Genomic DNA, 131,115 nt, shown 5'->3' on the forward strand with positions numbered 1-131,115 from the left:
CATGTCCAGGAAAATGCCAGCATCCCTGCCCCAGTCCCCTGCTTACCTGAGCGGCTCCGGCAGGCTGCGAGCTGCAGGCGGATTCCCCGCGGCGGCGGCGGCGGCTGCTGCTGCTGCTCCCCCCAGACACCTCTGTGCGGCTGAAGAGCGGAGTTGCCCGTGCGCTACCGGCTTCACGGTTTGCCGGGCAGCCCCCAGACCTCCAGACCTTGCACCCCCGGCCGGGCCCTTCCCCTCCCGGGCTCCGGCTGCGCTGGGGAAGCGCCCGGCCGGGGGCGCAGGGTCTGGAGGTCTGGGGGCTGCCCGGCAAACCATGAAGCCGGTAGCGCTCGGGCAGCTGTTTCGTGTGGCTGGGAGGGAGGAGGGGGAATGCGGGGCACTCAGGGGAGGGGGCAGAGTTGGGACGGGGACTTTGGGGGAAGGGGCAGAGTTGGGGCGGGGCCAGGGCGGGGAAGGGGCGGGGCCAGGGCCCTGTGGAGTGTCCTCTTTTTTAAAACCTTAAATATGGTAACCCTAAGTATGGATGTGTAGAAGCAGATGGGGTGGGCTGAAAAGGCAGGGGAGAGATCCTCTAGAGAGGAAGGAGGGTTTGAGCAGAATGGCATGGATGGGCTTACTGGGACAGATCCTCAGTTGGTGTAAATCAGTGTAGCTCTGTTGAAGTTACAGGAGCTACCGCAATTAGATTTAGCTATTGCTGAAGAACTGGTCCACTAAGGACAGTTTATTGATGTGGCAAGTGTGTCTCAGTCCATGAGGTATGTCATATCTTTAATACACAGGCACATTGCCTGCATTGTTCAACCTGCTTCTTATGCACCCACTGGGGGAACTTCTACTCTGGCATTCACACCTTGGCAACCCAGCTGACTTCAATGGGTTGGACAGGTACAGATCACTGAGAGCAGAAGATGGGGTATATGTGAGAGGCAGTGTTATCAGCTGGTTGGAGCAGGAAACTGGGGTTCAGGCAGGGGTGAAAGTAACTTAAAGGACTTGCCGGTACTCTGGAGTCCTGAGGACGGGCGTGGCCTCCACCAGAAGAGGCGGGGCCTTTAAATCCCCAGGCCCTTTAAATCAGTATTTAAAGGGCCCGGGGCTAGGGCTGTGGTAGCAGCAGCTGGGAGCCCCAAGCCCTTTAAATCACCCCCTGAGCTCCCAGCTGCAGAGGTGGCTGTGAGCCCTGGGGTTTGGGGGCGATTTAAAGGGGGTGATTTAAAGGGCCCGGGGCTCTAGCTGCTGCTACCGCAGCGGAGCCCTGGGCCCTTTAAATTGCCGACAGAGCCCCGGGGCTCCAGCAGCAGGACCCGGGGCTTCGACTGCCGCTACCCTCCAGGGCCCTTTAAATCATCTCCGGAGCCCTGCTGCTGGAGCCCTGGGGTAGCGGCGGCAGGGCTCCGGTGGCTATTTAAAGGGCCCGGGGTAGTAGAGGCAGCGGGAGCCCCGAACCCTTTCAATAGCCACCAGAGCCCTGCCGCCACTACCCCAGGGCTCCGGCAGGCTCCGGGGGCTATTTAAAGGGCCCGGGGCTCCCACTGCCTCTACCGTCCCAGGCCCTTTAAATTGTCCGCGGAGCCCTGGGGGGCTCCAGCGGTGATTTAAAGGGCACGGGGCGGTAGCAGCGGCAGGAGCCCTGGGCCCTTTAAATCGCCACCCGAGCCCTGCCGCTGCTACCCCAGGGCTCTGGCAGCGGGGCTCTGGTGGCAATTTAAAGGGCCCTGGGCTCCAGCCCTTTAAATTGCTGCCTCAGGAAGCTGGTCCAACCTGGTATGGCGCAAAAGCTCTTGCCGGCAGGGGTGGCAGGTTTGTAGAAATGTTGGTGGTGCCCAGAACCTGCCCCTGCCCAAACTTTGCCCCCCCCAAACTCCACCCCCCACTTGCCCAAGGCTCTGGGAGGGAGTTTGGGTGGGGGAGGAGGTCTGGGGTGCAGGCCCTGGGCTGGGGCAGGGGACTGGGGTGCAGGAGGGGTGCAGGGTGCAGGTTCTGGGAGGGAGTTTGGGGATAAGAGGGGGTGCGGAGGGAGGGAGTGTAGAGGTGAGGGCTGTGGGGTGAGGCTGGGGGTGGATTTGGGGTGTGGCTGGGGATGAGGGGTTTGGAGTGTGGGAGGGGACTCAGGGCTGAGGCAGAGGTTTAGGGTGCATGGAGATGAGGGCTCTGGCTGGGGCTGGAGATGAGGGGTTTGGGGTGTTGGAGAGGCTCAGGGCTAGGACAGAGGGTTGAGGTGTGGGGGGATGAGGGCTCTGGCTGGGGGTATGGGCTCTGAGGTGGGGCAGGGCTGGGGATGAGTTTGGGGTGCAGGCAGGCTGCCCTGGGACTGGAGCCAGAGAGGAGGACTCTCCCCAGCCCTCTCCCTGCCGGCAGCAGCGAGCTCTTCTGGGGTAGGGACCCCCCCCCCACTGTCACTGCACATGCTCCTAAGGCCCCTCTCAGGTCCAGGAATCCCCCTCGCTTCCCCTGTAGTGGGTGCCATGCCGGGGGGGGGGCTGCCATCACATGTGCACCTCCTCCCCTGTTGCTGCCCCTCACTGTAGCCTCACTGGGGGTGGGGGATGGGGCTGCCCCTTGCCCAGCATGGGGCAAGAGCAGTGACTGCAGGCAGGGGGGGCGGCTGTACTGGTGGAGGGTCCCACCGGAAAATGAAAGGGTCTGAGGGGGAAGGGCAGCCTGCCCTGGCAGTAGTGGAGGTGGGCACTAGGACCTTGCGGCGGCAGTTAATGCAGGCAGGCAGCATGGAGCTTCAGGGGAGAGACACGGAAGCTCTGCTCAGGCCAGACCCAGGGATGTTCACGGGGGCAGCAAAGGGGGGCCGGGGCACACTCAGGGGAGGTGCGGGGGGGGGGAGCAGGTGGGGCCAGGGGGGAGACGCGGCCCTGAACATTCGTGGAGCCGGGCTCCCGGACCCTCAATATTGCTGGAGCCAGGAGGAGGAGTCAGAGAGGGAGAGAATGCTCCATTTTCTTGCCTGTACTCTACTGCACCTTTTCTTACCGGTCCTCCGTACCGGCTTACTTTCACCTCTGGATTCAGGACATAGACCCCCCCCCCCACTTCAGTAAAACACTTAAGTACATGTTTAAATCCCATAATCAATGGGACCTAACCATGTGCTTAAAGTTAAGCACATGTGTAGGTGCTTTGCTGAACAGGATTGACAGTTGAATCAGGGCTTCAATTAATAGTTATGCACCACTTTCAGATCCTTGCATAGATGGTACTATATAAATGCAAGGTATAATTCTATGCTCTGAAGCCAACTAACCAGGTCAAGTCTGTAATCACTTGGTGCCCCAGTTTCCCCACTTGTGAAACAGGGGTAATAATACCTACCACACATAGGCTTGTTCTGGAGTTGAATCAATGAATGATGTTAAAGCTTCTATACTAAAAAACACTATTCAAGACCGAAAAAGCATTGATTGTGTAGGTTTTGTTCCCTCTGTGTATTCAGGCTTTGACGGTAAAGATTCCAGGACTCTGAGTGAGAACTATTTCTGAGAGCTCTTTGACCAAGTGTCCAGGGGTAGCACTGAGCATGCTCTTCATTAATATACAAACCGCAAGGTTATTTTTATGAAAAGACAGGGAAAGAATTAGAGCTGGTTGGTCCCTCTGATGTGTGGGATAGTCTATGCTCCAGGGTGCTTAGAAGCCCCGTGCCTCCCAATCTCATGGGAATATAATATATGCCCTTCCTCATTGGTACAAGATTCTGGAGAAGTTGCATGCTCTGAATAAAAGTTCATCTACTATGCTACAGGGCTAAAAAGTACATTACAATTGATAGGATTACCCCGGGGTGAATTTCACCCTTTCTTATTGTCATAGAAATTTCTGTCCGTTCCAGCTGAGGAATAAGGAGAGATGGACACAGCTAATCAAGCAAGGAGCCCCGGGAGGGGCGATCCGTTTATTTCAATTGCATTTGGGTTCGAGCTCATAAGTCAGCAAGAACAAAGAAAACACTTACACCAAAGCATTATATGCAGTTGCTTATGATAATCTATCGCTCTATGATTGGCCAAAATTTGCCATCATTACCATACATAATTAGCAAGCTACATGTATCTGCCCCTCTTGTGACCCCTTATTGTTCATCTATTTGCCCCCTCCTTGCTTATTTTGCAAACTAAGTGGTTAGCTATCTACAGGATGCAGGCACAGAAAGGTCCATTGTCTCCAGGTTTGGAGTTTGGCTACATTTCCTCTTGAAGGAACTTCCTGACTACCTATAGCTGACCCTGCATTTTGTCCTTCTTCTTTCTCCCATGTGTACGTGCCAAATTTGCCCCCTGGCAGTTAAGTAGAATAATTTTATATCATTATTATTAGCTGTAGTTCTGTGATAGGATGTCAGGCTAAAGCACTAGGACTGGTAGGGATGGGGGCAGGGGATGGCAAACATTTTCACAATATTGAATTTGTTTGGCATTGCAATGTTCTGGTCATTTCCATGTAAGACTTTGCAGGGAAATGCAAGGATATTTTACTGCTTCAGGGGGCCTTGTGCTGGAAGCCAGACCAGGTGGGGCTCATTACTTGTAATAACTGACAGAAAAGAGTTTGTTTCTCCCTCTGGGAACTAGGGCTAGGGTGAGCAGGGTAGGAAACTTTGGGAACAAGCCAAGCTCATCAGAAAGCTTGGGTTAAGGTTTATGAAGGCAAACCTTAGGAAGGGGTTACGTCTTGGTTACTAATCCAGTGTGCATGCGTTCAGCCTCAAGGCCACTTGAATTTGCAGTGACTCAAACAACAAGACATGGAGGTCTCTCTTCCAGCAGGCTCCCTACCCGGGGGAGGAGAGGGGCAGGAGTGACTGCTCTAGAGCTGGATATACCAGCTTAATGCCATGTGCAAGGGATTTCTCAGCTGCTTTTGTAAGTCACAGGGAGGGCATGGGGACCAGATCTGCCCACTTTGCACATGGGGAAATGCCCACAAAAGACTCAAGGCAGTGGAGGATCAGGCCTGGCAAGTTACATTCCTTCAATTGCATGAGAGACCCATAAATCTCTCTCTTAGTGCATCTTGGCTGGAAAAGCATGTTTATAATTCTCTTGGTCAACACCAGGGGGGACCTGGGAGAAGGATTCCCTGCCCTCTTACAAACTCTACCTGCAGGGCCGGCTCCAGGCACCAGCTTGCCAAGCAGGTGCTTGGGGCGGCCACTCCGGAGAGGGGCGGCAAGTCCAGCTATTTGACGGCTATTCGGCGGACGGTCCCTCACTCCCGCTCGGAGCGAAGGACCTCCCGCCGAATTGGCGCCGCAGATCGCGATCACGGCTTTTTTTTTTTTTTTTTTTTTTTTTTGCGCCGCTTGGGGCGGCAAAATCCCTGGAGCCGGCCCTGTCTACCTGTCTGCCCTTGGTATTGTGAGGGGAAGATAAACTACCGGGCAAAAATGCAGTGGACTATTGCTTCCTCTCATCAATGAAACTCAACAAGCCATTTTATGGCTACTAATGCTGATATTGATCACATTAGCGCAGCTCAGGACAAACAATTGCAATGCAGCAGACTAAACATACCACAGCATGTGGGTGCATCCAAATGATTATACTTTCCCAATGACTTGGCTCCATTGCTGAATGCTTGCGGGACTGATCTTTCTTCTACACTGGTGTAAATCAGGACTGAGTCCATGGAGTCAGTGTAGTTACACCAGTGTAAATCCAAGCAGAAATAGGCCCTGGAAGGCTCAAAATAACACTGGAATTTCTTGTTGGTATCCTTTAGCCAGTAGGACGATGTGAGCTCATCTCTCTATGGGACTGTCTCAGAGACAGACCCTCAGTTGCTGTAAATTGGCTGTGCTCCATTGAAGTCAATAGAGCTATGCTGATTTACATATGCTGGGGATCTAGCCCTGAAAGGTTAGGGGCCTGATCCAAAGCCCACTGGAGCCAATGGAAAGATGCCCATTGATTTCAATGGGTTTTGGATCAGACCCTCCAGTTGTAAGCTGCCCATGCTCATGAAGGAATTAAGGAATTGGATGGTGCAGCTGAAATATTAGTCTAATAAATGGATGTCATCAGCCCAAATTAGGATGTAATTTAGAGTCTGATTCTGCTGTCACTTACACCTGGTACAATTTGGGAATAACTCCACTGAACTCAGTGGGGAACCAAGAGGAGAGTTACACCCCCAATGCAGCAGATGGCTCCAAGTAGCCACCTCAGTTCACATGTTATCCAGCATGGAAACAATCTCTTCCAATTGTTCTGCAGTGGGGAAGATCCTCCCCTGATGTAGCTCAGCTGTGAAGTCAGTGGAGCTACTGTGATTTGTTCCAGCTGAGGATCTGGCCCCCAACCTGTAACTATATCTTCTAGCATTCTTCCCTCACAGCAGATTCCTTGCTAAGTTCCTTTCAGGAGATTTCCTTCCTCTTTTTCTTGCCTTCTCCTCTCCACTGCATGTCAGATTCCAGACCACATTTGGAAAACAGCCCCCTGTTGTCCTTGGCATTAATTTTTGGCATCCTTCAGCAGCAGGTGAATTACCTTTTTGCAAATAGGACAGCTAAGTGCCTGTTTCCTGCATCCATTCAGCTTCTATCCAAGGCCTCGGGGTTAGCAAAATGCTTTAGCCTGTGTTTAAATCTAAGCACGGGAAGGGCCCCCTGACTTGTGTGGAGCCATTCATGAGCTCAGAGTTAAACCTTTCCTTTGTGGAGCCAGGGGTCATGTCATCATTGCAGAGGCTGCATCATGATTTTTTTTAAAATCCTCAATCACACTTTATATTAAATTTCCATTGATGAGTTTATCACTGATTCAGAGATGTCATACGCATGTCACAGACAGGAGTATATATGTTGCAGAAGGTTATGAGCACATCAGTCAAAGGTGCTATAGGTGGGTATAAGCAGCGTGCAGGCCTTTATAACAATTTATAACCATTGACTATTTATTAAAACATCTATTAATAATTTATTAACACTTTATAAACTATTTATAAACAGAGACAATATAAAGTGTGGCTAAATTACCTATGCAATTTGATTATTGCAATAATGATTTTGTATGATCTAAAACTCCATCTTCTGTCATAGCCTTTCTGACCTCTCCCTATTTTTTGCCTCTCCAAATGCTAATTAATACCCTCCAAAAGGGAAAAGTCCCAGCGTAATCCAGCACCAATGTTTTTCTCATCATAACTAGATTCCCTGTAGAAACGTTAGGGGACAAATCTATTACTCCATAATTAATTGGATGCAGAAATGATTGTACTTCCTTATTCTTTGTATGTTTTAAGGCATAAAACTCAATTAAAATGTATTCACAAAAGGGGATTGATCTATACTGGGAATTCTGAATCCCTAATATCTCTTGAAGTGGCAACATCCTAATAGCTGAAAGTAGAGAAAACATTTGGGGCGAATTTCTGCTCTGTTACACTGGTGTAAATCAGGATTAACTCCAGTGATTTTAATGAATTTACAGTAGAGTCATTCTGAAGATCAGAGTCTGGACCATATTATTCTCCATTTTAAAGAGATTTAATCCATCCATTCTTTTGTCTTGACTATGTCTTTTATTTTTATAGTCCAGGTTTGCTTTCTTTCAATATAGCAGTCTAGAAAAACTCAATGTTGACAAAGGCTGAAATTTAAAAAAAAAATTGTACCTGTGCCTGAAGGGTGGCAAATACAAGTTCCTGAAAATGGTTTGTTAACATGCTTTATTCACGGATTTTGGACTTGCTTAGTTATACGAAATATGGACATTATTCTAACATATGAATATAGAATAGTCTCTCTGTCCTCTGTGTTTGTGTACACAAATATATATACACATAAACACACATGCATTCCTAGATTCACAGATTGTGTGTGTGAGTGTGTGTGATATTTCTCTCTCCCCCTCTGCTTTTTTGAAATTCTGGGGTCTGTGGTATACAGGAGGTCAGACTACATGACCACAATGATCCTATCAGTCTATGAATGCAAGTATGTTTATGGGTAGGTATCTCTCTCTCTCTCTCTCTCTCTCTCTCTCTCTGTGTGTGTGTGTGTGTGTGTGTGTGTGTGTACATGCCTACCCATTAACACACACACAGGCGTTAATATATATGTAAGTACACAATCTTTGATATATATACCTATGTGCAAAAGCATACGCTGGCTAGCTCTAGATGATCAAGGCAATTAACCCCCCCCCACACACACACACACACTGATCTTAGTGTAATTGTTGGATAAAACCATTCGAGTGGGGAAGGTGATTGCAAACACCTCGGTGGAGATGTTAGGCGTTGCTAGCTCTGAAATCGCATCGTTTTACATGGAAACTAATTGCTGTCCTTCGTTCTTACTGGTTGTGCTGCTTTCCTATCCGCCTGCTGGTGCAATCGACATGGGCAGAGGGCTCCTTTTGATCGCCCCTGGGGTCGGTAGCGCTTCTAAACGGTGGGATTCCGGGATGTCCAACAGAACCAAGGGGTTAGTGACTCGTGGCTTGGGACAGAGCCTGGCGTTCAGGAATACACCCTGCGGGGGGCACGCACTGGGAGGGTGTGTCTGCCTCAGCGGAAACACCACGGGAAAGCTCCAGTCCTCTCCCAGGAAGGGCGGGGAGGGTCTAGCTCTGTGTGGGGGCGCGGGTGACTGTTTTAGGAATCAGGGAGTAAGCCCGCTACTTTCTGAAGCTCAGCGAGCCAGGGGCACAGGAAGCTGAAATCTTTACATCGGTGCTCAAATAAAACAGATGGACCAACTCTCCCCACCCCCACCCCACACCGCACACATGATTGCACTGTTCCTTGGGCTTACATAGAATCTTACGTACAGAGGCTGTGCATGTGTATATAGACACAACCAGTATATGCATGTCTGCAAAGTATGTTACAGCGGACCTATGCGTCTATATACTATATATTGCTAATGTGCGTGTCTACATAATCATAGCTGCACTCAAAGTATGTACGTTGGCCTACATACACAAAATGTGAGTACACATAATGTGGGTGTGTGGGTCTACAAACCCATGCAAATATAAACATTTATCTTTATTTACAAAGTAATTGTGTGCATATCTGCGCACGCCCACCCAGAGTACATACTTTTATTTACACACACAGATTATTTATACACACATTTTGCGTATGTGTTCACGCACACAAAGTACATTTATCTTTATTCACTAAGTGCGTGTGTGTCTATATCTGCACACACAGAGTACATACATGTATCTACACGAACAAAACACGTATATAAATAATCTGTGTACATATCCACACACAACGTACACACATTTACCTTTATTCACAAAGCTGGTGTGTAAGGGTGTAGATAAATGTGTGTCTATATCTGCACACACACGGAGTATATATATTATCTACACGAGCAAAACATATATATAAATAATCTGCCTGTGTATATATCCACACCGCGAAAGTACGGGCATTCACCTTATTTCATAAAGTAGATGCATGTTTATAAATAATTGGGGTGTATATTTATCTGCGCGCACACCACACAGTATACACATATACCTACATAAACAACGTGTATGTGTGTATTTGCGCACACATCTTCAGACACACACGAAGCATGTAGACACACAGTACATAGAATGTTCATACGGATAGTTTGGGGGCTGTACATCATCAGTAAAGGGGCCATAGTTAAATATTACCCTAGCCTGTGTGTTGGAGTCAGTCAGTCTCTCTCCTCCCGCAGGCACCTACCTTATTTGAACATACGCGAAGCTGGTGGTGGCCAGTCTAGTTTTATTCTTGCTCCATCCATGTAACAACTTTCTCAATGCTTTCCCTGCATCGTAGACGAATTTATTGTTGGGATCGGGGTTAGGGTTATTTCCTTCCCAGTTTTTTGTGTCTCGGGTTTTTTTTTTAAAATTACTTCGTGAAACAAAGCAAAACATGTTATTGGCGATCAAATCAACTCTTCAAATGTCCCTGTGCTTGTAAAGGTAAACACAGACAAAAGGTACCTATGAAACAAAGCAGGCTGTCGCTTTGTAATTCAGAAACCTGAGTAACTAATTCAAGAATCCCCTGAAACTGCCACCTATAACGACGACCCCAAATTCTTTAACGAGAAAGAAAATGGTACAAAAACAAACAAAACCACGAGGGAAAAAAAATCCCTCCGGAGAAATTAGAATGATCACAACCACAATTTAAAAAATAACTGCATCTGAAAAATAAAATTCCAGTTTAAGACAAAGCAGAATAGTGTAGGGGAAATAATTATACTACAGCTTTTTAATTTAAGCTGAAATATGGATTTGATTTTCCATTAATTTACCCATATCCCCCCATAAATAATGGGCAAATAGTCCATTTTAAATCTGTTTTATTGACTCTGCACATACAGAAGCGCTTAGAAAAGGTTATGGTTCCGTTTCTTTTTAAGGTTGCTTTTGAAAGTATTTAACAATCAATTAACAAACAATCTTTCTCCGCCTTGGGGACAGTTGTGCTGATTTCATTTTGATTTTTGGTGCTTTTTTAATACAGAGTCAAAAAATAAAAAACTCACAGATGCACCTGCTGCATATACATTTCAGATTTTTCTCAATTCCACGACAAAAGTTACCTATCATTTCCCGTTCCCCTTTAAACATCACAGACTCACATCAAGGGTACATACATTTCTCTATAAGCACGCTACTCTACTCAATAAACATCTAGGAAATCTCAGTGAGTCACATGCCTCCCAGAAGGTCTGGGGAAAAGGGACAACAAAGATCAGAGGTGGTGTTATTTCCACACTCCCTCCCCTACCTCTAAAGAAATGAGAAGCACCCACAAGTTAAGAGAGGACCAAGTCACACACACATCTCAAATTCTACACCACGGCTCCATTAATACTGTCTAGGTACAGATGACCCGCTAGATCACCTTGTGTATCTTTGATCGGATGGTCAGGACCGGTGTGGGTTTCAGTTACCCACTCACCCATCCTCCCCATACACGGATTTATACATCCCAGCGTGGGAAGGGCACAGCTGTTTGCATTGGCTTGGGACGGGGATGGGAGCTGTCCAGCACAGAAACTTGCTGAAATTGACAACACTCACGCTTGAAATTGACAACTGGCCTTGATGAAATTAACTCAGGATATTTTCGGATTTTCTTATGTGAAAGAGGGGGAAATAGTCAATCCATTGTATTTTAATTGTAACAAACCAACATAGTTTTTAAAAAAGACCACAGCCTCCGTTTAGGATTAATATGTTGGGAGCAGATGGTTTTGTTTTGTTTTAAAACTTTATATTTCAAATAGTATGTTAAAAACTTTTTTTAAAGGCCAATTCATTCCACCTATTTTGTTTAAAAAATCGACCCCACCCTGAAGTACTTAGTGAGGCCAGAAAAACGGGTTGGGATCTGAATTCTGTTGGGTTTCCCCCACGCTGGGCTGTTGGCAGAAGTGTCTTTGGAAGGATGTAGCTGATCAACCAGTGAATGACTCAGGTCCCACCTCGAGTTTGTATCTTACTGTATTATACGATATACAGGTTGGGGCGGTGGCTGGGGGGTGGCCAGGGGTCGGATCAGCGAGCTGGCTGCCTGTAGTTCCCATTGATCTCTTGGGAGATGTTCACAGCCTCGGCCCCCAGGGGCAGCCTGTCGCTGTATTCGGACCCCACCTCAAACTCCTCCGGGTTGGCTTTGGATTGGGACTCGGCGATGGACTCGGCCACCAGGCTCTCGTCTCGCTCCAGCTCCCTCTCCCCCTCCGCCTCCCGCTCCTCCTCACCATCCCCCGCCTCACTTGGGTTGTAGTTCTTTTCCGACTCTAGGTAAGAGGCCCGCTGGTCGAAGTCGGCCGCTATGTGCTTCTCCATCTGGTCCGGGTTCTGGGCCTTCATGATGAGTTTGTAGGTTTTGCCCTGATACTTGGAGAGCAGGTGGCAGCAGGTGGCCCCCAGCAGGGGGACGGTGGCCAGGGCCAGCAGGAAGATGCTGACCACCACGATGATGATGAGGGAGGGGATCTCCTTCTTGGTGGTGAAGACCACTTGTACCTGGCAGTCCTCCCCCAGGTAGGTCAGGCAGACCGAGTAGTTGGTGCCGGGGGTCAAGCCCTGGAACCAGTAGGAGTTCACTCCTTCCTCGATCCTGGACCACTGGACCATGGAGTGGCCCTGGCCGCTCTCCGCGCACAGGTAGAGCGCCCGCAGGTGGGCTTTTTCCGGCTGGCCGTAGAAGGGGGTGAGCTGCACCTTGGCCTCCTTCTCCGACACGTCCAGCGCGATGACGCCCAGGTCGAAGGTGTGCTGCTTCAGCTGGCCGCTCTGGTTGAAGGCATGGTTGGAGACGTACTGGGTGTCCGCGCTGGAACCGCAATTCTTCTCGAAGGGGGGCCGCTTGGCGGGGACCTGCTCCAGGCCCGGAGAGTGGGAGCTGTGCCGGGTGGGGCTGAGGGGTTTGGGCCTCTCCTCGGGGCTGAGGACGCTGTTCTTGGAGCCCTTAGGGCCCGGCTTCCTCTCGCCCGGCTGCGCTTTGCCGGCCAGGGGATCCTCCATGGGGCGGGCGGGGTATTTCTGGGCCCCGGCCACAGCCACGTTGACCGAGGTCTGGTTGCTACCCAGCTCGTTGGTGGCCAGGCAGGTGTAGGTCCCTTCCTCGTGCTTGCTCAGGTGGGGGATGACCAGGGTGCCGTTCCCGTAGACCAGGAAGCGCTCCTCGCCCTGCTTGGAGCTGCCAGCGGGTAGCTCGTTCCCAACCCTCTCCACGCCGGGCCCCTTTATCTCCAGGTCTTGGCTGGCGGTCTGCACCTTCCAGCTGATCTCCGGCTGGGGGCTGCCCCTGACGCTGCAGTGCAGCAGGAGCGTGAAGCCGTCATAGAGCTCGGTGTTGTCCAGGTTGGGGTGGTAGGTCAGCTGCACGGAGGGAGGCGCGCACTGCAGGTCTGGGATCCTCCCCAGGGGGACGCCTCGGAGGCTGTCCGGGGCTACACAGCTGATGGAGTCCCTCTCGGGGATGGATATCAGGGTGTTCTCAGTCCAGCTCTTCAGCCACAGAAGCCTGCAGGTGCAGTTGAAGGGGTTGTTGTAGATCTGCAGGTGAGACAGGGAAGTCAGAGAATCGAAAGTGCCCTCGGCGATGGTGGTGAACTTGTTGTTGTTGATGCGCAGGGACCTCAGGTCTTTCAGGGTGTGGAAGGCCTCCCAGGGCAGCTTCACCATGTGGTTGTTGTTCATCTTGAGTAGCTGCAGGGCGCTGAGGTTGTACAGATCCCCCCAGGGGAAGTCTATGATCTGGTTGTAGCTGATGTCCAGGTTCTTCAGCTGCACCAGGATGGCGAAGGTGCCCTGCTCGATGGCGCTGATCTCGTTGTGCGCCAGCCACAGCGAGGTGACCTGGGTGACCTCCACGAAGGAGCTCTTCTGCAGGGAGGTGATCTTGTTGGCGGACAGGCTGAGGGTGGTCACGTTGGAGGGCAGCCCCACGGGGACCGCCTGCAGATCTTTGTAAGCGCAGTCTGCGAACTGATGGGCGTATTTGTCCACACAGGAGCAGGGCTCCGGGCAGCCCTGGCTTACCCCCAGGAAAGCTGCGATCCACAGCCAGAGCAACGGGTCCATCTTCCTCCTGCAGCCAGAGACAGAAACAGGCACGATTACCCCACCCGCTCCTAGCCTCGGAGACACCGCTGCGCTCTCTGACTTGGGAGCAGCCTGATCCCTCCGCTTTCCCCTTAGCCCAGGGAGAACAGGAAGCAGCGCTCTGCTCCCGACGGAAAACCCAAGGTAGCAAGAGCTCCCTGCTCAGGGGACAGTGCGCTGCACACGCGGACCCCCGGACATGTGTGATACGCAAAATAACATCAGCCTAAGCAGTAACACACCCAAACCAGAGCTAAGAGCCAACAAATCATTGTTTCAATTCGTTTTCTTTCTGCCTGTCTTTTTCTCTGTCTGTCTGCCTTTCTTTCATCGGATCGCATGCCGTTTGGAAGTTGCAAGGACTCTATATAATACATCATCGAACCACGTTTCCGGCACACCCGAAACAGCACCGTGCAGTTTTTAAATTGCGTTAAAATATACACGGTCTAGCCTTTCCTTTTAAAAGCCCCGGCATTCCTTTCTTAGACTTTCCTGTTGAATTGGTCCTGAAGCTGCGTGGCACTGAACACCATGAGAAAGCTCCAGGAGAAGAAATACATTCTCCAAAAAGCGCTGTCTTAGACTGATAACAGAACAATTGATAAAGCAATGATTATAAACTTTGACAATAAAAAGCATGCAGCTAGATCTGTCGTTTGCTGCCCACAGAGACATGAATAAGGAAAGATCCTTATCTATAAATGTGTAAAACCACGCTCAGATTTACCCTAATTACCTGTAGTTTCCCTGGTATTAATTTGAAGACAAACCGTGCCATTTGGGAGAGGCTGCGGATCAGAAAGCTAGGGAAACATTAGCATTTCTGCCATGTACCCCTGCTGCTTCCCTGCCTCAGATGCGAAGACAAACACCCCAGCTAGAAACAGATCTAACATTTGGGGCCCTACTGGAGCCAATGGCACAACTCCCATTGATTGCAAGGGAACAAGGATCCTATCTACCATAGCATCAGAAGAGATCATTTTCTTTTTCCGCCAGCAAAGCTGTTTGTACCTGCGGTCCCTTCTTTGAAATACACGCTTCTAGTCCATCCTGCCCTGCCTTTACAACCATGCCGCGCGTGGCACACAAAAGCTACCACAATTTGCATAACTGCAGGCAGCTCCCAAAACCAAAAAGGAAAGGGATCTCCTCCAGCTAACGTCCTACGCGCAGGTGAAGTTTGCCCAGCCTTACCTGCTCAGCTTGGGATCTGGAGTGCAGATCTATGGGGGCAGCTTCCAGGAAAGCACCCAGCTGCAGAAGCCAGACTGAATTCCAGGCATTTAGTTGGGAAGTACAGGGAGCCCCAGAGATGGGTGGGCAGCTGTGGATCTGTTGCTCCTGGTGGTGGCTGGCTTTAATTTTGCAATCGCAGAGGCAACACACATTTTTGGAGCTTTGAGCTGCCCAGGCTGCGAGTCCCACTATCCTGATGACTGATCCCCCTTTGGCCCCCTCCCTTTTTTAAATTGCTGCTGGGTTGGAGAGTCAGTGCGCGCTCCCGATGCGCCAGGGAGCGCGCCTAGCCTCTCCCACCTCCTGCATATTCTGAGTGTGTTAAAGCTGCAGGGACTCCCACCAAACCCAATGCAATATTTATCATGTCAATATGTTTCCCAGTCCATGTGCCAGCTTTCAACTCTCCGCCCTCTCCCCCACATTCCATGTTTAGTGAATCTATTTGTTGTGCACTAATTGAATGCAAATAGCTTCTAAGCACTTCAGTGTGGGGAGAAACAAAGGAGGGGGCTGGACTAGATTATCTGGGACGAGTTTGCTGTTTTGAACGGCTTAAACTCTTTTAAAAGAAAAATAAGCATGCAGTTGATTTGATGCAGCCTCAGTGAGAACCGATCGTGATCAACCTCACCTCCACGCATGGGTTTGCATAAAGTCTTTTAGCTCCATCTCTCTCGACCTGCTTCTGCTAGTCCTTTCCGCCCAGAGCTCGTTAGGTTTTGAACTATATTAAACAAAATAAATAATTGATTTTATTTGCAGAATTGATCCCCCTCCTCCAAGTAATTCTGGAGGCATCTGCAGCATCTGAAAGCAAGAAGGAAATGATGCTACCGCTGCTGAGCATGTTTTTTTTTTAATTCAATGAGGCAAGAGGGGAAACAATAAAACTATTGTTAAGTTTTAACCATTCAACATGTACACAAATGGATATTTGAAAAATTAACCCAAAAATCATTTAAAATGAGTTGAATCGCCATTGTATATATGTAATCAGAGAGTTATAAACTCTCAGATCTATTGTGTTAAGGGAGAAATGACCTGATGAAGGAAAACCCACATGCAGGAAGAAATATACATTTTGGTGTACAGTACTTCCATATAATGTTACTATATAGTAATAGGTGTAGATTCCTTTCACGCGTGGGTATAAATCGTAACTAGATGTGTGTACAAATACATCCATCCATCAAACATGGATGTGCACACGTAAACCCACTATAATATTTTATACGTTCACTTATGAACATATACAGGTACATTCATTACGTTTGTACATCTATATACATAAACATTACACACACACACACACACATATATATACTGCTACATTTTGCACACACACACACTTACTCACGTGCAGGGAATATACACACATTGTATACAGAATATGTGCGACATGTGTCTACATATTCAACCCCACACACGTTTGGGTGTGGCGGGACCCTCTGTGAATGAATAAGGGTTTATCCAGTTTTGCCGGGTGTCTCTAATAAAATCAATACCCTCTGTCATGCTCATACATATTTTAATGGCCAGCATTTAAATGAATGCCAAAAAGGGGGGGGGGTCTGAAAAGAACCTCTGAAAAGGGTCCTCTGCTTTGGAAGAAGCTTTTAAAATTAAATACTAACACCCACAGAGCACAGTGCTTTGTTAAACAAACAGCGTACCCTGAAATTGTTCTAAAACTCATCTTTCTTTCTTTGCCTCATCTACACAGACATTTGCACTACTTCAGTGAAGCGGATTTACTTAAACCAGTTTAATTCATCTGGCACAAATGCCTGTGTAGACCCTCTTAAATTGGTTATCTTGGTTTAGTTTAAACCTGTTTCTAATTGCAGTAAACTAAACCGAAATGAGCCTAGTTTAAACTGAAATAAGACCCACCATTCCACCTGGTCTGTTGCACTGGTTTAATAAAATCGATTAAAATTAGACCCGTTAAACTGGTGTCACCCTGTGTAGGCAAATCCAAATTTGCCTACCTGCTCTGATCCCACTCGGAGGGTCTGCTGTGCTCAAATGCTCAGCACAGTGTCCCAACTCCTCAGGTTTATTTGCATGCAGCTCCTGGAGAAACAAATCAGCCTGTACAAAGGTGAACGGTATCTGGCGTGATCATGCAAATTAAACCGTATAAAGCCACTGCCGGGGACATCTGTCATTGGCTGGAGTTTGGGGAGAGCAGAGCAGAGCGAGCGAGCTGCAGTGGCCAGGGTGGGACTGGTGTCAGCTCGACAACAGTAAAATCATCTTTGGCAACATAAAGCAAGAATTGGTGCTAGCGCGCTGCTGCCTTTCCGTGCAGATCTTAAAAGTCTGGTGAATCAAAATCCGTTATTGTCTCCTGAGCAAGCCTGTAACTTTTGGAAAGAAGGTGAGCTCTTGCCCTGAGGGTTGTGCATGGTCCTGTGGTTAAGTGAAGGTGCTGCATTAAGACTCAGAAGAGCTGGGCTCAATTCTTGGCTCTGCCACTGATTCCCTGTGTGATCTTGGGCAAATCATTTAATTTCTGTCGGCCTCAGTTTTCTCATCTGTACAATGAAGGTAATAATTCTGTCTTGCCTATTTAGACTATTTAGTCCACTCTGGAGGACTTTAGGGCGAGATGGAGACGATGGATTCAACAGTTTGCCCTGCCTATAATTGGATCTGCCTTTTGGGATCTCATCTGTGGTGAGGCGGTAGAGAAGATGGAATAGACTGGAAAAGCAGGTGAAGAAAGTTACTTTGCAGCTAAAAGACGAGTCTAATTATTTAATTGCCTCTGGGCTCTAAAGTCCCATCCTCCCCTAATAACTCAGGGAAATCTACACCTGCTTATGATGGAGTCTAGAGCTAACGTGGCTCCAGCCCGGACATTGCTTCCTTAACAGTGCAGTATTTTCTTGTAGGAGAATTGCAGGTCGATTGGGATTAGAAAGGCAAAACTAGGGCTGATTTGCAGCTAGTTAGACAAGGATTGTTTTCAATTCCTCTGATGCTGAGGACATCACTTTTTCTTTAACACTAAACAGCGAAATGCCTCCGTCTCTCAGCTGTTCCGCGGTGCCAGACAGACAGTTCCTAGCCCCCCGAGCTCTGTCAGCATTAAGGGACCTGCTATTTATTTTTGAAAACAGCTTAATAAAGGAAGCTCTCCGGGCTGTGTTACAAGCTTTTACAAACTGTCTCTCCTATTGATGCTGCTTAAAGCAGGCTGCACCGAAGGAACCAGCAGACAGCTCCCGCCCGCCACAACACAAGCAATTGAGGGGTGAACTCAGGGCTTCTTTCTCACCCTGACGGGCTGGTGGTTGAGCTGTCTCTCCGAGAGAGACTCCTCATTATCCCCAGCAGCTTGAAGACCTGATTGCCTTTGTTTTGACTGGTAACCAAGTGAGACGGAGGGGATGAAATATTCCGCGTTACGATGCCTGGTTCTCTGCGATCACAGCCTTGTAACTGTTGTTACTCGTAACGGAGGCTGGGGGCGGTTTTCGGCTAACGAGTGACCTGCTTGAGAAGTAGTGCAACCCATCAATGGTTTCTGCCCAGTCGGCAGGGCCCCATTTCACACGGGAAAGCAGTGGCCTTCATTATGCTAGGGACAGGACATTAAGTGAAGCATAGCCCATGGCTCTAACCCATTCCGGCAATTCCACAAGTGTCTGCAGTAAAACACCGCTGCACCTCCTGGAACAGACATGGCCCTGTCCTTCCAACTGCTGGCCTCGGGGCCGGGAGGGGCAAAGGGCCGGATCAAAAGCCCACTGGTAGGTTTTTCACTCACATCAGAAGCTTGGGCTCAGTCCACCGTAGGTTGGGGGAGGAGGACAAAAGGCGGTGGGGAGGAAGAATGGCCTAGCGGATAAGGCTCTGTCCTGTCACTGAGGAGACCTAGCTTCCATTCCTGGCAGGGGTGGCTCCAGGCACCAGTGCATCAAGCGCGTGCCTGGGGCGGCAAGCCGCGGGGGGCGGCCTGCCGGTCGCCATGAGGGCAGCATGCCTGCAGGAGGACTGCCGGGCCCGCGGTTTCGGCGGCAATTTGGCGGCGGGTACGCCGAAGGCGCGGGACCGGCGACCTCCTGCAGGCATGCCGCCGAAGGCTGCCTGACTGCCATGCTTGGGGCGGCAAAATACATAGAGCCGCCCCTGATTCCTGGCCCCCTCTCTCCTTCTTGTATCTCCCCCCAGATGTCCCCTACGTGTGGAGTGCAAGTTATCTATTTTGACTGCAAGCTCTTTGGGGGCAGGGAACATCTATTACTGGGTGTTTGTACAGCACCAAGCACAATGGGTTCCCACTCTTGGCTGGCCCTTAGGTACCACCAGAATACCCATATTATATACAAATAGGTATCTAGATGGATGAGGCGTGGGGGGAGGTGGGATCGAAGATGACCAACACACGGATGTGTGGGCCAGTGGGGCAGTTGGGATTTAATATAGCCCCACTGTTAGACTCTCAATAGAGGCCTCCCTATGGGATGGGGAGTAAGCAGATACCAGACAGTGTTGGTATATAATACTCTAAATTATCTTTATTGATTACAAAACAAACCTTACTCACTCCACATTCACACCCCAAACATACTATACTAGAGCCCAAAGTCTGCTAGAGAAGGAGATTATTGCATTTGGAACATGCCCTTGGATGGGAGGTGCGAGGGAACTGGATGTAACACTTGATACCTTAGAAAACATGTCTGAGAAATATGTACAGCTGTACAAGCCTAATGCCAGTAAAAAGCAAATGGCAGTAGTATGGCTGTTGTGGCAAGCTGTAAAAAAGGAAATTGCATGTAAGGGGGAAGTCTGTGCAGAATTAAGTCTGTGCAGAGTTATAAACATTACAAGATAATTTTAAAACTTGCCAGGAAAATTTGTAAAGGGAATTGAGGCAGGCACAGATAATGCAAACTCAGAACAAATGGGGAAACAAAATAGGGAACTGGATTAAAGAATGATGGATTGGGAAAAGATTAAAGCAAACAAAGATAAATTAGACCATCAAGTGATAGGAATGAAACAGTTATTTCGAGATTTGACTAAGGAAGAGGAGATCACAAGTGTTTCTCACAGCTGGTGCCAGAAAACTATAGCAGCATTGAAAAAGCAAGTGAAAATACAGTATCTGCAAGTTGCGGCTGAGTGTCAAAAAGAGAGAGATTTGGATTTGGATTCTAATGATATTTGGTATGGAGAGGACCTGTGAGGGAGTCAAGAGAAAGGGGTAGAAATATGGTTGTTGGCTTTTATGTTTTTTGAATATTTGGAGAATATATTTTCGTGGATATGGTTGGGTTTTTATTGCTTATTAATCAGATACCAGTAAACAAGATTGCACAAAGAATCATGGCAGACGAGCCCCCCTATAGGAGGGAAGAAGTAATCGAAGCTCCAACTATTGTGGATCTAACAATCTGGTTGGAAGGAGTGCAAGTAAACATAAATGCGCAACATCCAGAGTGTATGCCATATGCTTTGCCTCTGTTACAAGCGTGGCAACAACAATGGGGAGACAGGACTATACAACAGAGAGGTATAGGTGAATATATTGTAGGTAGTATTGGAGCTGGAGTTTTAAACTCCTTTGATATTGAGACGTTACAAGGGAAAATATCAGCTTTGGGTAAGATTTTGGGGGCTATACAGACATGTGACACAAAATTTTGGTGCATTATCGGAACAAGGAATAAGAAGTATGGAACTCCAGTTGAAACAAGCCCAAGCCTTGAAAACGTCTCTAAATGTAAATCTGTTTGGTGTGTCTGAAGTTGACAATAAAACTTTATTAGCAATACGATGTGTACAGATACAAACCTATGAGATACAATACATACAGTGAATGGTTAATCTGTTACATAATGGACAATGGCCTTTTTAATGGTTCAAAGATCCTCATATATGGAATCAATGAATTACAAAATGGAAGAAATATATGGAATTTAATTGGGATCAAGCCACTCTGAGGGGAGAATGGAAAGGCAGAATGCTGTTGTACAACACAGGGAAGCAAAGAAAAGCAGCAATGGCCTGGGTGTTGCCAAAAATTATGAATGGAGAGTTATGGCAAATAGAAATAAGTAAGACACACTTGATTCAAGAAGAAGGGGATTATAAATTAGTAGAATTAACAAAACATTGTGACGAGGGGGGAAGAAGCAAATAGGTGTGCCTACAACTAACTTGGTCCCTAGAGGGATGTCAATTGAACCATTCAAGCGGACAATGTACCAGGCAATATTTAGCCTCTAATGGCACAAGAGTCTTTGATTTAGGCAATGGGTGTATTTGTGTGGTAACCACTGAAAAACATGTATTTTGGGGAAGTATGACAGAAAAAGGCCCAACTGAGTCATGTAAATGAAATGTAACAGAGGTCATTATTAATGGAATTATTTATCGAGGTCCTCTATTTTTAAAAAAGGAAATTGTTTGGGAACCAAAAGATGTGGACTGGACCTTTGATTTGGGGATACATTGGGAAAAACTGATTGATGAAAGTGAAAAAATCAGACAATATGCAAAAGATGTATCTAAGTCTGCTCAGCTGGGAAAAATAAACATTTTGATCCACAATGGTCAAATATTAAAATTGGGGAAAGAAGAAGAATTGGTAATTTCTCATTGTTATGATGTTTTAAAGGATGGTTTCCCAGTGTCACAGCTCTTCTAAATTTAATGCTACATCCTATTGTGATATTATTTGCATTAATGATTTTATTAACCTTTATTATGCTATATTTATACTGCTGAATAAGAAAGCGACAAGAAGTTTTGGAGCAAGTGATATATAAAATTGAATTGCTTGCAAAATTATAAACTGATACATGATTATGCCATTAATTATTGTATCAAGAGGGGGTAATGTTGGAATATATATATATCCCAACACAACCCCATAGCACACAAATGAAGAACTGAATTCCACTCTGATTATCGATGCCTTCTCCTTTTGTGGCCCAATCCTGCAGTCCTTGCTCAGGCAAAACCCAGCCTAGGAGTCCAAGGCAGTTTTGTCTATGTAAACAGTGCAAGAGTTGCCCAGGCATATGAGGTTACCAGATCCCCTCTATGGAACTCCTGACCAAGACCTCACCTGTATTGCTTTGGGATGAAATTCACCCCTGTGTGGAAAGCCAGCACTAGATCCAGGCATCTATTGCTAGCAGTACATATATTACTATGTGTATCTTTTTATCAAGTACATTGGGCCGGGACTTGGAAAAGTGACACCATGCCCTGCTGATTGGATCCTCAGCAATTTTGCAAGGGTCTTTCTAGAGGATGAGCTCTGACCCAGATGAAAGTTACCGTAATTCATTGACCCCTTTTCTACCTCCTACTAAGACTTCTTGTCCATCTTGTGACCGGAGACAAGGTGCTGAAATACTGCATCAGTGTTTTTCAAGACATGTTCCGGTGACTGTGTGCATGGGGAGTGGTATCCTGATGCTAGAAACAGGTCATGGAAAAGACCTCTTGGACTATCCAAGTGCAGACATCAGGGTGATTTTTCCTGTTTCTCTAACCCTGATACTCTTTACTTCAGTTCTATACTGACCTATGGCAAAAGCTCCTCCTGGTGGATGGACTGTGCAATTGCTTCCATATTTTCCTAGCTACATCTTCAGCTGAGTCTGGTATTTTATGGGAGGGGAAAGAAAATCCTGGATGCAATGAAACTATAAGTATGAAAATGTGTTTGTACAAGCTGTCGACCCATACAGAAGGTCAAAGAGTGAATGTTTGCTGGCAGTACGGTGTGGTGAACAGAACATTAGCCTGGGAGTCAGGAGACCTAGCTGCTATTCATGATTCTGCCATGGGCTCACCTTGGGAATCCACATTGTGACCCTGTGCCTCAGTTTCCCCATTTGTAAAATGAGGATCACGAGGCCCTGCTTTGGGCCATTTTATGAGCTCCTGGGATGGAAAGCTCTGGAGAGGTGCCACATGTGATAATTAAAGAGGCTGCACTGACGGCTCGTGGACCCTCCTGCTGGAAACATGCCCTGCTTCTGGCAGTCACCTGCTGCCCCATCTCGGGGAGTACCCTAGAGTTCTCATCACGTGAAAGCTTTAGAAATGCAGTTAGACCAGTGGTTCTCAACGTGGGGCCCGCGGGCTGCTTGTGGCCCAACCAGCACACAGCTGCAGCCCATATGACATCCTGAGGGCTATATAGGTAGTACATATATTGTGTGGATGTGGCCCACAATGGTAAATAGGTTGAGAAACACTGATTTTGATGCAAACCAAGGGGAAGATGGACTGTGGGGCAGATATCCAGCTGGTGTGAATGGTGCAGCTCTAATGAAATAAGCAGGCTAGATCCCCAGCTGGTGTAAATCACTGTGTCCCTACTAGAGTCAATGAGCCAGAGCTGTAGTGGGTATAAATCAGCATAACTGTGAGGAGTGGCAGGACTACAACCTGGGTCTGCTGAGTCTCCAGCTGGGGCCTTTAGGAGTAGAAACACTTGACAGATCATGAGCCACAGGCTGTGCCACCCACTTGGAGGAGAGGAAGGTGATCAGGAACAGTCAACATGGCTTCACCAAGGGCAAGTCATGCCTGACCAACCTGATGGCCTTCTATGATGAGATAACTGACTGTGGGTATGGGGAAAGCGGTGGACATGACATACCTTGACTTTAGCAAAGCTTTTGATATGGTCTCCTAAAGTACTCTTGCCAGCAAGTTAAAGAAATATGGATTGTATGAATGGATTATAAGGTGGATAGAAAGCTGGCTAGATCATTGGGTTCAATGGGTAGTGATCAATGGCTTGATGTCTAGTTGGCAGCCAGTATCAAGCGGAGTGCCCCAGGGGTCGGTCCTGGGGCCAGTTTTGTTCAACATCTTCATTCATGATCTGGATGATGGGATGGATTGCACCCTCAGCAAGTTTGTGGATGACACTAAGCTGGGGGGAGAGGTAGATAGGGTCCAGAGTGACCTAGACAAATTGGAGGATTGGGCCAAAATAAATCTGGTGAGGTTCAACAAGGGTAAGTTCAGAGTCCTCCACTTAGGACGGAAGAATCCTATGCACTGCTACAGGCTGAGGACCGACTGGCTAAGCGGCAGTTCTGCAGAAAAGGACCTGGGGATTACAGTGGACGAGAAGCTAGATATGAGTCAACAGTGTGCCCTTGTTGCCAAGAAGGCTAACAGCATATTGGGCTGCATTAGTAGAAGCGTTGCCAGCAGATTGAGGGAAGTGATTATTCCCCTCTATTCTGCACTGGTGAGGCCACATCTGGCGTATTGCATTCAGTTTTGGGCCCCCCACTACAGAAAGGATGTGGACAAATTGGAGAGAGTCCAGCAGAGGGCAACGAAAATGATTAGGGGGCTGGGACACATGACTTATGAGGAGAGGCTGAGGGAACTGGGCTTATTTAGTCTGCAGAAGAGGAGAGTGAGGGGGGATTTGATAGCAACCTTCAACTACCTAAAGGGGGGGTTCCAAAGAGGATGGAGCTAGGTTGTTTTCAGTGGTGGTAGATGACAGAACAAGGAGCAATGGTCTCAAGTTGCAGTGGGGGAGGTCTAGGTTGGATATTAGGAAACACTATTTCTCTAGGAGGGTGGTGAAGCACTGGAATGGGTTACCTAGGGAGGTGGTGGAATCTCCATCCTTAGAGGTTTTTAAGGCCCGGTTTGACCAAGCTCTGGCTGGGATTAGTTGGGGTTGGTCCTGCTTTGAGCAGGGGGTTGGACTAGATGACTTCCTAAGGTCTCTTCCAACCCTAATCTTCTATGATTCTATGAAGTTGGAAACACCTACAACTAGCCTTTCAGGTACAACAATGAAGAAGCTAGATAGTGCTAATGGCCCATCAACAAAGACAATGGACCACGGAAGAGCTTATGGATGCTTCAGTCAGCCTATGGGCAATGGCTGCCATGACTCATGGAGAGAATGCAAGGGCTTGTGACCAGATCACATGACACTGAACGCCATTTTGGTACCTGTACTTTTCCACAAACTGGGCTGGGAACAAAGGGGTTCCTACCTTATGGAAAAACTATATAAGGGGGGAGTGACATCATGACTAGGACTCACTCCCCTCCAAGACAACACCTGGAAACATCGGAGGAACAAAGACTGAATTGGGGAAGAGGGTCCCAGGTGGGTTTGATCGCTAACAAGTGGATCGGGAGTTTAGTGTTCCAAGGGGAATTCCAGTCAACAGCATTGCAGAGATTCCAGTTGTGCTACTTACAGACAAGAGCAAATCACTAACCACACCAGAGTTAGCATGTGAAGAAGTCACTGTCCTGTGGTCTTAGTATCAAGGTAATCACAACTTGGCCAACTTGCTCATTGCACAAGTCTTGCTGGAGTCCAGCCCTGCCCCCTTCCCCTCCCTAATGCCAATGGGGGCAGCCTATCCCGGATGGAGCGATGGGGCCCAACCCTGCCCCTACTGATGCCAATGAGCCCAGTCCTACTCCAGAACCAGCAGAATCTTTGCTATTCATTAATAGTCACTGAAGAGTCTAAACAAAAACATTTCAGATCATGGATCGTTCACCAACGTTTCATGTTGACTGGTCACTGTTGATGATTCCTGCTGTATGATTTGTCACCTAAGCCACATGCTCTCATTTGCACTCTCTGAGTAGATAATTGAAACTAGTAAAATACCAAGTAAGGAACTGCCCTCTTTCCAGCACTGTTTTTCAAACAACAATTCATTAGAGTGGAAGTTCAGGGCCATCAGGATTCACAACCATTTTCATAGACACCCAGCTGTTTTTCACATGCTCACAGTCAGCGAACCCAGCTTGGCTGTCAGGAGGGAAGGGGGAGCAGGAGTAGAGTGAGTTCCCTGGAGGGGAGGCAGTGGGAACCTGCTGGGGAACGGGAGCCTCTGGGGTGAGAACACTGGGAGGTGGTGCTCACCTAAGAGCGGACAGAAGAATCCTGCAGCAGGCCCTGAAGCAGGAAGGACTGAACGGGGCTGGGAGCTGGAGCCCAGGCTGGGCTGAGGAACTGTTTTGATGTTTTGCCTACATATGAAAAAGAAAGCTGGGCCTGGAAAGAGACTCTGGGTGTAACTGCACAGAAAACAGATCAGGTTGTGAACATTACCTCAGCATCTGGTTCGTGTGGGTTGGATTGGCACAGGACAAGTTACTGAGCTTCCTGGAACCACCAAGAAACTCCCTGGCAGATCCCACCTTGAGCTCCCTCACCACCTTGGCCTCATGGCTCTCTCGCTTTAGATACCTTTGGTGGGTCTCAAACCTCTTGATGCAAAGGCACTCATCGCAGTCAGAGCACCAGAACGCTGCCCCTTGCCCACAGTTGTCACAGACCAGGTCATTGCCTTTGACGATCTTCTGGTAGGTGCACAGCTGGGCGAAGAGCAGGTTGTGCTGGTCTGGGATCCCGCTGGCTTGTGGGATGGGAGCGCGGCAGATGGGGCACTGGACAATGGACTTGTTCACTTCTAGACAGTTGGCGCACAAGGTGTGAAGGCTGGACAGGAGCTTGGGATTTCTGGGTTCTTTCTGGCATCCCTGGCAGAGCAGGAAATGGAATTATTCCTCCATTGCCTTTGGGAAGGAGAGAGAGAGAGAGAGAGCATGGAACTCCCCCTCACCTGCATTTTCCAGCTCTATGTGTAGGTCAGCGACGCCTGGGAGGGGCAAGAAGGGTCACATGCCCCTCCCCAGATGCCGGGGGGAGAGGGGCACATTCAGCAGGGAACAGCAGCGGTGAAAGGAGCAGAACATGGGGCTGCCAGCAGTTCCTCCGGCATGGCTGTACCGCCCCAGCCCTGCCCCCAGCCCTTCCACGCAGCTGCGTTTCCTGGCTGGGGTCTGTACAGCCCTACTGGAGGACAGGGCTGGGGGTTGGGCTGCGGGCGGTACTGGTATAGCTGCACAAGAGGAGCTGCTGGTGTGGGGAGCCAGGCAGCTGCTCCGGCGTGGCTGTACCAGTACAGCCCCCAGCCCCATCCTCCGGCGGGGTGTACAGACCCCAGCCAGGTGACACAAATCGGTATCCTGAAATCACTATGCGGCACAACGGGAGAACAGACCCCTCTCTCCCAGGTAACATGGGATGGGGAGGGCATAGGGAAAGTGCGGGGGCCCCGGGCAGGGGGCAGTCACGAGGGACGGTCATGTGGGGAGGTCACGTGCCCCCCTTTAGCTGGTGCCCTCCTTTTAGTCCCTCCCATGAGTCACCTATCCCACCAAACTGCCCCCCAAAACAGGGAGAATAAATGGCAGTGACTTGCAGTGAGATCTATGAAGTAGGTGCTCCGGGCACCACTCAGAAGTATGATGTTGAACTGGTAGGAAAGTCCGTCTTGGCTGACCAAGGACTCAGACAGGAACAGCTCCACAGCTGACAGTAGCTTCTCAGGGCTAGGTTTCCTCCTGCTGCTGCTACTGGTGATGGTAGGAGCTGGTGGTTCTGCCTCATTCACTGTCACCACGCTGTCTGCTGGGGACAAAGGTGTAAAGATGGGTTCGGGGGCACCAGGCTGATTGGGATGAAGTTAGCTGTCAGCCCAGGAGTGGCAGGGATCCACAAGCCACTGTCCAGTAAAGCTCTGATGAGCAGTCAGAAAGGAGTCCCCTAGTCCTTCCATCCATCCTCTATCGGCCACATGTATAGCACGCAAACCCCCATCATATCGGGGTATTATATTAACCTGCTACAACATAAAAACAGAGAAGAGTGGTATTGTGAGTCCTGTTCTAAGAGTTGGATGATCCAGTGGTTAGGGTACTAGTCTGGGACTTAGGAGACCCAGCTTCAATCCCCTGCTCTGCCACAAGTTTTCTGTCTGAGCTTGGGCAAGTCTCTTAACCTGTCTGTGCCTCTGTATACTGGGGATAATAGCACTGCCCAACCTCTGATGGGGGCTGTGTGGCTAAATACAATAGATTGTGAGGTGCCCATATACTAGGGGGAGGGTCAGAGAAGTACCTACAATAGAAGTCCTCATTTAATCTCTTCTTCCTGTCCTAGTGACCATTAAAGAGACATTTGGCAACACTCACTGCACAGCAGCATCAGAGATAACAGTTATCTCCCTCTGCTCACAATGGGAGGGGTCCATGCTCCTCAGCTGCTGCTCTAAGTTCACTGCTGGCAACAGACGGGCTGCTGCTGGGAAAGGGTAGTCACTCCCTAGGAAGAGGGAGGAGTGTTTGGAGGCTGCAGAGATGCGCAGACTGCAGTCGCTCCCAGGGAGGAGGGCTTGGAGCTGGTACACCCAGGGCAAGGAGGGGAACCAGGGTGGTAGGTAGCAGTACAAGGAAAGAGCAGTGAGGGCTGGGAGAGGACAGCCCAGAACTGCTGAGTGTAGAGTCTCTGCACTGGAACCCAGAGCAGAGGGCGGGCTGGGTACCCCTACCTGCCACTGAGGGAGTGGCCCCTGAGGCAGTGAATGGGAAGACTGCCTGGGGCTGCTGAAGGACAGACTTTGATATACCCCAGAAGTGGGGAACGCTGAGTGACACGGCTGGAGGGCTGACTCACGAGAAGGACGCTGTAGTTCCTGGGACGGAAAGGAGCTACAGACTGAGAGAGAGATGGTGTGATGGCATGCGCCCACAGGAAGGGACGTTGGTCTCGAGCGCTAATCCCCAGAGTGGCCAGGAAGAGGCACCAGACAAGCAGAGAATGGTGTGCCCCGTGACACCCTCCCATGGCATGGGGCCAGGGATCCAGCGTGGGGATGGAGCTATGGGGCCCCATGTGGGGTTTGCCTTAGTACGGGCAGTGCCCAGCACATGGGGTGGAGGTTCCAGTGATTGAGAGCAGCAGGACACTGGGCAAACGCAGACTCCTGGCATCCCCAGGGCGGATGGAGGGATTGTCTCAGCTGCTGCGTGAGCTCTCCTTGTGGAGGCGAGGCCACTGGGCCTGGTGCCCTGGGGCAGGTCTCCCTGTGGGGCTGCCAACCATCTCATGTGATGCCCCTGCCATGCCTGCTCTCAGCCACGTCTCGCTGCCAGCCGAGCTGCAGGGATCGCCCCACTGTGTCTCTTGCCCATGGTCAGTCGGTAGGGCAGCACTGGGGCAGAGGGGCCCGTGACCTCCACTCCTGCTGCTCCCCATGCTGGATTGGCCCAATGGGGAACAGCTATGGGGAGGGGGGTGGCAGCTGTAGCCAGCTGCTTCAATGCCCCCTTATGCTGGCTTTTCAGGGAGAGGGCCTGAGGTGCAGGGGAAGAGGGGGGTGCAGAGACTGAGGTGGGGCAGAATGGGGGTCAGGGGTTGGAATGGACAGGGACAGGAGGGGGAGAATAATGGGAAGCAGGGGCTGCTCCAGGATTTCCTCCCCTCTCCCCCCCAGCTGATTTCTCCTCCCCTCTCCCCAGCAAGCCTCCCACCCCCTCGGACTACCCCACGCTCTTCCCAGCCCCCTCCTCGCCCCCCTGCAGTTGCTTCAGTTTCTCAATCCCTGACCCGTGCTCCCCCTACTTGGGGACAGGGGGAGTAGACCCTGATAGGGCACAGCGATCCGTTCTCATTGCCATACATGGGGCTGCCTGGCAAGGTGTGGAGAGGATAGGTAGGGGGCACGTCGGTCTTGTAGACCTCACTGCACCCAGTGGCCGGTACAATCCTGGCTCCATTAGGGACGAGCCTGCTGCACATTGAACGCGTTGGCATCCCAGGCACCAGCCTGGCCTCCTACATGCTGCAGGCTGAGACAGGCAGCCTGCAAATGGGAAACTTGTCCTGTTGAGGCCCTGCAGCCAGCTGCTCCCTTCCCTCAACCCTGACTCAGCCTTCCTTGGCAGCAGTGGAAACTTCCAGCAGCTCTTCCTCCCTGCAGGTCACACAGAAAAAATGAAAGAAGCTGTGGCGCTTCTGCTTCTCCTTACTCTCTATTGGCCACAGCAGTAACTAAACAAGGTGGTCTCTCAACACATTTTTGGTGGCCTCAGAGTGCATCCGCCAACTCATGATGGTGGCTGCTCTGACAATCTTTCTAAGCTCAAGCCCAGCTGGCCTGGGAACGTGGGTTGGGAACTCACCAGTGGCCTGCAGAATGCCAGGTTCCTCCAGCTCTGCACACTCCGGCCCCATGTGTCTCCAAAGGCGCTGCCCAGAGGCTGCGCAGTGCAGGATGCCAATCCCTGCTGGCAGTGCCAGCAAACACCAAGGTGCTGCTTCCTCATCCCCCCCTCCCCCCACCACACACACACCATCTCTGCCCAGGACGCTATAATGGCCGCAAAAAAATCTGCTGGTGGCTGCATGCGGCCATGATGGCCACATTTGAGAAACGCTGAGCTAGACTGTCCTCAGAGCTGTGGCAGGAGCTGGCCGTGCATCCGTGCTCAACACAGGTATTTTATCTTTCGCTCGTCTTTGGGTTATATCGTGCCGTTTTGTTTCCCAGGAATTCAACCTGCCAGCTACACAGAAGGGGTGGGGGGATTTCTTCATGAGACAACTCCACCTCCCCCCTTTTTGGAGAGCATTTCTGGGGGAGACCTGCTTTGGGGACCACACACTGCTCCAGACAGGATGGCACAACAGCCATCAGCATTGTGGCGCAGCCTCTGCATGTCACTGCACTGTGACACTGTCATGCCATGATGCAAGAGGGCAAAATGTTGTGGTTTTGCATACCCCCCCTGCATTTCTAGAGGGTCCCATTAACTTGCTGCAGATGAGGCAGGCAGGCCGTGAATTTGGGGCGATCCCAGAAACATTGATCTAGTGCCCAGCATAGGACCATGGAGCTAGCTCTCAGACCTGAGATCCCAAAGGTCCAACCTGACAAAGTTGCATTGCAACTGATTTCATCAGGAACTGACTGCCAGATTTTTCAAAAACCACAAGCTGAAATGGGTCTCAAAAGCAGCCCAAACCTCTGAAAACAAGCCTACACAACACCCCTAAGGACGTACTCCAGCCACCCATCCCACTAGGGCTAATAGTCCCAGCAGTTTGCTTAATGTAGCAACATCATAGACTTCCAAAGCACCTGACCAAATCCAACAAAAACAAAAATGTTGCTGCTTAAATAGCTAGGCCAAATCAATCAGTGAAATTCACGTTTTTTTTTTTAAAGTGAATGGGATGACCAATCATGTGCCTCTGCTCACTTTTTAAAACAAGCATTGCAGTCCATTGGCTGGCAGGCAGAAGCGAGGGAGAGGTTAGAGAACGGAGGGGCATGTGTGCACAGGCACCAATGTTCCTTGGCGCCGGTGAGTGCTCGCGCCCCCCCTCCCTGCCCATATTGGACCCCTCCCCAAATCCATGCCCCGGCCCCGCCTCTTCCCTGAGTGCACTGCATTCCTCCTCCTCCCCCTCCCTCCCAGCGCTTGCTGCGTGAAACAGCTGTTTCGTGGTGCAAGCACTGGGAAGGAGCGGGGCGAAGCAGAACTCGGTAGTGCGCTCAGGGGAGGAGGTGGAGGTGAGCTGGGGCGGGTGGGGAGCTGCCGGTGGGTGCAGAGCACCCACCAATTTTTCCCTGTGGGTGCTCCAACCCAGGAGCACCCACGGAGTCGGCACCTATGGGTGTGTATGACGCTCTGTACCTTGGGGGAACACTGAGCACGCCCATGTTTATCCTTGTAAAATGATTATGTAGTATCTAATGCAAAGTTTGTCATGTTGGGTGTCTTCGGAAGGCTCATGATGCACTGAGCATTGTTGTTATAGTACTGTTATAGTAATTGTTGTTACAGTAATGTTATAGGTTATAATTTCATGTATATAGTTATGAGGCTGAAACTGTGTCTTCATGGCTTAAAATAAGCCCAGGCAAAAACTCTCCAAGAGCAGAGAGGCAGTTCACACCTCATCAGGGCATGTATGGGACAAACCAAGCCCAGCCTCACAGGAACAAAGGACGCTGGCTTAGACAGCAACAAAAGGATCTGTTGGACTCTCCAGTGAGTTATCCCCCTTCCTTTGGTCAGTTTGGGACTGCGATGAGGTAATGCTCACCTGACTCTGAAGGGGGGGCGGGAGGCAAAGCCAAGAGGAAAGAAAGAACATGATCCTATTGGGATCCAGGAAGTGGGCAGGTGAGGGTGAGGATCCACTGGGCCTGGAAACCAAATGATTCTGGGGGACAACTAATGAAATAACAGGAACAGGAGTGCGGGCAAAGGATCAAACGGAGGGAACCTGACTGGGACACCGAGCAGAGAACCCCGGACAGCGCCCACTGCTCCTTGAAGGCATCAAGGGAGCCAGTGGGTGCCGCCCAGAGGAACTCTGCCCGGATGCGTGAATGGACAGTGGATCGGAAATAGGCCCCACAGTCAAATCAGCCAACCTCCTCTCCCTGGTTTTATAGATGGCCATTTTAACCAGGGCAAGGAGGAGAACTAGGAGGTCCCGTGACTTCGTGGGGCCACGGATAGGGAGTGCATAAATAAGAAGGTGAGGGAAAAAGTGCAACCAAAAACGTAACAAAATATTTGTGAGGAGCCAGAATAGGGGCTGCAACCTGGCGCACTCCAGGTAAATGTGCGCCAAGGTCTCCCTCACCCTGCAGAAGGGGCAGGTGTCTGGGATGGGGGTAAACCACGCCAAGTACACGCCCGTGCTCACGGCCTCGTGAAGGAGCCGCCAACTGATATCCCCGGTGGGCCTCGGGACCAGGGTAGAGTATAGGCTGGCCCACTGGGGCTTCTCACCCTCTAGAGGTGGCAAGAGGTCCTGCCACTTTGTGTCGGGGCAGGACGCGAGGGTGAGGAAGTGAAGGGTGTGGAGCACGAGTACGTATAGATGTTTCCTTGGTGCGATCTGGAAACGAACTGGCTGCAAGTCGTGCAGCTGGCTCACGGTGAAGGGGCGGGGGGGCATGACCTTGTCCTGTTATAATAGTGAGCTAAGTGCAAGTGAATTAGGCTGAAACAAATGTATCCTGCAGTGTTACCCATGTGGGTCTGTTACAGGCAGCTGTCCTGTAAGGGGCGTCGGGCTCAGCCTTGCCTGTGACCCAGTGGCCATCCCCCAGCTGAGCCTAGACTGGACTCATTTGCTGTTAGTGACCCCAGCTGCTACAGGGAGAACTCCAGAGTGCAGAGCTCAGTCGGGGAGGAGACCTGGGACAGAGGAGCTGGGGAGCACTGCTCTCTGTGAAGGGCCAGGGGCAGGCAGGCTGAAGAGGGCCATAGGGCTGGAGTTAGTCCCCCTGGTGTCCAGGAAAAGGGGCAGGCCGGAGAGGCACCCTATGGGCTGGTGTTGTAGGGAAGGAAGGAGCTGGGAAGGCCTGGACTCAGAAGCAAGGCTGTGTCCCCCACTGGCTGACAAGAGGCTGAGAAGTCGGAAGTGGCTCAGGGAAGCAGCAGCAGCGTATCTGAAGGAGCAGGCTTAGCTGCTGAGCATTGGATCCCTGGGCCGAACCCCAGAGCAGAGGGTGCGTCTGGGTTTCCTTCCCAGTCCAGAGGCAGGGACGTAAAAGCCCCAGCACAAGGACTCTTGAGCCCAGGTTGAGGCTGAGGACTGGGCCCGGAGGGCAGGTTGAGGAGCAGCCCCAGATGGGTGGCAGGACCTCTTGGGATGTTTGGACATTTAATTGTTCTTTGTTACCCCAGAAGGGGCCTGGACTAGAAATCGCTGAGCCAGAGGGATGGGTTGTGCACAGGAACAAGCCCTCGCAGGTCCAATGAGGAGACCAACAGGGGGTGCTAGAGGTAAAGATCCTGGGAGGCACATGGTGGTGAGTGGTACTGCTGACAGTATCTAAGATTGGAGTTGAGAAGGAGGATGGCCTTATAGTTAGGGCAGTAGCCTGGAACTTGAGACTGAGGTTCAATACCTCATTCCCTTGCAGACTTGCAGTGTGACCTTGGGCAAGTCACATAGCCTCTCTGTGCCTCAGTTCCCTTCCTGCCCAATGGGGATGACAGCCCTGCCCCACAGGGGTGTGCGATGATAAATACAGTAAAGATTGTGAGTTGTTCAGATACTGTAGCTAGGGTACTTCTAAGAGCCCCATTACTAGATACAGTCAAAGTGTTATACTAGCTGAGAAATTAACATGTGATCATGTCATTAAGTCTGGTAATGCACCAGGGGGCATTTGCATGTTTGCTCTTTACTCTGAATGATATTTGCCAGCGTTCCCATAGCTTTTGCATGGGATGTATCTGTTGCACGGGACAGAGTGGTGCAACAGGTTGGGTTAATGGGCACTTGCTTGGGCGGACTTGCCTCGCTCATGTTCAAGTCGACCAAACCTTTTACCTTAAAGCAAGACTCAGAATGCTTCAGGCTTCCTGCGTCCCTCTGATTTCTAACAGCAACACTGATTCCTCAGCCCGGGGCCCAAATCCTGCTTGTCTTCCTCATGGGCATAGTGCCATCATCTCCAGTGGCCTCACAGAGGGGTAAGCTGGGCCAAACAATATCACGTGCAGCAGGCTGGAGCTTGGTAATGTTAGGGGGGCAGTGCTAGAAGAGTAGCCCCATTGGGGGACAGGGATCCAGTTGGCATCATCAGGGGCAGGGTTGGGCCCCGTAGCTCCATCCGGGGTAGGCTGTCCCTGTTGGCATTCGGGAGGGGAAGGGGACAGGGCTGGACTCCAGCAAGACTTATGCAATGAGCCAGTTGGCCAGGTTGTGATCTCCTTGATACTAAGGCCACAGGACAGTGACTTCTTCTTCACATGCTAATTCTGTTCTTAAAAAAAGTAAATTTTATTAAAAGAAAAAGAAAGAAAATACATCTGGAACTTAGGCATTTGCTAGATTTTAAAAGAGCAATTCCAAAAATTAAGCACCCAAACTAGCTTTCTTGGGGGTTCATTTTAAAGGTTACAAGCAAACAAAAGCATCAGGGGTTAGCACAGAGGAGATCCACAACCCAAAATAAGAAATAAACCAGATAGCTTCTAACTAAACATTCCCTATCCAAATTATTCCTTCTAGGTATGGAAAATACTTTTTCATACCTGATTCAAACCTTACACAGCATTTCTGCTTATAGCATTGCTGCTCCGTCCCTGCAGCCCAGAGAACAACTGACAAAGGGAAAGTTTCTTTCCCCATTTAAAAAAGTTCTAGCCTTCCCATTGGCTCTTTTGGTCAGGTGCCCACTTTTTTTTCTTTACCTGGGGGCCTTTTTAACCCTTTATAAGTAAAGCAAGTAAAGAACAGCTACCAAGAGGGATTTTACAGCTAACTGGCTGGCTGAGTATCCATCAAAGGGAGCTATGCCCCCTTTATTTATCACAGGCAGCCATGAATGCAGGGGTATTTATTTGTCTCTCGCAGTGACATGGTTCTGGATGATTCCTTCCTGCAAGTCAACGACCTTGACATTAACTTGTCGGGGTTATTAAATGGCTATGATATGTGGTGTTAACTCTGTCTTTGTCTGTGCTGAGATTTCAACACCTACAAAAGATGAGGGTAATAGAAGAGTGAAATTGATAGGGGGAGAAATAATTAATCTCCTACCGGCCTATCTGCGCCTCTTGACAGCTTTGATTTTGGTTTGATATTCATTTTAATCAGCCCCAGGAAGGCTGGGCTGGGCCTGCTAATGATTTATCTTGGGCTTTAATGCACTGCAAATGCGGCCTGCCATCTTCTCCCTTCCACGCCTTTTCCCATCAGTGCTGACCTGAAGGCCCACCTGCTATCCTAGTCCTGGACTCCACCCTGCCCCCAGCTTGGCCAGTGCACCTCATTCTGGAGCTGGGTGGGAAATTGTTCTCTCCCACCCTGTGAGCTCTTTGAGATTTAAAAAACAAACGTTCCCATCCCAAATCGGGATAAAAGCTGAAACCTCAGATTTTTCCATGACCTGATATTCTGACAATGGTTTCAGGGCAGGTCAATCAAAACGTTTCATTTTGACCATTTTTTGAAATGTTTTGGTTTGATTTCAATCTTTTACATTTTGAACCTTTTAAAAGAACATCAGAATGGCCATACTAGGTCAACCCAAAGGACCCTCTAGCCCAGTATCCTGTCTTCTGACAGTGGTCAAGGACAGGTGTTTCAGAGGGAATGAACAGAACCAGTAATGATCAAGTGATCCAACCCCTGTCGCCCATTCCCAGTGTGACATTGCACTCCATATGCTTTATGGAAATATGCTTATGAATATGACATAACTGGAATATGCTTTACGCTAAATACCCCTTGTATGGTATCATTAGAAAGCTTGTAATCTGAGTGTGTCATCCTATTTGTTTGCATTATTTCTATGTCTGGCATTAGGAGAATAAGATATAAACTTGTATTACTGATGTAAACATGTTAAGTGGAAGCCATTAAGGGTGCTTCAGAATCAATGAACTGTAAATGGCTCTGTTTACTTGCAAACCTTATTGTGTACGTGTGGGCCAGCCCAGGAAGAATGGAGGCTGGGGTCTCACAGGACATGTGACTATGTCACATGATACTGAAATCCATCTTAAATCTGATACTTTTCCATTTAGAAGGAGGGGTGGGGTCCCAGAGAGATAAAAGATTCCCACCTTGTGCCAAAGCTATAAAGGGGGGTGGGAACAGGACAAAGGGGGCTACCAATCATGAGAAAGCCCCTGCTTACCACCTGAGATGTCTGCTGGAACTAACAAGGACGGTACCAGGGGAAAGGATTGGACCCAAACTAGGAAGGAGTCTAGCCTATGAAAGAAGCTTATTGGAATATCTCTGAGGTTGAAATATTACCTGTAATCAGCTGCTTAATGTATTAGGCTTAGATTTGCGTGTTTTTGCTTTATTTTGCTTGGTTACTTACTTTGTTCTGTCTGTTATTATGTGAAACCACTTAAATCCTACTTTTTATACTTAATAAAATCACTTTTGTTTATTAATGAACCCAGAGTAAGTGATTAATACCTGGGGAGCTAACAGCTGTGCATATCTCTCCATCAGCATTATAGAGGGCAGACAATTTATAAGTTTACCCTTGTGACACAATGGTCAATATAGTATGGTGGGTCCTGCGCTTTTCTTGGTGGGGGGGGGGGGCTAAAATATCACCTCTTACCCCTGCTCTTGGGGCACCAAGGGCCCCACTAGTGGCCCAGGAAGGTGGTAAAGGAGAGAAGCAGGGGAGGGGTCTGGGTTTGCTCCTCACTCTGAGTCCCAGCCCCTCTCAACCCCTGCAGGTTCTTACCCTCTTCTCCCTTGGGTGGGATACCTTTAGTCCTTAAACACTGGGGGAAGGAATGTCCCTCCCTTGCTGGGACAGGATCTCCCTTACTCCAGTTTTCTGTTCCTCCAAGTCTCACAGCACACCTTCAAGCTTCAATCCTCTCTCCTTCCCTCCCCCCTGCCTGAAGCAGGGGGTTTTATTAGGTTTCTAACAGGGCCTTAATTGATTACAGGTGCTCCAATTAACCTGTAGCAACCCTCCCTAGTCTACAGGGAACCACGCCTTAATTAACCTAGGGTTTATATACTTCCCTTCTACCACTTCCCACTGCTCCTCCTGTATCACACCCTGTATAAGCTTTGTATAGAGTAAAATGGATTTATTTGGGGTTTGGATCCCATTGGGAACTGGGTGTCTGAGTGCTGGAGAGGTAACCTGCTGAGCTGTTTTTGGTTAAAGTCTGCAGCTTTGGGGGTGTGGCTCAGACCCTGAGTCTGTGTTGCAGCAGGCTGATGTGTTTGGCTCAACAAGAAAGGGTTCTGGAAGCCCCAAGCTGGCAGGGAAAATGGGCTCAGAGGTAATTTCAGCACATCAGGTGAGAGTTCCAAGGGGGTCTCTGTGACCGAACCCATCACACTCAGCTTCTGGCAACAATGACCTTCATGTTAACTCATTGGGGTTATCTGTGCCTCTCAACAACTTTAATTTTGGTTCAATATTCATTTTAATCAGCCCCAGGAAGGCTAGGCTGGGCCTGCTAATGATTTATCTTGGTTGTTAATGCATTGCAAATGAGGCCTGCCTCTTCCCATCCCTGATCTTGGGCCCGATCCTTGAACTCCTGAGAACCTTCAACTGCTACTGATTCCAGCATGGCATGGGGGCTGCTGGATGCACTTGGGACGTCCCAGCTGTGTTCTGTATTCCACTTGGGGGTACTTCTCTAAAATATCCATGATGGTTCAGATGGGGCTACCCCATCTCCTTCCCTGTTCCCCAGCTGCTGGCTCTCTCGTGACCTCTGTTGCAGCCAACAACCAAGTGTGCCTGTCTCTGTGCAATGGAAGGAAGTGTGGCAGGGTCATTGGCTGTGGTTTGAAGCCAGGAAGGACATCTCACTGCAGCTGGGCAGTGGCTTGCTTGGTTTGCTTTAGTGTTTTATTTCTCTACACATGAGTCTGTTTTCAGTTCTTGTTAATACTCCTATTCCCCCCCCAGTGCTGATGTACTGCACCCTTCCCTCTTGCTACCGCCCCTGCTCTGCTTGTACATGCCAGTTCTAACCTTCAACACTGCTATTCTAGCCCACTCCACCCTCCCCACACACAGCTCTGCTGCTGCCCCTCAATCTTGACCCGCATCTCCCTGCCATTCCAGCCCCAGGTGCTCTCGCTGCTGTGCCATTCCCCCTCAGTGCTGACCTGAAGGCCTGCCTGCTATCCCAGTCCTGGACTCCACCCTGCCCCCAGCTCGGCCAGTGCATCTCATTCTAGAGCTGGGTGGGAAATTGCTCTCTCCTGTCTTCCAATCGTGGCCAATTGCCTGCATGCCCCAGAGGGAATGAACAAAATAGGTAATGATCAAGTGATCAATCCCCTGTCGCTCATTCCCAGCTTCTGGCAAACAGAGGCTAGGGACACCATCCCTGCCCATCCTGGCTAATAGCCATTGATGGACCTATCCTTTTAGTGTAAATCAACTAACATTTGGAAAAATCGTTTCAGACTGAAACTACACTTTTTATTCTGAAACTTTTGTTGAAACCATCCCTTTTCCTGCCCACAATTTTGTCCCCAAAGTAGTGGCGGAGCCCCCCTGCAATTCCTACCCTACATTTTCCCATCCCCACCCCCCGCTCTACCAATGCACCTCCAACCTAGCCTGCAGCCCCCCTGCTATTCCTGCCCTATATTGACTGGATGTGATCTCCTTACAGTGCAATATTCTCCCAGGGAGGGGATCCTTGACTGCAATCCTGCAGACCATCCTACCTAGCTTCCTCTCCTTCAGTTAGAGAGCAGTATGACTTGCATTAAGGTGGTGCCTAGAGGCTCTAACTGAGATGCGGGCCCCATTATACTGGGTGCTGTACATACACACTGAGACAGTCTCTGCCCCAGAGAGTTTTAAATCTAAATAGCTATGACAGAGAGAGGACGGCTCATTATTTCCCCATTTCACAGCTGGGGATTTGAGAGATCAAATGACTTTACCAAGGTCATACAGACAGTCTGTGGCTGAATCAGGAATTGAAGCACAGTCTCCTGAGTCCCCATGCAATGTCTGCACCACACACCATCTTTCCTCTCTAAGCAAGTGAGTGTGGCCCACATTCTGCTCTTGATTGTATCAGAGGAATTCAGTAACTGCATAGATCTTTAGTGGAATTGCTCAGGAATTATACCTCTGTAACTGAACAGAGTCTGATTGGGGAGCAGGATAGACACTAGAAAAAACCTAATATGGGATAGTAAATCAGATGCTTGTTAATTTCAGAGAGTCATGTTTAGGGCAAGAAGCAGGTTTTTAAATGAATCAGTGCAAATAAAAATAGAAAACAGAGGGCTGTCTGGTTTACATGGCCCTTTACCACCCGTACTGTCCACTGTGGATCTGGCCTGGAATTTCCTCTAGGAGCTACTGTGCTCTGTGCCTCACTAGGATATGGACCAAGACAGCTGGGACCTAATCTGGGTCAGATCCTTGTTGGCTGGTGGATTGGCTCACTGTACTATGCAGTTCCTTCCACAGACTATCGCTTCTCCAGGAGATGGCCTGCCCTTTGCAAAGGCTTGGTGATGAGTGCCTCAGTAGTTTCACAACATCTAATATATGACTCATCTAGGGTTGCCAACTTTCTACTTGCACAAAACCAAACCCCCTTGCCCCGCCCCCTGCTCCGCCCCTTCTCTGAGGTCCCACCCATGTCCCACCCTTCTCCGAGGCCGAGGCCCCGTCCCCACTCACTCCATCCACCTCTTCCTCTGTCTCTCGCTCTCCCCATGCTCACTCACTCGCTCATTTTCATCGGTCTGGGGAGTGGAGCTGAGGGGTTCAGAGTATGGGAGGGGGCTCCGGGCTAAGGCGGGGGTTGGGGTATGGGAGGAGGTACAGGCTCTGGGCTGGGGGTGTGGGTTCTGGGGTGGGGCCAGAAATGAGGGCTTCAGGGTGCAGGAGGAGGCTCTGGGCTGGGGCAGAAGGTTAAGGGTGCGGGGGGGGGGATGAGGGCTCCAGCTTGAGGTGCAGACTCTGGGGTGGGGCTGGGGGGTTTGGAGGGTGGGATGGGGATCAGGGCAGGGGGTTGGGGTGCAGGAGGGAGTCAGGGGTGCAGGCTCTGGGCAGCGCTTACCTCAAGCAGCTCCTGGAAGCAGTGGCATATCCCCCCTCTGGCTCCCAAGCGGAGACGCGGCCAGGTGGCTCTGCGCGCTGCCCCGTCCACAGGCACCACCCCCGCAGCTCCCATTGGCCGCATTTCTGGTGCTGACTGGAGCCATCAGGATCCCTTTTCAACTGGGTGTTCCCATCAAAAATTGGACACCTGGTCACCCTAGATTCATCCAGGCATCAGCAATAAATGAGTGAGCCTCTCTGCTCTTCCTTAGCTGAACAGGAGAAGAGAGGTGATGATATCCCTGTGGGATGGAAGGAATAGGGCCATGGGGTGGCATCCACTTCCCCCAGGTTTGAATTTGAAGCAAGAGCAGATGGGATCAAATGTTCATCCTGAAGAAACCAGCTCAGTGCTGGTGCAGTGCCATGGGAGAGACTCTGTGTAGAGATATGGCCAATGCCAGCTATGACCTACCCATGCCTGTGGCACTGAAGATAGAATGCAGCAGGTTTAGCCCTCAGAGCATTTGATCGGGCCTACTGTTTGAGCTGGCAGAGGCATGTTTCAGCCAGTGCTTTGCGACACTCCCCTTCAGCTAGGTCACGCTCCTCCTCAATCGTCTGGAGTTCACATCTAGAGCTGGACATCAGTCTGCAGTGACTTCTCGACTCCTGACCTGGTGAAATGCACAGGGGGATTGTGGGCATAAAATCCCAGCTCTCTAGGGCTGCCACTGGAGCTCAAGGAGTGTCTCCATGTGTATGAAAGCTAGGAGCCTCCCACTACCAGACGGCAATGTGATAGGCACCCAGACACCATGCTGATGGGCATTATAAGATGGATGGAGAAAAAGGTTTGAACCCATGTTCATTTACCATTCCATCCAACAGGGGGTCGCAGCGGCAAATGCTCACTAGCCAGGACATTGCAGGACCTACTGGAAGGTCCCCCTCAGAAGGTTGGTGACCACCGTGAGGCCTTTAGGCAGGGAAAGAGAGACTGAGGACCTACAAGGCCACGTCACCCATGTGGAGTAAATGTTCCCCAAGGTTCCCAGAAGAATTATCACATCCTGTGGCGGGTGAGGCAGGCTCTGCAGGCTCACATCTTTGCAATCAGCTGCTTCCTCATTCCAGGTGCAGCAGATGATGCAAAACACAGGTCCTGAGAATCCTGTATGTAGGGAGGTAGGATAATGGCTGGGACTAATTGTACAAGAGAGACACCAATATGCCAAATTTGGGAACAGGCCTGAGAGCTTGATAAAGGTAATCACAGCTCTCTCTGGCTCATACTGTCCTCCCAGGTAATGCCTCCTCTGTCTCTTTGGATGACAAAGGAAGATGCTATCATCCCCTCATCTAAAGAGAAGAAAGGGGGAGTGGGGTGACATGAATATTTCAATTGAGTGGCAGTCTGTCTAGGGGGAAAATGGCTTTTGCTGATCCTGCCAGATTTCCAAAGGTGTGTGTAGCAAATAGGCCCCTCTACAGTTGTGACATGGGTTAGATTACAACCAGGAACATCTTAAAGACTCTCTTAGTTTTAAAAGTAGTTTAATCATACATGACAGATAGAGCACTAGGACAGTCTGGTGACTGACATGCTAAAAGCACCTAAGGATAGGGAGCTCAGTAATGGCCTCAAGCTGCAGCTTGTTGCACTCTTGCTAGGAAAAGGGAGAGCTGTTTTTAGCTGTTTAGCAGCTTCCTCCCAGGTGCCCATCGGGAATACAGAGCTCGATCCATAGCACAGATACACTGACAGTTGACGGCACCAGTAGAAGCAGGTCGACCGTCAGCAGCAGCACTGAATAGTAATATAACTTATCACTCAGAGCTTCAGGCTGATCACGGAGAGACCTGAAGTCACTGGCAGCCCTCTCTCCTGCTATGACTCCTGCAGTTCACAGAGGACCATACTGCGCATTGCCAGAGTCTTTGCGGCAGACCTGGTGAGCAATTTCTCCTGCAGCAAAGGCTGGAGGGAAGTGTAAGATTCGAGGTTGCAATGAGAGAGTACAGGCCTCGGATCTGGATCTGTGTGGATCTCCAGAAGTTTACACAGATCCCTTAGGGCCTTCGCCGATGCCAGAGCGCTGCTGTCGTTCAGTGGCTTCTGCAGGTACATTCTCACCAGGTTCTTCATTTTATAAAGACCAAATGTGGGAATCTTTTCCTTAATTAAGGGCAGGGTGTCCAGGTAACCACAGACAGTTGTGCAGAAGTCCCATTTCTTGGCAAAAGAATCCAAGGCTTTAAAGAGAACAGTGAGCTCCGATGTCCAGAAGTTATATACAACTAAGATGGGCTTGGGAACAGAGCGGAGATAGCAGAGAAAGTGCTCTAGCCCTGTCTCAAGGGAGACGCCTTGTGAAATCAAACTGAGCACAGACTCTGGGGTTTGTATCACAGCCTTAAAGCTGTTTTCTCCATTTGCTGCAGCCAGCTGAGTGATCATCTGTGCTGGAGTAGGAAAATGGCAGAATCAGGAACTTTAGAGACATCATATAGCATCAGTAATGCAGAGAGAACTGGGATATGAGGAGCTGAGAGAAAGGGGTTAGAGGGCCCAGTGATCTCTTAGTTCTTGTCAAACTCTGGTATTGTAGGGACCCCCTGCCTACTAGCTGGAGATCTTTGCCTTCTGTAAGTGATGCCTGGGTGTAAAGGCAGCATTGGGGGAGGAGGTTCCCAGCTAGTCCATCCTGCTGTCTCCTTTCCAAGCAGATGAGAATGCTTGTTCATAGAGCTAAGCGAGGTCCTGATCAGAGAAGGCTTAGATTCCAATTATTTATTCACCTGATGTAACACACTAGCAAAGTGTGCTTCTTTGTTCCTCTAGTGGCAGGCAAATATAAGAGGATATCAGCCCTGCTGCTGCCTCCTGCTAATGGAGTTAGTCCTTTAGTGCAAGTGGCAGGGGCCTGTGCTTTGGAGCTAGATGGCTCAGGTTCAGTGAAGACTCAGCTATGGTCATTACAATAGTCACTGGGTTGCTCTGTAAAGCACTTTGTCCCCATAGTGATTGGCACTATAGAAATATCACGGGTAGAAGGATAAACAAGGGGGAGTGGATCTGGGCCTAGCCAGAGAGTGAAAGGCTCAGGATTTTCTTGATGCTGGGGGCTGATTTGTTTGAAGCCCTGTATGACTGCACGTGTGTAACCTGAACTGGATTTGGAGTTTGTAGGAACTCCAGAAGGAAGATCTGCTCTGGATTGGTTAATAGCAGAGCAGGAGCAGGAGCTGCTATAGAAGCTCCTATCCCCTGCCCATACCACGCAGGTTATCTGCTAATAGAGATTCTCAATGAGCAAAGCAGACTCACTGTCTTTGTTGACCTTCATGTCGAAGAACACCAGCGTGCTTCCCCCAAAGCCAGCGCTGGCCACGACCCCAGAGCCTGGCGCACTGCTTTCCCATTCGAACTGCAGGTATGAGGAGGAGTCCTTGCTGCCCTCTAGCACGCTGGAGAGCTGCAACAGAAAACCAGAGAGAATGCACCATGCTCCCAGTAGTGCCAAGAATCAGCCGGGTTCACCTGCACTAGGAGGAAGCCCTGTGCATATGCTGAGAGGTGGAAAAGGAGGCTAGGCAAAGGTGGCTGAGCCGGTGGGTAGAGGAGTGGCCGAGTTTAAAGTCTGTGCTCTAATGCCTGTCTAGGTAACCACCTTGACACTGGTGTGAGCTTGGGACCGCCCACCCCCAAAGGGAAAGGAGAAGGAGGAGGCAGAAAAGTCTTGTTCCATGGTCTTGTCTGATTTCTCGATACTCATCTCTAATGCTGTGGGAGCCAGATGAAAAACAAAAAAGTGGATGGGAATGGATGATGCTTCCTTTTCATATTCTTTTTCTCCAGGTTTTCACTGGCACCTCACAATTTTGAAATCTCACCTGACGTGAAATATGTTGACCTACTTTGCAGTTGGTTGAAAAATGGGGGCACATATTTTGAAATGAAAAAATTCTCCAAGCTTTATTGTTTTTTCTTGGTTTTCAGCAAAATTTGAAATGTTTTGGGCAGAATTTTGAGACATTTCTGATAATTTCTCCTCTCTCTTTGTCTCTCTCACCCCCTTGGTATTTATGAAGCACTCAGACTAAGCACTGTAAGGCTCTGTACTCCTTGGACAAATGCAGGGTTGCTTCCTATGTGGCATTCTCCAATCCTCTTTCCATTACAGATGTGCCTGCACTTCTGCCATTCTGCTTGGGAGACTAGTCTGGAGTTTAATAGATCTGCAGCTTAGGAAATTGTTGTGTCTTGTAAACACAATCTGCAAAAACCACCCTGTCGAGTCAGGTCCCAAATAATTGTGGTTACTAAATAGATCTTAACAGGCAGGGCTACACTCCACACAGCTGGCTGGTTGGGCTCTGGTGGCTTCTAGAACATGGTGAACGCCACTGGAGGGCTCACCAGTTATTTAAAGGGACACTACCCTTTTCCAATAGACTACAGAAATATTGCCTGCTGTCCAGCTTACATAATCTTCTTCTGCTCAGTTTCATTTAATTCATGCGAGTTTATACCCCTTGAAACAATTCTTCTCTCTCCTTTGCATACTAGGAACACATTGTATGTCAGGGCTTGATTCTGCTCTCATTTACACTGGTATAAATCAGAAGGAAGTCCATAATCAATGGAGTTACCCAAGGTCAAAAGCACTGTGCTGACTTTTCCTTTCTATTCACAGCAGTTGAGAGGCTAGGTCTTGCTGCCACTCCCCTGGAATGAGAAATCAGTTGTTCTGCTTCCACTTTTCCACAGAAGGTATCCTGCGTATGAAAGATCCCAGAGTTTGTGCCATCAACGGCCCACAGCAAACTAGCCCTTGCTGCATCATATCTAGACCGAGGTGTGGGCCAGGGGTCAGACCCAGAGCTCTCGAGTTCCTATCTAGGGTCTGACACTGGCACCTTGTGTGTGCTGGGATACAACTGCTGTCCCTTGCTGTGTCTCAGTTTTCCCACCTGCAAACGGAGAGCGATGGCTTTAAGCACTCTACTGGGCTGCAGGAAATGTGGGTTCAATTTCTGGTTCTGCCATGGGACTGCAAGGTGACATTGGGCAAGCCACTTCCCTCCCATCTGGACAATGGAGACACTGATACTGACCGTTGAGATCTTCTGCTCTCTATATAGTCATCGGCACCACCCTTCTACAGAAGGGGAACTGAGGCACAGAGAGATGTGATGTGCCCAAGGTCATGCAGCTGGCCAATGGCAGAGCCACAAACAGAACCCAGCTCTCACAAGGGGAGAAGGGATAAATACCAGGGAAGGAAAGGCGTTATTTAAGTTTAGGGCCAATGTTGGCATAAAAACGAATGAATGTGAAATGGCCATCAGCAATTTAAGGCTCGAAATTAGATCAAGATTTCTAACAATCAGAGGAATGACAATCTGGAGCAGCCTCCCAAGGGGAGCAGTGGGGGCAAAAAATCTAACTGGTTTCAAGACTGAGCTTGATAAGTTTATGGAGGGATGGAATAATGAGACTGCCTATAATGGCATGTGGCCCATCAGTGACTGCTAAGTAGTAAATATCCCCAATGGCTGCTGATGGGACAGTAGATGGGGAGAGCTCTGAGTTACTACAGCAAATTCGTTCCTAGGTGTCTGGCTGGTGCATCTCGCGCACATGCTTAGGGTCCAACAGTCTGCCATATTTGGGGTTAGGAAGGACTCCCCCCCTCCCCCACCCAGCTCACATTGGCTGAAGCCATGGAGTTTTTGGCCTTCCTCTGCAGCATGCAGTCACTTGCAAGTTTAAACTAGTGCAAATGGCAGATTCTCTGTAACTTGAAGTCTTTAAATCATGATTTGAGGACTTCAGTAGCTCAGCCAGAGGTTCAGGGTCTATTACAGGAGTGGGTGGGTGAGGTTCTGTGGCCTACAGTGTGCAGGAAGTCAGACTAAATGATCACAACGGTCGGTTCTGGCCTTCAAGTCTATGAGTCTAAGTCCCAGTCCAATGCTCTAGCCAGAGCCGTAACCAAGGCAGGGCGAATGGGAAGGCACCCAGGCCACAAAGCTGCGGAGGCAGAAAAATGGGGCAGAAACAGAGGTGACATGTAAAGCCCCAGGTGGCAAGGCTTGGGCGGACCAGCCTCACGCACCAGGGTTAGGGAGAGAGTGCCATCTCCAGCCCCTGACTCTCCTCAGTGGGCCACCCAGCCTGTCTGTGTTAAGGTTGGGGGGGGGGGGGGGAGGGAGTAGCAAAAATCTCAGGGGCATGTGACTGATAGCAGAGAAATTCCATTTGGGGTTGAGGTTGCCAATTTTCTAATCCCACAAATCTGAACACCCTAGCCACGCCCCTGCCCTGCCCCTTCCCTGAGGCCCCGCCCCGCTCACTACATTCCCCCTCCCTTGGTGGCTCACTCTCCCTCACCCTCACTCACTTTCACTGGGCTGGGGCAAGGGGTTGGGGTGTGTGTGTTGGGGGGGGTGAGGGCTCTGGGTGGGGGTGCGGCTTTGGGGTGGGGCTGGGGCAGAGGGGTTCAGGGTGTGGGAGGGAGTTCTGGGCTGGTGCAGAGGAGGTAAGGGCTCTGGGGTGGCGCTGCAGATGAGGGGTTTGGGATGCAGGAGGGGGCTCCAAGCTGGGGAGTGGGGTGGAGGGGTTCAGGATGTGGGGGGGGGGGGCTCTGGGCTTGGGCAGGGAGTTGGGGTGCAGGTGGATGAAGGCTCCGTCTGGGGGTGCAGGCCCTGGGGTAGGGTGGGGGAGGAGGGCTTTGGGGTACAGGAGGGGGCTCTGGGTTTGGGGGGGGGCTCAAGGCTGGGGCGCCGGGGGGGCTAAGGCAGGCTTCCTCCCTGTCCTGGCACCGCGGACCGTGCTGTACCCCAGAAGCAGCCAGTAGCAGGTCCAGCTCCTAGGCGGAGGCGCGGCAGGCGGCTCTGCGCGCTGCTCTCGCTCACAGGCACTACCCCCGCAGCTTCCTTTGGCCGCGGTTACCAGCCAATGGGAGTGCGGAGCTGGTGCTCGGGGTGGGGGTAGGGAGTGCGGAGCCAGGACAGGTAGGGACTAGCCTGCCTTAGCCCTGTAGCACCGCCAACCAGACTTTTAACTGCCCGGTGGGCAGTGCTGACCAGAGGTGTTCCGCTCAAAAACCGGACACCTGGTCACCTTATTTGGGGGGGTTGCCAGATTCCATTTTATATTCCTGGCTTCCATTTTGAATAAGCAAGAGTCACTCCACCATTAGAAGCTGTAGGTCACAGAACATGAAAAACAGAATTGGTGGGAAAAACAAATTGGCGGGAAAAAGGTGGTGAACAACAATGCTAAAAATAGAAGAAGATCATACCACTGTCAGGTAAATAATGATCCCAGGCTAAAAATAGAATTAACAGTTTAGAATGTTGACAGCTGGCATGTGTCCAAGGAGGATCTGACAGGAAGGTATTGACAGAAGTGTATAGAAAGGATCTGACAGAACGGTATAAAGGTCAGTGTGTCAGTTGAGTTGGATTGAGAGCTGGTGGGAGTCGAGAGCTGACGGTTGAGAGAGCTGGCAGAGAAAGAAGGAGAGCAGCAGAGGGAGCCCTGCCCTGCCACTGGAGTGCACAGAGAGAGAGAGAGAGATAAGAAGCAGAGACCTGAGGAGAAGAGGCAGAGAGAGAGCGTGCAGGACAATGCAGCAGAGTAAGTTTGTCAGACAAAGTTCTAGTTCTGGTATAGTATAGTGTTAGTGTATATGTGTGTGGATGGGTTTATAAAGATCTATTTGCGTGTGGTAATTGTAAAAGGAATTTATACATGTAGGACCTAAAAATGTATTTAAAAACTGGTGTCAGTGACCTGTGAACAACTGATCACCAAAATCAGGGTGCATCACTTAGCATCACTTTGCACTGTAAAGCAATATGGTTTGGGGTGCTCTTTAACTTGTGGAAGGGATTTGTGTCCTATAAGATCAATAAGGGATTTGTGACAGGGACTGGGTTTATAACATCTATAAGAGGTGTTAATATTAAGAAAGGGTGATCTTTAGCTTGTTGTGAGGAATAACATCAATAAAGGGTGCCTTGTTTAAAACACGGCTTATGTCACTCATTTATCGGAGGGCTGTATCCATGCCCTCTAAGATTTTTCCTTAACCACCCTGGAGACCCATATCTAATGAGAACAGATTAGTCATCTCAGGGTACCCAAATTCTGTTTTTGGGGTATCAATCCCGTGTGCCCCCCACCCCAAACCCTGTAACTTGTGAGTGGAAAAAAGATGAACAAAATTGGTAGGGGCACAAATATGCTTGCTCGCCTCAGGCGCTAAAATGCCCAGTTATGTCTCTGGTTCTAGTCCCTAGGCCATAATTGTGCCTATGTCTCGGGCTGCTGGAAGGATTACTTAGGTACTATATGTGCCATGCTGTGAAGTTGAAATGTGCTCTGCATTACTGCCATGGTGGCTGCTGCTGACTGAAATTGAATTGGAATCTGGGGGGCTTCTGTGAGATTAGAATTCTCCTGCCAAATCTGAGGGCTCACAGGAAATTGTGGCTTCTGCTGTGCCATTTTTCAACTAGTGGAACAGATTGTTTGCTCAGTCAGGGAGCATGAACTCAGCTCCCTGCCAGACAGGAAATGGAGGAGGCCTTGCATAAAAACCCAGCAGCTGGCCCCTCTCCCCACCAGTCACATTTCCTGTCAGTGCCGGAGTATCCCCAGTGTCCTCAGGAACGAAAAACCACTCAGCGAAACTCTCTTACTGTTAAATGTTGCTACATCCCAGCCAAGCACATCTGCACATTGTTACTGTGTAGTAACACACGGAGATAGCCCCAAGCTGTGAAATTTTGGGGGAAAATTTCCTAACGAGCCTATGTGACTCAGGAGCATAAATTCCATCTACAAAAGTGACTTAAGAACCTAAACCCCACTGATTGTTAGTGGGATATAGGCTCCTAAATCCAGGTCCCCCACGATATTTAGGTGCCTGCCATTGAAATCAATGAGAGTTAGGTGCCAAAATACCTTTGAGGATCTGGGCCTGAGTGACAAAAAGTCACTTCTGAAAATGGGATTTAGGCAACTTTTGAAAATTCAACTCCTGATTGGGATTAAGATCTGAATCTGAACTTTCCTAAAGTTTGGGGGTCGGGTTTCAGAGATTCCATGGCCAGAAGGGACCATTGTAATCATCTAGTCTGACCTGTATAGCACAGGCCAAAGAACCCCCCCAAAATAATTCCTAGCACAGATCTTTTAGAAAAACATCCAATCTTGATTTTAAAATGATCAGTGATGGAGAATCCACCACGACCCTTGGTAAACTATTCCAATGGTTAATTCCTCTCATTATTAAAAGTGTATGCCTTATTTCCAGTCTGAATTTGTTTAGCTTCAACTTCCAGCCATTGGATCGTGTTCTAGTTGGGCATTGACTTGGGGGTCCAGTTCCCCTGTTTCCAAACCAACCCACTGTTGATAATTTTGGGCAGGGGAGTTAAGAGGGAGAGAATCACCAAATGACCAAGACAGAGATTGAGACCAAGTAATCTGTGAACTACACAATCTGTATGTGAGGTCAGTTGTCTCTAGTTAGAGAATTCACAGCACACCTGGACTCTGTTGCTAGCCCATACACTAAAGGCAACAATTCTAGGTCTTAGCTTCTCCTCTTACACTACTGTTACACTGATGTAACCCCGCTGATAATGGTGGAGTTACTCCTGATTTACACTGATGTAAATGGGGAGATTCAGGACACAGTCATAAGAGGAAGTTACTTACCTGTAACTGGAGGTTCCTTGAGATGTGTGGTCCCTATTTGTATTCCAAACGTGGGTGTGCATGCCCGCCACACGCCGGAAGGTTTTCCTAGCAGTGTCCGTTGACATGCACGTGCATCGTGCGTCGTCTTGTACTCCCAGCTGAGGCTATATTAGGCCATGTGGATTGACGCCACTCCAGTGACACTCTTAACACTGAGTAGTGCAGTCCACAACTGAGGGGATGGATGGCACACCTCTTCAAGACCCTCCAGTTACAGGTAAGTAGCCTCCTCTTCTTCTTTGAGTGATGGTCCCTATATTTATTCCAAACATGAGTAAGTACCGAGCAGTGATCAGTGTGGAGAGGGGTGTGAGGATGCGAGAAGCAGTGCAGTGTGTAGTACGGTGCATCCCACTGACGCATTGTCAGCCCCCCCTTGGGCAATGGCGTAATGGGATGTGAATATGTGCATGGAGCACCATGTCGCTGCTCAACATGTGACTTGCCAGAAGACATCCATCAGGCAGGCGGATGTGGTTGCTTGCGCTTGTGTAGAGTGCACCATAATTCTGTCAGGCGGTGGCATGTTGGTTTGGGACGGAAGACAAGGAGGTGAACAGACTGATTGAGGTGGAACTGCAAAACCAACTATGGGAGGAACTTAGCATGCAGCTGTCAATAAATCTTATCCTTGTGAAATACTGTGTGTGTGGGGGGTGGGGGTCAGCGATCATGGCTGCTAGTTCGCTGACCCATCTAGCCGACGTTATAGCCACTAGGAATATTGCTTTCATGGAGAGATGGGAGAGGGAGCATGTCGCCATTGGCTCGAAGAACGGCTTCGTGAGGGCAGATAGAAGAAGGGTAAGGTCCCATGGGGGCGTGGGCTTAAGTACTGTGAGGAAACTGTTGAGGAGACCTTTTATGAAATGAATGGTGGTAGGGTGCGTGAACACCGAGCTGCCATCGACAGCGGGGAAAGGCACTAAGTGTGGCCAGGTGGACCCATACAGAGCTGAGAGCAAGGCCCAACATTTAGAGTTTGAGGAGATAATTGAGGATGATAGGTATGGGTATTGGTCTCAGGTGATGGTGATGGTCATGAGGACATGAGGTGAAGCATTTACATTTAGCTCAGTAGTAGGTCCTGGGGCATGGTGCTGGATGAAGGGGGTGAAGGGGGTACAGACCAGGACCTTGGAAGGGTCAGTCCACCAGGTGAGGGAAGGCCAGAACCATCTTTGGGACAATGATTTTGGCATCCAACTGGTCCCTTGTAGGGTCTGTAAATGGAAAGGAGCCACATTTGGAGGCAACGCATGTGCAGACATGCATGTGATATCACATAGGTGCAGGCTGCCATGTGCCAGCGGAGGGAGAGGAAATGGCGGACCGTTATGCGAGGGTTGCAGCGTAAGTCCACAACTATGGCTGTCAACATCCCAAAGCGGTCTGCTGGAAGGAAGGCCCATGTCACAATGGGTTTGAGCCGTGCCCCATTGAAACTGATTGTCTGAGTAGGTACAAGCACGGATTTCTCCTCCCAGGTAGGGTACATTAAGTGGCCAATGCAGAACATCGGTGCTGCCACTGCCATCACAATGCCGAATGGGAGCACTCCAAACTGTTATTGGTGTTGTCTCACCCGGAAACGGAGAAATTTTAAAGTGGATGGGTGACTGTCAATGTGGAAAGAGGCATTCTTCATGTCAAGAGCTGCGAACCAGGCCCTGTGGGAAAGGGAGGAGATGATAGATGCCAGTGTCATCAGGAGCCGAAAATTAGGTATGGGGAGGTGCCCTCCGCCCTTCTATGAAAGGAGGAAGTACAGGCAGTAAAACCGCCTGCCTGCGAAGGGAGGTCTCATGGGCACTACTGTGCCCTTTGAAATAAAAGCATCTGCTTCTTGCTGTAGTAGACATTGCTGGGAAGGATCCCCGGGAAGTGGGGGCAGTGGGGAGGAAAAGAAAGAAATTCTATGGAGTATCCTTGGTGGATGATCTCCAATACCCAACGGTCCATCATGATCTTGCCCCAATAGTGGGCGAACAGGGCAAGCTGGCCCCCAGAGATGACCTGGGGGGCCGCAGGTGGCAACGGGGACGGTTCGCAGTTCTCAACCGTGATGTCAAAACTGTGTCTTGGTTTGTTGGTGGGCCAGGGTGGAGGAGGTGGCCATGACAGACACTGTGGGTGGCTGTCACTGGGGTCGGTGGTGCCTACGGGTGTGTGTGTGTGTGTGTGTGCCGCTGATACTAGGCCAGGTAGGGTGCATATGGCTGGGGATGGAATGATTGGTGCTGCTGTTTGCGTTGGAGAGCTAGGGTATAGATCCCCATGGAGCGCAAAGTTGCTCTAGAGTCTTTAAGCGAGTGAAGGGACTAGTCTGTTTTGGCAGAGAACAACTTGTCCTCGTCAAAGGAGAGGTTTGGACCTCCCGAGGAAAGCCGGAGGACTGCACTCAGGAATCTTGTCACATGATGACACCCATGGCAAGGGAGCGCAAAGACCCGCCCGTGGCATCGACTGCCAGTTGGAGGCCCACTTTGGCCACCAGGCACCTCTCTTCCACCAGGGCATTAAACTGTTGGTTCTTGCTAGAGCAGCATTGTTGTTGAAATCATACTTATCCAGCAGAACCTGGTAATTTGCAATTTGGCATTGCAGTGCTGCCAAGTAGCCCTTTCCCCCCAAAAGGTCTAGACGCTTGGCTGCCCGGTCTGGTGGACTGGACTTGTGTGTGCTGGTGCACCCGTTCCATCGCTGCATGCATAACCAGAGAGCTGGGGGATGGGTGGGAGAAGAGAAAGTATGTCGCCTTAGTACTGGCCTGTCACACATTTTGGTGTGGATGTAAAGGAAGCAGGAGTGTGCCACACTGTCCGTGTGGGCTGAAGGATAGCATCATTAATGGGCAGTGCCAGCCATTACGGTCCCTGTGGTTGGAGGATGTCCTGCAGTTGATGGTGCTGGTCCTGGACCTCCTCTAACGGTATGCCCAGATCCTCAGCTACCTGCTATAACTGGACGAGATATTGCCTTTGGTCATCAGGGGCCATAGAAAGGGAGGAATGAGGGTTTCGTCAGGCAGGCCGCGGTGAGTCAGTAGGACCCCGTTCATTCACTGGCATGGGTAGCTCACAGGCAAGCAATGGAGAAGGCAGGTAGGGCAGCTGCAGTTGCTCCATCAGGAGAAGAGGCTCCAAACATCTAGGAATCTGAGGGATGTTTCTGGAAGCATTGGAGAACCGAGGTGGTGTTCGTGGGGATGTTTGGACCGGTAGGTGCGAAGGCAGTGGGTGGATGGGCGGTGCGCGAGCTGGAGACCGGTCAGGGCAGGCAGATGCTGGGACAACCGGCAATATCACCAGATCCTTCTTGTGCTTCAATTCATTCTTGGTATGGGGAAGCTTAGCACTGGTGCAGCAGTTTTGGCACATGACTCCTCACCTAACCTGGTCTGGCTCGGGAAGGGAACACTGTGCTTGGAGGCGGCCCTCAATGGGGACTTGCTCAGATGCCCATGAGAATGCTTTGTACCCTCATGTCTCAGCTCATCCTTGACCGTCGGTACTGTCAGATGGGAGGCGTGGGAAGTGCTGGGAGGAGCACTCACCACTGGTGATGGGCGCTGCAGTGACGGTTCCGAATCTGAGTGTGCCTGCGGTCTCATGGCCTCCTCCATAAGCAACTTTCTGAGGCGAAGTTCCCACGCTTCCCAAGTCCGTGGCAGGAAGGACTTAGAGATCTTGCAATGAGTCGCGATATGAGCCTCCCCACGGCAGCAAAGGTAATGCTGGTGCTCGTCGTTCACCGAGAACAAGTGAGGGCACAAAGCACAGTTTTTAAACCCTGGAATGTGGGACATAGTACCTGGGGAAGGGAAAACATACCGCGAGCGGGGTAAACAATCTCTAATTAACGACACTAATTACTATGTGTACTTACCATGCTATACAAGCAAACAACAAACAAGAACTCTATACAACAGTCGAAAGTGCTCTCTTAGTCAAAACCTGAGATCCCGGAGGAGCAGGGGTTTCGACTCCAGTAAAAGGCAGTAAAAGGGAACTGGCGCTGCGTTGACTCATCCAGCATAATATAGTCTCAGCTGGGAGCACAAGACGACATGTGGGTCAATGGACACTGCTAGGAAAACCTTCCAGCTCCGGTGCATGGCGTGCATGTACACCCACATTTGGAATACATATAGGGACCACCACTCGAAGAAGACTCTAAACTCGTAAGTACTTTGGCAATGGTCTCTTGACCTAAGTCTCTGCCCATCAGTTACTATTCATGGGAGGCAGAACTATTCCTAGTCCTTAGGTTCAGTCTGGATGGGGTTGGGGACAGGACTTTCCCTGTGGAGGGTCCTTGGTGATAGAACTCACCTAGAGGGCATCTGTTGGAGTCCTTCACCAGCTGCTTACAGGGTGAGATGAGTGCCATTTATTTGAGCAGGCTTATCCTTACCCATGGCTTGGGTTCGCTCTGCTATTCTCTTATATCTGCTACCCCTTTCACTGCTGTTGATGGCATCAACTGACTCAGGGTAGTGGCCACCTGAGTCTTTGCCCATGTGCCTGGTCCTTTGGGCTGCTTGCTTCTTCCTTTCCATTGGCATCCCATGGAGATACCCACTGGGGGCCCCCCATCAATACAGCCAGACAGCAGCTCTTTACAAGGCAAAAGGGGCAGCTAGATTAATAATTGTCCCAATTCACTCTACACCTGGTAGATGGGATTTCCAAAGGAGTCTGAGGGAGTCAGGTGTCTGAATCCTTTGAAAAGCATAACGTGCTCCTGGATGTTCTTAGCCAGGAGTGCGGTGAGAGCGGGCTCTGAGCAACGGTTCTCAATGGCTTCCACGGCGAGTCAAAGCTCCTGACCTACTGAAGCTATGATGAAGGATAGATAAAAGGAGAATTCACGGATGCAGACACCGGCCTGGGAACTGCGTGCAAAGCATTGAACAGACACTACCCTAATTAATCCTCCCAGCACCCCTGTGAGGCAGGAAGGGTGAGTATCATCATCCCCATTTGACAGGTGGGGAAACACGAATGAAAGGTGAAGTGAGTTACTCAAGGCTCCACAGTGAATCAGTGGCAGAGCCAGGATTGGAAGCCAGTCCCCTGTGACTCCAAACTCCATGCTTGTTCCTCCAGACCATGCTGCCTGTGGGAGAAAATGCCAGAAGGCGTTAGGGTTTACCAAAGGGACAGGGGTGCAGGAGGCAGCATTGGAAGAAGGAATGGCATGAGCATAAGTCCCTTGGTTGGATTGGATCCAGTTCCCATTTAGGCTCAGTTCACCACTGGAAGAAGGAAAGAGAAATTGCAAAGAAAACAGGTAAGGAAGATGGCAGTGGGTTGCTTTTAATTTTGAATTAGTTTTATTGAGTGTAACAAGAGTGACTTACATTCCTGCATTATTATCCCATACAAAAGCACCTCCATGTTACATTCCCCAAAACCATGGTACCCATCCCAATCTTATATCCAACCCCTTCCACTGAAAACAGGTCCCTCCCCACCCCATCAATTCAACTGCTTCTTTATTTCTAAGGACATCGGCCACTGGGATTTGCCGTGTGGTTAAATATATCATGAATCCTGTGGATTTTTAATATTGTTTTCAAAGCAGGGGGCGGGCGGTACCTTTTCAAAGTGTTACATGAAATTTTATCTACACAACTACTGTTAAAGTTTCTACATACTGAATAGCTTATCCCTGTCCCATGCATCAAAGATGGTCCCCATTTTTGTAGCCCTAGATAATTGCTAATGCTGATCCAACAGTAACAAACAAACTACAGAAAACCTCATTCGCTAATGTTTCCATGTATCAAAGCTCCAAGGGCTGATCCAAAGCCCAAGGAAGGCAATGCAAAGACTCCCACTGATGTCACTTGCTTTGCAGCACACCCTAACTTTGCCCTTGATCTGGGCCAATTCAGTTTGGAACAGACAATCTCTGCCATATTGCTTTATCTTTGGCCTATGCTAAAAATTCTCTTCCCTGTGAGGTTTATAAATTCCACAAGCGTCAGCCCCTAGAGTCTTTAATTAAAATATCGTTAAATATAACTTCCTTAATTCAGTCATCCTTAACTGATCTTGTAAGTTTCTTTATATGAAGCTATTTTGTCTGAAGATCTTAAAAGCTCTGCCTATTTCTTGAGCAGAATGGGTAAGTTCCTTCAATCAGAGATACTCATCTTTTGACTCTGACAGTGCGGTGTGTCATGGACAATGGTGGCATCGTTGACAAAGTCATCCTTAAAACGAGTAAAAAAACAGGAAAGTTCTAATGTGCGACACACAAAACTGCTGACTTCCAACATTCCAAACTTCAAACCATCTGAACCGACAGCCTGCAAACATAGCCTGTGGTTTTAAATCTTAGTGAGATCTAAAAACAAGACAAGTTTGAAGTTCCTGGGCCCAATTCTCCTCTCACCTACTCTGGTGTAACTCAAGAGTGAGTGCACTGAAACCAATGTAAAAGTGACAGAAGTGAGAGAAGAATTAGACCCTCTACATTTTAGTCATATTGAGTCATCTGAGAGCACTTTCTGATGGAGACTAACAGGAATTATTGTTTGCCCACTCCCCCACTCTCCAATAACTCACAAACAGCTCAAATGAAGTGGCTCAAACAATTCCCCTTTGGGCTGAGACAAAAACATAAAATTGAAGCCTGCATTTGTCTGTGTAAATTATGAGCCTGTGAAAGAGCAAGCTGGAAATCAGTCTTAACTAGATCACGTGCTACCAGCACCAATTATAAAAAATGATTTTCATGCATTTCATTCTGTAGTGTACCATAGCGCCACTATCCAAGTTAAGCTTGAAGAAACTAGTTCGGGATCATACTGCCAAATTCTATAAAGGATACTTCCTCCTATTTAATTTTTATACTAGTGTCATCAATCAATAAAGAATAATACCAGAACATCTCAATGAGAATGATGTAGGAAGGTGCTTGAGTTCCAGAAAAAATACCAATTGGGCAGAATTTGTGGGCGCTGGAGACAACTGGAAACATTAAGTATAGAAATGTGCAAAAGGATTTTTATTAGGAGATTTAGCAGTTCCCTTAGACTCCTTTGGAAATCCCAGGAAAGATGCAAAGTTTGGACCTGAATCCAGATCTTTACTTTTTTGGGGCCATCTCTAATTAAGCGCTGATCACTTATGTTTCTTACAAGCCAGGAAAAGAAAACACTCACAAAGGAGGAAATGATCTCCCTGAGAGAGGGGGACATTCGCACAGATTGACTTGAGAGGGTCATTTCAGCAGCGCCATCTGCAAAGCTGTATTTGCATGTGATGTGAGACCATTTCAAAGTACTTGCTGGCACATCCCCTGCAAGAGAAAATGCCTGAGACAGTTACAGCGGCATTCATGAAATATGTGGGTCCAGGTTCCCCACTGCCCTGCACCCTGGATAGTCAATTACACCTAGGCAGCGTGAGCGGAGCAGATTCGAATGCTATTGGTTCACGCCCACTTTGCACAGGTGTGAGTGACATCACAAGACATGGTAGCAAATCCGGCCCCTGGTGGAGCCACTTAGCTCACCACGTTGGAGTTGCAGCAATTGGGCTAAGGGATATGAGTCCAGAGGGGGTTTGCCAACAGCTGGAGATCACCAAAGCACGGGTGAGGGCTGCCTGTGCTGGTTGTACTGGGAAGGGAGAGGGGACTTGCATTGCTTGTTCCATGCTCAGAGCCGTAGTCAATGAACAGGGCATGTTTGAGATGGGATGACACCTTGAACCAAATATTACTTGTGTGGCTCTCTGGGCTTCATGGGGGTTACAGCAGGGATGAATTTGTCTCCTTTTGTTTTCTTTCGGTAGCATTAAGCGATGCATTTCTCCCTCAGCCTACGGCATTGTGCTTGGGTAAGTCGCACCCGTGCTTGCCTGTGACTTGATGTACAGTCAGCAGCCACCTACTTTTACTCAGGTCAGTCTCTGATACCAGTCTCCTGAGAGAGGCACTGAAGAATAACCATACCCAGTTCTCAGCTAGCACGGTCATCTGTAGAGTGCTTTACAAAGAAGGGCAGTAGTGTTATTCCTGTTTTACGGATGGGGAAACTGAGGCACAGAGAGCTGAAGTGACTTGCCCAAGAACACACAACAGACCAGTGGCAGAACCGGGAATAGAATCTAGGTCTCCTGAGTCTTAGTCCTGTGCCCTATCCGCTAGGAAACACTGTCTAGGAGCAGTAAGTGGATATGTCAAACACATAATGCCACTGGTGAAGGGGAGGCATGTGCTTATCTGGGAAAGAGAGAAGGGGTGTCTAGACCACAGGGAACATCAGCTGGGGGGAAATCCACAATTGGCTTCATTTTGGAAGGGATGTTAAGCAATCAGAAAGCAGCTAAGGACCTATCCTTGCTATTACAGAAGCAAGAGCTCAACCCATTGTGGTGCATTGAGAAATGGCATAGAGTCACTGAAGGAGAAGAGAGCGAGACAGCAGATGATGAGAACTCTTGCTGAACAAACATCAGGGTGGTGGAAGAATGTTCTGAAACATCCCAGCAGATTCCTTCTGCTGGAATCTGACCGAGTTATGGGGAGAGGAGCCAACAGATAAGGTGGTTACTCATTCAGAAAGAGTCCCGGAGGAGAAGGTTAAACTTATACCTGCCTGATGACTCTCATCCAACTAAGGAGAGGTTTTCTTGCCGACACCTAGGAATCTTGAAAGGTATGTGACTGGCAGATTAATGTGGATCCTTAGGACATGCCAAACCTTTAGTGCATGGTCTCAGAATCCTCACTGAACCAAGTGGGGAGAATTGTAATGCTAAGGCAGGTGGCTGAACGTCCCAACCATAGCGTGCTTGTGTTTCCATTCACTGCCGTTGATCTTACAAGAGGCAGCGTGAGCGGCAGCGACTCACAGCATTTTGGCACAATTGATATTGCATCCCAGTTACTGTGGATCCTGGGCTCTTATTGCACTTACCACCGTGTCTTCGTCGGTATCTTCGGAACTGCTTATCACGATGCTGGAGTCTTCTGCAAACAGAAGACAGGGAGTCAAGTGCCAGTTTGAACAGGTGCAGCGTGAAAGCCACCGAGGGCTTGTGCAGAAAGGGGCACAGGACAAAGGAAAAATTGGCAAAGCAACGTGGGTCCCTCTCCAGACACACAGTGCTTGCCAAAGCCATATAAGGGCCACATAGTGGGCTGGTTGATGAGTGTTGCATTAGAGTCCTCTCCACTGGCTGGGGTATAGCAGCAAGAGCTTTTCCAGAGAGGCAGTTTCCTCTGTTGCTGCATGTGCCGATTTTCCTTTTCACCCCAGCTGAGATACATTTCACCTCTGTGCTGCCCTCCTGCCCTGATCTGCTACAAGAAGTCCAGTGCTTCAGGGAATTATTTCCAGCATCACAGCCTCCAATCTGCCTGGCATTTCTATTCCTTGCTTTCTTATTTTCCTCCCTTACTCCCAGTTCCACTCCTGAGACTTTCTGCTGCCGTTCCTTTCTTCCTTCCCTGGGTGTTGAGGCTGTGTAGTTGTGTCTCTCTGCATCACTGTCTAGCCACACTGAACTTAGCCTTTCCCATCTCCTCCTCAGTCAACCTTTTCAACTCCCTCATTATTTTCAGTCACTCATTTCAGAACAGTTCCCTGTTTGTCTGTACGTGGAACCAGGAAAGCCCAGATTACTAGATGTTGCTATAGATCATGGATTCTCTACCTGTGGTCCAGATCCCTGGCAAGGGGCTCATTAACAATTTGGGGATGTGGTGGGTGGGACTTCTCTTTATGGCTATACGGGAGAGGTCCCAAAATTATTGGAAGTGGGGGTGGTCTCTGAACTTTTGTGCTGTAACATGGGATCATGTCATGAAAGAGGTTGAGAAGCCAGCTGCTCCGCAATGACTGTAAAGGCTCCATCAATGGCCATTTGGTTTTACACGTTGAAGCTCCAACTCATTTGATTTTCATTGGGCTGCAGTGACAATTAGGGAACCCAACCCTTTACCCTGGGATAAGGAGTCTTGGCTAAGCACATGTCACTACAGCCCATTCAGACGCCTGCAGGCCAGCCAGGTGATGTTACCTGATGGCTGGGTACATGTGGAGGTACTAAAGTGTGATGGGGTGTGCAAGTCTCAGCCAATGCCAACACTGAAACCTCCTCTTGCTGCTAGCCTGTGTTTCCCCATCTGGCTCCACGGATGCCACTCCTCTCCCAGGGCCTGTTACCTGCCTGCTCACCCCTACCCTGGAAGTGTGGCCCCATCACTGCCTTCTCCAGCCCTCCGCCAGCTCCCCCACATTCCAGGATCCAGTGGGAAGTTGCCTCCCTCCATGGATATGGTCCATCCTCTCTGATGGACGTTGCGTTTTTTCTCCTCCCCTCACCATTCCCTCTGCTTGTGGGCCATTGATTGGCTCTCTGCCCATGGCTGGTGCAAGAGCATTCTCCTCCGCAGCTCCTTCTAGCTGGAAAAAGCCTTTTTGTATCTTTCTGCCTTGCCAGCCTGTTCACCCAGAGGGGGTTGGTTCACCTCTCAAAAGAGGTCTCTATGGCCTATGGCCCTGATCTAGCAAAGATCTTAAATTTAAACACCAGGACTCAAATGAAGAGCTTTCTTGGATCAGGAGCTGTATCTCTCCGCTCTTCTTCTCAGGACTTTACTATGGAAAACAACATGGGAGGCTGCATTTTTAAAAGTATCCACCAGATGTCCCCCCTGCAGTCCCTGTCTGTCTGCCGGCTAGGAAACAGATCTGGCTTGGAGGGCTGGGGAAGGGCCCAGTACTATCTGGGCAAGGCCTGTGGCTGCATTTTAGACTGGTAGAGCTTGATCCCTGGCTGGACTGTGCCTGCGCCTGCCTTGCCGAGCACTGTGGCCACACAAGTCTGCTAAGTGGCCCCGAGAAGGTTCCCCCCCACCCCTGTGTGATACTTGTTGATATGGACCTCTCTCTCATACCCCCTCCATGCTGCCTGCCATAGTGGTGTGGGTGGAGAGGCGGGGCACCCAAAGAAGTATGGTCAAAATACCCTGGCTTCACTAACCCTGGCCTAGCAGTTGAGGCCCAGATCTTCAGGGGGCCTAACTCCCATTGATTTCAATGGAAGTTAGGTGCCTAAGTCACTTTGGGGATCTGGGTCCTGGTGCCTTGTGGCTGTTACAGGCAGGCGTAGCTCAGGGTGCTCTAACACACAGGGCTGGATGGGAGACATGGCTGCAGGAGCACCAGGGGTAGGACATGGGAAGTGGGAGATGTATTTCAACTTTGCTCACCATCCTGAGGTGAACTCTGGGCAATTGGGACTCGACCCTGCAAGGTCCTGGAGGTGCTCAGTTACACAGCGCTTTTCCCCTTTCTCTCTCAAAGTGCCTTACAAAGGAGGCCAGTATCCATATCCCAATTTTACAGCTGGGGAAACCGAGGCACCGAGAGGGGTGACGACTTGGCCAAGGTCACCCAGAGCTCAGGGACAGAGCTGGAAACTGATCCCAGATCTCCTGGGTTTAGGGTGACCAATAGTCCCTTATTACTAGGAACGTGTTTTTTCATCTCTGTACAACAAGGTCAGGAGTTGCTGAGTGCTGCAAAAAGCAGCAAGAAATACCACTGGAGAATGGAGGTGAGTGCTGCTTAGTATCAGAGATTCTAGTTTTCCGTGATAAAAACCTCCCACAAAATTCTCTGATAAAAAACCATAAAAATCTGTGTTTTCCCGCAATTAAAACGAAACACTGAACTGTAGTTTCCCTAGCCACAGTATAGACAGGTATCCATTGAACACGTTTGATTGATCTATTTACAATTTTTAAGCTAGCAGTCTGAGCCCTGCTGCCCAGGGCTGACAGCCGGAGCTCTGCCCGTTCTCCTGATTATGCGAATTTTTGATTATCCCATCTGTCCCCGGTCCCAATTAGATCAGAGAATCGGGGTTCCACTGCACATGTTCTTATTTTTTCACAAAATGTAAAACTAGAGATTCTCTGTAAAAACACAAATTTCATATTTTTCCCTGGCAAACAGATTTCTAGGATCCCTGCTTCTTCTTCTTATTCTTAATTGATAATAATAAATAATAGCAGTAGGAGAGGTGAGATGGGAGTGCTAAGAAAACAGTTCCAGATATTTGTTTTGAACTACAATGTTGGCAACCCTAGCTGGGTCCCAGTCCTGTGCTCTATCCACTAGGCTGTACTGCCTTTGCCCTGCTCCTTACATGAGCACGGAAGGTGCAGATTACAAAGCCAGAAATCTGGAGGGTGAGGCTGTGACCTCTGCTTCATAATCATTACGTTCCTTTCAGGACCTTTCTCGTGGCTACGTCTAGCTGCTTTGGCCCAAGCTCCCCTTTCCAGATGCCCCGTTGTGATCTCCCCACAAGGCTCCCACTTCGCCCTTCCTACCTTGATCTCTGGGCTCAGAGTGGGCGTTTCCCAGCTCCTGTGAGAGCACAGCGCCCCTCGCTGCAGGAGCCCCTCCGCAGTTTCTGCTGGGTGTTGAGGTGCTGGGCCCAGGCTGCAGGTCCCAGTCTAGCAAGCCCTGGTCGCACTTGCTGGGGGTTCTCTCCAGCATCTTGGGCTGAGATTCAAGCTTCAGCACCTTGGGAGGTGTCTGGATGGCCTTTTCAGCTTGGCCTGGTTTCCTCTTCCCCGGGGGAGCCTGGGGAGGGAGAAGAGCCCCTAAGCAGCGTGGGGATGGGTACCCGCTCAGGGAGCGTTGTGGAGCAGGCTGACAATGTGCTGGGCCAGAGGTTTGCTCGGTCTTCTGAACACCCAGCCCGGCTGTGGGGGACTCTTTAAAATCCAATTACTGCTCAAAAGGTCCAGGGTAAAATATAAAGGGCTGGACTGTTATTGGGAAGTGAGGTCTCTGCTCTGTCACCTGGCTCCCTGGGTTTGGGCTCCGGATGTCACATGCTGCCTGCAGGGGGTGGGCGGAGTGGGCAGGGAGTGGGCGGAGTTATGACCCTCCTTCCCCCCACTCCACATGCTCCAGTCGGCACTGGCTGGGTGCCCAGGGCAGTGGGGGAGGAAAACTGCACCTTTCTCACGGCTGTGGTAAAAGAGAGGGGGCTATGGGAAGGACCGTGACGCCCTGGGGGTACTGCTCGGACAGTAACCTGCACCCGCGACCACTAGCTCAGGGTGAGTGCAAAGGGCAGTCTAGCCCTACATGGTCAGAGTACTGAGTGTGAGCTCTTTGGGGCAGTGGCCATGTCTCTGTGCTGTGTTTGTACAGTGCCTGTGTAGTACAATGGGCTCCTGGACTGTGCCTGGGACCTAGAAGCTGCCGCGCTACAACCAGTGACACTCCCTTCTCTTCCCTGTGCACTTTACGGAGCGCTGTAGTGAATCTGGGGCCCAAGTGCCAGCCTCGCTGAACCCACAGGACAGACTCTGAGCAGGAGGCAGTTGCGCGAGCTTCCTCCACCCCACTTGCACCCCACCCTGCCCTGCAGAGACCACCAGAAGTGCTGGGTTTGTCCAATTTTTGGAGGGGCCCTGGGGGATGCCTCCAGCAGGTGGCGTAAGGGGCAGAGACCCCGATACTCCCCAGGGAGGAGAAAAATACCTCCATCATACCAGGGACAGGCTCCCTTATGCTTAGCTCTGCACATAGACTTAGGGAGACACAATCCCTGCCCTGAAGAGATTACAGGCCAAGAAGGCAGAGACTTACAGGGAGGCAATCAAATAGATACAACGTGCTGGTGTGAATCAGCATAGCTCTGACAACTTCTCACTACAGCCCAACCATCTGCCGTACCTTTTGGGCCAATTGTTCTGCCGGCCGCTGGGCTCCTCCCCCCTGAGCTCAGGTCCCAATCGGAGAGGGAGGGTCATCGGCAAGCCAGAGCTCAATTTTCCATAATCAGCAGGAAACTTACTATGCCCAGGTGTGTCTCCTGGATGTTGCTGGTAAGCATGGGAACCGGGTGCTGCTCTCGAGTCCTGAGCTGAGTGAACTCCCCTGGCTGGAGAAAGCACAAAGGAGCAATTAAAAGGAGCCCTTGGCATTCGGGCTGATAAGGGCCAGTGCATATCTGAGGTCAGCTTCTCGGAGTTCTAATCTGGACATTACAGGGGCCAGATCCAAAGACCCTGAGGAGCTGCTTCCTCAGCTTGGGCTGATTAGTGGCCTGCTACAGCTGGGGAGAGAGAAAGGGAGAAGGTGCTGCGAGAGAGGCTGAGGAACCACTGAGTGCAGGTGGGATGCAGCCCAGGTAGTTGGACCTCCAGAGGAAGAGGATCATGGGACATGAGTCTGGGAAACAGCTGACTTGAGTGGCAAGGTAGGGAGTGGTCCAGGGAAGCAGTTAGGGAATAAGAACATAAGTATGTCCAGACAGGGTGAGACCAATGGTCCATCTCACCTAGTAGCCTATCTTCTGACAGTGCCTGGTGCTAGATGCTTTAGAGGGAATGAACAGAACAGGACAATTATCAAGCGATCCACCCGTCATTCACTCCCAGCGTCTGGAAGTCAGAGGCCAGGGATATCCTGAGCATGGGATTGCATCCCTACTCATCTTGGCTAACAGCCATTGATGAACCTATCCCCCAAGAACTCATCTAATTCTTTTTTGAATCCTATTATACTTGTGGCCTTCACAACATCCCCTGGAAACATGTTGTACAGGTTGATTGAGCATTGTGTGAAGAAGTACTTCCTTATGTTTGTTTTAAACCTGCTGCCTGTTAATCTCATTGGGTGACCCCAGGTTCTTGTGTTATGTGAAAGAGTAAATAACATTTCCTTATTCACTTTCTCCACACCATTCATGATTTTATAGCCCTCGATCATATCCCTCCTTAGTCGTCTCTTTTCTAAGGCGACCACTCCCAGTCTTTTTAATCTCTCCTCATACAGAAGCTGTTCCATAGCTCTTAATCTCCTTTTGAGATGGGTGACCAAGTAAGATGGATTTATGTAGTTGCATTATGATATTTTCTGTCTTATCATCTATCCCTTTCCTAATGGTTCCTAACATTCTGTTAGCTTTTTTGACTGCTGCTGCACGTTGAGCAAATGTTTTCAGAAAACTATCCACAATGACCCCAAGATCTCTTTCTTGAGTGGTAACTGCTAATGTAGTTCCCCTCATTTTGTACGTACAGTTGGGACAATGTTTTCCAATGTGCAGTACTTTGCATTTATCAACATTGAATTTCATCTGCCATTTTGTTGTCCAGTCACCCAGCTTTGTGAGATCCCTTTGTAACTCTTCACAGTCAGCTTTGGATTTAACTGTCTTGAGTAATTTTGTATTGTGTGCAAACTTTGCCACTTCACTGCTTACCCCTTTTTCCAGATCATTTATAAATATGTTGAACAGCATTAGTCCTAGTACAGATCCTCGGGGGACCCCCACTATGTAACTCTCTCCTGAAACTGACCACTTAGTCCTACCCTTTGTTGTCTGTCATTTAACCAGTTGCTGATCCATGAGAGGACTTTCCCTCTTATCCCATGACTGTTTACTTTGCTTAAGAGCTTTAGGTTTGGGACTTTGGCCAAGGCTTTCTGAAATTCCAAGTACACTATATCAGCTAGATTACCTTTGTCCATATGCTTGTTGATACACTCAAGGAATTCTAATGATTTCCCTTTACAAAAGCCAGGTTGACTGTTCCCAACATATTGTGTTCATGTATAATTCTCTTCTTTACTATAATTTCAGCCAGTTTGCTTGGTACTGAAGTTAGGCTTACAAGCCTGTGGGTATGTCTACACTGGCAAGTTTCTGCACAACAAGGTATACCACTTTTATTAAAGTATTGGAATTAAACTGCTGTCCACACTGTGCTCCTTGTGACAGTGGAGCACATCCACATTAGCAGCTCTTGCAACGGCAAAGAGAGCAGTGCACTGTGGTAGCTATCCCACTGTGTAACTAGCTGCAGGGTGCTTTGGGAAGGGTTCGCAATGCTTCATGGGGCAGGCACAGCATCACGTGATGCAGGTTTCCCAATCCCAATGTTCCATGGGCATCCTACTACATTGCCAGCTGCTTTTCTACAGAAGTGGGGGGTGGAGTGGGAGAGTGTGTGACAGGGATTGTGTGTGTGTATGGAGGGGGGGAGAGACAGTGTGTTTTGGGGGACAGAGAGTGTGTCAGCTTGCTGTCTTGTAAGTTCAGACAGCGGCAGGAAGGAACAAGTTCTGAGGCAGAGGGAGGGGGAACCCCCGCCATCAGCCCCTGCCTTCCTCCCCAGCTCTCCGCACAGCAATCTGTCTCTGTCTCTCGCTCTCTCTCTCACACACAGACACATACACCTGCCTCTGTGTTCAACAGCACGAGCGTTCCACATCAATGGTTTGCTTTGTGTCCCAGAGCAGATCAGCACAGCATGCAATGGCTGTCAGAAACAGAGCTTTGAAAGGGGAGGGGTACATGTCTCCAGGGCAGCCAAGTTCAAAACAATGAGCAGAGCGGTCATTTGAGGGATTATGGGACACTTCCAGAGGCCAATTGATTGCTTTCTGCACTGTAATGTGTTTACACTGCCAATACAGCGCTGGAGCCTCTGTGCTTTAAGGCTTAGGACTCTCAGGATATGTCTACACTACCCACATTGCCGTGGCAGCACTGTGACATGGGCTGTGTAGACATGCTTTATTGCCGGGGGGAGAGCTCTCCTGGCGATAAAAAAATCCCCACCCCGAACGTGGCTCCCGGCGATAAAGCACTGTCTATACTGGCGCTTTTCAGCACTAAAACTTTTGTTGCTCAGGGTTTTTTTTTTCCACACCCCTGAACGACTAAAGTTTTAGCACTGAAAGTGGCAGTGTAGACACAGCCTCATCGAGGTGGGTTTTTTGCAACACTGCAACTGAGGAGTTTCTGTGCACTAAGTGGCTTGACAGTGTATACACCTCAGGAGTTACACCGCAGAAAGCTGCTTTACTGTGCAGTAACTTGCCAGTGTAGACAGGGCCTGTAATTGCTAGGATCACCTCTGGCGCCTTTAAAAAAAAATCTGTGTTACATTAGCAATCCTCCTGTGATCTGGTACAGAGGCTGATTTAAGCATTAGGTTACATACCAGAGTTAGAAATTCTACAATTTCATATCTGAGTTTCTTCAGAACTCTTGAGTGAATACCATCTGATCCTGGTGACTTATTACTGTTAAATTTAAAAATTTGTTCCAAAGCCTCCTCTACTGATACCGAAATCTGGGACAGTTCCTCAGATTGGTAATCTAAAAAGAATGGCTCAGGTGTGGGAGGCCACATCCTTTGCAGTGAAGTCCGGTGCAAAGAATTCATTTAGCTTCTCCACACGGCGCTTGACTTCCTGGAGTGCTCCTGTAGCACCTTGATCATCCAGTGGCCCACTGATTGTCTGGCAGCCTTCCTGCTTCTGATGTACTTAAGATTGTTTTTTGCTATTAGTTTTTGTGTCTTTTGCTAGTTACTCTTCAATTTTTTTTTTGGCCTGTCCAATTAAACTTTTACCACATTTTTTACTGTGTTGTTTAGCCGTGGTGGCACTTTTTTGGTCCTCTTACTGTTTTGTTGTTGTTGTTGATTTGGGGTCTACATTTAGTTTGAACCTCTCTTATGGTGTTTTTAAATAGTATCCATGCAGCTTGCAGGCATTTCACTTTTGTGACTGTTCCTTTTAATTTCTGGAAGCCAGCTGGGAGAAACCAGTTCTAAATGCTTCAAATAGGGTCCATGGACTGGAAACAAGAGGAGTGGGTGGGTCTGGGTTCCCCTACACACCCCAGCAGAGGGGTTAAATGCTGTGGTTTAAAGGGGTCTGAACCCCAAGGGGCTGGAGACAGCTGACCCTTTTCTATAGTTACCAGTGTCCTGCGTCACTAGACGTTTCACCACCCCTAGAGGGGAGCGACCACTAAAGATTTGGCTAGAGTCATAGTGAAAAACTACCAGGCACAGGGCTAAATGGTGATTGGCTGAACAAAGGGGGCATATGTGCCATAGTACCTGTTCAACTGTGGGGAGCGCATGCTGCTGCAAGCAGCCCTGGAGAGGTCGGGAATAACAGGCTGGCACAGGCCTCAACTTGCCCCTGCCTCAATTACAAGAAGAGGAGCACAAGTCAGCATCATGAAGTGTAATGCTCTGGCCTGGGCTGTGCAGGAGGTCAGATGAGATGATCTAATGGTCTCTGCAGGCCTTAATCCTATGGGTGACATTCTGGCCCCACTAAAGTCAATGGCATTAGAATACCTAGCTGCTATGTGGTGCTTTTCATCAACAGATCTCAAAGCTCTTTACAGAGGAGCATTATCCCCATTTTACAGATGGAGAAACTGAGGCACAGAAAGGGGAAAGTGACATATCCAAGGTCATCCAGCCGCAGAACCAAGAATAGAACCCTAATCTCCTGAATCCCCATCCAGTGCTTTATCCACTAGGCTACAGTACCTCTCCTTGACATCATGAAGGCACGATGTCACCTCATGGACCACCCATCCAAATGTGCTTCTCTGTCTCCTTAGTTGTTTATATAGGGCCACCACTGGGCTACAACGCTTTGCGAAGCACAAAGCCAGGCCAGGCTCTGGTCCAAAGGAAGTTACAGCCTCCATGGGATGTCACCACCTCTTTGTGTGGCCTTTCTAGGGGTCCCAGCTTCTCCTAACTGACCCTCTTCAGTTTGTTTTCAATCAGATCAGTCCATGAACTCCCTCCTTAAACTGACTCTATCAGCCCTTCAACTCCAGGGCATGCACTCTTTCTGTCTCCTGGATGCTTTCTCAGAGGCTGCCTGGTGTGGGTCTGTAGCCCCTTGACTATCTTAGGCCTTTCTGCCTCTTTCTCCCTCTCTGTTCTCTCCTCGTTATACCGGGTCATTTTCTCTCTTGGTCACAGGTGTGGCTGCCTGTCTCCAGGGTTGGCAGTTCTGGCAGCTATGCAGGTGTGTGATCAAGCTTATTGCCTGTAAGCAGGAAAGACTCTCCACTCCCTTCTGCCTAGGCTCAGTATGGGGTGTGTGACCCCGTTACAGAGACCAACCAGTGAGAGGTGGAGCAGGCAGAGCAGCGGCTGGCCAGCGAATGGGGGGTGGTGACAGAACGGGGTGGGAAGAAAGGATGTGGAAGAAAAGAGGGAGAGGTCTCTGAATGTGGGCAGAAGGGGGGGGGGCTCTTCCAGATGAAGGGAGAAGCATGAAACAGACCTGTCCCCAAGGGTGGGAGACGGGGACAAAGACAGAATGTCATGGAGTAGAACTGCACGGTAGTGAAGCTCCCCGGGGGATCTCTGTTATTAGGTGTCTGGACAGAATCTCACCCACGGGCTTCAGCACAATGAGGTGCCATGCTCCCCTCCTTCGGCCTTTCCCCTGCTAGCACTTGGTGGGAGGGACACGGCAGCCACGCTCCCATCAGTGCAGAATCGCGTCCCCCCCGCACTCCTAGTCCTGCTCAGCACTCCTTACCCCCCATCATGCATGTAAACTAAGCCAGTGCGGCAGGTGGGAGAAACTACAGAATCAGCACCCCCCCAGCCCTTGGCATGGCAGGAGCCCTCCCCTACCCCTTTGATAAGGGCAAACGCAAATAGCTCCTCTCACCCAGTCCTTAGCTGAAGACACTTCAGTCACTGGAGCTGCTGGGGCAGCGCAGAAGGCAGCATCTACGAAGGAGAAAGATTGAGCTGGGCGGGGCTGTTCTCAGAGGCAGTGAAAATACTCCCAGATTCCTGGTTACAGTGTCAGCAGAGTGTCCCCATGCCCTGCAAGCAGCTGAGCTGGAAGTGGCCTTTGCGAAAGGCTTGTAACTCTAAGATCTGGCTTGCTTCTCATTCTGATTCCCTATCCCTCATCAGAAGCCCAACTGCTAGCTTCTGGATGAGCAAGGGACGTAGGTGCCTGCTATCTTAGCCGTGAGTCCGGCAAGCAGAACCACAGCAGTAAAACCAGCACGTCATAAAATCCTGGCTAACAATCTTCATATCTGCATGGGGAGATGGGGCAGAAACCACTGAGTGATGCTACCAATAGCCCAACCTCATTGCTGGTGGAACTGACTGCAGTGGAGTTACACCAGGGGTGAATCTGGCTGCCTGCTTTCAGATAGAGCATAGAGTTGCCACCTGGCTTGCAGTGATGTGGGAATGGCCTCAACTGGAGGAGGTGGTCCTGAGTCCTTCAAGACACTGAGGCCCTGCTTTTGGGAAACAGCTTCCTATTCTGAAGGGGCAACTCCTAGCTCTTAAGTCATCCAGCTAGCTGACGGGCGGGCCCAGTCGTGTCGGAGTGCTATGGATTGCAATCCCAAAACTGGAGCGCACAGGCTGGATTCTCCATTGTCCTGCACCTCAGGCCATCCTTTACATCAGTAGGTGCAAAAGGCTAGGGAATCAGAAAGGGAGCTATTGCCACCCACTTTGCACTGGTGGGAATGATGGACCCATGGCATGGGGCGATGGGGAATCAGGGGAATGGGACCGAGGCTGAACCCTGAAAGTTAGAGCACCATTAGCTGAATGAGGGTCAATTATGCAAAGAGGGAAAGAATTCCTGGACTCTTGAGAGACACTGATATTTTGTGGGTTTTAATGTAGCTGCCCCAAAATGTAACATCTTCCTCCGATTTCACAGGGAGCATTTTGCAAGAGGGAAAATAGTTTGCGCCATTTTCGAGGTATAATAATTAGTAGTTAGCAAGGCAGGGCAGGGCAGGTGGTACAATGAGGACCATCTAGCATGTCAATCAGACATGGCATCATGCAGCCATTCCTCCAGCCCACCTAGCACCACCTTATCTCACTCCAGCAGGAGCCACATAGGTCAGGTCTGTGAAAGCGTCTTACCTCTCTCCCCAGTCACTCTTTCAAACAGAGCCTGGAGTTTGGATTTACACTCGGCGAAGTCTCCAGCCTGGACACTAGCTCCCACTGCCAGAGGCTGCAGCTTCATGAGCTCCTCTAAGGACTCCTTGATGAAGGGGTGCATGTCCATCACTTCCTGGTCCGATGCATAGAGATGCATCTTCTCCACTAGCTGCTCACCAGCCCCCAGCCTTTTGAGCACGGCTTCCATCTGCTTCAGCTTCCCCTCCAGGTCCTCGTTCCGCAGGCGGTGCTGCCTGTCCACCATCTCCAGCAGCTCCTGCTCCTTCTCTCGGATCAGCTTCACCATGTGTTCAACTCTCTTTCGGATCAGCTCCTGGTTTTCAGTCCTCACCTGGTCTATGTGGTCAGCTTTGCCCTTCAGGCTTTTATAGACATCTTCAAAGTGGGCCTTCTTCCTCTTCAGCTCTTCGCTCAGGCTCCCCAGCTCCTCCTGCCGCCGCTCGATTTCCGTCTGGATGTTGCAGTAGAGTTTTGAGTGCTCACTATCCAGGAGCGCGCAGGAACAGCAAAGAGGCTTTAAACATCCTCTGCAGTAGATACTACTGATGCAAACACAATACAGTTTAATTTGAATGCATCCTAAGAAGTCCATCTTCTCCACAACCCACTGCTTGGGCTACAGTTGGGGCTGGGGCAAGGCCTTTGGTTGTAGCCACATTCTGAGCCTCGTGATTAGAGCTGGTTGGGATTTTTTCAAATAAATTTTTTTTAGTCAAAAAATGCCAATTAGTCCCAAGTGAAACCGTTCGCAAACAGGATCGGTGTAAACGAATTTCATGACTCAACAAAATGTCAAGCAATGTTTCAAAAGGGTTAGTTTCAACATTTTCAAAATGAAAAATTCTGGTTTTCTGGTCCAAAACAATCTTTAAAAAAAAAATCAAGCTAATTGCAGTCAAAAAAGAGAGAGCTTTATAAAACGAAAAAAAGATCAAAAATTAAACAAAATGTTTTGATTTACGCAAACAGAAACCTTTTCTGGTTTGGAAAAATCATTGAGATTTTGACTTTTTGTCCCGATTCAGGATGTGGAAAAAGTTTTGAACTCTCGAAGATTTTAGTGGGATGGGAAACCATTTCCCACCCAATACTATTGTGATGTGAGGTGCAGGGGAAAAGGTGAAAAGTGGAGGAGAGGAGAAGGAGAAATAAGATCTCCAAAGTTTCCCACTGGCAGCCAGATTTATGAGGGTTGATTCAAATATTTGGCCATTGGCATATCCCTAACAAAAGCATTCCCTACTGGCACATAGAGAAAAAGGGCAGAGACATAATGGGATAATAGCTGCATCCTGTGGAAATTCCCTTCCCATTCTGGGGAATTCCTTAGAGATTCTCTGCGATAGATCCTCCTCAGCTGGTGTTAATGGGAATAGTTGTGCTGAAATCAATGGAGCCATGATGATTTACACCAGCTGAGGATGATGCCTTCTGTTTTTCAGGGAGTCCAGAAGAGGGACAGTCTCCAAAGAGAAGATGAATGGAGAAAATCTGCAGCCCAGCATAGCCACCCAGGGGCTGGAATCTACAAGGTGATTCATTAGGAGCTGTTTGTAGAAGTTGGCAATTCGCTCTTGATGAGAAATGGTATGTCCCTGCCTCTCTGATTCCATTTCTCCTCCCACTCAACTGCTTGTAGGTACCAACTAAATTAACAGCCGAGGCACAGAAAGGCTAAGAGACTTCTCCAAGGTCACACACAGTCTGTGGTAAAACAGGGATTTGACACCCACCCCCAATCTCCCAGGCCCTAGCCTAGTCCCCTAAGCACTGGACATACTGCAAGTCCTCCTTGCAAGGACATACTGGTGCAGCTGCAGGAATGGTACTAATGGTGTCAGCTGCAGCATACCCAGGGCTCAGTCACTACTTTCACCATGCAGGTTATGCTGAGCAGATTTCCATGACTTGGTGGTGAAAATGCCTTAGTCCCATCTACCCTAATATCTTAGCACTGATTTCAGCTGCACTGTTGCTGGCAGTCATTGGCCCAGCTGCACCCAGTGAGTAAGGGAGACAGAATATCCAGGATGTCTATGCAACACATGCTTCTCATTTGCAGTAATCTCACCGGGCCAGATTCTGATCTCCGTTACAGTGGTATAAAGCCAAGCCTAACCCATCAGTGACAATGAAGTCATTCTGCATTTATAATGGTGTAAATTGGATCCGAATCTGGCCCATTCTGAGGTTAAAACTGTGGGGTCTGGGATACAGACACCTAGAGCCTGAGGAAATCTGAGACATGCAGAGAAATGTGACATGAGATTCTCTCTCCTCTTGCCCAGTCTTGTTTCTTTTCATGCCCGTCACTTTTCAGTTTGACGACATCCCAATTAATCCCACCCCGAAGTGTGATTTAAAATGCTACAGGCAACCAAAGAAATAGGGCTGGGTAGATGGGAGGAATAATCAAACCATTGTCCTCTAAGAGAACCAGGGATTTAATTAGTGATTGGTACAGGCAGCAATAGATTACTATACATGTGTGTTATAGGCATGATTGGCTGGTGAAGCTTCCCCTCGGTGAGGCTAGCTCCCTGTCCCGCCTCTTCTGCCTGTGGCCTCACCCACACTGCACCCCAACTCTGCCCCAGCCCACCTCCTCCTCCCCTGCGGCAGGTGTCCCTCCTCTCCATCCCCCCCTCCTCCTTGCTACTTGGGCCCCTGCCACTGCTCACCGGTCCCTCCTTCCCCCACTTCCCGCTCAGTCCCCTTGCCGCTGCTCGCCAGTCCGTCTTCCCACCTCTCGGCCCCCCTGCTCGCCCTATGCAACCCTCTTCTCTTTCCCCCCTCCTCCCCGCTCGGCCCCACAGCCACTACTCACTGATCCTGTCCCCTGTCCCCACTAGGCCCCCCCCACCTCTGCTCGCTAGTCCCTCCTCCCTCCCCCTTCCCTTGTCATCCCCCTCCCTGTGTGCATCCCTCCTCTCCTCCCCCCTCCCCACTCGCCCCCTCACCCCTCTCCACGTCCTCCCCCTTCTTCCCACACAACCCCCGCCCCTGCCACCCGCCGCATCCCTCTTCCTATTGGAGATCGAGTTGGGGAGGAGGAGGGACTGGTAAGCGGCGGCAGGGGGGCCCAGCAGAGCAGAGAGGAGGAACCGATGAGTGGCGGCAGGGATCACCAGAGAGGGGGGCGGAGAGTGCTGGAGAGGAGCAGCTAGGTGGAGAATGCTGAGCTTTTATATGAGCCATGCAAGTTCCGGGACAGCTGAGGAGGCGGTATCTGCTACTCAGCTTCCTGGGTTCATCAGTATTCTCCCTGGGGAGTCCCAGGGACCTGGGAAGCTGAGTAGCAGATACCAGCTCCTCAGCTGCCCGGGAACTTGCATGGCGCATAATAAATAAGCAAACTCTTCCTGCGGAAGCCCACTCCCAGCAGGGAGGGGAAGAAGTGGAGCCACCACAGCCCAGGCTTCCGGTGGCAGGATCAGCAGCAGCTGCGCCAGGGAGGTTTTTGCCCCAGAGCCCTAAATGGCCCCCTCAAGGATTGAACTCATAACCCTAGGTTTAGCAAGCCAATGCTCAAACCACTGAGCTATCCCTCCCCTTCAAGGTCCCTGCAGAAGAGCAGCCCTGAGGCACTGTTAGAGGTGCAGGGGGGATGTGAATTCCAGCCTGACCCCTGTCGCGATCTGCTGACACCCTGAAGCAACAGTGGGAATGTGCAGAGGCCACTTGAAAAAGAGCTGGCCTCATTTTACAGATGGGGAAACTGAGGCACAGGAAGAGGCTGTTGTGACATTACACCCCATATTCTGCATAGAAAGATGGTTATGATATGAATACGGCATAACTAAGATATACTTTATGCAAGATGGCTCATGTAAGATACCATTAGAAAGGTTATGATTTACTGAATGTGATTATCCAGTTTGTATGCATGTATCATTTCTCTATCTAAAGTTAGGAATATTGACTATGTAACAATTACATCTGTGTGTGTACATGGGAGGAACACCCACCAGACAGTAGGCAATCCTCCTGAATGACCCATTTGAGGAGGACAATAGAACTCTGAAGATACTAATCTCCCACCTTCCTGAGGTGCTTCCTGGGATGCTGCATTGACACTACAAGGTCAGGTGATAACGTCACCTGATGAAAAATACCCCCTTGGACACTGCTGGTACTTTTCCACTGTAGGTGGATGGGGATCAAACAAAGGATTCCTGCCTTAGGTAAATCCTTTTTAAGGGCTGGGGAGGGGGTTGATCTTGACTCTCCTCCATTGCCTACCCAAGAAGAAGGACTGCTGAAAGTACCTGAAGGGACAAAGGAACTAACCTGAGGGGAAAGGGAGGGGTGAGTCCAGACTGAGACAAGGGTCCAGTCTGTAAGAAGAAATAACTGGAACTCTAAGCTACAAAAACTCTGCAACTTACCTAAAATAACATTTAGAGTGAGAAATTACTTCTTGAAACTACTCTCTTTAAGATCTTACGCTTAGTATGTGTATTTTGTTTTATTTGCTCAGTAATATGCTTTGCTGTGTTTGCTATCCCTTATAATCACTTTTATAGTTAATAAATTTGTTTTGTCTATTATTAAACCCAGTTTGTGCAATTTCTACCTGGGGGAGGGGCAAGAAGTTGTGCATATTTCTCTTCACATTGAGGGAGAGGGCGAATTTTTATGAGCTTACGCTTTGCAGATCTTTCTATACAGCGCAAGACAATATTATTTTGGGTTTATTCCCCAAAGGGGGTGTGCACGTGAGTGCTGGGTGAGCTCACACAGAGCTGGCTTCAGTCTGTGTCTGCAGCTGGGTGTGGCCCTACCTCTGTGTGTGTGTGTGCTGCAAGAGGCTGGAGAGCCTAATTCAACAAAACAGGGAGAGGGAATCCAGGCTGGTGGAGCAGGAGGGGCTCAGTGAAACCCCAGTACCTCAGGTGGCATCCCAGAAGAGGGGTCCAACACATCACAGCTGTGACTTGCCCAAGGTCGCATAGTGGGTCAGTGGAAGAGCTGAGAATAGAACCCAAGGGCCATATTCTTGCTACATGACTCAAGTAGCTCCTGCGGAAGTCAATGGGCATTGCCTTCATATCTTGGTGCAAGAAGAAAGGGTCCTAAGTTCCCTAGACTCCCAGGCCTGGCCTTCACCACAGACCCTCCCTCCCAATACCCTTTTCCAATGTGCTCACAACTTTATGGGAATAAATCATAGCAGGTTGATGTTCTTACCTTGTAATGTAGTTCTGGTCATTGTGGGTGGGATTGGAACAGAAGAGGATTCTGGACTTCCTTGCTCCCTCCAGAAACTGTTTGGCAGATTCTGCCTTCAGCTCCCTCACCTTCCTGGTTTCATGGCTTTTTTTCTTCGAGAACCACTGGTGGGCCTCAAAGCATCTGATGCAAAAGAATTCCTCACACTCAGAGCACCAGAACTCGGCCTGATCGTTGCAGAGGTCACAGACCAAGTCGCTGCTGCTGACAATCTTCTGGTAGGTGCTCAGCTTGGCCTGCAGATTGGCGAAGAGCAGGTTGTCCTGGTCTGGGATCCCACTGACTTGTGGGATGGGAGCCTGGCAGATGGGGCACTGGCCAACGGGCTTGTTCTCTTCCAGGCAGTCGGTGCACAAAGTGTGAAGGCAGGACAGGAGCTTGGGATTCCTGGGTTCTTTCCGGCACCCCTGGCAAAGCAGGAACTGAAATTCTTCCTCCATCACCTTTGGGAGAGAGAGAGACCCTGGGGGGTCACCAATGCTGTGCTGCTCTGCTGAGAGACCCAGTGAGTGATGGGGGAGGGGAGCAGGGGGGTGGGGGGAGGAAAGATGTCTCTATGTAACAGTAATAATATTCCAAGCTAACCATGTAGTGTATTTTTTTTTAATCCCTTCTATCCATTTTAAATTTGCCACCTTTCAATTTCCCCAGGCATCCCCTTGTTTCTGTGTTTTGAGGAAGGGTGAAGGGGAACAAAGGGAACTATGAAGTGTTGTGCTGTGTGGTATATGGCCTGTATGATGGGATGGACCAGGACTAGAGGCACCCTACTGGAGGCTGCAGGATCCTGCCCCTGAATATTGCACTGTAGCGAGGCGGTGGGATACCCCACAGCCCCGCTGAGGGCCGAACCTCCCCTAATACCCTGCTTGAGGGCCGGAGCCCCAGACTGTGTGATTACTGCCCCGCCCTGATTGAGGGCTCGGGGCTCTTTTCGGACCTATTGGCTCAGCCCCTGCTTACGGGCCTGAGCCCCCTAACCATGTGTCCGTTATCCCAGACTGCCGCCGGGCCAGGACTGCCGGCGGACCAGAGCGAGGCGATGGGATACCCCACAGCCCCGCTGAGGGCCGAACCTCGGCCGAGACTACTACATGCACTCATATGTTTGTGCGTACATATTGCAAATTCATGGCCCTCAAATCATGCAAACTGGCTTATTACAGAACACAGTTCACAGTGACATTGCATGCAGCAGAGCTGCACGCCTATCTCTCCTGGGTGTCTACGTTGTCCCCACTGCTCAAGTATAAAACCTCACCACGGGAGATTATTTTATCCAGTCCTGGGAGGCAGGGAAATATTATTATCCCCATTTTGCAAATGGGGAACTGAAACACAGCGCGGTTGAGTGACTCGCCCAAGCCACCCAGGGGTTAATATGCAGAGATCTCACAACTCCCCAACTCCCACAAAACCATCTCACCCCTCTTCCCCACTGTGTCTGCCAACTAGTCACCAGCTATTAAAGCAGAGGCTGGACTCTGTGTGCCCTGGATAAAGTTTGGAGGAGGACTCCAATTATCCCTTAGTGGTAAGAGATGGAGGACAGCCATCTCTCCCAGCAGAAAGGAATCTCAGTCCAGGTAGGGCTGTGATGCTACCTCTCAGCGCGAGCATACTGTCATGCCACGTGTGAGTCTGTCCACCTCTGTACTAAGATCTGTTGGAGGGGCGGTGTTAGCGTCAAACACCACATGACATATGTTAGTCACTTAATGCACTGCTGAAAGGCGCTCAGATACTATGGCAATGAGCACAGCATAAGAATTAATATAGAATAGACACAGCAACAAGTGCAACAACAAGGATTTTACACTGGAGTGCGGATGGGTGGGAGATGGGGTGAAGCTCCAGCCTTGGCAAAGCTGTAGTTACAAAAAATTAGTCTCTGCTCCTTGTCAGCAAGTTTGCAGAGCAAACTGCAGCCCCTCCCCTGCTGGGAATATTAGCCCTAGGGATGTGGGTCGCCAGGTGGGTGGAGCGTGGCCTTGGGGGTGTTGTGTGGGCTTGTTTTCAGAGGTGTGGGCTGCTTTTGAGACCCATTTCAGCTTGTGGTTGTTGAAAAATCTAGCAGCCAGTTCCTGTTGAAGTCAGTTGCAATGCAACTTTGTCAGGTCTTTGGGATATCAGCTGGGGAGGGAAGCAGACAAGTAATAGAGGAACATGCACAAGTAGGATGCCAGCTCTGAGAGCTAACTCCATGGTCCTATCCTGGGCACTAGATCCAGCCTCCTCAATATTTCTGGGATAGCCCTAAATTCACGGCCTGCCTGCCTCATATGCAGGAAGTTAAGGGGACCCTCCAGAAATACAAGGGTGCATGAAACCACAGCATTTTGCCCTCTCGCATCATGGCACAACGGTGTCACAGGACAGTGATGTGCTGAGGCTGTGCCACAATGCTGATGTGTGCCCCCCAAAGTGGGTCTCTCCCAGAAATGGTCTCCAAAAAGTGGGGAGCTGGGGTTGTCTCATGCAGGAATTCCCCCACCCCCTCTGTGTAGCTGGGAAACAAATGGCACACTATCACCCAAAGATGAGTGAAAGATAAAATACCTGCATTGAGAGCGGATGCACAGCCAGCTCCTGCCACAGCTCTGGGGACAGTCTATCTGCTGCTGTGGCCAAGGGAGAGTAACAAGGAACTTCCTGCGAAGCAGAAGCGTCACAGCTAGTTTCATTTTCTCTGTGTGACCTGCAGGGAGGAGGAGCTGCAGGAAGTTTCCACTGCTGCCAAGGAAGGCGGTACAGCCTAGTGTTGGGGGAAGGGAGCAGCTGGCTGCAGGGCCTGAACAGGCCGAGTTCCCTGTTTGTAGGCTGCCTGTGCTTGTGCCTGGGCCCTGCCTGGGATGCCAACATGTCAGTGCGCAGCAGGCTCGTCCCTAATGAAGCCAGTATGGTACCGGCCGCTGGGTGCAGTGAGGTCTGCAAGGCCCTGACTTGCCTATGCCTACGGTTACCATAAGTCTGGGTTTTCCTGTTCATGACCTCTTTTTTTTTGATCTGCCCATCTGTGTCCGGGAGGATTTTTCAAATAAGAGGCAATGTCTGGGATTTTTCCTTGCAGAGCAGACCTTGCAACTCAGAAAGAGCTATCTCCATGCCCCGATTGTTCCCTCCCATACATCCGCAGCTGCCAGCAATATAAATTGCTCCCTGTCCGAATTTGCTGCCTATGTGGTACTGAGCATATAACCTGCCCCAGCCTGACCTGCCAGGTAAGCAGAGCTGCCATTGCCTTTCAGCTGTCCTGCCTGTCCTGCCGTGGGGCCTCAGAGCCTGGCCAAGAGGGGTGACAGGGCCAGGTCCTGGCTCCGCACCCGGATGAGAGGCCTGCAGGGAGGCACTGATGGGCTGGCGCTGTGTCCTGGGCATGCCCTCCACCTTGAGAATGAGACTGCAGGTACCCCCTCAGTACCCCCTCCCACTACACATGCACCCCCAAATACCTCCCTCCAAGTACACACCCACCCCTCCAGTTCCCCCTCCCTCTTCCCCCTGGTAGTGTCCTCTATTTTGGAACTTGAAATATGTAACTCTACCTGTGCCCATGCTTGCTGGTCAGCCCCATGTGTGGCAATGAGAACAGATCGCTGTGCCCCATCAGGGTCCCTCCATCCACCGGGGGGATGCCAGGAGTCTGTGTTTGTCAAGTGTCCTGCTGCGCTCAATCACTTGAATCTCCATCCCATGTGCTGGGGAAGCTGGGCACAGACATGCCAAGTCTCACTCATTGGGTATAAGCCTCACTCATCAGCATGCTATCTCTTTCTCCACCCACATTCCTAAGCTTATCTTACTCATTTTGAGTAAATAGATAATATTTTTACTCAGGCGCTGCAATAAACAACAATACATCCGGGCCCTCAGGCACTGGGCCTAGTGCTTGTAAAACTGCTTTCCAAGCTTGCCTACTGTGGTAACTATGGAGACTACAGGCCCGCCTTGAGAGGAGGCTATGCAGGAGGGGGTGTGTGTGTGTGTGAATATTTGACAGTCAAGAAAATGAGTTTGCCCAAAAAACAAGCAGGACTTTTGAAAGTTTGCGGATTCTGCAAAATACAGTTCAAAATTTAAGCCACACTGGACAAATTCATGTCCTCTGGGATCTCCAACCATCCAGGTTTTTATTCCAACCAGCAAATAATTGTTAAAATCCACTGGTTTGCATTGGCTCTTAAGCAAAATAAGCAGTCATGGGATAAGAGGGAATGTTCTCTCATGGATTGGTAACTGGTTAAAAGATAGGAAACAAAGGGTAGGACTAAATGGTCAGTTTTCAGAATGGAGAGAGGTAAATAGAGGTGTCCCCCAGGGATCTGTACTGGGCCCAGTCCTATTTGACATATTCATAAACAATCTGGAAAAAGGGGTAAACAGTGAGGTGGCAAAATTTGCAGATGATACAAAACTAGTCAAGATAGTTAAGTCCCAGGCAGACTGTGAAGAGCTACAAAAGGATCTCACAAAACTGGGTGACTGGGCAACAAAATGGCAGATGAAATTTAATGTTTATAAATGCAAAGTAATGCACATTAGAAAACATAATCCTAACTATACATATACAATGATGGGGTCTAAATTAGCTGTTACCACTCAAGAAAGAGATCCTTGGGTCATTGTGGATAGTTCTCTGAAATCATCTACTCAATGTGCAGCGGCAGTCAAAAAAGCAAACAGAATGTTGGGAATCGTCAAGAAAGGGATAGATAATAAGACAGAAAATATCACATTGCCTCTGTATAAATCCATGGTACGCCCACACCTTGAATACTGCATGCAGATGTGGTCGCCCCATCTCAAAAAAGATATATTGGAATTGGAAAAGGTTCAAAAAGGGCAACAAAAATGATTAGGGGTATAGAACGGCTTCTGTATGAGGAGGGATTAATAAAACTGGGACTTTTCAGCTAGGAAAAGAGGCGACTAAGGGGGGATATGATAGAGGTCTATAAAATCATGAGGGGTATAGAGAAAGTAAATAAGGAAGTGTTATTTACTCCTTCTCATAATACAAGAACAAGGGTCCACCAAATGAAATTAATAGGTAGCAGGTTTAAAACAAACACAAGAAAGTATTTTTTCACACAACGCACTGTCAACCTCTGGAACTCCTTGCCAGAGGGTGTTGTGAAGGCCAGTACTATAACGGGGTTCAAAAGGGAGCTAGATAGATTCATGGAAGATAGGTCCATCAATGGCTATTAGCCAGGATGGGCAGAAATGGTGTCCCTAGCCTCTGTTTGCCAGAAGCTGGGATTGGGTGACAGGGCATGGATCACTTGATGATAACCTGTCATTGGCCACGGTCAGAGGACAGGATAGTGGGCTTGATGGACCTTTGGTCTGACCCAGTATGGACATTCTTATGTTCTTATTGCATGGAGAATTCTCACCTGCCCTAGACTTTAGTATGAGCTAGGACATTGAAGTGTTTCAGATGCAAAATTAAGCAGTGTACATTTAAAAAAGTTATTAAGTGCTGGTTGGATTAAAAGCCTGGACTATTGGATGTCACCAAGGAGCAAAAAAGAGAGTCCCTGTAATAAGCAATGACCTGACACACTCCTGGAAATTCTTACTCTTTGAGGCTGTAAATCTCACTATTAAGGACAGCCAACCCTTGGTATCTCTGTGGGCACCACTACCTAGATTAAGGCAAACCCCAGATAGGGTTGCCAAATTTCTAATTCCAGAAAACCGAGCAGCCTTGCCCCGCCCACTGCCCCGCCTCTTCCTGAGGCTCCACCCCACCCCTTCCCAAGGCCCTGCCCCCATTCACTCCATCCCCCCTCCCTCCGTTACTTGCTCTCCCCCACCCTCTCTCATGTGCTCATTTTCACTGCAAGGCCCAAACAGGCATATTTATTGTTTTGACAAATGTGTTATGCTATGTTCAGGTTTTATTTGTTACAGGACGCTAAAGCTGGCAGCAAAATAGTCAAAAAAGGTAATTTTTAAAAAAATGAAATTTCACAAAGGTTTTCATGATTCTTTCCCTCCCCTCTTCCCATTTTTCGTAACCAGCTCCATGTTTTTTGTTCACTAAAGTTATTGTAATTTTATCTGTGGAATTAGGACCACACATTATCACAGCTGCAATGGGTCCATTAAAGGCCCACTCCTGAAGCCCAAATACAAATCCATAGAGCACAACCACAGAAATGCACATCTGTCCAGACACCTAGATAAATAAATCTGTAGAAACTGACGTCCACACCTACCTGCAGATACACACGTGTATTCATGTGTACACATCTAGTATGCACTAACACATATGCTTCCACATTATTTAATGTTACAATTGTTGTTTAGTGCCTAGAGACCCCAACTAAGATCAGGGTTCCGGGGTGGTAGGTGCTGGACATACACATAAAAAGAGAGAATCTGCAACAAAGAGTTTATAATGTAGCTAGACAAAGGTGGGGAGAAATGTGTGATACATTGGCCCTTCTGCAATTCCTAGTCAATAACATTCACTTTTTAAGAAATAATACATTTCTTCTAGAGTTCCTGTCTCTTTTAAAAACTTATGAAATGAATACACACATATTTTATGTCATCAATTTTTTTGTGGCAAGCCAGCAAAAGGAATAAAAATCAAAGAGTTAGGCTGCAAATTTTATTCACACAGATATACACACATGTGGCAATACACACACCTCCCTACACAAAGACACACAGTCTCTTACACACATATAATGCATGCATGCACACACTTGCCTACACAGACACACTTTTTCGTACACTTTTCCAGGGGTTGCCTAAATCACCCAGCTGGGAAGGGAGGAGGGTGGGCTGGAGGGGAAAAGATGGGGGTGGGGGTAGAGGAGAGAGGATGGGGAGGGAAAGAGGCCAAGGATGAAAGCAGGATGGGAGTGAGAGGGGGCAGTGAAGGAGAGAGGACGGGGTGTGGGGGGGTATGTGCGGTGGATGGGGATGCAGGGGGAGGCAGAAGGCTACAGGTGTATGAGGATGTGGGGGGACACAGAGGTGTATAGGGACATAATAGGAGTGCAGCAGTCTATGGAGGTGAATGGGGTGCAGGGCTATGGGGGGTGAGGAACATGGGGGTGGCAGCTCTGGGAGGTGGAGAGGATGGGTGGGAGAGCACTGAAAGGGGTACAGGCCTGGGATAGGTAGGTTTGGGGGACAGGATGGGACGGGGGAGGGATGCAGTGAGGGGGGCGGGGAGGGGATAGGGAAGGATGCAGTGAGGGGGATGGGGGTGCAAGGGGGTTGGGACAGGGAGGGATGCAGTGACGGGGCATGGAGGTACAGGGGGGTTGGGAAGGGGAGGGATGCAGTGATGGGGGTGTGGGGATGGGACTGGGAGGGATGCAGTGAGCGGGATGGGGGTGCAGCCCCATTCCCAGCACTTGGAGATGGTGATACACATACCTCGAACTCCTGGATGCCGGCGATGGGGTGACAGACAGACCGTGGTTCGCCACAGGGCACGCAGCGCAACTTGAGCCTAGCCACACAAAGAGCGTGAGGAGAAGAGGGACGGGCAGCAGTGAGAGAGGCGTGCGCCACGTGACCCCTCAACAGCCACCTGCTGAGCGCTTGCGAGTTGCGCTAGTTCCTCCACTGCCCTGACCCAGCCAATGGGAGCTGCGCCTGCGGGCGGGGGGCGGGACAGCATGTGAACCCCCCTGGCTGCCCCTAAGACTAGGAGCCGGACATGCTGGCTGCTTCCTGACCCAGGAGCTGTACAGCGTGGCAGCTAGCAGGGAGCATGTCAGCCCTGCTATGCGGCACGGCGGCGCCGCCAACTGAACAGCCAACGGCTCGGTCAGTGGTGCTGACCGGAGCCGCCAGGATCCCTTTTTGACTGGGTGTTCAGGTCCAAATCCGGACATCTGGTCACCCTAACCCCACATGAGGCCCATTGCCCTTCCCCCATGCTGGACCTCTGGCCTCATGCCATAGGATGGGCACCCCCAAAAGAGCTGTTTGTTGGGCCCACTGCCAGCCCTCTGCCTGGAGCACTGCTCCTGCTGTGTGCTCAGGCTGGGGCCTGTCCCAGAAGAGGGATGACTTAATCCCCACCCAGTGCTCTGCGGGTGTGGGTAGGGGGGGAGCCTTGGGGGCAGCACCCCAGCAGAACGAAGCCATGACAAGCAGCAGGTTGGGGATCCTATTGGGCAGGTATTGGCCTTGTTTCCATAGAATTTAACCCCTTCTCTACAATGGGGTTCAGGCTGGGGGTGAGTGGGTCCTTTGATTGATAGGTTTGTATCAATCCCAGTGTCAGAGCCAGCCTCCACCTGACCGTCCAATCAGGACCCTCTGCCAGTGCAACCCCGCACCTCCATGCTACAGAAACTCCCTGATTCTCTTCCCACGGCCCAGCTTCCCCACACCCCAGCCTCCCCGTCCCATGGAAAAGCAGAGAGTGACAGCTGAGGAGTGGCTGCTGCCTCACACCAGTGCTGAGAACCTGGGGCTGGAGTCTCTCCCCATAGGGCCGTTTCAGGAAACAAGGAATGGGTGGCAGTGGGGGGGGGGGGGGGGTCAGCCACAGTCGGGGGGGGGGGCATGGGTGACCCCAGGGGATGAGTTGGCAACTGAGAAAAACCTTCCCCACCCACAGCCTAAATCCCCTGTGCTGGGCTCCTAGTGGATGCTACTCACCCCACACCCCAGGGGCTGCCCTTGGGGATCCCCTCCCCTCTCATTAGATTTGTTGACAATGATCACCCCAAAGGGAAATCTCCCTCCCAAGGGCTTTCCCCCCCAATCCCCATCCTTGCTGGTCAGTGCCAGCCTTCAGAAGGGGTCCCCGCAACACAGCGAGAGATGAGCTCCTGGAGAGATGCCATCCTGCTGCTGTCTCTGGGAAGGTCGAAGGGAGGCCTCCCCATGGCAGATGGAGCTGTTCTGCAGCTGATGAAGCAAACCTTCTTAGGAAGAAAACCTTCCTCCTCCCCTGCTCTGCAGCCAGTACTGTTCTCAGTGCCCACATGACGTAGAAAACCAGGAAGTGCTACTGCGCCAGCATCCCTGCCTGGAAGGAGACAGACCAGATCCACTGGCAAGGGCTACAAAGGGATCAGCTGGCGTTGCAGAGGAGACACAAAGCAGATGGAGACACCCCCTGCTCCTGCCTGGGAAGGATTCTCTCCAGGGGAGGGGATTGGATCAGGGTGGTGGGGAGCGAGCCCTTAATGTTGCTCTGTGATGGCTCACCTCGGATTAGCAATGATTTCTGATCTAAGGCTTAAGAATTGCCCTTGGCCTGGTATTGAAAAGCTATGGTGTTGCTGTTTGGCATTTGACTGTCAGGTGTTTTGTCTTTATTTATGGTGCTGATGGGGCTTTGAAATCACCCAGAAGCCCTGCTGGCTAGCTACAAAAGCTGTGTTTGAGTGTAGAAAGCAAGCAAGCAAGGACTATATTCTGTTACCCCTCTGGCCTGCAAAGGCCCCCTGAAGGAGCCATCGCGTGACTGGATTTCTCAGATTCAGAGTCGCTTGTAAAGACTTGATTCTTTTTTATGCAGCATCTTGAAGCATTCTTGGTATCTTTTTTCCCCTGCTCCTAAACAGCTTGGGTGTGCAGGGATTTTTACATTAACCTGCAGGTAAGAACGGCACCCACTTGCAAGTTTCAAAGAATCAAGCAGGACTGTATGGCCGTGCTTTGAGCTAATTGGATATTGATGTTCGTGGGGAGTGAGCTAATCATTTGTTCAGACTGACGCACTAGGAACTGAATGCTGCCCTGGGGACTCCCACCAGCCAGCTTACCAGCAGGGTGTGCAGGGGGAAGGGGTGGAGTGATTATTGAAAGGCTTAGGAGGTAAACTGGACCATGTTCAGACGGTCTGGATATCAAGCTCTTCCACTGGGGGACTTTGACCGTTTCCAGCAGTCCAGCATTGGAGTCTATGGATCTCAGAAGAGCTTATTTTCCTTTGGGCACATGCAAGACCCATGGGACCAGGTCCCGCAAATGAAAGGTGAGTACAGGACAGGGGAGCAAGGTTTCCTTCTCTGCTGGCCCAAGCATCATCAGTCACCTTGGTGGTTATAGCCCCTGCAAACACTGGCCTCTCCCTCACGCCAGCCTTACGCAGGGTGCAGCTCCATGACTGCGCTGGCGTTACTCCTGACTTGCACTGGGCTGAGCAGAATAAGGCCCTATGGGTGTTTCATTTGGGGATTCAAGGGTTGGAAGAGTCCAAGATGGAGGCAGGCTGGGGGAGTCCAGTCTGGGGATCGTTTCCTGTGGCCCTCAGTGAATGCTGTTAGGCGTATGGATGTTCACTGATCATGAGCAAGAGACCCCAGGCCAGATGCTGCTCTGTGTTGTGCTGGTGTCAATCTGGAGTCGCTGCACTGACTTCAGTGGATTGAGGCTGGTGTAACAGAGCAGACTGAAGCTGAGGCAGTCCCTTCTGTCTCTGGGGCGGTTTCCAGCTTATGGCATTCCCCTCAAGGACAATGCTGCTGAAGGACACCGGGGCAGAGCTCTGTGACCACGGTCATTGGGTGGATCCATGAGTTGCCTATGAGATCCCAGCATTGGTTTCTGTGGTTTGCTGCAGGTGTGTCTTGAAACAAGGGAAAGGCCATGAGCCTGAGACCAAGCTGTGGGCGATGCTGGGGGACCGGGGAGCTGCTGCTCTCTCCAAATTCATTCCCTGCCCCTCTCTTTCTCTCCTACAGGTTCCTCCCAGGGCTGGCTGTCATGGATTTGCCATGGGATTGTCACGTCTTTGGCCATCCTGCTGATGGTCATCACCTTCCCCATCTCCGGATGGTTTGTCTTGAAAGTAAGTGGGAAATAATGCCTGGTCCTTCCCCCTAAATCCAGGTGGTGGTGGGAGGGGGAGAGTCTGAGGAAAGGCAACGATGCCCTTTTCACTGCTTGGAGTGTCCTTAAGCAGCTGCATGCTCACTGCATTGTGTACTGCTGCAGCCTCTCCAGTGGGCACCTATGGCATAAAAGCCAACTGACGGGAGCGGCAGCATTCTCTCCACCTCAGGCCAACCCCTTTGCGCTGCCGATAAGACCCAGCTCTCCAGACTAGAGCCAACCCACCAGCTAGTCCATAGCGAGTCTAACATCAGGAGTTCCTGTAGCGCAAAGGCTGCCACTGGTGCACACAGTGCTCTCTCTGCATTTCTAGGGCACCTTTCCCCTGAGAAGCAGAAAAGGCTTTGTAATCATCATGAATGAAGCCTGGCAATGCTCCAGGTGTGAATGCAAGAGGCTCTCCTGGGGGACTGGAAGGGTGGAGAGTCTTTATTTTCTACTATTAAAATTTGTGTAAATGTATATTAAAGGTAGATGCAGCTGCAGGCTACAGGCAAGTTGTCAGTGCAGCCTGTGGCATCTCAAAGTTGGGGATCCCCTGGTCTTGAGAGGTGCTGCACACCCTTGACTCCTGTTGACTCCAGTGGGAGTTGGAGGAGCTCAGCTTGCCTGTAGTGTGTATCATCTGGCCATGGGATTCTGCTCAGCTTACCGAGTACTGAGTTTACATCTGGGGTCAAGCAAACATTTGGGGTCACCTGTCAGAGAAGGGTATACCTCGCAGGTGGGGCCAAATGACTTTTAGAGATCTCAGTAGTTTTTCATTTTCTCCCAGTTGATTCGAATGTAATGAATCATGGCCAGATGCAGCAGAGCCCATGGTTGTCCTTGGGGATTGAACCTACGAGCTCCACACCAGAAGCACAAACCCTTTCTGTTGGTGCAAAAGGATGAGCTCCATTAGCTATGTCGTGGGGCTCTTATGTTTGCCAGAGCCAACCACTAGAGGGAGCACCGTGCATTAAGCCCGGGCATTGTAGGGACAGAGAAATGACTTTTCTTAAACTGCCCAATGTGTATTTTTCCTCCTGCCTATTTGGTTTAAATGTTTCCTTTCCAGATAGTCCCTGCCTACGAGCGAATTACTGTATTCCGCTTGTGCCGGATCCGAGCCCCCCAGGGGCCAGGCGTGGTCCTGCTGTTGCCGTTCATAGATCACTGGCAACTAGTAGACTTGAGGACAAGAGCCTTTAATGTGCCACCGCGTAAGGTGAGCTACATCCATTTCTAAGGTGGAGGATTTGCTATGTGATGGGGCAGCTTCTCCAATGAGCCTGGTCATCCATTGCAACCCTCTTGAAGAGATCAGGGTATAGACCTTTGCAAACTTTCCTAGTGAAAGCCACATGTTGAATCTTGCATGCTTTGGGCTTTCATTCCAGTTGTAAAATTGTAGTACAGATTCACAAACCTTTTAGATGAACTGAGGCCAAATATCATGAGATCGCAGGCCAGGTTTTCCTTCCGCACAGCCTTCCAGGGGGCATGCTGAGCCAAGATTTTCAAAAGCAACCAGTGGTTCTGGGTGCCTGAATTTGTGGGTATCCAAGGGAGATACAGAGATTTGTGGGAGATCCAGACGGAAAAGCTGCGGATTGGGGACCAGCTCCTGGTGAGGGTTTGCTTATGACCTTGGGCCCTGCTCCTGTGCTGTGACATGGGAAGTGAAGCACCCCATTGCAGTCTGTGCCTCACCAGCTGCAGGACCTGAATCCCTAATTCTCTAGCTATGTAACACACGGAAATAATGACCAAGGAGGGAAACTATAGCTGCTGCACTCTGAGTCTACCCCCAAGGGACTATGTGGATTCTCAAGGTTTCACTGTGTCTCAGAGCCAGAGGTGTGCTGGGGTGTGCAGGATGCAGGATAGGGTGGAGATGCAGCCCCTATGGGGCAGTCTGGGGTCATTACACGTGCACAGGAGAGAGGCAGGCAGAATGCCTCAGGGGGAATCAAGCGAAGGGCTACCAGGTGTAAAGGGGATAAGGCGGATACACAGAGGACACCTCAGGACTACAAGGAGGGAATGGAGCATGCTCTGGGGGCCTCTCTTGTTCCATGCAGCCTGCTCAGCCAGAGCTCAGAGTGGAAGGGATTCTTTCCATGCTCCGTTATAGTCTGTTGCTTTGCACTTACCCAGATCTGACTGGGATGTTTTTGCTTCTTGCTTTGCTGCTTGTCTTTTAGCTTGAAATCAATGACATGACCAAGTCTTGGGGCCTGGAAGTGGATCGGGTTGAGCTGATTTTGGAGGCAGTGCTGCAACCCTCCCAAGAGAGTCTGTCCGGACATCTAACCATGACACCCCTGATCCCTGGGTTTGAAGGACTAGATAGCACCATTCAGCAGCTGGCTGCTCACTTCTTTAGCAACAGCATGGCGGTGGCAGCAGCAGCTAGTCATGAGACAGGTAACCAGCCTGGCTGCACCTCCCTCTCCCATGCCTGCTACGTGCTCTGCTTTTATCCTCAGGAGGACAAAACAAGAAGTCCTTGCTTGGCTTTTAAACAGCCAGGATGTCTGTAGGCATCAATGGATGAATCTGGCTCTCAGACCCCAGTGGGACAGACCATGTCTGTTGTGGCAAAGTTTTGCCAGAAGTGACCGTAGAGCAGCAGCTGAGAGTCATGGCAAACTCCCATTGTGAGAGGAGGGATTTAACTGGTATCTCTGATGCTGCTGTGCAGTGAGTGTTGCCAAATGTCTCTTCCATGGTCAACAGGACAGGAAGAAGAGATTAAATGAGGACTGTCTATTTCAGTACTTCTCAAACCCTTGCCATAGTATATGGGCACCTCACAATCTATTGTCTTTAGCCGCACAGCCCCCATCAGAGGTTGGGCAGTGCTATTATCCCCAGTATACAGAGGCACAGACAGGTTAAGAGACTTGCCCAAGCTCAGACAGGAAACTTGTGGCAGAGCAGGGGATTGAAGCTGGGTCTCCTAAATCCCAGACTAGTACCCTAACCACTGGATCATCCAACTCTTAGAACAGGACTCACAATACCACTCTTCTCTGTTTTTATGTTGTAGCGGGTTAATATAATACCCCGATATGATGGGGGTTTGCGTGGTATACATGTGGCCGATAGAGGATGGATGGAAGGACTAGGGGACTCCTTTCTGACTGCTCATGAGAGCTTTACTGGACAGTGGCTTGTGGATCCCTGCCACTCCTGGGCTGACAGCTAACTTCATCCCAATCAGCCTGGTGCCCCTGAACCCATCTTTACACCTTTGTCCCCAGCAGACAGCGTGGTGACAGTGAATGAGGCAGAACCACCAGCTCCTACCATCACCAGTAGCAGCAGCAGGAGGAAACCTAGCCCTGAGAAGCTACTGTCAGCTGTGGAGCTGTTCCTGTCTGAGTCCTTGGTCAGCCAAGACGGACTTTCCTACCAGTTCAACATCATACTTCTGAGTGGTGCCCGGAGCACCTACTTCATAGATCTCACTGCAGGTCACTGCCATTTATTCTCCCTGTGTTTGGGAGGCACTTTGGTGGGTGAGGACTTTGAGCTGTGTTGTGTGTGGGTGCAAGCGTGTGCATGCTCTTTATTCTCCACACACAGAGCTGAACTCATTAGTAGAGTTGGTTGTAAAATGCGGAGTTGGGGGAATTCTTTGGAAAAATTCAACTTTTCAGTGAATAATTGAAATATTTTGGTTCTGAAATGGTGCCACTTGGGAGCTGTAGTTTGGCGGTGGGGGGAGGCACCTCAGTTTCTTCTCTAACACAAGCTCCTGGTAGTATTCGTTCTCTGCGAAGGTGTGTAGCACCCCATGGGTCAGCCAGAACTCGCAACCAGGACAGCCTGGGTATAATCAAGGAGGCTCCCTGCTCTGCTGTGTAAACAGAAACAGGACGCTGAGCAGGAGATGGGACTAGAAGCAATCCAGGTTGCAAGGGGTGGTGATATCTCTCTCTCCTAGGCTCCAGAAGATGAACCTGACCAGGCTCAGAGACTTTGTGTCAGGGGTCTGGGTGCTGGCAGCCCAGCTCAGTGGTTAGAACTGGGCTGAGGGGGCAAAGGGTCAGAGCCCGAGTCAGGAGCCAGGAAGAGGACATGGGCTGGAGCACAATCCATCACAGCTGGGGGCCCAGCATTGAGCAGCCAGCGACCTGCTGCTGAGCTTAAAAACAGGCCTGCTGACTCTTTTCAGGCAGCCCTAGCAGAACCCATCAATCAGCCTGGAGAGTACTCAGGCCCAGTGGGAGGTGCCTGGTTCTGACAGCTTGCTGTGAGGTCTTTGAGCTGAGGAGTTGTGAGCCAGGGTCTGAGGTGAGATCTTATTAAAGGAGACAAATTTACTCTGATTAGCTTGTTTTTTTGGCTTGCACTTGTCCAGATCCTTTATGAGGAATGTTTTGATACCAACTGGGGAATATAAGATAGAGCTAACCTGCAGTGTCACATCCAGCCACAAAAGGGTGCACAGGGATGGCACATAGCTTTACATTTCCCATGATACCACACTGTTCCATGACCATGCCTTGCATGGCAATGATGCATCATGGGAGATGAAATCCAGCCTGGCTGGCACAGGAAGAATAGGAGCATGAAGCGCCTGAACTACAACTCCTATCAGGCACCGCAGCAGCATTTCCAAATAGAAGTATTTTGGTTTTGCAGCTGAAAATATTCCAGTTTTTGGGCACTTGGTGGTTCAACAAAAAATCAGTTCTCTGTGGAGAGCAAAAACCCAATATTCCTTCAAAAAAAAATTTAGATGGAAAATTTTACATACAGAAATATGTCTCCTGCACATCTCCATAACGAGCAGTGACTGTGGTGTGGGATTGCTAGTTGTTGTCCACCTCTAGCCCAAGGTGGCAGGAAGACGCTCCCCTCCAATGGCTGCTTGGCCTAAAGCACATTGTCTGGGTGAACTCCACTTCCTAGCTGATGGGCAGCCATGTTGCTCAGTAACCCACCAGCATCCTAGACATTAACTGGCATCTTTGTTGGTGCCCTCAGCAGAGAGGGTGTGGAGGAGGACATCCCTTCCCATCTGGGATGCTACTGGAGCAGTGTAGGGAGAAGCTTGCCCTACTGCTGGAGGGAGGGGACTGTCCCCTTTCACCAGCGTTAAATTCACTTCATTAAACAAACCAAACACAAAGGGCCTCTGGCTTCCCCAAAGTGTTAGATGTGAAACCCTGGTACTGATCCCCTCTCTCTCTCCCTCTCTCATATATCCATGCCCTGCAGGCAGTGGGCGGATTGGCCTTGGGGACGCTGAGCGCAACCCTGATGTGATTCTGGAGATGACGGAAAGTCTTTCTTCTCAGGTGAACTTCATCCTCTGAGTGCCTACATGAGCGGGAGGTTGCGTGTCAAGGGCGACCTGAGTGTTGCCCTGAAACTGGAGGAGCTCTTCAAGGCAATGAAACAACATAGATAGAGAAAGAGAATGTGTGTGTGAGTGTGCGCACGCATATGTGCATGTGTGAGAAGGCAGGAGAAGCGAAGAGTCTGGCAGGAGAACCATCTGATTGTGAAGGGTGTGAGGATTCAAGCTCTTCTATTCTCTATTTCATGCTCTGGGGAATTGATCATTGCCCAGGGAAGCAGGAAGACAAATCCCCTCTTTGATGGGATCCCTGGGGTGCAGCCTGGGACCACTGTACCCCCTTAACTCTCCAGCCTGGGCTGTCTCTCACAATGCTTTGCTAATGACAAGTAGCAAACTCCGCTAGGTGCTGTGATCACTCAGCACAACTGCATGTGGAACCCCACACGCAGATAAATTGCATGAATGCTCCCAGAGCCACTCATGAATCACAGAGAAAGGCACCAGCCGAATCCCCCCAGCTCCTAGCACTGTAATTCAAGAATATACCATCTTGCACTGCTCAAGACGAGCAGTGCAAGTTTATTAATTGGTTTGCCACTTCAATGGAAAGTGGATATACACCAGCCTTTGCAAACCTGAGCAGATTTACCAAACACTTCAAGCAAATTCACTGGTAAAGATAAACAGTAAAAGAAGTTTATTGACTACAAAAAATAGATTTTAAGTGATAAGCAAAAAGTCAGAGTTAGTTACCAAAATAAAATAAAATATAAGCATGCAGTCTAAACTCTCAACTCTATTAGACTGGGTATTATCTAGATTAAGCAGTTTTTCTCACCCCCCTGGATATTGCAGTTCATAGTACACAGGTTTCACCCTTGAAACCTTGGCCAGTCTCCTCTGTTGGAGTCTTCAGTCTCCTGAGCATCCTGGCTGCTTGCAGCATAGGTGGGGGAAGGAGAAAAGGCCAAGCATGTGGCCCTGTGTTCTGTTTTATACCCTTAGTCCATGTGCTTGGAGAACACAAGTCCAGGCATGTCTGGTGGGCATTGCTGACAAGGTTAAGCAATTCCACTGGTATGGCCTTATGCAGGTGAGTCATTGCATTGTAGCTCCCTTGCTAGACAATGGCTGTTGATGGTTGTTCGACACCTGCCTGGGCGTTGGTTATCCCCCTGGTTATTGTCTCTGGAGAGCTAGTATCTGGGAGCTTCCCAAACCCACAGCATATTTTAGTGACAATCATACAACACAATTCTCATAACTTTATATGCACCAATGATATATATATATTTAGATGGAACAGTGGGTTTCAGCAGATCGTAACCTTTCCCATGATACCTTACATGGCATGCTTTATGTGCAATATCACAATTATATACAAAATGATTAATATGTGGGTTATAGGACGCTCCCCTGGGGTGTAGAATGTGACACCTGCTAAACAGGAGTGCCCTGGGGGAGCGCAGAATGATAGTGCCAAGAGGTCACACTGAGAACCCAGCAAAATCCACTTGGCACAATGCTCTGATGATGGAGGTTGTGTACCAGTGGGTCAGGCCTAAGCAAACTTCCGAAGGGAAGTGGTGGATTCTGCAGCTCTCAGTGCCATCTCAACAAGCCCAGAAGCCTTCCTGGAAGATGTGGTTTAGCCAAGCACAAATTGTTGGGATCAGCACAGGTGTACCTAGGTGAATTCTCTGGCCTGTGTTATGCAGGAGGTCTAATGGTCCCTTCTGGGCTTACAATCTATGAATCAGCTCAAGAAGAGGAAAAACATCAGGTGAAAGGCTTGATGCACAGCTGGGTTTCAACCCAGGCTTTTGTTTTTGTGGATGCACATGTTAGTACGGAACCTCCCCACACCATTGGAATTTGTGTTACTCCCTAATTGAAGTCTACAAGAGTTTCGTATCCCCTGAATGGGGACATTTGGGCAACTAAACCCTTAAAATCCCATCCATCTTGCTGGGCATCTTGCCCTGTCAGGTGAATTCCATTGAGTGGCATTGGGTTCCTGTCAACAAAAGATAAACCACTCCCTTCCAGCAGGAGAGGTGGAATTGCAGTGCTCCAGGACTGCAGCTAGTCATCTAACTACTTGATTTGTTGGTGCAAAGGGATGTGTAGGTCTTGTCCACATGGAACATTACTGCAAGGCATGGCGCGGTGTGACTCTACAGCACACTAGCTTGCCACAGTGCAGCATCCCTATTTGGACACTGCTATGGCGCATTAAAAATCCCAGAATGTGCGTAGATTCACACCCTGGCTTGCCATGCAGTAACTTCCACATAGACAAGCCCTGTTCTCTAACTGCTGATTTTTGCACCCACGATTTGCAAGTGAAAAATGGTGCCTTTGAAAACAAAAGCATTTCTAAAACTTTGGGCCACAGAATCTATACAGGAGGGGTCAGAGAAGGAGATTTTGGGAATGTCCTAGACTAAGGATCCCTAGAAGTTCTTGAACTTCTTGAGCTTCCCTGTACATGTTGTTAGAATTCAGTGGTTGGTCTAATTTGTGCTTCAAAGTGATTTGCATGCTTTTGATTAGTTATATATGTGGATGTGTATATGTACATATGTTTATTTTGTAAGTTCCTCTAAATTAATTCTCGATCTACAATAAACATGTTACATGTACCTAGCTATCTGAGTGTGGTGGTCTGATCATTTGTATACATTAAGAGGATAACGCACTGGGCTGGGACTCAGGAGATCTGGGTTTTACTTCTGGCTCTGCCACTGATTTGCAGGTGTCCTTGGGCAAGTCACTTTGCCTTTCTGCCTCAGTTTTCCCTTCTGTAGAATAGGGATAGTGATACTGCCCTCCTTTGTGAAGTGCTTTGAGATCTACGGGTGAAAAGCCCTACATGAGAGCTTGGGATTACTAATGAACACTTTTTGTGGTATCGGTAGCTATGTAACTTTGGTGTACTGTGGCTTTAAATTTCTCTAGCTCTGTTGTCTGCCAAGATGCGTTGCAGAGCTCATGCTGCATGCTGGAAGCGGGAGATTCCCACTCTCTCTCTGCACACTTTCTCAGGGGAACAATCATTTGTTTTTTGTTGAGACAGGGGTCTCAAACTCAAATGACCATGAGGGCCACATGAGGACTAGTACCGCCCCCAGCAGCTCCCATTGGCTGGGAACGGGGAACCGCGGCCAATGGGAGCTGCTGGGGGCAGTGCCTGAAGCAACAGCAATACACAGACCCTGTGCCCCTCCCTTCCCCACATTCCGGCCGGCACAGGGGCAGGGCAGGCAGGCAGGGAGCCTGCCCTTCCCCTGGTCCGCGTCGGGCCGGAGCCCCTCTATGTAAACGCTGGGGGAGGGCGGGGGGGACCGCGAGGAGCTCGCGGGCCGCACAAAATCACCCCGCGGTCCGCATGTGGCACGCGTGCCGCGTGTTTGAGACCCCTGGTCTAGGACGATGGGGCCCAGCGTGGTTGACCTCTGGGCACTTATACAGTAGAAATGTTTATTAATAATTAATGAGCTGTACACCAAGGATAGATGACTCCATTCTCCTGGCACCAAATCCTTTTAAAAGATACAGGAAGATGAGGACTTGTCCTACCATCCAACGCTGAGACATCCTCAAGAGCAAGCTAGGCCTGCAGCAGACCACTCAGCTGGCAGCTGACACAGCTGTAAGCCTCCTGGTTCCATACCAGTGTCATGGCAAGGGGTGAGGCAAAAGCGACAAAGGAAACACACCCACCGTTCCTATAGAGCATGTCTTGCTCTAATCTATGATGTGAGTATATCCTGGGCAGGGCTGGCAGGTTCCCTAGCCAGGAACCTGATTGTTGCCTTTAGCACCAATCTTTGAGCAGCACAAAACCACCAGAGGCAAACTCTATAATCCTTAGTCAAGCAAAGAGCCCAGTGCCTTGATCAGGAGTTTTGCTATATAAGGAAGGTGCACTTTGGCCCATAACAATTCATTACAAAGCTGCAATAAACAAGGAGGTGCCCTTTTACTGGTGCTTTCAGGCCTGATCTCCTACAATCCCTTCTGCTGGCCCCGCTCTCTGTAAATAACCATCCTGTCCTAAAACAAGCTTTAGATTTCTTTTAAATAGCAGGCTAAAGCCCTACTGTGGCTGAAAGCAAAACTGCAATAGAGTAAGAGATTTATTCCCCTCCCCACCCCCCCTCTTGGGCCAAGATAGGCTAGTGTTAATCAGGAGTACCCACAAATGTTGATGGAGCTGGTCTGATGACACTGACGTAACAGATCAGAAATCTGGCCCAGTGAGATAAAAGACCTAGCTCTGCTCCTGAGCCATGTGCTAAGGGGAGGTGAGGATTTCATTGGCACCCATAGCAGCATTAGGCACCCAGCACAGCTGTTATTGTGTGGCGAATTCCATGCATGTTACACTGCGATTGAATCCCAGTCAGTGGGTGGGCCTCAGCACCTGCCCCTTGTCACACATCTCCAGTGACCCTGGTAGCAGCCATGAAATGATGACGTATGTTTGCATCTTAGGGCATCTCTTGTATGGTGCTTATGAATCACAGAAGATGAAGCAGAAACAGAAGGGGTCCAAAGATGCCACAGAAATAAACAGTGCCATGGAAAACACATCAGCCCCTTTGTATCATTCCAACCGCACACAGGGGCTTAGCTTGTTCTACCCCACCCCCTTCAAGCCCCTCCCTCCCGCCCCGCCTGCAGAGAAGACATGTTGGGGTGTGACTGGAACACTACTGACATCCTCATCTGGTACAGTGGCCCCTTGGGTGCTGCAATCAGGTGTAGTGGAATCAGTAGGGTTACCATATTTGAACACTGAAAAAAGAGGACACTCCACAGCCCCCACCCCTGCCCCAACTCCACCCCTGCCCCAACTCCACCCCTTCCCCGCCCCCATTCCCAGGGGCGGCTCTATGTTTTTTGCCGCCCCAAGCACGGCAGTCAGGCGACCTTTGGCAGCACGCCTGTGGGCGGTCCGCGGTCACGCGGATTAGGCGGCGTTTCTGCGGGTGATCTGCCGGTCCTGCGGCTTCAGCGTACCCGCCGCCGAATTGCCGCCGAAACCGCGGGACCGGTGGACCTCACAGCGACCGGCAGGCCGTCCCCCGTGGCTTGCCACCCCAGGCACGCGCTTGCTGCACTGGTGCCTGGAGCCGCCCCTGCCCATTCCAACCCCTTCCCCAAAGTCCCCACCCCAACTCCGCCCCTCCCTTCCCATTGGACCCCTTCCCCAAATCCCCGCCCCGGCCCCGCCTCCTCCCCTGAGCACATCACATTCCCCCTCCTCCCTCCCAGCCACCCGAAACAGCCGCCTCCTCCCCAAGTTTCCCGGCTCCTGCGGCTCTCCAGCCCGTGCGCCCCCGGCTGGGTGCTTCCCAAGCGCAGCAGCAGCCAGAGCCGGGGGGCGGGAAGTTGCTTCGGGCCCCGGGCCTGCCCCCGAGCCCGAGCTGGGCATCCCAGCCCCAACGCGCTCCCACCTGCGAGGCTGCATCCCAGCCGCGGGCTCCCTCTCTGGCCGGGCTGGAGCAGAGAAGTACTGCGTGCATGGCCCGGGCCTTGCCCCCAGGCTCAGGGGGGCCTCCACCCCGCTCCCATCCGGACCCGGCGAGGCTGCGGGAGGCGCTGCAGCGCGGGCCCTTCCCGGGGGGAGGGAGCTCAGGCTCCCGAGAGCTGCTGCTGCACGCCGAGAAACTTTCCCCTGCGCTCCACGGTGGGGAGGCAGCCCCGGCTGCATGGACCACTGGCGGGGGGGCTCCTTGCACGGCCGGGGTGGAGGGGGGAGACTGAGGCTCTGCCAGAGCCGCGGGGGATGCTTGGAGGAGGGAGAAGCGGCCGCAGGTCCCGTCCCCCCCGCACCCCCAGTTGGCTGCAGAGACGCCACCGCTCTGCAGCAGCACTGGGGGGAGGAGGAGTTGCAATCCGCAGGCTGCAGCGAGCTGACACCCCAAGAGGAGAGAGGGGCAGTGGGTAGGGTTATCATACGTCCGTATTTTCCGGACGTTTTTATATATTTAAAAAATCCTCCCGGAGGATGATTAACAACTAAAAAGCCGGACATGTCCCGGAAAATACGGATATATGGTAACCCTAGGAATCGGTCCACATTAGCAGCTGTCCCGCCCACTCGCAGCCATGCATGGAGTGAGTACTGCAGGCAGCTTGCCCAGCGGCACCTCCCCTCTCTGCCAATGGGGACCTGGAGCAGAAATGGGGCAGTGAATTAGGCCTCTTAACTGTAAGTTAAAGTCTTTTCTGAGAGGCTCAACCCCCAAATGCTGATGGAGCTTTGGAAAGCTCAGGCCTGGATCCAGACCCAACATGCATGGCCTCAGGCTCATTATCTCTCTGAGAAGCTCTGTCTCTGGGAGGGCCGGGTGTTCTCAGAATGATCACCAGAGGGCAGGGCAGGAGGCGGCTGCACAGGGAAAGGGACTCACTACAGGCCAGAAACAGGAAGAGGGGTTATTTTCCCTTCTCAGAAATCGAAACTTACCAGCCAGAACCTGCTGAAGCAATTACTCAGCAAAGGAGTGCCCAGATCCCGCAGGTACAGTTCTGATAGAGGCAGGGCCTCGTGGACTATGGCTCTCTTGTCCCAGGGGAGCCCAGGCAGCCTGCAGACCCAGGTGAGCTTATTGCGATGGTCGGATCTTCCTGAGGGACTGGCTGGGATGTTTAGTGACATCTGCTACATGCAAAAGGAAAACGAGGAGCAGCAAGATGTGTAGGAGGCGGGGAGATGCCTGAGGACCCCGCCTCCCCACTGCAGGTGGTACTGCGTCCAGGACACATGGGAGGTTAGCATGACAATAGTGACCATGCAGCAGGGGAAGTGGCTGGGCAAAGGGGGAATAAGGCATCAAAGGGGGCAGGGGAAGTGAGAGACAACCTGGAAGTGGGGAGGATCTCACAGCTCTGTGGAGTCTCCTGCTTGCAGCTGGGGGTGCCTGCCAGTTACCCAGCTCCGCCCAGGACTTTTGTGGGCTGCTTCTTCAGCATGCCCTTGTGGAGAAGAAGGGTGGCCCAGTGGTTTGAGTGCTAGCCTGTGTATCAGGAGACTTGGGTTCTATTCCTGGTGCCCACCACAGGTTCCCCATGGGACCTTAGCAAGTTGCTTGACAAAGCCCTGGCTGGGATGATTTAGTTGAGGATTGGTTAGGGTGACCAGATGACAAAGATGAAATATCGGGACGCGGGGGCGGAGCAAAAGGGAAAAAAAACTGCCGGAGTGTCCCCCCGCTGCCAGTGGCACAGCCCCATCTCGCTCCCCCATCCCCTCGCTTCCGGGCCCAGCCTGGGCTCCGAGCTGCCCGGCAGGGCGCTGCTCTGCGCTGGGGGATGCGGGAGCGGGGTCAGATGCGCCCCCAGTCACCTGGGCCTGTGGTTCAGCCCCTCTTCTTCCTCTTCCTCCATCCTGGGCTCGAGCTCCGCACGCCACGCCCCGGGCAGGCTGGAGCCGGCGCCTGAGGCGGGCCTGGCAGAGACAAGGAGCCGGTTGCTCGTCGCAGCTCCTGCCCCGCAGTGCTGCAGCCCGCCCCCGCGGGGGTCAAGGCCTTTGCCCGGTCACCCCTGACCCTGTGTGCCTTGGCCGGGCTCCTACTCCTGCCCCTGCCCTTCCCGCAGCCTTTGGGAGCTCCTTTGTGTGGAGGTGCTGGCTGCTTTGCACTCAGGTCCTGAGCTGAGCCCCCCCCATCTCCCTCCTGGGGGAGCAGCCCCCTTGCCCACCTGGTGCCGGAGCTCGCACTCACCAGCTCTACTAAGGCCACCCCCTCCCTCCAGGCTTGCGCTGCCATACAGCTGATCAGCAAGCCTGGGAGGGAGGAGGAATGCCGCATGCTTGGGGAAGAGGCGGGGCCAGGGCGGGGATTTGGGGAGGGATCCAATGGGCAAAGGAGGGGGCGGGGGGCAGAGTCGGGGCGGGGGGCGGGCGAGAGCCCCTCCAGGCTCTGCCTGTGCGCTGGAGCGGAGGGCAAAATTGCTTGTTTGTGATGTTTACGGGACAAACAAGCAACAGTCCTGATAAAATCGGGATGTCTGGTCACCCTAGGATTGGTCCTGCTTTGAGCAGGGGGTTGGACTAGATGACCTCCTGAGGTCCCTTCCAACCCTGATATTCTATGACTCAGGCCCAGATCCTCAAAGGTAGGGAGGTGCCTAACTCCCATTGACTCTAGGGGGAGTTCAGAGCCTATTTGAGCATCTGTGCCACAGTTTCCCATCTGTACAATGGACATAACTGATCCCCCACCTCACCATTGTAAGTGTGAGTGCCTCAATGGTTGTGAGGAATTGTTATAACAGGGGTGCAATAAGTACCTTAGAGAGATGGAACAAGGCTGGGCAGATGCATCTACAGTGGGGGAGGGAGCGTCAGCCCAGAGTCACCAAGCAGCACTCCCTCTTAGCCCTGCCAGAAGAGAGACAGCTTGGTGGGGAGGGGGTAATGTACACCCTGGGGGGTGAAAAGTGAGGTGAGAGAGAAGGGGGGGAAGAGACAGATGTAGGAGAGGGAGGGGTTTCTTGGGATGATACCCAGCTGAGAAAGTAAAAGGTACTTTTCCTCTGTCTCCTCCATGCCATGCCCCCTATGCTGAGGCTGGGATAGGGGGTGACATAGGGTCACCTCACACCCCCAAGAGCATGCGACTTGCTCTGTGCCACCAGAGCAGCAGTGGGAAAGCACCCTCAATGGGGTCCAGGACCTGGCCCATCAAGTTGCCTGCATATAGCATGTGTTGCCTCCCTCGCTGGGCTGCAAAACAGAGCCATACAGCACTGGTAACCCCAGGCCTCAATCTCTCTCCTTTCCAAAGGCGATGGAGGAAGAATTCCAGTTCCTGCTCTGCCAGGGATGCTGGAAAGAACCCAGAAATCCTAAGCTCCTGTCCTGCCTTCACACCTTGTGCGCCAACTGCCTGGAAGAGAACAAGCCTGTTGGCCAGTGCCCCATCTGCCGCGCTCCCATCCCACAAGCCAGTGGGATCCCAGACCAGGACAACCTGCTCTTCGCCAATCTGCAGGCCAAGCTGAGCACCTACCAGAAGATCGTCAAAGGCAATGACCTGGTCTGTGACAACTGTGGGCAAGAGGGAGAGTTCTGGTGCTCTGACTGCGAGGAGTTCCTTTGTGTCAAGTGCTTTGAGACCCACCAGAGGTATCTAAAGCGAGAGAGCCATGAGGCCAAGGCGGTGAGGGATCTCAAGGTGGGATCTGCCAGGGAGTTTCTTGTTGGTTCCAGGAAGTTCAGTAACGTGTCCTGTCCCAATCCAACCCATGCAAACCAGATGCTGAGGTAATGTTCACAACCTGATCTGTTTTCCGTGCAGTTGCACCCAAAGTCTCTTTCCAGGACCAGCTTTCTTTTTCATATGTAGGCAAAACAGTTCCTCAGCCCAGCCTGGGCTCCAGCTCCCAGCCCCGTGCCTTGGTCAGTCCTTCCTGCTTCAGGGCCTGTTGCAGGATTCTTCTGTCCGCACTTAGCTGAGCACCACCTCCCACCGCTCTCGTCCCAGAGGCTCCCATTCCCCAGCAGGTTCCCACTGCCACCCCTCCAGGGGACTCGCTCTGCTCCTGCTCCCCCTTCCCTCTTGACAGCCTGGCTCTTCACAGCCCCAGCTGCTGCCCTGCCCTGCCCTCTTAACTGGCCAAGCTGGGAGCACCTGTTCTAGCACAGGGCACTGGATCTACATCATTTAAAGGGGCCCACCACCCTGTGGCAGTCACTGTTGGGTGACAAATCATATTGGGCCAGCTGGTATCAATGGGCCTCGCCTCTTTAACTGCAGTGATTTACCCCAGCTGGGATCTGGTCCATTTTCTTTAGCAAGCAGACGCAGATTGGCAAAGAGGAAGTCGGAGGGAGGAATGAGAATGTCAACGCAGAGCTGTTCAGTCAGTCATAGGAGGGAGAGGTGGCTGGGAATCAGGCAGGCTCTCTCCTAGTTAAGGATGTTGCTGGGGGAGTGGGTTGTGGGAAGAGAAGGGGTGCTCTGCCTGGGGAATGATCTGAACTCCCCAGCAGGGAGCAATATAAGGAGGGAAGAAATGAAGGCCTTTATCTGAACTGTCAGTTGAAACCCAGCACAGCCAGACATCCCAAGTCACTCACTGCCGGGCATAATGGCTCTACTATTCGATATCCTTGGCCACTTTCCCATACTTCCCTTAGACGAAGGAGGACTGGCTCTGGGAAGGGTTTGATAAGGCCACCAGCAGAATGGGGTAAGAGTCGTTTAAATGACTGCTCTAAATTGTACTTTCATCAACAGCATCTACTGCAGAGACTGCCAAAAACCGATCTGCTGCATCTGTGCCCTGCTGGACAGCCGGCACACAGGCAAGCACTGTGATATCAAGGTGGAAATCCAGCAGAGGCAGCAGGAGCTGGGGAGCGTGAGCGAAGAGCTGAAGAAGAAGGAGGAACTCTTCCAAGATGCCTATTGTAATCTGAAGAGCAAAGCTGACCACCTGGACCAGGTGAGGAATGAAACCCAGGAGCTGATCCGAAAGAGAGTTGAGCAGATGGTGCAGCTGATCCGAGAGAAGGAGCAGGAGCTGCTGGAGATGGTGGAGGGGCAGCACCACCTGGGGAACGAGGAGCTGGAGGGGAAGCTGCAGCAGACAGAAGCCGTGCTCAAGAGGATGGGGGCCAGCAAGCAGCTGGTGGAGAAGATGCATCTCTATGCGTCGGACCAGGAGGTGATGGACCTGCACTCCTTCATCAAGGGGTCACTGGAGGAGCTCAGGAAGCTGCAGCCCCTGGCCGTGGGAGCCAGTGTCCAGGCTGGAGGCTTCGCCAAGTGTAAAGCCAGACTCCAGGCTCTGTTTGAAAGAGTGACTGGGGAGAGAGGTAAGACACTTTCACAGACTTGACACATGTCTGTGAGGTGGTGGTTGTGGTCGTTACCTCTGGCTACCGCCAGCATGGGATGGAGTGGGGCTGGTGACCCTTTCACGTGTGACTGCATGATGGAGCTTTTAATTGCTCTTTTAGTGTTGTAAGTTGGGTCAGTTTGAAGAGTGAGGATGGAGCATATTGCCTCAGAGGGAGGGAGGGAGGTAGGCGGGCGGGCAGACGTCAAAATAGAAGATGAGCATCAATTCTACAGCCTGTCTGTGAAATGCCCTGGCCTGTGTTATGCAGGTAACCAGACTAGATGATCATCATGGTCTCTTCTGGCCTATGAATTAGTGATCACTAAGGCTGGCAATTAATTGCAGTTAACTCACGCGATTAACTCAAAAAAATTAATCACGATTTAAAAAAATTAATCGTGATTAATTGCACTGTTAAACAATAGAATACCAATTGAAATTTATTAAATATTTTTGGATGTTTTTCTACATTTTCAAATATATTGTTTTCTATTACAACATAGAATACAGTATACAGTGCTCACTTTATATTATTTTTATTACAAATATTTTCACTGTAAAAATGATAAAAGAAATAGTATTTTTCAACTCACCTCATACAAGTACTGTAATGCAATATCTTTATTGTGAAAGTGTAAATTACAAATGTAGGTTTTTCATTTGTTACATAACTGCACTCAAAAGCAAAACAATGTAAAACTTTAGAGTCTACAAGTCCACTCAGTCCTACTTCTTGTTCAGTGAATTGCTAAGAAAAACAAGTTTGTATACATTTATGAGAGATACTGCTGCATGCTTCTGATTTACGATGTCACCTGAAAGTGAAAACAGGCGTTTGCATGGCACTTTTGTAACCGACATTGCAAGGTATTTACGTTCCAAATATGCTAAACATTCATATGCCCCTTCATGCTTCGGTCACCATCCCAGAGGTCATGCTTTCATGCTGATGATGCTCGTTAAAAAAATGTATTAATTACATTTGTGACTGAACTTCTTGGGGGAGAATTGTATGTCTCCTGTTCCGTTTTACCCCCATTCTGCCATATATTTCATGTTATAGCAATCTCAGATGATGACCCAGCACATGTTCATTTTAAGAACACTTTCACAGCAGATTTGACAAAACGCAAAGAAGGTACCAATGTGAGATTTCTAAAAATAGCTACAGCACTCGACCCAAGGTTTAAGAATCTGAAGTGCCATCCAAAATTTGAGAGGGACGAGGTGTGGAGCATGCTTTCAGAAGTCTTAAAAGAGCAATACTCAGATGTGGAAACTACAGAACCCGAAACACCAAAAAAAAATAAAAAATCCTTCTGCTGGTGGCATCTGTCTCAGAGGATGAAAATTAACATGCGTTGGTCCACTCTGCTTTGGATCGTTATTGAGCAGAACCCATTATCAGCATGGGCACGTGTCCTCTGGAAGCATGGTGTTGAAGCATGAAGGGACATATGAATCTTTAGAGCATCTGGCACGTAAATATCTTGCGACACCAGCTACAATAGTGCCATGCGAACGCCTGTTCTCACTTTCAGGTGATGTTGTAAACAAGAAGCGGACAGCATTATCTCCTGCAAATTGTAACCTAACTTGTTTGTCTGAGTGATTGACTGAAGTAGGACTGAGTGGACTTGTAGGCTGTAAAGCTTTGTTTTTGAATGCAGTTATTTTTGTGTACATAATTCTACATTTGTAAGTTCAACTTTCATGATAAAGAGATTGCACTACAGTACTTGTAATGGGGGAATTGAAAAATACTATTTCTTTTGTTTTTTTACAGTGCAAATATTTGTAATAAAAATATAAAGTGAGCACTATATACTTTGTATTCTGTGTTGTAATTGAAATCAATATATTTGAAAATGTAGAAAACATCCAAAAATATTTAAATAAATGGTATTCTGTTATTGTTTATCAGCGTGATTAATCACGATTAATTTTTTTTAATCGCTTGACAGCCCTAGTGATCACCCAGTTTCCCCACACCATCAACATTATCTGCTTACCATGGTCATTCACTAGAGTAGGCTGAATAGTAAAAGAAAGGATTTGCCAATATTTCCTCTAACCCAAACATTAAGCTGCATTCACTGGCTGGTGAGGGCGCATTATCTGTGAGCATCTGAAAAATAGCTGGGTGTTTGACAGCCCTGAACTTCCACTCTAATGAATTGTTGTCTGAAAAACAGTGCTGGAAAGAGGGAAGTTCCTTACTTGTTATACTCAGTTATTCAATCAGGGAGTGAAAAGGGTTAGGTGAATAATCATACAGCAAGAATCATGAACAGTGACTAGTCAAAGTGAAACATTGGTGAACAATCTGTGATCTGAAATGTGTTTGTCCAGACTCTTCAGTGAGTACTGATGAATAGCAAAGATACTGCTGGTTCTGGAATGACTTGCTAAGCAAAAATAAGGGCTAAGGCCAGAGTCTTCAGGCATGAGTGCTCTCCTTTGGTTGCACTGAATGTGATGCCAGTTTTCAAGATGTCAGTTTGGCTGTATAAGGGCTTCAGAAAATACACACTGAGCACTGCCCACTAGGGATGGGTCTTGGCCCCTCTCCAGGGGAGTGTGTTTAACCCACTGGTAGGTGGGTGTGACAAAGCCTCTATCTATGCCCAGTGCACAGGAGATATGTCTGTTACAGCTCCAGTTAGTGAACTCATGCTTTTAGCTCTGGCGGTTCCTGGTTCAATCCCAATGTGTTGGTCAAGATAACAGCAGTCACAAGTGCTCAGAAAGGGGCAGTCTGGCCAGGAAGTAGTAGCCACCTGGTGTATGGGCAGCAGCAGGGATGCTACTGGACATAGCCACTTTACCATATGATGAAAGAAGAGTGTACTGGGGGGAGAGACCTTCCCGCTTGGTTGGGCAGGAAGGGAGGCACATAGGGATGAGACATATGTAGGCAGACAGCACAGTTGGGGACCCTGGTGCAAAGGAACAATTGGGCTTGATTACATGCACTGTTATGTCTCACACTCCGCATGGGAGCCACGCATTGCTGCCTCGACCTCCATGAGCAGCAGCACTGATTAGACACTGGCCTCGGAGTCTAAACGAAGCAGCATAGCTGTGCAGCAGATGGCACTAGCTCTAAGGCAGACATGCAGCATCACTGCAATAAATGTGGCATGTGTGGTGGTCCGTCGTGGGCTAGCTGGTCGGGGGCACAGGGGCTCAATGTCCCCACCCAGAATGCGGCTTTGCTGGAGGGCATGCTTTGAGACACCACAATGGGCATTGGGAGATTGGGCACCACTGGCATAGCCTGCAACTCTGTTCATCCTTCCTCTTGGGGTCCAGGGCACAGAGCTGGGGGCAGGCATTTCAAGGAGGTCCTCAGAAGACCCCTGCTGTAGCCAACTGGAAAGAGACTGCCCCACATGGCTGGGGTTTCCAGGAAGGAATCTCCACCTAATCTACTCTCCTCCCCCGTCCACAGTGCTACTACCTGTGCGAGCAGATGCCCGTGAACCCTACGATCTGCTCTGTTGAATTGGTCCCTGGTCCCATGGAGCAGGCAGCCCTTCAGCTCCTGATTCTCCCTCCTATGTCCCCCTCCCACAGGTATCTCTGCTCCCCAACGGGCTCCCCCGTCGGAGGACAAGAGCACTGTGACACTCAGCCTTGAGCCTCTGCATCCTCCAGAGGCTTCCCACCAGCAGAGACACCTCCCTGCCAATGACAGTGAAGGGCTGTTCTCCCATGAGGACCCCATGTGTCCCCCCAGCTCCCAGGCTGAGCCCCGCCCACCCGAGGATGGAGAAGGAGATGTCTGTCCAGCTAACCGGGGTGATGGCTCTGCAGTGCTACCGACCACTCCACCAGCCCAGGCACGAAGGAATGGGGAGGAGGAGAACGCCTCCAGGCAGCTCGCAAGTGCTGAGGTGGAAATCCCGAGTGTCCGTGGGGGGATACAGGGCCCGCTGGCCTCCAAGCATGGGGATTTAGCGGCCCGGCCCAGGGCCAGTGTGAGCCAGGCAGACCGCCTCCTGGTGTTAGGCAGCAGCATCCTGAAAGGACAGCAAAGCACAAACAGGCACCTGCTGTCAATGTTGCGTGGGGTCACGTCCATCTCCCGCTCCCTCCACACCCTCACCTCGGCCTTGATCCCCTTTCTGCAGGAGACCACTAGCTGGTGGCAAGCCATGCAGCAGCCTCCTCCAGCCCCTCCCGGCCCAGGGAGCCCACCCCTCCCTGAGACCATGGGCTTGTCAGTACCATCACTGCCCTCGGACCTGCTGGACCTGTTCCTTCCTGACACCCCAGAGGGCAGTGTCTACCTGCTCCCAGCAGCACCCATTGCCCATCTCTCCAGCAGCCACTCCATCTCCCCTCCTCCCCGGGCATCCACCTCCTCCACCAAACCACCTGTCCAACCCCAGCCTGTTCACTCCTGCAAACAGGCAGGAGAGGAGGCTGGGACAGGAACCGGCACATCGATGGATCATGGCAGAGGCAAGCGACACAAGCGCAGAAGCCAGGGCCTGACTACAGCTGCTTCCAAAAAGAAGAAGTATTAATGTTCCCCTTACTGGTCCTCTCGATTTCCTGGTGCTTTGATAATTGCCAGAGTTGGACGCTGCATGTTTCCTTTCCCCTTATGTCCCTGAAAAGCGAATGTCACTAAGGAGAAAGGATGGCCTTGTGTATAAGGAAGACTAAGGTGACCTGGGCTCAGTTCTCTCTGGGCGAGCCTGGGCATTGCACCTAATCTCTCTGTGCCTTAGTTCCTCCTCAGTACAGAGGGGATAACAGCACTGCCTTTGTCAGTCTTTTGGGGCAGAGACGGTCGTTCACCATGTGTTTGTACAGCACCTAGCATCAAGGGGCCTCTGCATAACACTAGTACTACAATGACGTCATCTCAGTGTTCTGCTGGAATCAGCTTCCGTGCCAGTATCCGAGTTACAATGGAGCGTGAGCAAGACCTCTCCTTAGATTACTGCAGGAATCAGAATAGTCATCTCATCAAAAAGCCATGAGGGAAATAACCGTTCCTGACCCTAGGAGAGAGGTGGCAGCCAAGGCCTAGCACATGCAGCCACCAGCCCCTGGGGCAGGAGTGACAGATGGACACAGCAGGTCAACCCCCAAACCCAGTGGGCTGCCTCATCCTGGTGGATTGTCTAGTCAGGCTGGAAGCTGTTCAGACCGGGACTGTTTCTCATTATGTGTCTGCATAGCATGCAGCAACTACCCCTGACAGGTTCCTGAGGCTCTGTCTGTCTGTCACCCTTGTATAGCCTGGCAGGCCAGTGAAGTCTTGCTGGATTGAATTGTAGGTGTGTCTCTGCATCCATCGATAGGTTTTAAAGCCAGGAGGACCATTATGGTCATCTAGTCTGACCTGCCTGTATAACACAGGCCAGAGAACCCACCGGGGTCCTGCAGCCAGTCCAAAGCTTATGGTTGAGCTGGAGTGTATATTTTAGACAGACATCCATCCAGTCTCAGTGTAAAGACTTCATGGGGTGAGAATCCACTGTCTCCTTTGGTAAGTTCTTCCAATGGTCAGTTACCCTCCCTGTTAAAATCTGCCCCTTATCTCTAGGCTGGGTTTATGCACCATCAGCTTCTGGCCACTGGACTTTTGGATTCCCCTTCACCCTCCGCACCTCCTCCTCTCCTCCTTTGTGTGCCTCAGCAGCCTCTTGTGGCCTTGAGAGAGGGGCCATATGGCTCCTTCCCCTCAGGGCCCTCACTGCCTGATGGGGAAGTTCCCCCTTCCCTTACACCTAGCCCCACCTATTCCTTTCTCATGAGTTCCCTAATACATGCTCGCCTGCTGTCTCCCTCCGTGTGTGAGTGCGTGAGGATGTGTGTTCTCTCTGCCTGCCCCTCCCAGGTCCCGTGTGCAGCCCCGATCCTGCAATGTGTTAGTTGGGCCTTGTGAGCAGTGAGTAGGCTGCTCTGCCAGTGTGCCATGGCTGCTTAATCCAGGGAGCGGCTGTGTGAGGCAAGTGGATTAAGTGGGGCCGGCTGACTCAGTCAGAGCAGCAGCACATGTTCAGGCATGTAGGACAGTTGCTAGGGCTTTTGAATAATGGCAGCTGATATGCCATGGCCATTCACCCCATGCAGCTCCAGTGTACCGTGAATTTGAGTCCTGCCCTTGGCAGCTTTCTGAGAATGCGTTGTGCATATTAGTTGCTCTCTGCCTGCATTCTGCAGGGGCTCCTACCAGCAATTTTGGGAGGCAGCTTTGCCTAGTAGATAGAGCACTGGACTAGGATTCAAGAGACCTGGCTCTATTACTGGCCCTACCCCCAGCCTGCTGGGTGATCTTGAACAAATCACATCGCCACTCTGTGCCTCAGTTTCCCCATCTTTAAAACAGGGAGAATGACACTTCTTTTGCAAAGCTCTTTGAGATGTACTACTGAAAACTGTTATATTAGAGCTAGGTTTTGTTATTAGCCAGAACTGCTGTTCCCATGCATGCCAATGGTGGTTCGGCCTGTTACTTAACTCATTCTTTTTTGTTCTTTCTAGAAGCTGCCCCAGATAATTCCAGCAAGGTAAGACAGTTTTGTGCTTGTTCTGACAGAGGTGGGGATCAGCCCATGCAGCATTCCCTGCACCTGTGGCAGGAATCCAAGCTCAGTTCCCAGGATCATTGGCTGGAATGGAGGGTTGGTTGATATACATGCTCCTCTTGCCTTGTCTTGTTTTTAATACAGCAATTTTAATCTAAGGTCCGATTGTTCCCTCAGTTCCATCCCTTTGCTCTGCCTCAAGGTTCGATCGCACATACATATTGGTGGACACGTAAACCAATAAAATATTAATCTCTAGCTCTTATTCTCAGGTGGTTGGTTGGGTGAACTGGGCTGACAGCACCATCCAATGGTGATGCTCCAGGATATAGCACCCAATAGTGGGGGTTCTAGGTGCTGCTTCGTCTTGTGGCATTATTGCCCTATGGTGAGAGTCCAAGGGGCTGCTTCGGCTCACGGCGTTATCGCCCCGTGGCTGGGAGTACAATGGGACACTTCGCCTCATGGCGTTATCATCCTGTGGTGATAGTCTAAGGGGCGACTTCGCCTCGTGTCATTATCGTCCTGTGGTGAGAGTTCAAGGGGCTGCTTCACCTTGTGGCGTTATCGCCGTGTTGTGAGAGTTCAAGGGGCCTCTTTTCCTCATGATGTTATCGCCCTGTGGTGAGAGTCTGGAGGGTAAGGGAACCAGGGCCCACTCTACTCCACCACGTTCTGACTCTACTCCACCACGTTCTGACCCGGGGCCCTTTAAAACCAGGTAGCCTAGCACAGAGCTCAGGCCCAATATCTCTAAGCTCATACCCTGGGTTGCTTCCTGCCCTCATCTCATTTCCTCCAGCATCATCTCTGGGGTATCTCTCGTGATCGCACTGGTCCATCTGGGGCAGCTCCTCCGCTGGTAATAGCAAGTCATCCGCTTTGGTTCCCACGGCCGACTGACTAGGCGGCTCGGCCCCAGCAGCTGGGAGTCCTGGCGGTTTCCTGGGAGGAGACTGCAGCACACAGCTGCTCTCCTCCTCAGTGAGCCCAGACTGCGTTGTGCTGCTCCCTTTTGAATCATAGAATATCAGGATTGGAAGGGACCTCAGGAGGTCATCTAGTCCAACCCCCTGCTCAAAGCAGGACCAATCCCCAGACAGATTTTTGCCCCAGATCCCTAAATGGTCCCCTCAAGGATTGAACTCACAACCCTGGGTTAAGCAGGCCAATGCTCAAACCACTGAGCTATCCCTCCTCCTCCCCAGGGGGGGATACTATCTCTACTGGGAGCATGCCCAGAAAGGATGAGGGGGCGTGGCCTCTTGGGCCCAAAGCAGATTGTTAACCCTCACCTTGCCAGTGTGGGGTTGATACACCCTGTCAGACTTATCTAGCACTTTTCATCAGTAGATCTCAAAAGAACTTTACAAAGGAGATCAGTAGCATTATCACCAATGGGACTGCTGATGTGAGTAAGAACTCACCAACATGAGGAAGGGCTGCAGGAAGGGCCTCACTGTCCTCCTTGCCCTTCCCATGCCACCCCTAACCCCGCCACCTTACATGATAGGGTGTAGGAAAGACATTGAGCCTTGAGGCATCAAAACACAGGCCATGTAAATATTCCAGATTCTAATGTTAGCAAATGCTTGGGATGTACAGGTGCATATGTACGGTTCCCTAACTGAGACTTGGCAAGGGGATTTTGTTGTGTCTTTGGCTCTTTACTCAACATATGTAATATAAAGGAAGCACATGGGTACGGTGTCTCCAAATGAGCATGTTTACTAGACATCTCTTACATGCATGGCCTCCCTACGTATATAGACCGCTGTTCTGAAGCCATCAGGACCCTGTCAGAAGCAGAGAAGAAAGTGAGGGTCACTAATGGGCTCACAAACTATTTAATGGATTCCAGTCAGCATGGATTCACCAAGGGGAAGTCGTGCCTGACTAACCTAATTGCCTTCTATGAGGAGATAACTGGCTCTGTGGATGAGGGGAAAGCAGTGGATGTGTTATTCCTTGACTTTAGCAAAGCTTTTGATACGGTCTCCCACAGTATTCTTGCCACCAAGTTAAAGAAGTATGGGCTGGATGAATGGACTGTAAGGTGGATAGAAAGCTGGCTAGATCGTTGGGCTCAACGGGTAGTGATCAATGGCTCCATGTCTAGTTGGCAGCCGGTTTCAAGCGGAGTGCCCCAAGGGTCGGTCCTGGGGCCGGTTTTGTTTAATATCTTTATTAATGATCTGGAGGATGGTGTGGACTGCACTCTCAGCAAGTTTGCAGATGACACTAAACTGGGAGGCGTGGTAGATACGCTGGAGGGTAGGGATCAGATACAGAGGGACCTAGACAAATTAGAGGATTGGGCCAAAAGAAACCTGATGAGGTTCAACAAGGACAAGTGCAGAGTCCTGCACTTAGGACGGAAGAATCCTATGCACTGCTACAGACTAGGGACCGAATGGCTAGGTAGCAGTTCTGCAGAAAAGGACCTAGGGGTCACAGTGGACGAGAAGCTGGATATGAGTCAACAGTGTGCTCTTGTTGCCAAGAAGGCTAATGGCATTTTGGGCTGTATAAGTAGGGGCATTGCCAGCAGATCGAGGGACGTGATCGTTCCCCTTTATGTGACATTGGTGAGGCCTCATCTGGAGTACTGTGTCCAGTTTTGGGCCCCACACTACAAGAAGGATGTGGAAATATTGGAAAGAGTCCAGCGGAGGGCAACAAAAATGATTAGGGGTCTGGAGCACATGACTTATGAGGAGAGGCTGAGGGAACTGGGATTGTTTAGTCTCCAGAAGAGAAGAATGAGGGGGGATTTGATAGCTGCTTTTAACTACCTGAGGGGGGGTTCCAAAGAGGATGGAGCTTGGCTGTTCTCAGTGGTGGCAGATGACAGAACAAGGAGCAATGGTCTCAAGTTGCAGTGGGGGAGGTCTAGGTTGGATATTAGGAAACACTATTTCACTAGGAGGGTGGTGAAGCACTGGAATGCTTTACCTAGGGAGGTGGTGGAATCTCCTTCCTTGGAGGTTTTTAAGGCCCGGCTTGTCAAAGCCCTGGCTGGGATGATTTAGTTGGGAATTGGTCCTGCTTTGAGCAGGGGGTTGGACTAGATGACCTCCTGAGGTCCCTTCCAACCCTGGTATTCTATGATTCTAAGGGGATGGGGGAATTGGAAATGTATTTGGGGTGCCGGGAGGATGAAGTGACTTGCTGAGAACAGAGACAGAGGAGCGAGTAAGCAGATGTAAGTTCTCCTTATGTCAGAATTTCCTGATGCGAGGGTTTAAATTGCCAACTTCAGTTTCAATTAACAAAGTTATTTGTACTGAATTACCTTGGGGTTTTTTCCCCCAAAGAGAAAAATAATACTGCTATTGGCACTGACTATGACTTGGGTGCTGCTCCCTTCTCCATCCACTGGCGGGTGGAGGCAGAAGGAGCCACCCATTTTCCACATTTCTGGGGTCATCTCCAAGAACTGAGAACATCCACTGCTGTCTATCCATCCATCCATCACCCATTGTTATGGTATGTCAGGGCCTTTCCTATTATGTATCCCAAATTGTGTAAAATACATATGTCTAGCCTCCACATTAAGTAACCTAGAGCCACGCCATCTCCAAAGACCCTTTCATACATATTCCCAAGCAGAAAATGATGAGCTGTCAAGGATCTGTTTCCATTGTTTAGGCCCCGTCGTTGTCTTTACCAGCGAAGAGGAAAGGAGTCCAAACTGAGGTCCCTGCGAAGGTGATCAAGACTGAAGCTGATGCAGGCAAATGGGAGCAATCAGCAAGGAAGCACCAGCAGAATTTGCTGGAACAACCGGGGACCAGCTCCTCAACAGCAAGCAGCTCTTCATGTGTGACTGACAGCTTCAGTGCAGCCAAAGTAGCTGACTTGCTGGAAAATAACATCTACGAACCATGTGAGCCAGGTAGGCAGAGATGATCACTTTGACCATCTACATCAGTGAATCCACAAAGAGATTCCTGAAATAAATGTGGGCCCTGTGAGACCTCATCTAGAGTACTGTGTGCAATTCTGGTCTCCCAGGTTTAAGAAAGATGAATTCAGACTGGAACAAGTGCAGAGAAGAGTTACTAGGATGATCCTAGGAATGGAAAACCCACCTTATGAGAGGAGACTCAAAGAGTTTGTCTTGTTTAACCTAACCAAAAGAAGGTGGAGGGGAGATATGATTGCTCTTGATAAATACATCAATAGGGATAAATACCTGGGAGGGAGAGGAGTTATTTAAGTTAAGGGCCAATGTGGGCACAAGAACAAATGGATATAAACTGGCCAACAATAAATTTAAGCTTGAAATTAGATGAAGGTTTCTAACCAACAGAGGAGTGAAGTTTTGGAACAGCCTTCCAAGGGGAACAGTAGGGGCAAAAAACCTAACCAGCTTCAAGACTGAGCTTGATAAGTTTATGAAGGGGATGGTATGATGGGACTGCCTACAATGGCATGTAACTGATATGCGACTGCTAGCAGCAAATATCTCCAATGGCTGGTGATGGGACACTAGATGGGGAGGGCTCTGAGTTACTACAGAGAATTCTTTCCCAGGTATCTGCCTCATGGGTCTTGCTGACATGGTCAGAGTCTAACTGATTGCCATATTTGGGGTCAGGAAGGAATTTTCCCCAGATCAGATTGGCCGAGACCCTGTAGGTTTTCGTCTTCCTCTGCAGCATGGGGAACGGTCACTTGCAGGTTTAAACTTGTGTAAATGGTGGATTCTCTGTAACTTGAAGTCTTTAAATCATGATTTGAGGGCTTCAGTAACTCAGCGAAAGGTTAGGGGTCTATTACAGGAGTGGGTGGGTGAGATTCTGTGGCTTGCAATGTGCAGGAGGTCAGACTAGATGACCATGATGGTCCCTTCTGACCTTAGTCTGAGTCTATTAGAGGTACATCTGGTGGACAGTTAGAAAAGTACCTCCTCTGATTCCCTACAGATTTCCTAAAGGGATGGTCACTTTATGATCTTGTTCAAGATCTTATTCACAGAACCAAATGAGTTGTATATATTTGCTGATCCTATTCCCTTTTAACTGCACTGGATTTAATTCCATTCATGTTTCTACACTGTGTTGTATTAGCCCCAGCAAAGCCCCATAAATAAACACATGCAGCCCCGGACACACACAGACACAAGCCTAGGGTTATGTGCTGAATGCCCGACATGGCACAGTGACACAGGGCATTATCATACAGCTGATTCCACATGTATCTTCATGTATTCCACAGCTGACTGGTTCTGCTCTGATGCCCCAGCATGCACCAGACTGTGAAGTTGCAGCTACCAGTCGCAGGCCATGGAGACCTAAAACAAACAAATGAAAAAGCAAACTTGCAGTGGGCAAATGCCTCCCTTGACCTCAGGATACTCCATACCTAACCTGAGCTGGGTCCTACAGTGGAAGAAAGTTTCTCCCAGTTACCTTATCTGGCCTGTGTTATACAGAAGGTCAGACTAGTTAATCTAATGGTTCCTTCTGTCCTTAAACTATGAATTCAAGTTGCTAGCTAGGAGTGAAAATTTCCAGGGCACCTAAAGAAGTTAGGTGCACAACTTCCATTGATGCCTAACTTCCTTAAGATGCCTTTGAAAATCTCAGGCAATTTTTTGTTATAATTAATATTATTAGCCCTAAGTTTTTCCACTCTCTCCACCAGAGAATTTTGGCATATACTGGGTGTGAATAACGAGGGACTGTTGCTTGGTGCAGAATTGCTCTCTTTCTTCTCTTTCCCCAGGCAATGTATGCATCTCGATGCACACCAAGTGCCAGCTTACTTTCTCAGTTACCCCCATGTAACCATCAGAAAACCCAGTTTAAGTGAGAGTAAAATCAATCCCCCAACTTGGGTGTTTGTTCAGATTCTGGTAGCCTGGTCTTAGAATCATAGAATATCAGGGTTGGAAGGGACCTCAGGAGGTCATCTAGTCCAACCCCCTGCTCAAAGCAGGACCAATCCCCAACTAAATCATCCCAGCCAGGGCTTTGTCAAGCCTGACCTTAAAAACCTCTAAGGAAGGAGATTCCACCACCTCCCTGGGTAACCCATTCCAGTGCTTCACCACCCTCCTAGTGAAAAAGTTTTTCCTAATATCCAACCTAAACCTCCCCCACTGCAACTTGAGACCATTACTCCTTGTTCTGTCATCTGCTACCACTGAGAACAGTCTAGATCCATCCTCTTTGGAACCCCCTTTCAGGTAAAAAGCGACAAAGAGTCCTGTGGCACCTTATAGACTAACAGACGTATTGGAGCATAAGCATTCGTGGGTGAATACTCACTTCGTCAGATGCATGTAGTGGAAATTTCCAGAGGCAGGTATAAATATGCAGGCAAGAATCAGTCTAGAGATACGAGGTTAGTTCAATCAGAGAGGATGAGGCCCTCTTCTAGCAGTTGAGGTGTGAACACCAAGGGAGGAGAAACTGCTTTTGTAGTTGGCTAGCCATTCACAGGCTTTGTTTAATCCTGAACTGACGGTGTCAAATTTGCAAATGAACTGAAGCTCAGCAGTTTCTCTTTGAAGTCTGGACCTGAAGGTTTTTTGCTGCAGGATGGCTACCTTTAAATCTGCTATTGTGTGTCCAGGGAGATTGAAGTGTTCTCCTATAGGTTTTTGTATATTGCCATTCCTAATATCTGACTTGTGTCCATTTATCCTTTTACGTAAGGATTGTCCAGGTAGTTGAAAGCAGCTATCAAATCCCCCCTCATTCTTCTCTTCTGCAGACTAAACAATCCCAGTTCCCTCAGCCTCTCCTCATAAGTCATGTGCTCCAGCCCCCTAATCATTTTTGTTGCCCTCTGCTGGACTCTTTCCAGTTTTTCCACATCCTTCTTGTAGTGTGGGGCCCAAAACTGGACACAGTACTCCAGATGAGGCCTCACCAATGTTGAATAGAGGGGAATGATCACTTCTCTTGATCTGCTGGCAATGCCCCTACCAATACAGCCCAAAATGCCGGCTGCCAACTAGATATGGAGCCATTGATCACTACCCGTTGAGCCCGACAATCCAGCCAGCTTTCTATCCACCTTATAGTCCATTCATCTAGCCCATACTTCTTTAACTTGCTGGCAAGAATACTGTGGGAGACCGTATCAAAAGCTTTGCTAAAGTCAAGGAATAACACGTCCACTGCTTTCCCGTCATCCACAGAGCCAGTTATCTCATCATAGAAGGCAATTAGGTTAGTCAGGCATGACTTGCCCTTGGTGAATCCATGCTGACTGTTCCTGATCACTTTCCTCTCCTCTAAGTGCTTCAGAATTGATTCCTTGAGAACCTGCTCCATGATTTTTCCAGGGACTGAGGTGAGGCTGACTGGCCTGTAGTTCCCCAGATCCTTCTCCTTCCCTTTTCTAAAGATGGGCGCTACATTAGCCCTTTTCCAGTCATCCGGGACCTCCCCCGATCGCCATGAGTTTTCAAAAATAATGGCCAATGGCTCTGCAATCACATCTGCTAACTCCTTTAGCACCTTCGGATGCAGCGCATCCAGCCCCATGGACTTGTGCTCATCCAGCTTTTCTAAATAGTCCTGAACCACTTCTTTCTTCACAGAGGGCTGGTCACCTCCTCCCCATGGTGTGCTGCCCATTGCTGTAGTCTGGGAGCTGACCTTGTTCGTGAAGACAGGGGCAAAAAAAGCATTGAGTACATGAGCTTTTTCCACATCCTCTGTCACTAGGTTGCCTCCCTCATTCAGTAAGGGGCCCACACTTTCCTTGACTTTCTTCTTGTTGCTAACATACCTGAAGAAACCCTTCCTGTTACTCTTAACATCTCTTGCTAGCTGCAACTCCAAGTGTAATTTAGCCTTCCTGATTTCACTCCTGCATGCCTGAGCAATATTTTTATACTCCTCCCTGGTCATTTGTCCAATCTTCCACTTCTTGTAAGCTTCTTTTTTGTGCTTAAGATCAGCAAGGATTTCACTGTTAAGCCAAGCTGGTCACCTGCCATATTTACTATTCTTTCTACACATCGGGATGGTTTGTTCCTGCAAGCTCAATAAGGATTCTTTAAAATACAGCCAGCTCTCCTGGACTCCTTTCCCCCTCATGTTATTCTCCCAGGTGATCCTGCCCATCAGTTCCCTGAGGGAGTCAAAGTCTGCTTTTTTGAAGTCCAGGGTCCGTATTCTGCTGCTCTCCTTTCTTCCTTGTGTCAGGATCCTGAACTCGACCATCTCATGGTCACTGCCTCCCAGGTTCCCATCGACTTTTGCTTCCCCTACTAATTCTTCCCGGTTTGTGAGCAGCAGGTCAAGAAGAGCTCTGCCCCTAGTTGGTTCCTCCAGCACTTGCACCAGGAAATTGTCCCCTACACTTTCCAAAAACTTGCTGGATTGTCTGTGCACCACTGTATTGCTCTCCCAGCGGATGTCAGGGTGATTGACGTCTCCCATGAGAACCAGAGCCTGTGATCTAGTAACTTCTGTTAATTCTGCACCCCCCTTCCCTTGCTATGTGTAGGGAAAAACTTCCATAGAAAGAGAGATTGAAAAGATCGGGACTCTTCACCTTAGAGCGGAGATGAATGAGAGGGGATGTGACACAGACATACATAATCATGAATGGGATGGAGAAAGTAGATGGGGGCTGCTATTCACCCATTCTCATAATACAAGAACAAGGGGACAGTCAGGGAAGTTAGAAGCAGCAAAATTGAAATCCATATAAATATTCAGTCTTTCTTTTGAATCCTGCTAAGATCTTGGTTTCAATGATCGCCTCTGGCAGTGAGTTCCACAGGCTAATTGTACACCATGTGAAAAAGGAAGGTCACCTATCACACACACCACTCCCTAGTCTCGCACACACACCCCTGCAGTCCCTGGCACACTCAGAGACCTTCAGGGGTCTGATGTGCCTTTTCGTCTCTTGCAGATGATCCCTGTTTGGACAGCTCTGAAGGGGATGACAGTGATGAAGAGTCAACAGTGAGTGCGGCATAATGCCCAAGAGCACCTATGGCATCACAACATCCAGGGCAGATGCTGGGAGACTGAGAGCAACCTCCAGTATGATCTGTCTCAGCTGGAACATACCAGACACTGTCTGTACATGTGGTGTAGGGCGCTCAGCATTTAGACTGATTTTTCAAAGGAGATTTGATGCCCCTGGCCAGATTGGCAGAGATATTTAAGCACCTAACGATGCAGAGAGGCACCTAATGGGATTTACCAAAGCACTTAAGGGTTTGTCTTCCCTGCAGAGTTAACCTGGGCTCTTCCCTTGGTGTTGCCCCAACCCCCATCCTGTCCACACACAAAACACCCTTACTGAGTTTAGCGGTGCTTTACACCCAGGCTAGCTTGCCCAGCTTGGGAGTGGGGGTAGAGCCCAGGTGTTGCTTTCACTGAGGTGGGTAACCCATCTGCTTTGCAGTGAGGATGCAGCTAAACCACTCCAGTGCTGATAGTCCTCCACTGCCTTCCCACAATCCCCTTGTGCCCAGAAGGATAAAGCAGGTCTTCCCCAATTCTCTGGGAAGAATCCTAGAGCAGCTTAGCTCACTGCTGTGTTAAGAACCATCGGTCCCACAGCCCTAGGGACACACACGGGGGAGCACAGCACCCATGAGGACACAGTAACCCAGGCAGGGCTTTGCTGCTCACATCCGGGCTAGGCTAACCCAGGAGCTCAGCCCTGGGTGCCGATCATCCGAATGAACTCTGCAGCGAAGACAGAATCTTAGTAAGTTTGCAGTGCCTCAGCCCATTCTGGGGGAACTAGAGGTCATGAATTTCCAGAGCTGTTGCTCTGGCATCTTTAGGAGCTTTTGACAACAAGTCACCATTTCCTTCCCCAGGACTCTAGTCGGCCAGACGACATCAACAGCGTCAATTGTGAGAGCAGCGAGGGAGACCTCCTGGCCTTTCCTGCCGGCAGCCCGAAGGAACTCGACACGAGACAAGCATCACTGCTCTTCTTCGACCTCAAGTTCTTGAGTAAGATCCTGAGAATTTCTGTTTCAAAGGCAAATGTGAATCCTGCCTGCAAATCATTGGGGCGAGATCACTGCACTTAGCAACAGCCCTATCGGGGGAGAGGGGGGCAGGCCAGATGTCATGGGGCTTCCTGGTCATGCTGGGGAAAGTATAATCTGCCATGTCCCTATTAGGGTGCAATATGCTCCCCAGCATGGCGAGGCAGCTCTGCCATTGGGAGGAGCACCAAGTCCATGAGGACATGAATATTTTTATGTAAGGATGGTCAGGTGCAAGTGGCCAGTGCACCTTCCACATGGTCATGCAGGGCTATAGGTTAATGGCCACAGGACTTCCTGGAGCAGCCATTCCCTTTCAGAAGTGACAGATTCGAGGGAGGAAGCACCTGCTTTTCAAGCACCTCAGATGCCCCATCATAGCAGCGTCAGAGAGACACCTTTCCCCTTTCCCAGGAACACGATGCTACAGAGATAGCAGTTGATACTCTAAATGGGAAGAGTTAGTTGAAGCATCCCTGATGCAGCAAGCTATACTTGGATGTCAGACATTGGTGACCTGCTTGGAGAAGGCTATGAGGAGAATTGGAATGGGCCAGATCCCCAGTTGCTGTTAATAGTTGTAGCTCCATTGACGTCCATAGTTACACCAGGTGAGGAGCTCACTCAATGTTCTAGTTTCCCTCGACTAATTCTGTTTTTCACTCCCAGCAGCGAATAAGGTCCTTCAGCTGGCTGTGGTGGACGAAGAAAAGAGCTTTACCATCTTGATTCAGCCACTGAAATCTTTGCCTGGCTTGATCTCAAAAGGTGGCGTCTGTGAGATTGGTGTGAAGACCTTATTCCGCTACCTCTGCTCTGTCCACAAACCCATCTTAGCAGGGTATGACCTCTGGTCACCAGCCCTTCCTGTCCTGTTTCAATCCCTGGATCTCCTTAGCAAGAAAGAGGAGTTTAGTGCAGCTGTCTTTGGTTTCCTAGACATCTTGCCCCTGATTAAAGAGAAGATCCCCAAGGCTGGGAGTTACAAACTGAAGAACCTGGCCAACACTTACATTTGGCGGCAGCTCAGTGATGATAGCCCCCTGGATAATGCAAAGGCCCTAAGGGATCTGTGTACAGTTCTGGAGGTTGATCCAGTGGAGGACCCGAGGCCTGTGCTCACCTGCTCTAATCTGGAATGTTATGCTTCCCTTCAGCCATTGCTGAATGAGAAACTTCTCACTAAGCCTTCGGTGCAGATGCTGTCCATGCACAACATGACCCTTTCCAAGCTCCACACCTTATACGTGAGGGACCCTGAGAAAGGGCTGCAGAAGTTCTGCAGATTCTTCAATTCTCGGCTGCAGAGCTCTGAGAAGAAAATCCGAAAGCTAAGTAAGATCAAAGCCCATTTCCAAAGCCCACAGCCATCAGCTGGGCACCAAGCAGCAGCAGCAAATGAACTGCCACAAGCAATAAAGACTGAGCCAGACTACTGAAGTACATCCACAGCTCAGACAAATATATCTGTGTATGGCACCTCAGGTATGAGGCTGAGCAGCAACATTCAGCTCTCAGGTCCAGACTCCACCAGAATTCAAGAAGTTTAGATTCACCATTTTCAGTTTGGCACATTATCTAGAGCAGGGCCTGTTAAAAGCTCACGTATAGATCTGAACTACGAATTTCAGGGATGCTTGGATCAGGTGTTCTGGTGCGGGGGGGGGCTCTCTCTCTCTCTCATATACAAAACTTTGTTAAGATGAAGTGCTTAGGGCACTAGCCTAGGGAGACATGGTTCAAGACCCTGCTCCACCACAGACCTCCTGTGTGACCTGGGGCAACTCATGTAGCCACACTCTGCCTTAGTTTCTCATCTGCACAATAGGGAAAATAGCCCTGCCCTGCCTCGCTGGAGTGTTAGGAGGCAGTGGTTATATCCTATGGGACCAAATAAGTACCCAAGATAGACCGCAGTCAGGGTTGCAGGGCCATATCAGTGGCTTGAGGACATACTGCCTGTCAGGAATGTTAGAGTTAAAGTCCCTCAAGCATTAAACCCCCCAAAGGTGCAGAATTAAGGGTGCTACTCTGAGCAGGACTCCTGGTAGTAATAACACTGCAATCTGACCATACATGGTTTCCACCAGTGCTGCCATCAATGGAGCTGCACCAGTAGTTATGGGACCTAATTTTCTTAGTGCAGACAAGGCCTGTGTTACCTGATGTATCCATTTCCTCCCTTCTGTTTGGTGTACGGCCCAGATCCTCAAAAGTGTGTAGGCACATAACTCCCATTGAGAGTCAGGCACCTAAATACCTTTGAGGATCTGGACCTACATGACCAGAGGGAGGACTCTGTCTATCCAGCCAGCACTTCCTTGTATTTATTATCACCATCAGCCTGGAGAGTAAGCAACTTTTATACAATTATATGCACAAGAATTGCCTATGTGATTGATTCAGGGGGCTGGACTTGATGACTTTTCACAGTCCCTTCCAGCCTTACATGTCTATGATTGTGTCAGCAGCACGCAGGGCAAGGGGAATTTTAATTATAATAAAATGAAATGTCTTTGCTCCCCTCTAGAAGTGTGGCCTAGATCCTCAAAGATATGGCACCTAACTCACGTTGATTTCATGCAAGTTAGGAGCTTAAATACCCTGGAGGATCTGGACCACTGTCCTCTTTGTGTTTTCCTACTGACCCTGCACATTTCCTGCTACTTTTCAATGTAGATTGCAAATTCCTTGGGGCAGAGAATCCATTGTCATTGATGTTTGTAAAGGGCTATGCACCTGTATGTAATCATGTAAGTAAGAAATAAAATTCATAATTTGATATGAATCCGAAGTTGTTCTCTCTTGACCCATGCTGACCACACTTCCTTAATATCCTCTTGCGAAGGACCCTACCTTGGGTTTTGGGGTAAATCATGCACACCTACCCTCTGCTTGCCACATGCACACAAAACCAGGATACTGGTGCACGTGGACAGGGGCTATGAGAGCAGGACATACAGTGAAAAACTTTATATCAAATTCACTCATAAAAGTGGAGGAAAACCAAGCTGATTTGAAAGCTGATCTCAGCTTTGTGTCTCCACCTTGCCCTTAATGAATGAATACAATGAATAGGCACTATCCCGTATGTTGCTGGAAATACCTTCAAACAGGCGACAAGCCAAATCCCAGATCTGGATGTAGGAGAAAGTTGGCTCCAGATGCAGATCTAAATGGAGCCCTTGGGCCCATTCCTAGTGACACCAGTAGTTATTTGGCAGCACCACCATGGCAACCCCAGCTCGTGATGTTTTGAATCTGCAAACAACCTGAGATTTTTTGCAAAAGGTACAGTGAGTCTCACACACCAAGACAGACTGTCCAGGAAGCAACTGGACCTTCTGTTTGTTCATGGTGTGGAGGAGAACTCTTGACTTTCAGCTGCGCACAGTAACATTACACCCTCCTTAATCATCCTAGTGACAGTTACCCTCCTCCACACAACACCCACAACAAAGTGATTACCAATGGCTGAGTATCACCAACCAAGCTGCTTCAAACCAGCTTTGCCAGGAACACCCTGGGCTGTCACTCTAAGTAAGGTTCAGGGCAAAGGCCGAAACCAAATGCAAAACAACTGTAGTGGGTTCCCCAAATGAAGTCTCATCCAGTCCTCACAGGCAAGGATAGTGGCTAAGTCTGCACAGCAACTGGGTGGGCACTTCCCAGCAAGGATAGACAGACACATGCTGATGCTTGAGTTAGCATGCTAAAAATAGCAACTTGCCACCAGGTAGAATCCTGCCCGCCCCCCCTGCCTACATACGCAGGCATCTAGCCTGAGCCATGGCCACACTGCAATTCAGTGGCTGTATAGCAGAGCATGGCATGTTTAGGGAAAGGGCAGGGCTTAAAACCAAGAAAAATAGGGGACTGCTCAAAGAAGTGAAAACCCCAGGGGGGGGGGAATTCAGTGCATGAATGCAGTCATGGGATCAGCAGGCAGGTAAAGGCAGCTCTGCTTACAGGTAGTCATAGAAATGTGAGGCTGGAAGGGACCTGAGAGGGCATCTAGTCCAGCCCCCTGTGCTGAGGCAGGACCAAATAAACCTAGAGTGTCTCTGACAGGGGTTTATCCAACCTGTACTTAAAAGCCTCCAATGATGGGGATTCCACAACCACCCTTGGGAGCCTGTTCCAGAGTTTAACTAACCGTTATAGGTAGAAAGGTTTTCTTAATATCTAATCTAAATTTCCCTTGCTGCACATTAAGCCCATTACTTCTTGATTAAGCCAATTACTTCTAAACCACCTGTCATCATCTCTATCTGTTACTCATGCCCAAACAGAGGATTGGGTGGGCAGGAAAATATAATAGATTTGTGACTTAGTTTGACCACCAAACTCTTGAGGGTAGAGGAACTGTGCATGGGAATAAAGTTAAGCACATGCATAATTGTTTACAGGAATGGGGGAGGAGTGAAGAATGAGCTCCTATGTCAGCGTTTCTCAAATGCAGCCACCGGCATGCGGCCACCAGGGACTTTTCTTGTGGCCACAGCCTCCTGGGTGTGACGGGGGGGAGAGGGGGGGAGTACTGGCCCCTCCCTCTCCCTGGTGCTCCTGGATGCACCACCTTGGTGTTGGTTGCTGGGGCCACCAGCAGGGGTTGGCCCTGTCCCCCCCCGAAGACACCTGGGGCACAACGCTTGAGGAGCAGGCAGCCAGTCAATTCCCCCCTTCCCAGGGGCAGTGGGACTCAGGCTTCAGGCTCCAACTGTGCAGCAGCAGGCTCCAAGCTCGGACCATGGGGTTTCGGGCCTCCCCTGGCCCCCCATCCAGGGCTTAATTTGTCCCCAGGCTTGCCCAGGCTGAGTAAATCCGCTGTGAAAAGTAATACTTGTATGTTTGTTAATATCACTTTTCACAACAGACTTACTAGCTAGCAATAATAAATTACAATGATTTGGTCATATATATGTGCATATTTATTTTTCCTAAGCTAATTAAGTATTTTAGGAAAAATTGTCAGTGCGGCCACCAGCAAGAGTTGGTGGCCATACTCTGAGGCCACCAAAAAGTTTGTCCTGAGAACTCCTATGTAATGTCCCTGAAATCCAGCATGAATGTAGTTTAATGCCATAATAATCCATGTATAAGGAGCTGTTTTGTTGGCTGTGTGCAGTTTAGCTGGGCTCTGTGTAGGTGGCCATGGATTACCAGAGCACTCAGATATAACACCTGGAAATCCATATTTACCGAGTCCTGCAGCTAGCCCCTAATCACAGCCCCTTGGTGCAAAGGGTTACCCTTGTCTACCATTGTTTCTTTATCAGCCCATCAGAACCCAGCATTCTGGCACATCTGTCTTCTGCTAAGGAGGTGCTGCCGCTTGTAGTTCAGAGGGGCTTTCCTAGGGGAGAAATCCCAACAAAACCAATTCCAGTTCAGGTGATCTCTCTTAAAAATACCTCATACATCTCTATCTCTAGTTCCTTCTCATTAACTGTGCCAGAAGATAGGAGGATGATCCCATAAATGTCCAGATAGGTGTCTAGATCGCTATCTAAATGAATCTTTGGGCCTCTAGATCTCTCTCTAGATTACTCTCCAGCCAGACAGCTGTAGACAATACTAGGGACTCTCACTCTAAAAACATTTTATTGAATTTTAGTTGGCAGCCGGTATCAAGCGGAGTGTCCCAAAGGTCAGTCCTGGGACCGATTTTGTTCAATATCTTAATTAATGATCTGGAGGATGGCGTGGATTGCACCCTCAGCAAGTTTGCAGATGACACTAAACTGGGAGGCGTGGTAGATACGCTGGAGGGTAGGGATAGGATACAGAGGGACCTAGACAAATTAGAGGATTCGGCCAAAAGAAATCTGATGAGGTTCAACAAGGACAAGTGCAGAGTCCTGCACTTAGGATGGAAGAATCCCATGCACTGCTACAGACTAGGGACCAAGTGGCTAGGCAGCAGTTCTGCAGAAAAGGACCTAGGGGTTACAGTGGACGAGAAGCTGGATATGAGTCAACAGTGTGCCCTTGTTGCCAAGAAGGCTAACGGCATTTTGGGCTGTATAAGTAGGAGCATTGCCAGCAGATCGAGGGACGTGAGCATTCCCCTCTATTCGGCATTAGTGAGGCCTCATCTGGAGTATTGTGTCCAGTTTTGGGCCCCACACTACAAGAAGGATGTGGAAAAATTGGAAAGAGTCCAGCAGAGGGCAACAAAGATGATTAGGGGGCTGGAACACATGACTTATGAGGAGAGGCTGAGGGAACTGGGATTGTTTAGTCTGCAGAAGAGAAGAATGAGGGGGGATTTGATAGCTGCTTTCAACTACCTGAAAGGGGGTTCCAAAGAGGATGGATCTAGACTGTTCTCAGTGGTAGCAGATGACAGAACAAGGAGTAATGGTCTCAAGTTGCAGTGGGGGAGGTTTAGGTTGCATATTAGGAAAAACTTTTTCACTAAGAGGGTGGTGAAGCACTGGATTGGGTTATCTATAGGAGGTGGTGGAATCTCCTTTCTTAGAGGTTTTTAAGGTCAGGCTTGATAAAGCCCTGGCTGGGATGATTTAGTTGGGGATTGGTCCTGCTTTGAGCAGGGGGTTGGACTAGATGACTTCCTGAGGTCCCTTCCAACCCTGAGATTCTATGATTCTATGACTGTCATCAGCTCATTTGGGCAACATACTGTGGTATTTGCCCTGTGGATGTCAGCTCAGTTCACCTTGGCTTTGCAGTTTGTTTTTGTTTTTTACTAATTTCTCCTACTGTACAAGAGAATGCTCATGCACTGAGAAGAGTCTGTGACTATGTAACCCACTGGTGAATCTGTGTTACAGGCCCCCGCTGTGCCTGATCTGCAAATATGATAATCTCTGTCAAATGCCAGCTGAAGACTGGCTGACAATGCCACTGCATGGCAAAGCTCAAGGAACGCCCTGCTCAGCAATAACTCTGCCCATGTTATTATTATGTGCTATTTGTATTACAGTAGCACCTCGAAGCACCACCTGAGATCAAGTGTAGCCAAGTCACTTCACCTCTTTGTGCTTCTATTTCAGCCTCTAGCCATTAGCAGTTAGGAGGAAACTTTCCCTGGGGGGCACATTATCCCATAGGTCACTGTTGGTGATGGGCTATTGGACTGGGTAGATCAGTGGCCTGATCAGGGTTGGCAAATGCCATGTCCCTAAAACTGTAGAAGTCAAACAAAGCCTCTTCTCTCATTCATACCAACATCCCAAGCATGCAGAATATGCTGACACTCATATTAAATTTACTGTGTTTTGTTCTTCACAATTAAAACAATGAAGCCAATGACCTCTGTGACGGGTTCGGTCACAGAGATCCCCTTGGGACTGTTGACTGATGTGCTGAAATTACCTCTGAGCCCGTTTTCCCTGCCAGCTTGGGACTCCAGAACCCTGCCTTGTTGAACCAGACACACTAGCCTGCTGCAACACAGACCCAGGGTCTGGGCCACATCCCCAAAGCTGCAGACTTTAACTAAAAACAGCTCAGCAGGTTACCTGTCCCCAGACACCCAGCTCCCAATGGGATCCAAACCCCAAATAAATCCGTATTACTCTGTATAAAGCTTATACAGGGTACATTCGTAAATTGTTCACTCTCTTTATCACTGATAGAGAGATATGCACAGCTGTTTGCTCCCCCAGGTATTAATCACTTACTGTGGGTTTATTAATAAACAAAAGTGATTTTATTAAGTATAAAAAGTAGGATGTAAGTGGTTTCAGGTAATAACAGACAGAACAAAGTAAGTTACCAAGCAAAATAAAACAAAACACACCAGTCTAAGCCTAATACATTAAGAAACTGATTACAGGTAATATCGCACCCTCAAAGATGTTCCAATAAGCTTCTTTCACAGACTAGACTCCTTCCTAGTCAGGGCCCAATCCTTTCCCCTGGTACAGTCCTTGTTAGTTCCAGCAGACATCTCAGGTGATAAGCAGGGGTTTTCTCATGACTGGCAGCCCCGTTTGTCCTGCTCCACCCCCTTTTATAGCTTTGGCACAAGGCGGGAATCTTTTGTCTGTGCTTGTCCCCACCCCTGCCTCATCAATGGAAAAGTACAAGGATTAAGATGGATTCCAGTATCATGTGACATGGTCACATGTCACTGTAAGATCCCTAGTCTCCATTCTTCCTGGGTTGGCCCGCATATATACAGGAAGTTTTTCAGGTAAATAAACCATTTACAACCAATTGTCCTAGTCAATGGGAGCCATCAAGATTTTAAACCACCATTAATGGCCCACACTTTACATAATTACAATAGGACCTCAGAGTTATACTTCATATTTCTAGCTTCAGATACAAGAATGATACATGTATACAAATAGGAAAAATATATTCAGTAGGTTATATCCTTTGTTATGATACCTTACAAGAGACTTTTTGCATAAAGCATATTCCAGTTACATCATATTCACACTCATAAGCATATTTCCATAAAACATATGGAGTGCAATATCATAATCTCCATATATAATGCTCCTATTCAAATGACTTCTGGGATAAAGGGGAAACTCAGAGTAACTCAGTCTGTAGAAAAATACAAATGATAGAGCATCAGTGGAATATGAAGTGAAGTGTTATTAATTCATGATATGATTCTGTTTCCTTTTTGGAAGAGGTTGGGATTCCTTCTTGGGGTGCTTTTATCCCTATGAAATCTCATGGAAACTCATTATACTGCTAGAAATATCTGTCTAAATATTCTGAACTCTTCATCTCCCCGGCAGGTGTGCTGATGGGTGAAATCCTGCATCCACTGATGGCACAACTCTCATTGACTTTGGTGGGGCCAGGATTTTACCCTAGGGGACGTCTACACTACCCACCAGATCGGCGGGTAGTGATCGATCTATTGGGGATCGATGTATCGTGTCTCATCTAGACGTGATACATCGATCCCCAAACGCGCTTCCCGTCGACTCCGGAACTCCACCAGGGCGAGAGGTGGAAGCGGAGTCGACGGGGGAGTGGCGGCTGTCGATCCTGCACTGCGAGGACGCAAAATAAGTCAATCTAAGTCGATCTAAGATACGTCAACTTCAGCTACACTATTCTCGTAGCTGAAGTTGCATATCTTAGATCGATTCCCCCCCCGATATCAGGCCTTAGTGGCAGTATGAGGCCTAAGACTCATTGTGTTAGTTAGTGTGTTTAATTTACCTACATGTCCACTCAGTGTAAGTTACCTAGTGGCTGGAACACTGCACTGGGACTCATGAGGCTTGGATTCAATGCCATGCTTTGATGTTGGCTTGCTGGGTGACTTTGGGCAAGTCATGTCTTTCTGTGCCTCAGTTTCCCCATCTGTACAATGGGGATAATGACACTGAGCTCTGTAAAGTGCTTTGAGATCTATGGATCACAACTGCTAGACATGAGCTACATTTGAACCAATATGACTCATCACTTACTTCATTTAGCTGGCTGTAGGCCAAAGGTGTGGGAGCAAAATCATGTGAGCTCAGGACAAAGTCTGTGGTTTGGGTCGAGCTAATAAGAAAGCTGCACTGCTTTGTCTCTTGTGGTGAGTGCTCTGGCGTTATGGAGGACAGGGAAATATGTTACATGGGGGTGCAAAATGGGAAAGGGAAGGTAGGGCCGGGACCTCAGATGGTGTAAAATTGGGGCAGCCACATTTAATTCTATGGGCTTGATCCTCTGCTGATATAAATCAGCACAGCTCAGCTGACATCAGTGGGCCCGTGGTGTAAATCAGCCTAGCTCCACCGATGTTAATGGGCTAGCTCTTCCGCTGGTGCCAATCGCTATAGCTCATGTGACACCCGTGGGATCAGATCTTCATCTGGTGTCAATCAGTGTAGCTCTGCGATGCCTGTTACAGCAGCTAAAGATTGGGCCAGAGGCTGGGAGGGTTCAGGCTGGGCTCTGGCTTTGGCAAGTTGTGTGTAGGGGTGTCACACCACGCTCCTTGCCCAGGAGTGACCATAGATCTCTGCTTTTCTTTTTTCTAGCCCCCTTGGAATGTGTGGACGAAATCCCTGCATGCCCTGACCTCCCCTCTCCCCCCCCCCCCACACGCTGGGTGAGGAACAGCAAAATTCTAGTCACAGAAGCTCTTCAAATATGTGAAAATGACATGTTCTGTGGGGACAATTCAGGCTCTAGGATATGGGGAGTCAGGCTGGGTTTTCAAAGAGCCTTCCCAAAAGGAGTTTAGGTTTCCTTGAACTCACTGATAATCATCATTACCTCTGGTGCAGGGATAATCCAGACGTAGGGCCACGGTCACACATCCTCTCCACAGCTCTGCAGGTGCATTCACTATTTGACAAGCTGCCCTTTCGATTGAGGGGGAGAAGGATTAGAGGCTCACTCTGTGCTGGAGGGATTAAATGTTTGCTGTAGAATCTGATCCAAATTTCTGCTGAATTGAAATGTTTTTGTGCCAAATGCATCTTTAGTGTAATGTCTTTGAAATCACAGGCTAGGTCAGACTCAGCCTCCTGCATGGCAACATCTCTGTCCCCAGGATTTATCTTGAGGTCTTTTCCAATTCTTACTGAGCCTCTGATATGCTCCTTTGAACCCTATATTTCCCAGCCAGGGGGGTTCGCTATTATGATAGAAGGTGCTCTCCTGTGCTGAAGCCTGAGCATGCTTACTCTAAGCTCTGTCCTCCAAGAACAAGGGAAATAAACTCTACCTTTTTTATCACTTTCCACACTGGAGGATGTGCAGTCTCCGGCCCTCATGTTGCTGGCTGTTCTCTTCCCCTCCTGTGCAGCGTATGCGCTGGGCCTTGGGCATGATAACATTGACAGATTTGGGGAAAAGCTGAGGAAAGGCATTAGAGACTGTGCTGTGGGCTCCTCAGCACCTGCTTCTCCCTGCTGGCTGGTCCTTGGCTCAAGGAAGGGGAAGATGTCGCCCACTGGGCCTCCATCTTGAGGAGAAGCTTTAAAACTGGGAGATAGGGGTCTGTTCATGGGAACCAGAGAGAAACCCAGTACGGCCTCCACTCCAGCATGGCTGGGCCCTGTCACCCTGGCCATCCACTGACACTCCCACCATGGTGCTACTTATGAATCAGCCCTGCCACTAATCTACCATCCTAGAATGGTGCCTGGGCTACAGAATCTCCAGCAGCAACTAGCAGCCCCAGAACACTGGGCACTTGAGGGCAGTGTCTCCTGTGAGGTCTGCTCACAGGGCAAGTTGTGCCCATTGATAGTAAGGCCACGTAGGCCACTGTGAACTCACCTGCATTTTGGTTTGGGCATAGTGACTCAGCAGCTCCCAAACCTTCTCTGAGCTGCAGAGCCTGGGGAAATGCACCAAGTCGCTGTGGCTTGTGTTAAGGTCTGTTTTATTCCCCTTTCATTTGCTGCACTCATTGTTTAATGTCTAACTCAGGGGCAGGCAACCTATGGCACGCATGCTGAAGGCGGCACATGAGCTGATTTTCAGTGCCACTCACACTGCCCGCGTCCTGGCCACCAGTCCAGGGGGTCTGCATTTTAATTTAATTTTAAATGAAGCTTCTTAAACCTTTTAAAAACCTTATTTACTTTACATACAACA

At 49.8% G+C, this 131,115-nt stretch overlaps 4 protein-coding genes across 4 annotated transcripts; 2 read left to right on the forward strand and 2 right to left on the reverse strand.

Moving 5' to 3' along the window:
- Window positions 1-11,525: 11,525 nt before the first annotated feature.
- LOC135885109 (immunoglobulin superfamily containing leucine-rich repeat protein 2-like) lies at window positions 11,526-15,548 on the reverse strand. The gene is made up of 2 exons (XM_065412738.1): window positions 15,460-15,548; window positions 11,526-13,569 (listed from the first exon to the last, which is right to left on the reverse strand). The coding sequence occupies exons 1-2, from the start codon at window positions 15,495-15,497 to the stop codon at window positions 11,526-11,528; spliced, it is 2,082 nt and encodes a 693-aa protein (XP_065268810.1). The 5' UTR covers window positions 15,498-15,548.
- A 26,215-nt stretch (window positions 15,549-41,763) lies between these two features.
- On the reverse strand, window positions 41,764-78,707 carry LOC135884731 (protein PML-like). The gene is made up of 9 exons (XM_065412259.1): window positions 78,597-78,707; window positions 75,996-76,480; window positions 70,764-71,347; window positions 69,523-69,584; window positions 63,860-63,946; window positions 62,376-62,631; window positions 58,948-59,000; window positions 43,557-43,704; window positions 41,764-42,691 (listed from the first exon to the last, which is right to left on the reverse strand). The coding sequence occupies exons 1-9, from the start codon at window positions 78,600-78,602 to the stop codon at window positions 42,117-42,119; spliced, it is 2,256 nt and encodes a 751-aa protein (XP_065268331.1). The 5' UTR covers window positions 78,603-78,707; the 3' UTR covers window positions 41,764-42,116.
- Window positions 78,708-85,859: 7,152 nt separating this feature from the next.
- On the forward strand, window positions 85,860-93,127 carry STOML1 (stomatin like 1). Its single transcript, XM_065412686.1, is given in 8 exon segments — window positions 85,860-86,007; window positions 86,717-86,823; window positions 87,928-88,077; window positions 88,366-88,479; window positions 89,057-89,279; window positions 90,119-90,331; window positions 92,085-92,147; window positions 92,150-93,127. Coding segments are annotated over 8 exon segments (1,146 nt in total). The 3' UTR covers window positions 92,278-93,127.
- A 5,611-nt stretch (window positions 93,128-98,738) lies between these two features.
- On the forward strand, window positions 98,739-121,013 carry LOC135884766 (protein PML-like). The gene is made up of 8 exons (XM_065412308.1): window positions 98,739-98,783; window positions 100,971-101,449; window positions 102,426-103,006; window positions 109,540-109,565; window positions 113,235-113,481; window positions 118,473-118,525; window positions 119,398-119,536; window positions 120,244-121,013. The coding sequence occupies exons 1-8, from the start codon at window positions 98,739-98,741 to the stop codon at window positions 121,011-121,013; spliced, it is 2,340 nt and encodes a 779-aa protein (XP_065268380.1).
- Window positions 121,014-131,115: the final 10,102 nt, after the last annotated feature.

Source organism: Emys orbicularis, chromosome 10 (genome assembly GCF_028017835.1).
Source record: "Emys orbicularis isolate rEmyOrb1 chromosome 10, rEmyOrb1.hap1, whole genome shotgun sequence".
NCBI classification, from domain to species: Eukaryota; Metazoa; Chordata; order Testudines; family Emydidae; genus Emys; species Emys orbicularis.

Bases quoted from the DNA above. Each gene is read 5' to 3' on its own strand.
- LOC135885109 (XM_065412738.1), bottom strand. From the start codon at position 15,497: ATGGAGCTAAAAGACTTTATGCAAACCCATGCGTGGAG. The intron at 13,570-15,459 runs GTGAGGTTGATC...CTCTGGCTGCAG, and splicing joins ATGCAAACCCATGCGTGGAG to GAGGAAGATGGACCCGTTGC.
- LOC135884731 (XM_065412259.1), bottom strand. The intron at 59,001-62,375 runs GTAGGAAGGGCG...TTCTGTTTGCAG, and splicing joins CTCTGAGCCCAGAGATCAAG to AAGACTCCAGCATCGTGATA. The intron at 43,705-58,947 runs GTAAGTGCAATA...TTTCTGTTGCAG, and splicing joins ATACCGACGAAGACACGGTG to CTCTCCAGCGTGCTAGAGGG.
- LOC135884766 (XM_065412308.1), top strand. From the start codon at position 98,739: ATGGCTCTCTTGTCCCAGGGGAGCCCAGGCAGCCTGCAGACCCAG. The intron at 113,482-118,472 runs GTAGGCAGAGAT...CGTCTCTTGCAG, and splicing joins CTACGAACCATGTGAGCCAG to ATGATCCCTGTTTGGACAGC. The intron at 119,537-120,243 runs GTAAGATCCTGA...TTTCACTCCCAG, and splicing joins CTTCGACCTCAAGTTCTTGA to CAGCGAATAAGGTCCTTCAG.